Genomic DNA, 111,235 nt, shown 5'->3' with positions numbered 1-111,235 from the left:
CCTGCCTGGAAACCTATGCCCCCACTGTGGAAAGACGTGTGGATCTAGAACTGGCCTCCACAGTCACTTACGGACTCACTGCTAAGACTGTGTTTATGAAAGACTTGGCTTGGCTACAAGGGATCGCCAAAGAAGAAGATGGTCTGACTCCATGTAAGACAGTTTCCTCTGTTCCTAGAACTTGGGTGGTGCAGCAGTATAGGGACTTGGCTACATGCTGAGGAGTGGTGGGAGGTGCCAGCTAGGGAACCTGCAAGGGAAACCCCAAGGGAAGAAGGCTCAGAGCCACGGGGTTGGTGTGTCGGAACTCCGTTTGACCAAGCCTTTGAAATCGCTTCCGACATGTTTAATGACCTTGAGCCATTGATAAGGCTCCAAGGCACATTCTTCAATCAGCAGAGTTCCCAGCACAGGGAAGGATGAGACAGTATGAGCTACATTGTAAATAGTTTTATTTTCTAGCTACGCAGAACAGAAAAGACATCCTCTCTCTATGGAAGCAGAGAGCAACTGAAACAAAGGAACAAAGGAAACAGGAAACCACTAACGTCACATCCCGTCTCCTTTCCCGTGAGACTCCAATAGTATGGAATCCCAGGAATGTAAACAGAGTCCTGTGACTCCACGCAGCTGCAAAGTGATAAGAACAGAAACTAACATGGTGATGGGACGGTGATGAGTGGTCAGAGGGAGAAGAGGGAGCAGGCCGAGAGGAGAAAGTGTCAGAAACTGGAGAGGTAACAGGGTTTAGTGAGCAGGAAGAGGCTGGGGCAGAGGGCAGTCCAGAATCAGAGGCAGAATGGGAGCTTGGAGAGGAGAGGTAGAGATGAAGGGGCAGAGATGAAGCAGGCTGCTGAAGAAGCCAGGGTGTCTCCCCCTCCTGCTGCGACCAGCTCTCCTCCCTCCTGGCCTCCCAGAACCAGAAGTGGTATGCAGAGGGAGGAGCAAAAACAGGCATGGTGAGAGGGTGTCAGATTGCTTGGGAAGGACCCGGTGGACAAGGTACTGGGGCGAGTTGCTCTGTTCACTAGGCCTGGCCTCCTGAGGCAATCTTGTTTTCTTGACTAAAGAGTTAACTTCACAGATGCTGTGTGATTTATTGCTGACCTCCTGGCGCCTGCTCCTGACAAGCAGATACACAAGGAGGGTGGCCCTGTGTTCTGTTTTACAGATGACGATCCTCCATTTTGCGGGCCTGTCAGAATAAATATCCTTTATCTCAGGCCTGTCCATGCCAGGTCTGGTTTAAACAGTGTGCAGATCTCTCTGGGTTTGACTGTGAAATTCAGGGGAAACTTGATGTTCACTGAGGGCACTACATAAAGCAGGATCAGACTGACAAGCTTATTTATTTTACTGAATATATGATTGCCTTTATATCACACCTTCCCTCCAAAGTATAAATGTTTCTTCCCCCTACCCATCTTATCCTCACAACAAATCTGTGAGGTAGGTGGGTCAGGCTAAAGTCACCCAAAGAACTTCATGGCCAGGCAAGGATTTGAACCCTGACCTCTGGGGTTGCAATCCAACTAACCACTAGGCCAAACTGGCTCTTTCGTGCATGTGTGAATGAGGCTGACACATCATGCATATCATCTTCGTCCAATGGAGTCAGTTCAGACATTGAGCTGCCAGTCAAGAAGCATACAACTATTGTGTGGAGAAATCAAAGAGTGCCCCCCAAAAAGTTTGCGTTTCAACCCCACATCAATCCCAAAGAGTCGTTTCCATCCCACCGTTCCTCACGACGGCTGCACCACACAGGCTTCCAAACCTAATTAAGCTTGACGTTATCACTGTTTCTATCACATTACGCCCCCCATCCCTTGTCTCTCGGCTGTGCGGAGCGCCAAGTCAACAGCGCATCTTTTAAAGAGAAACAACAGATTTCGGTTCAATTAAAAATTCATTAAAATGCAAATCAGCTCGCAATTCTCCCCTCCCCTACCTCAGCATGGCATCTTTAATCACTGATGGGAGCAAGAGGCAAACTCATAGCACCAAGGAAACAGTGAGGGGAGGGCTTCTCCTTCTTTCCATTGACAGACAAAACGCTAAATAAATCTTTGAAATCTTTTGCTGCCTTTGCTTTTGCAGCTGATTACAGCTAAGGTTGCCAACTTCTCCACCAGTCTCTGTGCTCTTGTGTCTTTAGCTTCAGCTTTTCCCACAGATATTAGATTATCATCATGCTGGACAAGGTTTGCCTCCTGGTGTCTTTAGGCACATCCACACTATACATTCAAAGCACATTCAATGCACATGTAAAGCACATGACTTCTCCCAAAGGATCCTGGGAACTGTAGTTTGCTAAGAGTGCTGGGGATTGTAGAGGGGGTGTTTCTTGGGGGAAAGTCATATGCTTTCAGTATGCATTGGGTGTGCTTTAAATAAAGGGTGGTATCTGCCTCATAAATCAAACAGCTGTTACAAACAGAGAAGGAGACCAGGCCAGGAGACCAGACCAGGTGTTGGGGCTTTTTTCTGATCTGTTGACAACCCAAGTTCAAACATGCTTTTCTCCACATATCACCAGGAAAGACTCTTGTTTAATTAACTCTTTGCATTTCTATTGCTTCTTTTTTTAAATTATAAGTTTAAAAAACAGCTTAAGCATTTCTTAGCTATCTTAGCATATAATAGAGTTGTAAGGGTGTCATCACTCGGCTTTCGTTTGCTGTTTTCCAAGGTTTAAAGGCAGAGGCGGGGTGAGGTTGCTCTGGCAAAACAGTGTGGTGGTGAGGGTAGGTAAATGAGAAAGGGCTGGTTAGTATGACAGGGACGCGGGTGGCGCCGTGGTCTAAACCACAGAGCCTAGGGCTTGCTGATCGGAAGGTCAGAAGTTTTAATCCCCATGACAGGGTGAGCTCCCGTTGTTCGGTCCCAGCTCCTGCCCACCTAGCAGTTCGAAAGCATGTCAAAATGCAAGTATATATATATATTTTTAAGTGCAAGTATATGAATAGGTAGCCCTCTGGCAGGAAGGTAAACGGCATTTCCATGCGCTGTTCTGGTTCACTAGAAGCAGCTTCGTCATGCTGGCCACATGAGCCAGAAGCTGTCTGTGGACAAACGCCGGCTCCCTCGGCCTATAGAGTGAGATGAGTGCACAACCCCAGAATCATCCATGACTGGGTCTTACAGTCAGGGTACCTTTACCTTGAGTCCCCTGGTGACTAGCAGCAAGGACTGTGAAGGAATTGGAGAGGGCCAGGTGAAACTGGCTAGGAGTAAAGTGGACACTGGGAGGAATGGGAGGGAGGGAAACTAGAGGCACCTCTGGTCCGGTCTAATTCAATAGAATTATGTTAAGATCTTATTGCAGTATCCTGAAGTTATAATAATAATAATAATAAATTTTATTTATATCCCGCCCTCCCCAGCCGAAGCCGGGCTCAGGGCAGCTAACAACAATAAAACAGTACAAAAGTACAACACAAACAACACTCTAAAATCATTCATTATAAAATTAATTCAAATCAAGCCACTGGCAACCATTGGGCCAGAGCTCCGCGAAGATTGCCGAGGGAGGGAGTCAGGCTGTGCCCTGGCCAAAGGCCTGGTGGAACAGCTCTGTCTTGCAGGCCCTGCGGAAAGATGTCAAGTCCCGCAGGGCCCTAGTCTCTTGTGACAGAGTGTTCCACCAGATCGGAGCCACAGCCGAAAAAGCCCTGGCTCTAGTTGAGGCCAGCCTAACCTCTCTGTGGCCTGGGACCTTCAAGATGTTTCTTTTGAAGACCGTAAGTTTCTCTGTGGGACATACCAGGAGAGGCGGTCCCGTAGGTACAAGGGTCCTAGGCCGTATAGGGCTTTAAAGGTTAAAACCAGCACCTTAAACCTGATCCTGTACTCCACCAGGAGCCAGTGCAGCTGGTATAGCACCGGGTGAATGTGATCTCGCAGCGAAGACCCCGTAAGGAGTCTCGCTGCAGCATTCTGCACCCGCTGGAGTTTCTGGGTCAGTCTCAAGGGCAGCCCCACGTAGAGCGAGTTACAATAATCCAGTCTGGAGGTGACCGTCGCGTGGATCACAGTGGCTAGGTCAGGGCGAGAGAGGTAAGGAGCCAACTGCTTAGCTTGGCAGAGATGGAAAAATGCCGCCTTTGTTATAGATGCAATCTGCGCCTCCATGGAAAGGGAGTTATTCTCTTTCTGAATTGTTTCTTTTACTCATTCATATTATTTATTTCCGTTCTTAAATTTTAAATTATTGTTGTTGCTTAGTGGTCTGGTTTTGTTTTGTTTTTCCACTTTGAGCTGTTAGAAAAGCAACACTCTATAAACCACTAAAACAAATTAAATTTAATTTGAGGCACCAAGACCAAACTGGAACTTCAGGCAGTTGGCAGCTTTTCTCACTTCCGCACAAGTGTGGAAAAGGACAGTACCCAGTTGTTCTCTTTGGTATCTTGTATTCTGTGTTCTCATTTTGTATTTTGTATTTTTGTATTTTATTTTTTGTGAACCACCCTGTAATCTTCGGATAAAAGGCTGTATACAAATTTTATGAACTAACTAAATAAATCCAGTCAAGTTAGCTTCAGAAACACAATACACAGTGCATACCTAAGAGCGCAAGAATTGCCTTGTTGGGATTATTCCATTTTCAGTTGCAACCAGCCAAATGCCAACCAGTTGAATGCTGTTTATCCCTGCTGTAATGGGCAGAGGTACTATGGAGTGGGAGACCTAGACTGGCGGTTTTCTGGTGTTGTTTGGAAATTGGAAGAGAATTCTGGACCTCTGAATGGATCAGGCAATCAGATGCCAAAAGTTTCCATAGAAGAGAAGATCTGAACAGGTGTCTGTTCATCCTACATGAACATTTTGTGCCTTCCATATTTTACTGTGTGTATGCATTGCATGTCAGAGAAAACCTCTGCAATCTCTGAAGTAATAACAGCTCCAGAAAGGTAACTAAATGTTCATCAGAGCATGTGCTGATTTTAATGTGCTCTGGAGTTGCACAAAAGGATTTTCCTACAAGTTATCTGTGTAAATCTCATCACTGCCGCGAGTTCATTAGGTGTCCTTAATTGCCACAGAAAATGTTCAGCATGTATGTTAAAGGCAACTTAATTGCGAGCTAATTGACTAGTGAGAGTTATTACGTTACATGGCAATTGAACTTTTTGGTACATGAAAGAAGAATAAAGATTTTATTGGGCCTGCCAGAAACAGAGATAACTCTTTTGACTTTCACCACAGGCCTGAACTGAAAGTAACAAATGATTGTGGTGATGGTTTTAGAAAACCCAAATATACATGGAGGCCAACAGATCAGGGCTTTAAGGCAGGGGCTGTGATTAAAAGGGACTGGGGTCCAGCAATCTATCCCAGGTGTCTGTGGGAGACAGCTTTGGTTACTTACTAGTAAGCTGCAAGAACCTCTGCATATACAGTAGTATCTCGGGTTACAGATGCTTCAGGTTACAGACACTTCAGGTTACAGACTCTGTTAACCCAGAAATAGTACCTCGGGTTAAGAACTTTGCTTCAGGATGAGAACATCCTGAAGCAAATGGCGGCATGGCGGCAGCGGGAGGCCCAATTAGCTAAAGTGGTGCTTCAGGTTAAGAACAGTTTCAGGTTAAGAACGGAATTAAGTTCTTAACCTGAGGTATCACTGTACTCAGAAGTCTGCAGAGGTGAGAGAGAGACTTATTCAATGCACCATATGAGAGAGGAAGGTAAAATGAGGTTGCATTTGTAGTCATTTCAAGACTTTCTTTTTACTGGTATAAGTAATTTCAGGCTCAATAATACTAAGGCCACTTACAGACTGTTATTATTTAGCAGGTGCAAATTTGTGAATGCCAGATTCTAGATCTGGGAATCCTTGCACATACATACAGTACACACACACACACACACCAAAACTGACCTCTTCCTCTGCAGACAGCTTGCTGCCTTACAGGGTGCCAGGGAATTCAAATATAATAAGCTACATCATGTTTCAAAATTGCATCAGAATGGCCTTGTTTTCTCCTGGGAAAATGTTGTGTCAATTAACTGACACCTGCAGACATTCATTGCTGTCTTTTCACGGGAGTGCCTGAGGTTAGAATCAGACTTCCAGGGTGAGACAGTCTGAGCATCCCCACCTTCCTTGTCCTGATGTCCAGGCACATTCCTGGGATTAAACCAGCAGATGGGGCAGTTTGTGTGGGTTTACACCTGCCACTTATATCAGAATGACTGGGGAAAGGAAGCACTCTGCTGGTATTCATGGATTAATTAATTTTTTTTCTCCTTTTCTTTTTTTGCAGGCGGTAGGTCTGCTGTGGGCTAGCTAGGTTATATGCCTGAACACTTTCCCATGGGGGGAAATCCCCAAAACTGATATTCTCAAACTGTGGTCCATAAACTGCTTTTGAGTGGTCCACCGAAAGGTTACAGAGCAGCTGAGGATATCTGTTCTTGACCCTGCACATGATTTCACCCCACCCCCCACCCCCACCTGATATTGGAGATCAAGACCAGGGGCGGAGGGGTTAAGGGCTGTGTCTCAGTGGTGCAGCATCTGCAGAAGGTTGAACCCCCTGCATCTCCAGGTAGGGCAGGGTCTGAAAAGCCCGATTTGGAAATGTCGTAAACTGAATTTAAGATTGGAGAAACGTGGAACCAAAACAGACAGCCCCTTCCATTCCCACTTGCAGCAGAAGGCAATGCCACAACCCTCACCTCACTGAAATAAATTCCGCCTTCCTAAACTGGAGGTGGGATGCGGGTGGCGCTGTGGTCTAAACCACAGAGCCTAGGACTTGCCAACCAGAGGGTCGGTGGTTCAAATCCCCATGACGGGGTGAGCTCCCATTGCTCGGTCCCTGCTCCTGCCAACCTAGCAGTTCGAAAGCACCTCAAAGTGCAAGTAGATAAATAGGGAAGGTAAACGGCTTTTCTGTGCGCTGCTCTGGTTTGCCAGAAGCAGCTTAGTCATGCTGGCCACATGACCCGGAAGCTGTATGCCAGCTCCCTTGGCCAATAAAGAGAGATGAGCGTCACAACCCCAGAGTTGGCCACGACTAGACCTAACATTCAGGGGTCCCTTTACCTTTTTAAACTGGAGGTGCCCAGTAATAGCGCCCATGCAATAATAACCCTGGTCTAGTGCCAGACAAATGAACAGCAATGCCAATGCATTTGCATCTAATCCTGGACGAAAGGTGGTTAGAGCCCCTTTCCCCTCTACTTTCCTAATTTTTTCAGTGTTTTAGCTAATTGTGAAACAAGAGGCAAATCCACCTTATCGGTCTGGACAAGAAGTGCCAAGGAAGATGGGGGAGGCTTCATATTTTGAACCAGTTGGGATTTTTTCACATGTGAAATGCATATTTGTGTAAGGAAAGGTTTCCATTCATGAAGGCAGGGACTCGGAGCAAAAAGCCAAACAAACAAACAGAATTTCAAGAGTGGGGAGATGAGAAAAAAATTGTTGCCATTTTAGAGCAAACATTGTGCTCCAGAAAAGGCAAGTTGCATACAACCGAGAGCCATTTGTGCATTCATGTTGATTTGTGCTCATTGTGATATTGGGACAGTTATCATGATCCCGCTTTCAATACTGTTTCAGGGGAAAGTTTAGGGCCAAAAGTACTGCCTGGTTTCCAGTGAGTGCATGTCCCATAACTTCCTGCTGAATTCCTGTACTTTTTCATATTCCGAATGATCCAGGTCCTGCTTTTGCTGCGCTCTGTGGGGCAAGAGGGTCTTTCCAGATGGCAGCAACACGGCAACATCGCGGAACCATTGCGAAACAACTAATAAATGTGTGGCCACCCCAATAGAACTCCACCACTAAATACACTGCTATTGCATCAATGGCACGATGCAAAATAGACACACATAAAAATAAAAACAAAAACCTTTGGCTATCCAAAGTGGAGCATCCTATTTTGCATCATGCTACACTGGGAGAAAGAAGGGAAAACAGGTGATTATTGTCATTGTGCATTCATCCCAAATAGAAGTCAATTGGCTGTTTATACAGCCTGCTTAATTTCTCCTTTTCTCCAACGAAAGGAAAATTGGTGCATTTTCTAAAATAAGCGCCCCCCCCCCCCCCGCTTTCATTTGTAATTCTCTCCTAGTGCCTGAGAAGTAGAATCTTATTCCCTACTGATTGATTCTTATCTTTTTTTGTATAATTCAATTTTGTTCTATCTTTTTGTGCAAGGTTCATCCTAGATGATGCGATGGCTGTTGGCTCCCAATTCCCAACAGTGGATATGTTAGGAGAATTGGAGGCTGCCTTTGACTGCATCAGATTTTGTATCCATGTAACTCAATATTCTTCACACTGACAGGCAGCAGCTTGTAGTTTCTTGTTTTCCTTTCCTTTAGCTACAGGCTAAAGAACAGGACCTTCCCTACCAATCATACATGGCTGATTCTGAGGGAGGAACATATGTATTTTCATAAAGGTATATATGTTGTTGTAGGTATCTGTGTGCTGAGTAAGCCAGAGTGTATATGCACATATGTATAACAATGCATGGAATATTATGTGTATCATAACACATAGAATAATGCATATAATATGCTAGAATTGTTCATATTTTTAATACAACTGTGAAATCGGGGTGTGTGGGTGTGTGGAATCTGTGCAGATTAACTTGACATTGAGATCTTCAGAAAATTTCACCCCTAGTTCCACTCTGGATTCACTCTTTGCTCATTCCAAAAATGAGGAGCCACCACTGAGAAGGCCCTGTTGCAGGTTAACCCCAATAGTATGGATGCTGAATCAACAGGTCATCAGGAGGAGTCCTCAGACAAACCTCCTAATGGTGAGAGCTATTTGGATGTGGGGAAGTCAGCCTCAGAAGATAGCGGGTTCGCCTGTGAAGGAAGCATTTAATCAGGTGCTGGGTGGGCGCCTATCAGAGATGTTACTGTTGCAAGTTCCTGCTTTTGGGTTGGTCCAGATGATTTTCAATGTCCCAACTCTTTATTCTGTACCTAACAGTAGGTGTTGCCCGCATAATCAAGCTCTCCATCTTCAGCATCCTTACATAGTGTTATGTGGGGTTGGGGGGCGGTATCTGTCTGGATGATATCCTAGGTCTCTTCCAGTTCTTGTGACCCTGTATCTGTGAGGCTATAATGTAGAAGAGGGAAGCTGATGACCACTCGTAGCTGAGTAAGATTATCTTCCATAAACATGGTTTTAACAGTGGGTCCATAAGTGACTGTAGAGACCAGTTATGGATCCACACATCCTTCCACAGTGGGGACATAGGTTTCTGGGTGGGAGTTGATCATGGTGAGGGTTTGCCGAACGTGCCTTCCTCTTAGCACATTTCTCGCTTTCATTCTGAGATTGAGCATCTTCAAAGCCCATGACACCTTTGGGTAAGGCTGTTCTTCAACTGGAGCTCTCGCAGACCAATGTTTCCCAGTTGTCAGTGTTTATGCTACATTTTTTTAGATTTGCCTTGATAGAGTCTTTAAACTTCTTTTGTTGACCACCAGCATTATGCTTTCCATTTTTAAGTTCGGAATAGAGTAGTTGCTTTGGAAGACGATAATCAGGCATCCACAGAACATGACCAGTCCAACAAAGTTGATGTTAAAGAATCATCAACATCAGGGAAACTAGTGTCCATGTCAAACTGATCCCTTTGTCTAGGTAATAGTTTCAGATGGCCAGTTAACTGCTCCTCCCGCATTTCAAAGAATGAGCTGGGTGATGCTGCTCTCTAGGAAATTGGATAGGCATCTTCCCCAAACCCTCTCACCTGGCTGGAGGCCACATGATCCTGCGTAAAATAAGGATAGCCAGCATTACTGTGTGAGAGAGAAGGAAGCTGGATGTTGGAAGCTGGAGAGACAGGGGCATATCTTGCTCTATATGCTGATCTGTGCTGGACTTTGGAGTTTAACTGTAAACCTAAAGGATAAGAAAGATCTACAGGAGTGTCAATGCTGTGAGCCCCTCCACCCTATGCTCAGTGGGTGGTGCTGTAGTCTAAACCACTGAACTTCTTGGGCTTGCCAAACAGAAGTCAGCAGTTCAAATCCCCATGATGGAGTGAGCTCCCATTGCTCTGTCCCAGCTCCTGCCAACCTAGCAGTTCAAAAGCATGCCAGTGCAAGTAGATAAACAGGTACTACTGTGGCGGGAAGGTAAACAGTGTTTCAGTGCACTCTGGCTTCCATCACGGTGTTCTGTTGTGCCAGAAGCGGTTTAGTCATGCTGGCCACATAACCCGGAAAGCTGTCTGTGGACAAACGCCAGCTCCCTTGGCCTGAAGGCGAGATGAGTGTCGCAACCCCATAGTTGCCTTTGACTGGACTTAACCATCCAGGGGTCCTTTACCTTTTACCTTTATGCTCAGGGTGTATGTCTGCTGACCCTCATTGCAAGGAAATTGCACCAGGGTACAAATCAGGCACGTCTGGTACCACTAACCGCTCAGAGATCCTAGTGGCGCATAACCACATCTTCTCGTGCATCTTCAGTTAAATATTTGAATCATGCCATGCAGTTGGAGCATCATATGTCATTACAATATTTCATTCTGTAGACAATGGTGGCATAGAATTGCTTCCTCACAGTCAGTGATTTTGCATCATCAGTGTATATATAACCATGAAACATTATCTCATTTACAGGGGAAGGTTGCGGCTCCATAGCAGAGCAACTCCATTGCAGGCAGAAAGTCCTAGCTCTAATTCTTGACATCTCCAGACTGTCCCCTGCTGAAACCCTGGAGGGCTGCTGCCAGTCAGAGTAAAAGGCACTGTGCTAGATGGACCCATGATCTGAGTCTAAGACAGCTTCCTACGTTCCTATGTTACATAATGGAATCCTGGTTTTTTAGCTCATTGAAGCACATGTCCTGGAATTCTCAGAGGATCAATTAACACTTTGTGACATCCATGAAGAAAACCGGGTTGGGTACATGACAAGGAGGTCAGATGTCAGCCTTGGAGGAGGGTGTGGGCTCAGAGATGAGAAACCGATTCCCCATTTTTGGGTTACACTGACTTATGACAATTAACTATTTTTATAGTTTGCCCTTCAGTACGCAATGGCCCAAGACATTCTGTGCCCCAGATTTAAGGATTAGCATTCTGTTTAAATTCAACAGTCTTCTGCATAAGCTTGCCTGTTTTCTCACAAGCCTTGGTAAGGATGTGTTTTTTAAAAAAATGCTGTCTTTAGATAAATGTCTGCCCTTTGTGGAAACAGATTAGTGACAAAAGTGCTTCCTGCTCTTTTTGCACTTCTGGCAGGCGAGTGGAATTGCTCAGGACATATCCATGCAATGGTGCAGGCAGGGGAGAGAAGGTTCGTCCTGCAAGAGTTGCGGCATTGGTCAGATTCCTAGGTGGGGTCTATCTTATTGTCAAGAGCATTCCCAAAAGAAGATGGAGGGCTTTGCTCAGATTAGCATTACTGAATCCTTATAACGAATTTCTCTGGGAGAGAAGTTATTTTCTGCCCCTAGAGAGATTTTGGGGGATTTGCAAAAAAAAAAAAAAAAAAGGCTTGCAGGTTTGACTGAAAGTTGTTTGCAGAAAGCAACACCGTGGGGTCCTGCAACAGAGCCCAGCTGCTGCCATCATCAGCCAGACCTGCTCTTCACATCCAACGCAACACACCCAACTGTCCCAAGCAGCACTGCAAAAATGGGTTTGCATTCACCAAGGTTGACAGATTTATTAAAGCTGATTCAAAGGCTGGGAGAGGCGGGAGGGAACCTGACAAGACCCTTGGCTACACAAATGCTTCTTGTGTGCCCTGCCAAGGGAAGTCTCTGTTTGGTTACCTTGTCTCTGCCTCTTCGGTGAACTGCTACTTTGATCCTTAATGGCATCAGATCATTGCCTGCTTCAAAGTAGACACTTTTCAATGCGGGGATTTTCCTTCTGCAGGGAAAATGCCATTGCAGTCTAGTCACTAGGCGGCACTGGGCTTAATTGGATCTGGATGGGCAATGGGGCAATTAGATATTTTTAAACTTGGTACTTTAATGGTCTCAGAGATACATGCACCACCTTTAAATGGCAATGTGCATTAGTGCAAAGTGTGGTCAGCCAGCCCTGCTGCATTTGACGGTCCTGACATCTGCCCCAAAGCTCTGGTCTGATGGTAAAAGGTAAAGGTAAAGGACCTCTGGATGGTTAAGTTCAGTCAAAGGCGACTATGGGCTTGCGGTGCTTATCTTGCTTTCAGGCCGAGAGAGCCGGTGTTTGTCTGCAGTCAGCTTTCCAGCTCATGTGGCCAGCATGACTGAACCACTTCTGGCACAACAGAACACCATGACGGAAACCAGAACACATGGAAATGCCATTTAGGTATCTTCCTGTTGCAGTAGTACCTATTTGTCTACTTGCACTGGTGTGCTTTCGAGCTGCTAGGTTGGCAGAATATGACAGAGCAACTCTCATATCGTAGCTGTCCCATCCTCTTTAGACTCTTTTCCAAACTTATAAACTTGCAAGATTGTTATTGTACTAATTCTAAACTTTACCTAATACAGTGTTTATACAAATGATTTCCAAATATTGTTGAATTTGTCCATGGCATTTATATGCAACTTGTTCATGTGTTGCAAATTTATGCATATCTTCTATCCTCCCGTTGAAGGGAGCCACATTTATATTCTTCCAGTTCATCAATACCAGTCTTTTTTGTGCTAGTAAGGGCATGGAGAATCCATTCATACTATCCCTTAGTTAGATTCCATGTATTGGGAATATAATTCAAGAGGATATTTTCCTCTGCAAATTTAAGATTTTTCAGTACAATCACATTAATTCTTTCTATCGCCTTCTTCCAAAAATTTACCAAAGTGGACCACATTTTGTAAAGCATTTTGTAAATTCACTTAAATAGGGGGCCATCTGTTGGGGGACGGGGGCATCTGTCAGGGATTCTTGAGCTGTGATTCCTACATTGCAGGAGGTTGGACTAAATGACTTTTGGGTTCCCTTCCAACTCAACCATTCTAAGATACTGTGTTATCTTCTCTCTTGTACCTTTTCTGTCGACTCTTCAATCACGATTAAGTCCCAAACATGAGCATGCCATATAAATTTGCATTCAGTGTCCTGCAGTGCCTAGCAACAGCAAGAGGAGCTGCAGTTATAAGATGCATAATTAAGTCCTTCCCTTTCTTAATCCCAAGTGTTGCCCTTCTAGAACTCAGCAAGGAGTGGGTGGAGGCAAACCTCAAATTGGTTGGCTCTGCCTCTCATTGACTCTGGCGCCCCCTGCTGTGCATCTCCCTGAATTCCACCCTACCAGCATACTACACATTTGTAGGGACGTGGGTGGCACTGTGGTCTAAACCACTGAGCCTCTTGGCTTGCTGATTAGAAGGTTGGCAGTTCAAGTCCCCACAACGGAGTGAGCTCCTGTTGCTCTGTCCAGCTCCTGCCAACCTCGCACTTCAAAAGCACATCAGTGCAAGTGGATAAATAGGTACCACTGTGGTGGGAAGGTAAATGGTGTTTCCATGCGCTCTAGCTTCTGTCACAGTGTTCAGTTGCACCAGTAGCAGTTTAGTCATGATGGCCAAATGACCCGAAAGCTGTCTGTGGACAAATGCCAGCTCCTTCAGCCTGAAAGAGAGGTGAATGCTGCACCCTATAGTTGCCTTTGACTGCACTTAACTGTCCAGGGGTCCTTTACCTTTACCTTTTTATTTACAGATAGGTAGCCGTGTTGGTCTGCCATAGTCAAAACAAAAAAAAATTCCTTCCAATAGGACCTTAAAGACCAACTAAGTTAGTTCTTGGTATGAGCTTTCGTGTGCATGCACACTTCTTCAGATACACTGAAACAGAAGTTTCCAGACCCTTCTATATAGTGAGAAGGTGGGGAGGGGTATTACTCAGAAGGGTGGTGGGAATGGGTGATTGGCAGATAGCTGTGATGAGCCTGTTGACGACTCTTAACGACTGCAATAGGTCTTACAGGAAAAAGCAAGGGGTGAGAAGGTGAAAAATGGCTTTGTCATGTATAATGAGATAAGAATCCAATGTCTTTGTTCAGACCAGGTCTCTCCATGGTTTTAAGTTTGGTGATAAGTTGCAATTCAGCAGCTTCTCTTTCCAGTCTATTTCTGAAATTCCTTTGTAGTAAAACAGCTATTTTGAGATCTTCTGAAATTCCTTTGAGTAAAACAGCTACTTTTGAGACCACAGCCAATGAATGTGATTTCTGGAGCCAGGATAAGATTGTTCACAGGCTTAATCAGTGAGAGGGAGAGAAAGATTGCTAGGGGTGGTCCTGTGGGGACATAGATTGCCCCCAGTACTTCTGGGCAGCCTTTTTCTGAGTACCCTGGATACTTTGGGGTGGGTGATGAAGGATGAGATTGAACTCAGGGATGAACTGAGTTCCTGGAGAAGTTATTAATTTGTGAAAATAAATTAATTTACAATTACTACAACCAGAGGTGATTTGAGGGAAATGAGAGAATGGAATTAACTTGAGCAGATCTGATCGATTAAATGGGAGGTAAATGAATTGAAGGAGTTATTTGGGGTGACCACGCTTGGGGCACAAATGAATTAAAGAACCTACAGGTATGTGGGTTCTTTAATTCATTTGCACCACAAATGAATTTGGAGAGGGGGATTTGTTGGCTTGCCTCCTGTGACATTTCATAGAAACAGAATTGTAGGGTTGGCAGAGACCTCCTAGGGTCATCCAGTCCAACCCCCTGAAATGCAGGAATCGCAGCTAAAGCATATGGCCAGATGGTCATTCAACCTCTGCTTAAAAACCTCCAGTGAAGGAATGTCCACCAGCTTCCAAGGCAGTCCATTTCACTGTGGAACAGCTCTTAGGGCCAGAAAGGTCTTCCTGATGTTTTGTCAGAATCTCCTTTGTTGTTATTAGAATCCATTGGTTCAGGTCCTAGCTTCCGGAGGAGGAGAAAACAAGCTTGCTCCACCAGCATGATATAGTGGTAAAGAGCGGTGGACTTGTAATCTGGTGAGCCAGGTTCAATTCCCCACTCCTCCACATGCAGCTGCTGGGTGACCTTGGGTTAGTCACGCTTCTCTGAAGTCTCTCAGCCTCACTCACCTCACAGAGTGTTTGTTGTGGGGAAGGAAGGGAAAGGAGAATATTAGCCGCTTTGAGACTCCTTCGGGTAATTGATAAAGCAGGATATCAAATCCAAACTCTTCTTCTCTTCTTCTTCATCATCTTCCTTGTGATTGCTCTTTAGATATTTGAATATGGTTATCATATCTCCTCTCAGTCTCCTCTTTTCCAGGCTAAACATACCCAACTCCATCAACCGTTCCTCATAAGGCTTGGTTTGAAGTCTATAGATGTATATCTCCACATATAGATTAGCATTTGCAACTTTTATGCAAATTGGAGTCTCTGGGTCTCTGCCTCAAATGCTCCCAATGCCTCTGACATTTCCAAAGGAAAACCTTTTTTTTAGACACAGTCTGCTCAGAGGGTCCCCAGCTGCCCTGGAACGTAAGGAAGGACAAGACTGTTGCAGAGTCACACAGCTAAAGATGAGGGAGATATTTGACTTAGTGTGCATTTAGAGGTGAACCTATCTAATTCACACTTTCGGAAGCAATGTGTGAACTGAAACACAGCCATCCTTTGAGATTCACACTTCTCCTAAATTTACAGTGCAGTTCTCCAAGCAAGGAAGGTCTACAGAAATCCATACAGTTAAATGTGCATTAAAAAATAATAATCACATATTAGTGAAATAATATACAATTGCTTTCCCAAAATGTGCATGTTGGGCAAAATTGCATGCCAAAGAAAAGTGTATACAAGGAAAAAATGCACTAAAATGCTGGTGGATTTTCACAAACATAAGTCTGCAAACCAATGTGGAAATGAGAACTGAACTCAGGATTGGGAACATGAGACACTGAAAGAAACAGAAAGGGACTGATCTCCCCATCAGGAATTGTGCTGCAACATCAGGAAATGGCAGGACAGCTACTACTACACCCCACCAGGTGCTTCAAATATATACTTTCTTGTGGGGAAGGTGTTACTGCTCCATTTCATCCCGAATTCAGATTTTATGTGCTCTAAAAACTGGAGAACTGTGCAGGAAATTTAAGAAGTTAACAAAAGCTGCCCCACACAAGAGAGTAGGGGACTTAGTGGTAATCATCCAACTGGCCAAAAGCTTGTTTTTGTCCCTCCAACTCCCCTCTGGCACTTTCCCTTTGCTTGTAACCATGCTGAACATCACACATCCATCTCCCATGGCAGGAAAGAAGAAATGGTTTCAAGCACATTTAATCTCATGATCTAATGCAAAAAGGGGAAGGAGGAAATCTGGCTGACAGCAAGCTGGCATCCTCTAATTTAGGCAAATTCAGGATACACAGACACATATTTGGCTTAATGGTACCTCCCACTGAAGTTTAAAGTGCGTGCTTTTTAGATAGGCAAGGAGCAACAAGACAGTGACAATCTCTCTCCCTGACCCCACCGCTGCTTTCCACTTTGTGGAGAGGGCAGGTCCTGCTGCCTAATAGCTCACTGTTACCTTTGCCAACCTTTAGCTTATTTGGACGGAGACAGGGATTGTGGGAGGATAGCTTGGCCTCGGCTCACCTCTCCCACTTGAATGTTTGATGATCAGCTCACAGATGACAGGACTGGAAGAAATGAACCTCTTGTGTGACCAGCCAGCTAAATCCTTCCCTCTTTCTCCTCCTCTTCGCCACCACCTCACTTCACTCTCCCACCCTGAATAAAGGAGAAGATGCATCTATGTTTGCTTTCAGATTATTGAGCATTCATTCTGATTTGTTTTCAAGGAGGTTCCACCATACATTTAAAGTACTGTGGTATCACTTTAAACAGTCATGGCTCCCCCCCAAAAAAAAAATAATAATAATGGGAACTGCAGTTTGTTAAGGGTGCTGTGAGTTGTCAGGAGACACCTCATTCTCTGCAGAAAATTACAAGTCCCAGAGTGGTTTAACCATCAATCCCTCTTCCCAGAAGACAACTGAAGGCAGTCCTGTTTAGGGAAGGTTTTAATGTTTGATGTTTTATCCTGTTTTTAATATTCTGTTGGGAGCCACCCAGAGTTTCTGGGAAAACCCAGCCAGATGGGTGGGGTATAAATAAATTATTAGTAGCAGTAGTAGTTAAAGCTATGGTTTTCCCAGTAGTGATGTATGGAAGTGAGAGCTGTACCATAAAGATGGCTGATCGCCGAAGAATTGATGCTTTTGAATTATGGTGCTGGAGGAGACTCTTGAGAGTCCCATGGACTGCAAGAAGATCAAACCTCTCCATTCTGAAGGAAATCAGCCCTGAGTGCTCACTGGAAGGACAGATTGTGAAGCTGAGACTCCAGTACTTTGGCCACCTCATGAGAAGAGAAGACTCCCTGGAAAAGACCCTGAGGTTGGGAAAGATTGAGGGCACAAGGAGAAGGGGACAACAAAGGACGAGATGGTTGAACAGTGTTCTCAAAGCTACCAGCATGAGTTTGACCAAACTGCGGGAGGCAGTGGAATACAGGAGTGCCTGGCGTGCTCTGGTCCATGAGGTCATGAAGAGTTGGACATGACTAAACGACTAAACAACAACAACAACAAGTAGTAGTAGAAGTAGTAGTAGTATTAAAAGATGTCAATCCTCCCAAAGTTTCTCTGTTTGTTTCAAGTTCTGCCGATGACTATCATGCCTAAACATCTTAAAGTTTGGCAGAGATCATTGAGTAAAGAAGAAGAAGAAGAGTTTGGATTTGATATCCCGCTTTATCACTACCCTAAGGAGTCTCAAAGCAGCTAACAATCTCCTTTCCCTTCCTCCCCCACAACAAACACTCTGTGAGGTGAGTGGGGCTGAGAGACTTCAGAGAAGTGTGACTAGCCCAAGGTCACCCAGCAGCTGCATGTGGAGGAGCGGGGAATCGAACCCGGTTCACCAGATTACGAGTCCACCGCTCTTAACCACTACACCACACTGGCTTCAGGTTAAGAACAGTTTCAGGTTAAGTACGGACCTCCAGAACGAATTAAGTACTTAACCTGAGGTACCACTGTATGTGGAAAGATACTTTTTCTAGTGAACTGAAAGAATTAGATTTGATATTTTTAAGCAATGTAGCTGATGTGTTGTGACTTGTGGTGTTTTACATGTGATGTGAAAAAATGAACATTAATTAGAAAAATAAAACAACCACACAACAGGGAACTCTGAGAATTGCAGTTCTATGAGGGGAATAGGGGTCGCCTAACAACTCTCATTGCCCTTCATAGAATCATGGAATTGTAGAGTTGGAAGCAACCTTTAATGAACGACTGTTCCCAGAATTCTCTGAGGAATGCCGTGACTGTCTGAGGGGGTATCATAGTGCTTTCAATGTATGGTGTGGATGTAAAAAATGTTGTGTCAAGTGTCAACCTACATTTTACCAAGCATTCCCTCATCACTTTTTTTACAGGAAGAAGTCTCCTTTTGGAAGTGGCTTTGTTGTGCAAGAGGCCAAATCTGTTTTAACTGCACAGCCTGAATTTGCCACAGCATTCCATGATGATTCCTGACCAATTCTGAAAATTTCAGCAAAATATAAACACTGAATCAACATTTCAGTCAGCCCATTAAAACATCTAACATTGATACATTCAAGAGACTGTGCAATGGAAAATACCGAAGCTTCGCAATAAAAATCCTAAGAATCCAAGTTAACAGCTAAATAGTCTGTCAGCGCAAACTGAAATACAGAGAAGCCAATGGTACAAAGCCAATGTATGATCTTATTTCTACCCAATCATTAACAATTCATTTCCGAACTTAAGCCTGCAATCAGAATATCAGCAAATCAATCAAAAGCTCTTCATCCCATTAAATTCAAAATTGCACAGTCCACCAACAATTCAAATTGAAAGGGTTTAGCAATAAAATAACACCATTTCTAAATTAGGAGCAAATGTAATATGGTCACATTTTTCGCCCACCCTGGCAAAAGAGGCTTTCATTGTTCTGCTTCACTTCTCAGGGCACTTTAGAATACATTTAGAATATCAGTGGGTGTGGAGATTTGAGATTATCTCACTTTGTGACTTGGTCAAAGTTGGGGTGTGTGGGTGTTCGATTTTCTTTTCAATAAACATTTCTCCAGCATGCTGCAGCATCCCTGGCCACCCACACTTCCTGAACTAAAAAAACCAAAAACAATTCATGGGATGAGCTATTCACAATGCATCCCCCTGGGCTGTGATGGAGCCCCACAGTAGGCAAAAGATTCCTGCATTGCAAGGAGTTGGACTAGATTAACCTTGTCCTCCCTTCCAACTCTACAATTCTGTGATTCTGCAAAGTGTGAGCACCCGGGAAGGCTGCGGAAGACACACAACCGTTCAATTACTGTATTTTTGGCTCTATAAGATTCACTTTTTCCCTCCTAAAAAGTAAGGGGAAGTGTGTGTGCGTCTTATGAAGCGGATGCAGGCTGCACAGCTATCCCAGAAGCCAGAACAGCAAGAGGGATTGCTGCTTTCACTGCGCAGCAATCCCTCTTGCTGTTCTGGCTTCTGAGATTCAGAATATTTTTTTTCTTGTTTTCCTTCTCCAAAAACTAGGTGCATCTTGTGGTCTGGTGCATCTTATAGAGCGAAAAATATGGTATCTGTAGAATGAAAAACACTCACAAACTCTCCTTGGTCACCTCAAAAGTAAGGTAAGCTTCACATAGGCACCTCAATGATTACTGTCAGAACAGGATTCTGGACTAGACGAGCGACTGGCTAATCCAGGGGTCAGCAACCCGCGGCTCCGGAGCCGCATGTGTCTCTTTTACACCTTTGCCACGGCTCCGGGGCGGATACTAGCGAGGGGAGGAGGCGCATTGTGTGCCCTGACACTCCCCACTGTTTTAAATGTCGCAATGGTTTTGCGGCTCCCAGTTGTTGTTTTTTCTTCGGTCCAAGTGGCTCTTTTTGTCTTAAAGGTTGCAGACCCCTGGGCTAATCCATCTGGGCTCTTGCAATGTTCTTAACTAAAATCCTGCACTTTTCCCCATGAGAATTTCACTGAACAATTCCCCCCTCCCCTTTGATGATTTTCCATTGTGATCTCTTTTCTCATTCGTTGATGGGGAATGGTCATGAAAAACGTGGGGCAAACATTGGGCACACCCCTAGTCCAAAGGTTTGTAACACTAAATAAAATGTTTATACCAAAGTCGCGGGACGCTTGTGTGTTTCCTGTGGCATTGCCGCTCACTTTTTATGGGGCATCCACATGAAACTGGCATCAAACCTTTGCCCTCTTGTGTTTTCAGACTTGCAGAATAACAGAATCATAGATCTGTAAAGTTGGAAGAAACCATAAGGATCATCTAAGCCCTAAACGGCCTTGGCCCTGTATACCTGAAGGAGCGTCTCCACTCCCATCGTTCAGCCCGGACGCTGAGGTCCAGAGCCAAGGGCCTACTGGCGGTTCCCTCGCTGCGAGAAGTGAGGTTACAGGAAACCAGACAGAGGGGCTTCTCGGTAGTGGCGCCCGCCCTGTGGAACACCCTCCCTTCAGATGTGAAGGAAATAAGCAGCTATCCTATCTTTAAAAGACATCTGAAGGCAGCCCTGTTCAGGGAAGTTTTTAATATTTAATGCTGTACTGTTTTTAACATTTGATTGGGAGCTGCCCAGGGTGGCTGGGGAAACTCAGCCAGATGGGCGGGGTATAAATAAATTATGATTATGATTATGATTATCATCATCTAGTCCAAGCTCCTACAACGCAGGAATCTTTCACCCGTGGCACTCAAACCCATGACCCTGAGATTAAGGGTCTCATGCTCTACCGACTGAGCTAAGAATTAACTTTTGCATGTGTAAAGAATTGAGCCATGGGTGATGCAGGTGGCCATTGTGTTACTTTTCCATCTTTTGGGAGAAGCATGGTTTTCATCAGTGGCGTAGCGTGGGTTGTCAGCACTCGGGGCAAGGCAAGTAATTTGTGCCCCCTAACCCGTGGATTTGTGCCCCCTAACCAATGGATTTGCGCACCCTAACCCTAACCCCCAGATGTTGCGCCCGGTGCGGCCGGCCCCCCCTGCACCCCCCACGCTACGCCACTGGTTTTCATGTGCAAGGAAATAGTAGGTACTTGAACCTATTGTCACCCACAAGTCCCTATCTCAGCACATCTTTACTATTTCTGTCCCAGCCTGAGCCATTATAGCTCTTTACCCCCTTTTTTCTTTTTAAATGATCTGTTAATTTGCACTATTTCACCTGCCTTGTTAAACTCATTATTAAACGTAACAGCACTTGGGTGAACAGGTGTTTTTGTGCAATTTGTGGAGGATTTTAAAACACTTTGACTTTCCTGTCTCGTCTGTTGGCACCCTTTTAACAAAGTGCTTATTTTGGGGTTTGTTTGTTTTTTATAAAAAAGATAGCTATAAAAGGTATTAATATATGATATAATACCATTGAAATAACCACACAGAGAAATGAAATAAGCGAGAACTGATGTAACATAATGGCTACGAGAGTCAAAATCCAAGGTGATAAACTATCTTTTTTTGTACCGATTTCATCTAAGAGCACTTCCAGGCTATCAGGATTTTCGGATGGGATTGAGACACACACAAGCAAACACAGGCTGCACAATGAAAGCTAATCTGAAACTCTGGTGAATCAAACCAACCTCCCGCAAAGATTCAGCTTTCTTCCATAAGGAAAGTGACAAGGGGAAGGGCACTAGAGAATGTATAAGGATAGCACTTGCTTTGGCACAGCGCCAACAAAGCACCAACACCCCACCCTCCGTCAATGAAATAAAAGGAAGTCCTTCTTCATGCAGCGCATTGTTAAACTATGGAATTCACTGCCACAAGAGGTGGCGATAGCCACCAATTAGGATGGCCTCAAAGGAGGATTGAACAAATTAATAAAGGAAAAGCCTATCAATGATTACTGGCCAGGATGGCTATGCACTGCCTTCACAATCAGTGGCAACAATGCTTCTGAATCGCAGTTGCAGGGAAACCACAGGGGGAGAGAGTGCACTTGTGCTTGGGTCTTGCTTGTGGGTTACCTACAGGCATCTGGGTGGACACTGTGAGAACAGGATGCTGGACTAGAAGGGCCATTGGCCTGTTCCAGCAGGCTCTTCTTATGTTCTTATCTTCCTATGAATGCTCATTAAGTAACTAAGGCTGCCTACTCGCTTTGCAAACAAATCAGGATGAACGCTCAATAAACACATCCGCTGCACGGTCAGGGAAAAAACAATGCTGTCCAGGGTTGTAAAGACTGCAGAGAGAATAACTGGGTGCACTCTTCCCACCTTGGATCAAATCTATGCTTCCAGGTGCCAGAGATAGTGCAGGATAGTGCACACCCCGGAAATGATCTCTTTCAGCTTCTGCCTTCTGGAAGAAGGTACAGGGTTATAAAGACTAGGACTAGCCGCCTGCGAAACAGTTTCTACCCAAATGCGGTTTTAGTTTTAAACACAGTGTAAGGAGTCTCTATGGGAGTATATTGTATTTAAAAATAGGGTATCAGAGTTTTTAGGGGGCTAACCAAATTGGGATAGCTGCGATAGCAGGCTTGTTGGTTTTTGAATGTCTTGTGTAGATTTTTCAGTTTCGTTGTTCTGTATGGGACAATGACAATAAAGATTATTGTATCGTATCGCTGGAAGAGCCCTGACTGCCAGACTACCATCAGCTCCAGACAGCATGAATAACGGGAGTCATCTAAAATGCATCACACTGGCTACCTCTGGTCTAGATACTAACCCATAAGGGAACACCCCAAACACTCAGCTCTCCTTAGAGAAGACACACGTTTGAAGCCTCAATCTGCCAGGCATGGAAACTCCACTCTTCAAAGGAGAGGGACAGAGATGAAAACGCTGGCCTACCTTACCGGGTTGTAAGGGTGACAACAAAGTGGATTTCTGACAAGTGCTTTCTAAATGGTTCTTACTACTGCTGGTATTGTAAGATGTCTATCTACAGATGTGTTTTGTTTCTTGGGACTGGAGGGGGATTCCGCTCTGTGTGTGTGTGTGTGTGTGAGAGAGAGAGAGAGAGAGAGAGAGAGAAACTTTGCAAAGGCTGTAGATGAGGAGGGAGGATTGGAGAGGGGGAGGAGAGAGGGAGGGAAGGAGGGGAGGCTTATCTCTCTCTCTCTCTCTCTCTCTCTCTCTCTCTCTCTCTCTTTCTCTTTCTTTCTCTCACTCATTCTCTCCCCTCTCAGTGTCAAGAAATCTTGGAGAGGAGGAGGCGGCGGCTCTGTCCTGGCTGGTCCCTTTCGCGAGGATGAAAGCCCAGCTTCCCAGCCTGGGGATGCAGTAGGCGGTGACCCCCGAGAGAAGAGGGAGCCCTCAACTTGTAGGCAGCGGTGTGTGTAAGGGGTGGGAGTGGGGTCTCTCTTTTGGGAGATCTCCAAACTCCTGCGCTCGGGACCTTCTTCGCCTCTGGACCGGCAGAGGAGGCGCCCCGGCGGCTGCAGCCCAGCCGAGCCCCGCCGGTCTCTCTCGCTCTCTCTCCCTGCGCCCCGGAGCCATGCCGTCGCCGCCGCCACTGCCCTGCCGCGGCTGGACGCTGGCTCTGCTCACGCTGCTGGTGGGGATCCTGATCTTCGCGGACATCTCCGAGATCGAGCTGGAAATCGGGTAAAAAAGAAACAATGGAGCCGGGTTCGATTCCCCCGCGCGTCCTTGCGCTCTGATCCAGGTGGCTCTTGTGGGGGGCGCGATTGGGGGGGGGGGCTAAGGGGAAACAGTTTGGGAGAAGCAGGGGGCTTGGAGCCGGGCTGGAGTAGCCGGGTGGGGTGGGAAATCAAGCTCTGATTTGGTTCGGGCAGGGGGCGTGGCGGAGGGGGGCTTGTAAGGTAGGGGACACTTTTAGCACGGGGGTGGCTTTCCAAAAAGAGGGATCGATGCGAAATGATGCTGGCGGGTGGTTTACAAAGGAGAAGGAAAACCTCTGCGGGGGGGAGTGCGGTTACAAAGGATGGTTTTTCTCTGGGGAAGGAGGATGAGGAAGGGGGCGCGATGGAGTGGAAGGGGAGCTGCAAGAGAAGGAGTGGGTGGGCTGGGCGAGGGGGGGCACTCCGGAGTTTCTTTGTCTCCGCGCGCTCTGCCTCGGCTGCTAGAGCTCTCAGTAGCGAGGGGGGAGCGCTTTCGCTCTAGCCTCTCGCCGACCGAGCCCCCAACCCCTGTACCGGCCAGCGCTGGGTGAGGTTCGAGGGTGGGGTCGGGCTTATCAGCTGCAGTTGTGGGGGGGTTGGGGTGTTAAGGAGTCAATCGATGAGGGTCTTGGGGAGATCAGGAAAGCGGGAGCGGAGAGGGGGGCGTGGACCAGCTGGAAGTTGGGGGGGGGGGGAGAGAAACGGGAAATAAGAAAGCTGCCTCCATCTAGCTCAGTGCTGTCTGCCCTAACCGGCAGAAGGGAAAATTCCCAGCCCCACCTGAAGATGCCCCTGGGTTGAACCTAGGATCTTCTGCGTGCAAAGCATATGCTCCACCACTGAGCTCTGGTCTCTCCTCTGGGACACAGGAGAACCTCATGCCTTATTTTGATAGTTACAAGCTTAGTGGATCACGGGGATGCTGTAGATGTAGCATATCTTTATCTCAATAAGGCTTTTGGCAAGTCCCTCATGATACTCTTGCGGAGAAGCTGAACAATGTTATTGTTAGGTGGATTTGCAGGTAGTTGACTAACCAAATCCAAAGAGTACTCACCAAGGACTCCCCGTCATCCTGGGGGGGGGGACTTGACAAGTGGGGTGCTGCAAGGTTCTGTCCTGGACATGGTGTTGTTCAACAGTTTTATAAATGACTTGGATTAAGGAACTGAAGAGGATTTGCATAGGACACCAAATTGAGAGGGGTAGCCAATACTGTACCTCAGAAGACAGAATCAAGATTCAAGATGACCTTAACAAATTGGAGAACTGAGCCAAAACTAACATATGACATTTCAATAGGGACAAGTGTAAGATTGTACAGTTAGGCAGGAATAATCAGATGCCCAAATATAGGAAGGAAGACACCTGGTTTGCCTGTAGTATATGTGAAAAGGATCTAGAGCAGGGGTCAGCAACCTTTTTCAGCCATGGGCCAGTCCACCGTCCCTCAGACTGTGTGGTGGGCCGGACTATATTTTTTTTGGGGGGGGATGAACAAATTCCTATGCCCCACAAGTAACCCAGAGATGCATTTTAAATAAAAGGACACATTCTGCTCATGTCACGCTGATTCCTGGACCATCTGCAGGCTGGATTTAGAAGGCGATTGGGCTGCATCCGGCCCCTGGGCCTTAGGTTGCCTACCCCTGATCTAGGGAGTCTTAGTAGACAACAAGCTTAACATGAGTCAACAGTGTGATTCTGCAGCAAGAAATGCTAATGCAATTCTGGGCTGCATCAACTGAAGTAATAGTCCAGTTTAAGGGAAGTAATAGTACCATTATATTGTCTTATATCAGACCCCACTGAGTACTGTGCTCAGTTCTGGGCACCACAATTTAAGAAGGATATTGGCAAACTAGAACTTGGTTGCAGAGGAAGGCAACCAAGATGATCAAGGGTCTGGAAACCAAGCCTTATGAGGAACAGTTGAGGGAGTTGGGTATGCCTAGCGTGGAGAAGAGAAGACTAAGAGATGACTCAATAGCCGTCTTTTAAATATCTGAAGGGCTGTCATGTGGAAGAAGGTACAAGCTTGTTTTGTGTTGCTCCAGAGGGGAGGATCCAAACCAATGGATTCATGTGACAGGAAAAGAGATTCCAACAAAACTTGAGGAATAATTTCTGATGGTAAGAACAGTAGAGCAGATGAGCTGGGAAGGTGGTAGACTCTCCTTCGCATGAGGCTTTTAAACACAGCTTGGATGCCCATCTGTTAGGGTTTTCTTAGCTGTGATTCCTCCATTGCAGGAGGTTGGACTACATGAAGACTGGGGTCCCTTCCAACTCCACAGTTTTCTGGTTCTGTGAAAGATACAGTTGCTCCTCTAGTTCAGCATTGCCTACGCTGACTGGCGGTAGTTCTCCAGGGTTTCAGGCAGGGGTTGAACCTGAGACCTGCTGTGTGCAAAGGAGATGCTCTGCCACTGAGCTACATCCCTGCATCTTGGGATAGGGACTTGTAGAAGGGCTGGTTTAATGCAAGAAGTACCGAAAAGCTCCAGGTTTAGCACTTGAGAAATGTTTGAAGTTTAAAGTGGGAGACATGGATCCACCACACTCCACTGACAACCAGGGGCAGTGGCAATGGCATTGTTGGCAAAGCTGGAAAGTGTTAGGCATCATGCTCAGGTGTAGGTAAAAGGTAAATGACCCCTGCACAGTTACATCCAGTCAAAGGCGATTGTGGGGTTGTGGCGCTCATCTCACTTTTCAGACCAAGGGAGCCACCATTTGCCCACAGACAGCTTTCCAGGTCATGTGGCCAGCATGACTAAACTGCTTCTGGCACAATGGGACACCATGGAAATGCCGTTTACCTTGCCACCACAGTGGTACCTATTTCTCTACTCGCACTGGTGTGCTTTCGAACTGCTAGGTTGGTAGGAGCTGGGACAGAGCAACAGGAGCTCACCCCATTGCATGGATTTGAACTGCCAACCTTCTGATTGGCAAGTCCAAGAGGCTCAGTGGTTTAGACCACAGTGCCACAAATGTCCCTCAGGTATATCTAGCAGAGAGGCAATAACCATTCATTGCACTTATCCGTTTTCTGCCCTAGTGCTTGTGACATGGATAGAAGCCCCTTTTGCAATGGTTCTCCCCTTCTCTGTGTACCTACTCCACACTTGTAGGACCCAGCTGTAGTGTTTGTTTTGAAGGGAATGTATTAAGTAAGAGGAGTGCCCCAGTGCCCTGGGGCTGGTACTGAGTGCAATTCTCTCAATACGGAGTAATAATTTCAGATCCATGTTCTTTAAGTGTGCATTAAATGTATGGTGCCTTTACAGTGCCACCATACACACCATACATTTAAAGAACATTGCTTCCTCCAAAGAACACTGGGAACTGCTAAGGATGTTGGGAATTGCAGCTCTGCAACACATCAATTACAGTTCCCAGCATTCGTCGGGGGAAGCCACATGCTCCAAATGTGCTTTAAATGCTCAGATTCTGCTTCTCGGTTTCCAGCTGGGCAACTGGTTGGCCATTGTGAGAAGAGGAGGATGGATTAGATAGGTGGGCCTTTGGATCCAGCCGGGCTCTTCTTATGTTCTTATGGACTTGTACTGCCATGGGAAAGGCTGTTTGGGGACATAGGAAACGGTCTTGTGCTGATTGAGACTATTTGCCAATCTAATTCAAGATGACTTCTGAACACCAGTTGCTGGCAATCCCAAAAGGGGAGAGCTGCTGTTGCGCTCGGGTCCTGCTTGCAAGATTCCCACTGGGGCATCTGGTTGGCCACCGTGGAAGAGGGATGCTGGAGTAGACAGTTCTCTGCCCTAAGCCAGAAGAGCTTTTCTTATGTTCTGCCATTCTGGAGAAAAGGGTTGGGTGGGTATCTGCTGTGGGCACTTCCCGGTCAGGGATGGGTTTGGCGAATAGTCGGGGAGGGAGGACAGAAGTTAGAGTCTCTCCACCTCTGCCTTAGATGTTGCTGTCAATCTTTTCTTAGGCTGAGTAGAGGATAAAATGAAGAGAGCTCTTCCACTTTCCTATTATTCTGTGATGGAGCGTGTGGTCCTGATTAGACCAAGGAGGGAGGAGCACTCCATCAAGTTGAAGGGGAAGCTGCTAGTCGAGATACGGATGGAGCAATGTGTAAAAATGTAGTTCTCAGACTGTGCCATCAATCACGTAATTAAAGACTGTTGTGACTCCAGAGTAGCCATTGATGCAGCAGACTGTCTGCTGCATTTTGGCACAAAACAGCACTCCAAGCCCACCTTCTTCCTTCCAATTAGGAAGCACAACCAGAGTAGTTTCTTGTGCAGGTATCCAGAAGGTGGACTGCTCCTTACTTGCCCTAACTAAAAGGTACACCTTTAGAGGTGCAATTGTGAAAAGTCCCTCTAGATATAAATCAGAAGGGAAGAGTCTCAGTCGTCAGGAAGAGATTCATGCGCTCTTACATTTCTCCGAAGAAAATAGGGACATCCTAAGGAAAAGCGGGACATTCTGGGATCAAATCAGAAACCAAGATGGCTTCTGTAAATTCGGGACCGCCCCTGGAAAGCAGGGACACTTGGAGGGTCTGAGATTTGGTACTTGCCAAACTGGAATGGGATAGGACAGAAGAACTCCCTCTCCCCCACCCCACCCTGAGAAAAATCACATTGTGTCCTAATCACTCCCCTTTATCATGAAATCAACTAGGCACTAGAGAGTGCCTTAGGAAGGGTGCCCAGTTTCTGCCTGGCACAGAGCTTGCGGTTATTTTATTCCTGACCCCTCCCCCAACAGCAACAAAAATTAATTCACCATCTCCTTCCTTCTCCTACACCAGGATACAGTATGAATGATGAGGTGCAGGTGAGGGAGGTTATCAGAGGGATAATAACCTGCCTTTGAATTAACCAGGAGCAACCACTGGAAGAGACAGGGATGAGATGTGAAATGGGCCGGTGGCCAGTTCTGGTCTGGCGGTCCCAGTGTAATGACAATCATGTCAGGCTATATTTATGTATAGGATGCTGGTCTCTCCACCCCCCACCCCCCGGTCCTCTCCCACCCATTCTCATCAAGCAGACCTTTTAGATCCCACTTTCCACATTCTCCCTCTTTGTTTTCCCATCTTCTTTCTTCTCTTCCCTCCATATTTCCTGGGGGATCTTTAGAGGCAAGGATGGTGAAGAAATTCGATCCAAATCCATAGCCTTTGCACTTTCTGAAGCACTGCACAAACCAAAACACAGCCCTTTTCCAAATTTCGTGTACTTCCAAATTTTGCAATTGTATTTCATGCGTACAACAATGCATATACAAGAGCAAAGCGTTCTTTACTGAGTCAGACCACTGGCCTAACTAACTCAATAATATCTACCATGATCGGCTTGTGACTTTCCAGCTTTACCTGAAGATGCAAAGGATTGAACCTGGGGATAATTGTGTTTCAGTTCTCTTATTGCTTCAGAGAATGAAGATTAGGTAGTTTCACATTAAAATGTAAATTCCTGTGAACCAAATTTCTACCCATCCTTACTTCTGAGCAGTAGTATTAGAGTGGTGTATTTATATCTGGTCATCACAGAATAAGTGAACTCAGAGCTGAATAAACCGCCACACAAACAGATGTAAAATGCCAATTCTCTCTGGTAAATTTCCCTTTTAAAAGAAAGATAAAATGTTAAAATGAGATGAAACAAAAATGAATGCTTGCAATTCTGAATACAATTATGTAAAACCTAAAGGCTGTGGTGCTAATTAAAGTCACTTAGCAGCATACTTGTCTGCTGGTGAAAGGTTTGCCATCAGCAAAACGTGGTTGCACACAAGAATGCATAAGCAGGTTTTCTGGTGACTTTGCTGTGCAGTAAATTTCACAATCTGTTGTGCAACAAGTTCCTTCTAGCACAACTGTTGCTTTGAATTCCTCTGCTGCTCAACATAAAAACTCACCCGCCCAATAGTGCAAGAGACTTTGTGCTAGCAGACAGAATGTGGTGGACCCAGCCCTGAATGAAGAAAAGCACAAAACAAGCATAATATTCTGAGTCTCCCTGGTAGGGTATGGATTTTTGCACTATAAAACCATCCACCCCAGTTGTCTAAACCTGAAAGTTATGAGTTATCTTGCATTCCTTTCAGGGCATAATTTGAACTGCAGGGGTCTGCCTCCTGACCCTCCTCCTTATATGGTTCCAAGGGAAGAAGGAGAAGTTCTGTATAGCTACAGTGAAAGGCAATTCTTGACTTTATTGGCAGAGACGTTGCTAGAATTCACTGCCGTGGCTTTGAAGAACTATTTGGCTCCCCAGAGAGTACCTGCTGTTTCGGAGGAGAGCTTTTTTAGACACCTCGTTGTCAGCGTGACAACGTGAGCAGATGAGACCTTTAAACATTGATGTGCAAGGTCGCAAGTCGTCTTGGCGAGGCAGGAATATGAGGTTCCCCTTGTCCTGGGCAGGGGAGATCAAGTCTGGTGAGGCTGTGCTCAAATGGGAGATCCCTTCACTCAAAGGAGACACAGCTACTCTGCACCACCTTCAGTCATCTTCCACCCTCCTCTCCCATGACATCTAGTAACACAAAATGTGTGACAGGACATGACTGGTTTTGCTGCTCCAGGAAGAGGCAGCCCAGGAAGCAGAGCTGATCAGGTTTGCTAAAAATGTCATGCAACGGGCTTTCTGATGGCTTACCACAGCCATGGGGTAGAGAAGCTTCAAGGCCATGAGCTATGTGAGGATAGGACTTATGGGAGAGTGATCCTTTCTGCAAATACCCAGGTTTTTCTTTGCACAGTCTGCATCCAATTTGCATACATATCCATGGAAAGAATTAACATAATTTAGACAGAAGTACAACACATTGTACCTTACAGATCGTGAGCAGGTGAATTATACCTGTTCAGATCATATCCATAATTATAAAAATAAAAATAATGTAATAATTTATTACTTATACCCCGCCCATCTGGCCGGACCTCCCCAGCCACTCTGGGTGGCTTCCAACAGAATATTAAAAACACAATAAAACATCAAACATTAAAAACTTCCCTAAACAGGGCTGCCTTCAAATGTCTTCTAAAAGTCAGATAGTTGTTTCTTTCCTTGACATCTGGTGGGAGGGCGTTCTACAGGGCGGGTGCCACTACTGAGAAGGCCCTCTGCCTGGTATATTTAAAGTGTATATTTAAAGCATGCGTCCCCCCGCAAAGAATCCCAGGAACTGTAGTTTGTTAAGGGAGTTGGGAATTGTAGCACTGGGGGGATAAACTACAGTTCCCAGTATTATTTGAGGGAAAGCCCTGTGTTTTAAATGTTTGGTGTGGATGTGACCTCAGCTGTCTACCGTAGGTGCTGCTAAGTGCAAAAGGTTTCCACTCCTTTCATAAAGGTTGCGAATCTTTAAACCACACATGGATCAAACAGCTGTGCTGGCTGGGGCTTCACTCCAAACATCTGGAGGGCACCAGGTTGGGGAAGGGTGCCCTAGGCCACCTGTAAAGCCAAAATGGGTGCACACACACCCTTTGCTCTTTAGCAAACAAAGGGCCCTTTCTCCTGGATTTCCTCTCCCTGGGACTGGCAAACAATAAAGAGACATGAAAGTGAGCTCCCTCTTCCCAAGGCCACTGAATGGCTGAGCACAAAAAGATGAAAGGTCTGGGTGGGGATGCAGGGGGAAGGCAAGGGGAAGAAGAATCTGCTGAGGAAAATGATACACATGAACCAGCAGAGTGGATTCGGCTGCTGCCTGCAGCCTTGGGAAGATGGGCATCCAACTGTTTCTCAGAGTACTTATCAAACACTTAACTCCCAGAAGGAGGAATGGCAGAGATTGATAATGATGCGAGGTGTCAAGTAAAGTAGAAAAGGAGCTACACATGGGCACTTAGTTTATTTATTTGTCTTTTAAAAATACTGGGGACCTGAAATTTGATTTAAAAAACAAAATCTAAATGGTTCACAACAATTATACATACACAATAAAAACCACAGGTGGTTCTGGTTTTCTTAGATTATCAGCTAGCTAACAAAGAAACTGTTAATCTTGTCTGCATAAGCCTGAGAACAAATAAAAGTTCCCAGCAAAGGTGTAACTCGAAGTCACCTGCTGGATCTGTATTGACAGAGAACTAATGGCTCAGTTTCTTGGGGAAGCAGACTTGGGAAGCAGCAAATGACACGCCTGCTCACGATCTCAGTGATATAAGGGTTCAGGGGGTTCCCTAAGGTATCCTGGGCCTCAGTTGTTCAGAGCTTTGTAACTTGATTCAAGGACCTTGACCCTGGCTCAGTAGTAGATGGGCAGCCAAGTACAGATGTTTTAACAACGGTGTCACATGTTGTCGGCCAGATGCACCCACTGGCAGTCTGGCTGCCTGGTTCTGTACCAGCTGGAGCTTTCAAACCAGGCCCAAGGAAAGCCCCACAGAGAGTGCATTGCTGTAGTCCAGCCTCAAGGTTGCCAACACATGGAGTACAGTGTACATGTCCACCAGGAAGGGGAACCTGTGACCCTCCAGCTGTTCTTCAACTCCAATAGCCTACCCCTCCATGAATGTGTCCAATCCTCTTTTAAACCCATCCATGTTGGAAGCCATCGCTGCCTCCTGTGGGAGGGAGTTCCAGAGTTTAACTATGAGCTGCATGAAGATGTACTTTGCTCCGTCTGTCCTGAATTTTCTGGCATTTAGCTTCTTTGGCTGTTCATGGCTTCCAGTAGTATAAGAGAGGGAGGAAACTTTTCCCTATCCACTTTCTCTATGCAAAGTATAATTTAATGAACTTCTAGCGTGTCACTTCTTCCTCACCATTTTGAACGCTGCAACCTTTCCTCATCAGGAAATCACTCCATCCCTTTCATTATTTTGGTTGCCCTTTTCTGAACCTTGACTGCCCTAAATGGTCTCTCCAGATGCAGGTTACAGCTACAATGTACATTGAAAGTTCTCTTGTCACTTTCCCCAGGCTGACAAGGAACCATTCATTGTTAAGCCCTTGCTGGGTTTGGTCAGTCAACCGCCAACACAAATCCACCTAACAGTAACATTGTATAGCCCACATTTTAGCAGCTTCTCCACAAGGATATCACAGAGGACTTTGCCTAAAGCCTTACTGAATCCAAATACGTATATATTAAAGAAATAAGTTTAGTCTGGCATGACTTGTTTTTCAGAAACCCAGCCTGGCTCTTAGTAACCACAACTTCCTTTTCCAAGAGCTCACAGGCCACCTATTTCATTATCTATTCTAGGACTTTTCCTGGCTTGAATGTCAAGCTGTCACTAATTACCTGGCTTCTCTTTTCCCCATTTCTGAAGATGGGGACAACATTTGTCTGCCTCCGGTCTGCAGGGACATTACCTGTTCTCCAATGATTCTCAAAGATTATAGACAGAGGCTCTGAGATTACATCTGCACATTCCGCTAATACCCTTGGATGCAGTTCAAAGCAGCTAGGTGTTTCCTTACTGCCTCTTTTCCTATCTTGGGCTGCAGCTCCCTCTCTGCATCATTTATTATACTATCACCAGGTTGGGCACTGTTTTCCTTTTGGGAGAAGGCAGAGGGAAAGTAGGTGTTGAGCAGTTCTGCCTTATCTGACTCGGTCAATAGCATTTCTCCTTTTTTCTCACACAGAGGAAATAGTACTTCCTTATTCTTCCTCTTGCTCTGAGCATAGCCAAAAGAAAATCTCATTATTATTATTTTTAACCTCTCTTGCAATCCTGGGCTCTAGCCCACCTGACCTTCTCCCTGTGGGTGTTGGCTAGTCATGTATACCCTACCTTTGCAATTTTCTTATTCATCTCTTCTTAAATCTTGGTTCATCCATAAATTCTTTATGCAACCACACTGGTTTCTTTAGATGCCTCCTACTTTTATTTCGTATTGGAATTGTTTGCGAATGTGCCTTCAGAATTTCACCTCTAAGAAACTCCCATCCATCATGAGCTCCCTTCTCTTGGGGCATTTCTGACTATCGGATCTCACCCAGTAGTTCTATAAGCTTTTTGAAATCGGCATTCTTAAAGTCTAGAGTGCACACTCAGCTTTCTCTTTCCTCTGCAATACTGAATTCCAAGAGGACATGATCACTTCCTCCCAAGTTTCCCACTACTTCCACCTCACTGAGGAGTTCTTCCCTGTTGCTGAGGAACAGGTCCACAATAGTTGATTCGCTTGTTGCTTCTTCCAGCTTCTGGGAGATGAAATTGTCAGCAAGGCAACTGAGGAATTTGTTGGACCTTACATTCTTGGCAAAGTTTTATTTCCAACAGATATTTGGGTAGCTGAAGTTTCCCATGACTGCTATAGCTCTCCTTTCTGAATGTTTGGTAATCTGCTCTAGGAAGGCATCATCCAAGTCTTCAGTCTGGCTTGGAGGTCTATAGCAGACACCCACAGTAAGGTCACTGTTGCTTCCCTCTCCTGTAACAAACAATCCCTTCCAAGGATTATTTGTGGGAAGCCACGACTGTTAAAGAGGTGTACAGCTGCTTTAGATATATGATCTGGATATGATCTTAGAGGCAGAGGACCTCTGAATATCAGGTGCTCAGGGTGGTGTTCAAACAATAGGAGGGATAGCTGTGGCTTCCAAGTGCCTTAGTCAGCTTCCCTGAAACATCTGATCAGTCACTGTTGATACTGGAGTAAGGTAAAAAAAGGTAAAGGAACCTGGACAGTTAGGTCCAGTCAAAGGTGACTATGGGGTTGTGGCACTCATCTCCCTTCAGGCCAAGGGAGCCGGTGTTTATCCACAGGAAGCTTTCCGGGTCATGTGGCCAGCATGACTAAACTGCTTCTGGTGCAATGGAACACCGTGACGGAAACCAGAGCGCACGGAAATGCCATTTATCTTCCTGCCACAGCGGTATCTATTTATTTACTTGCACTGGCATGCTTTCAAACTGCTTGGTTGGCAAGAGCTGGGACAGAACAACAGGAACGCAGCCAGTTGTGGGGAATCAAACTGCCGACCTTCTGATCAGCAAGCCCAAGAGGCTCAGTGGTTTAGACCACTGTGCCACCCGCTTCCTGTGGATACCGGAGTAAAGGGGCCCTTAGTAGGGTGTCCACATAAGCATCAACCCCCCAAAAGGACACAGGGGTGTGTGTGTGTGTTATATTATATACAGTGCTTTTCTTCTAGGAAAAAATGGTTCTGGTACTGCATACCCTCGACTACCCCTAGAAAAAAAGCACCGATTATACATATTATATAATTGCACATGTTAATTATGCAATTGCATGTGTGTGTGCATATTAATAAACATATATTTATATGCAGGCTTAGAAAGAATTACTATGGTCTGTATCCAGTGTTCTCTGTCTTCTAGCAAGGACTCTCGGGCTAACAAATGGAAGCACTTTAATGTTGCACAGCAGAGTAATCTAATGCAACTGTTGTGCTAGCAGAAACCTCTTGTGCAACAGATTGCACAATCTACTATGCAACACAGTTACCAGCAACCTGCTCCACAATTCAACTGCACAATGAAGTTCTGCTGGTGCAAAACATTTCACCAGCTGGGCAGGTATAAGTGGCTTTCATTTTGTGCTATCTTAGAGACAACCCTGTAATTTAAATAGAAATACAATCCATTTCTGCCTAGTGAGGAAGCCAGTGACCAGGTGACAGCTGGGTGGGCTGGGCTGATAGGGGTTAGCCATCCATCACTTCTGGAGTCCACCTGCTAGGGTAAATATTTTATTGTGGCCAATAGAATTCTGTAGAATTCTTGGAAGATATTTAATTACAAGAAAATGCCTCCAGTCACAAAGTGTGCCTTTACGTTATGCCCTGGAACCTACACATGATATAAAAATGAAAGCTTCTAACTTTGGAGCCCTCCAGACTACAACAAAGAGGAGATCACACCGACGGTTGAGCAAAAGCTTTGCGAAAAGGCACCAGTTTGATGAATAATGCATTTCCTTTGTCCTGTAGGAATTCTGGAAGCAGAGGTGCAATCAGATCGGCACTGAGCAGCTTACATGGCAAACCTAATAGGTTCGTAAATTGGATGTTGTGTTCATTTGTGTTTTGCTTTAAGAGGGCTATTAATCTGCTTCATTCTCTCTCTCGCATACACACACTCATGCTCACACATTCTCAAGCATATTCTCTCCCCCCCCCCCTTTCTCTTTTATGTGGGATGGTGCTCTTTCAACTCACCTCGTAGATACCTGTTCCTTTCCTGTTCTGCTGCAGATTTTCGTAATCATCCCTCTGTTCACCCAAAATCGTTCCCCTCTCCCGCAATACTTTCCTATCTCATTACCACCAGCAGCTTTTAGTCATTGAGACTGATTGGGCAGAAAGCAGGGAGATCAACAGTAGGTGGCGCCAGAGCCAATGGCAGGCAGCACCAAACAATTCTAGCTTTGCCCCTCACCTTGCTGAGTTCCACAAGGGTTGTGTACACACTATATCATTAAAGCATGTGATTTCCCTCAAAGGATTCTGGGTAATGCAGTTTGTTCAGGGTTGCTGGAAACTGTGACTCTGTGAAGGGTGAACTACAGCGCCCATAATTCTTTTGGGTATCTTGAGAGATCTTGCTGGAATCTGTGCTAATGGATCCTGCTCTTGTTCTTCCTCCTCCACCACCTCTCCCTTTCTCTCTTTTTCTCCTCTCCAGAGCCGAAGTGTTAATAAATAGCTCCTTATCTCCAGCTGTTGTTGACAGAAGCAATGAAAGTATTAAGCACCGTCCAACTCCATCCAAATGGCAACACAACCAGACACTCTCTTTGAAGATCAGGTACTATCTAATTTCTAGGAGTGGGCACATCAAAATCCAGTGTTACAAGATTGGATGAAAATTTGACATTTGTTTTGAGATTTTGACGTATCTACAGGTTTTTTCATTTGGTTTAGTTTATTCAATTTGTGCATCATTTCACACAGTCAGCAGAAGGCTTGAGGCTATTTACGGAGAAAATATAAGAATACTTATAAAGAAGACAAGCACTAATAACATAACAGAAAAGCAATAAAAGCATTCATCCACAAATATCACCCAACAACATAAAACAACCGCTTCACCAAGATAAGAATAAGTTGACCCATAATTGATCTCAGTTATTAAAAAAAAATTCAAAAAATATTAAATTCTGTTGTAGCAAAGCTCGTTCCCTGGGAATTTACAGACTTGGCAGATTTCATGGAATCATAGAATTATAGAGCTGGAAGGAACCCCAGGGATCATCTAGACCATGGGTAGGCAAACTAATGCCCGGGGGCTGGATCCGGCCCAATCGCCATCTAACTCTGGCCCATGGACAGTCTGGGAATCAGCATGTTTTTACATGAGTAGAATGTGTGCTTTTATTTAAAATGCATCTCTGGGTTATTTGCAGGGCATAGGAATTCATTCATATTTTCTCGCTCAAAAATATAGTCCGGCCCCACACCAGGTCTGAGGGACAGTGGACCAGCCCCCTGCTGAAAAAGTTTGCTGACCCCTGATAATTCTAGCCCAACCCCTTGCAATGTAGGAATCTCAACTAAAGCATTAGATCTACAAGTCAGGTTATTTTGAGTTTGGGCAGCATTACTAGTAATTCCAGACAGAGCAGCAGCAGGGAGCTGGGGGCCAAAGTAGGAGTACCATGGGAAGTGAGGACTGAGGATTGCTGGTGCAGCATCTAAGTCACGAAGCCGCCAGTTCAAATGTTGTCTCTGCTATCAACTCAGTGGGCAGCCTTCAGCAAATCCCTTCATCTCAGCCCCCCAGCTGGAGGCAATGCGGCCACCAAGGTGGTTGATGTAAGCAGTACGGAGATAATTTCGATGTGAGCTGCTTGGAACACTCGCATTATAAATTCCAAACAGCAGCCTCACTATTATTACAGTGAAATGCCTGTCATCATCATGAATGGGGTTTGTGCACATATGGTTTGTGTGTGTAAAGAGATCCTTCGAGAAAATGATGCTTTTGTGCCGCATATGTGGCAGCCTTTTAGTTACCGGTATATGTAAAAATGTTTGTTTGTTTGTTTGTTTGTTTATACACTATCCTTTCGCCCCAAAGACATTTTTGGCATACCAAAAATGTAAGGCTGGGATGGGGAACCCGCAACCTTCTAGATGCACTCTACTGATGGCTCCATGACAGAGGACCCTCAACATCACAACCATACCATTAAGACAGCACAACCATAGCATCAAGGCACAGCTTACATGTGAGGTAGCCAACATGGTGCCCCTCAGATGTAGGTGAACTGCAGCTCCCATCACCCAGCAAGGCCAGTGGTCAAGAATTATGGAAGGTGCAATCCAGGAACATCTGGAGAACATCACATTGGTTACTCTGGATTACATAATAACATATACAGTGCAGCAACATTGCTAGAAAGGGCATGACTCAAGTGTGATGGTCCTTGCGTCTGATCTTCTTTAGTTGTTGAGTCCACAAGCTACATAACTAGCTGCCTGACTCTGAAAGGGTTATAGCTACAGAAGGTCCCTGGTTCAATCCCAAACATCTCCCTGCACAGTTGGGTAGGTCCCATGTCTGAAACCTTGGAGAGCTTCTTCTAATCAGTGTTGGCCAAGGCTGAGGAACCTTTGGCCCACCAGTTGTTGTTGGACTACAATTCCCATCAGTCCCAGACAGCATGGACTATCATCAGGGATTATGAGAGTTGTAGTCCAGCAACGGTGGACTAGCAACGGTCCAGCAACGGTGGGACGCGGGTGGCGCTGTGGGTTAAACCACAGAGCCTAGGACCTGCCAATCAGAAGGTAGGCGGTTCGAATACCTGCGACGGGGTGAGCTCCTGTTGCTCGGTCCCTGCTCCTGCAAACCTAGCAGTTCGAAAGCACGTCAAAGTGCAAGTAGATAAATAGGTATCACTCTGGCGGGAAGGTAAACGGCGTTTCCGTGCTCTGCTCTGGTTCGCCAGAAGCAGCTTAGTCATGCTGGCCACATGACCCAGAAGCTGTATGCCGGCTCCCTCGGCCAGTAAAGCGAGATGAGCGCCGCAACCCCAGAGTCGGCCATGACTGGACCTAATGGTCAGAGGTCCTTTACCTTTTTAGTCCAGCAACAGCTGGAGGACCAAAGGTTTACCAACCCTGGTGTAGACAATGCTGAGCTAGAAGGACAATGATTCTGACTAAGTTGAAGACAGCTTCCTGTGTTCCTAACTAGACTTATTGCCTTCCTCCCTCCCTCCCTCCCTCCCTCCCTCCCTCCTTTTTTCTTTTAAAAAGAAAGCACATCTTGAAATTTCTAGATGCTGAAAAAGACATCTCAGTGCTCAAGGGAACTCTCAAGCCTGGGGATATTATCCACTATGTGTTTGACAGAGACAGCACAATGAACGTTTCCCAAAACCTCTACGCCCTCCTGCCCAGGACTTCACCACTGAAAGGCAAACACTTTCGGACATGCGCCATTGTGGGCAACTCAGGCATCCTGTTGAACAGCAGCTGTGGAGAGGAGATAGATGCTCACAACTTTGTGATAAGGTAATGGTGGTTTCCATGAAGCAGCACTCGGCTTTGAAGAAGGCCCTTCTCTTTAAAATAACCCCCAACCAAACCATGCATCTCAACTAGGGGTGGGGGAGAAATCCAATTCTGTTTGCATTTAAATGAACCATAGACTTGGTAGAGAACCCCAAGGATCATCTAGTCAAAGGCAGAATAGATTAGGGGGGTAGACAAATTCACGGAGGATGAGGCTTTGAAGCTTTGAAGGCAGTAGTGTAGTGAGAAATTCAGAAGTGCATGACAGTCACAGCCACTCCCCACTCACAGCCACACCTTTTCTAAGATGATACCACCTGCCAAAATTATACAGTAATCTTGTAATTATACAATAATCACATTAATAATAATAAGAGATGCATTGTGTAGAGATGCATCAGTGCAGGGCTCCATGTGTTGCCTTTCAGCAACTTTCCATGCACATACATAGGCAAATGATTTGCAGTGCTCCAGTATCTTCTTTCAGAGTGAATTAATATGCGTTTTTCTTGACGTTCCACTGTACGTAACAGAACTTGAGCACCATTCTCTTGAAACGGAAGCCCCTTGTGTTTTGGGTGTTCCTAAATGCTTCACTTCAGGGCATACGGTGGCTAAAAAGCTCCCCTTTCATGCTGACTGAGCAGCTCTAGGATGCCAGGGGCAGGTACCCTGATTAAGAAATAGTAAAGGGTCTTCAACCTCCAAGGACTCCAGACTATTACACCACTACATGAAGGCTGTATCACCTTCATGATCAGACAGAGCAGTTGCTGGGAAACTGAGCAGAAGAATGCTATTGTACTCATGTCTTGCTTGTGGGCTTCCCAGCTGGGCCATGTGGTTGGACACTGTGAGAATTGAATGCTGGACTATCAGTCCCTTGGTCTGGTCCAGCAGGGCTCTTCTTGCCTTGTTCTTAACTTCTGTGGGTTGTCTGTATGACTTTTACACAATGGGAAAGGAAGCATGAAGCAATGGGGGCTGAGGCACTTCATCCCTCTTGTGGATTTACCAGTGCTTCAAGATAAGATGGTGACCATTGCTGACATGCTACGCAGGGAGGTGGGATTCCTTGTCCAAGTGCCATGTTCTTGGCTGGGCAACCTTCTTTTGCCCATGGCCTCTTGCACCACCACTCCTGACATGAAACCCATAGGAAGTTTCCCGGAAAGGAATGGAACCCTTGGGTCAGAAAGGGTTTTTCCTCACCAAAAAACAGACCCATTACCTGATCATTTCAGACCCTCTTTTGCTGCCTGCTCTAATGTCCGCCTCCTGGATGTGTGCCCTGACTTTTCCCCTTCCAGGTGCAACCTCGCCCCGGTCCAAGAGTACACCCGGGATGTGGGGACCAAGACAGATCTGGTGACCATGAACCCATCGGTCATCCAGCGTGCTTTCGAGGACCTGGTGAACGATACCTGGCGGGAGAAGCTGCTCCAGCGCCTGCACAGCCTCAACGGCAGCATCCTCTGGATCCCAGCCTTCATGGCCAAAGGAGGCAAGGAGCGTGTGGAGTGGGTCAACGAGCTCATCCTCAAGCACCACATCAACGTCCGCACCGCCTATCCATCCCTGCGGCTGCTGCACGCTGTCAGAGGGTGAGGAACTCCGCACACCGGGCCAAAAAAGCACTTAAAATTGGGCTCTTGGGAGACATGCAGAGCAGTTCCTGATGGTCTTTGTCTTTAATGCTTTAGTGCAGGGATGTGGGGTGGGGGACCTCAGGCCCTGGGGTCAAATCCAGCCCTCCAAGCCTCTCTATTCCCCAGGCCACGCCTCTAATCTCTAGGCCACGCCCCTCACAGGCCCTGCTTTACAAGAATAAAACTCACCTTCATTGCTCTGCTCTCCTTTGCTCTGGCCCTGTCTACTCCTAGCATGTGGCCCTCAACAGGTTGCTGAGAAGGGAATGCAGACCTCAGTCCAAAAAAGGTTCCTTACTCCTGCATTAGCTTATATTTATCTGAATTTGAGCAGAGATGCAGAGAGAAAGGGATGCTTAACTTTCCTTGTGGGCTGTTTTACTGAACAAAATCACCAACACCCAACTGTGTGTCGTCGTTGTTTTAACGTGTAGGGGAATATCTTTTTCCCCTGCTGGAAGATAAAGCAGTTTGAAGAGGTACCTTGCTTGCATGCTTGCTTGTTTTTGATCAGCAGACAAACAGCCTGCAAGGAAAAAGCAATGCCCCTCTTCCCAGGCCATCCTCTGGTGGCACTGATCAAAGATAAAGTCCCCTGCAGAGGCATCCCAGTTAAACCAAGCCTGCCTCACATCTCCCATCAGGGATCATGCTCACAAATTCAGTTTTGAGAGATGGCTTCTAAAAACTGTACGCTGTTCAGAGCCTTCAGCAAAACAGCATGTTCTGGGATTGTTTGTTTCATGTTCAAATGCCATGCTCATTTTAAAAAAGAAAGAGAGAGAGCTAAAAACTAGTGCAAGGGTAATTCTTCATGAGCTATATTTCTTTGTGCAGGGAGGTTTGTTGGTTGGGTTAGAGAAGGGACGTGCACACATAACTCTATACAGATCGTACATTTAAAGAACTCTGGGAGCTGTAGTTTACCCATCAAAGAACTACAGCACCCAGCACCTTTGGCAAACTATTAGGGAGGGATGTGCTTTAAATGTATGGTGTTTCCTGGCTCCTACACCAGGCTTAATAGCATGTTTACTCTGAATGTGTGGATCGGCACCAAATATTGATGCACACATATATGCATGAATTAATCCCTGCCTCATCTATGGTAGGAGATATAGGTGGGGATTTTGACCCTTGGCTGTGGTTCTGCTCCTTGTTGCCAACACAAGGAAAAGCAGAAGAGGAATCACAGCCCATTGCAAGCAGGTGCACAAGCCTGAATGGCTCCAGCAACACACACAGCAGAACCCACTAGCCCACAACAGGTGAAGTTTTGCTCTGTCTGTCAACAGGAATGACACTGTCAACAGTAGCTAAACATACGAGAGAGAGAGAGATTCCATTTTGCAGTAGGCTTAACCCAGGGTTTGATGAGGCCCTAAGCTACTGAAGGTAATGGGGCCCTTTATATGTCTAGCTGTCCTTTGTCAACAACAAATTACCGCTGTTTTTTGTGTTGAATATATGCTATATGGTAATTTATGGACCTAATAGGTATCTAAAGCCATTTGCACATGCAGAATATAGGCACCCTATATAGAAAAATGAGCAAACCAGTGATATTTTAGGGAGCAGACTAACAGGTGGGGCCCATTACTTACATCATAAGAGCCTACACAACACAAAACACTGTTGCTGTAGGTAGGTTTTATTTTATATGCTTTTTATCTTATATTTTGGAAATGTACATCCAGGATTTTTTCCCCTTTAAATTTTTTTTGTCCCCCCCAAGAGAGTGTGCCCCTAAGCTATAGCTTGTTTAGCTTATATGTAAATTTGGCACTGGCATAATCCTACATCTCCACAGCAAGGAGAAGGTTGGTGGGTGGGTGGACCGGAAGGAAAACAAGGGTCTGTTACTCAAATCTGCTCTTAATTAAGTGGATTTCATGAAAGAAGCTTTGCATATCAACTGGTTCCTAAACCTGTGCTTGCATCTGTCGCCTCGTGCCATAAGCTATCAGCCAGGCTTGCTGCAATTTGGAGAGGCTCCCTGGATCCCTGGAGGCGCCACCAGGGCAGACAAGGTGGAGGATGAGCAGATTTGGATCTCCTTTTCTGACTCATCCTGAGCCAGGAAGGTATGGGGCCAAAGTGTAATTGCGCAGATCATGGTAGGGATTGAGTAGGACTGCCAGCTCTTTGTTTCTGGCAGGGGACCTGTGCCTTTAAGGCATTGCCTAGCAGAAATTCAACAGCTGTTGGATTTTGGGGGCCATGAAAGCCACCTGGGCTGTGCCACAGGGAGGGGAGGGGGAGGAATTGGTGACAGTGGGGAAGATTCTTGCATCTAAATTTGGAACCGGCTGTCCAGCTGACAAATTTTCTGTGTACATTGTCCGTCAAAGGGTTGCTTTTCTCTGCTTGTTTGGTTTTCCGCCCATGAAACGGTGCCGCAGGCTAGCAGGTCAGATGGCGAGAGAAGCGCAGAGGGCTTGTCTGTTGCAAAGAAACGTCCGCGCTGTAATCAATAAGATGGGAAGGCGGGGTGAGGAGAGCCAACAGCTGGGGCTGGGAAGAGCTAATTCAATTAGAGCTCCAAGCCACGGACAGGGTCCACGCTTGCAGCCAAAAAGGCAGCAAGATGACCAGCTGTCTTGTGGGCATGTATAATATGTCACTCTGCTCCAATGGGGAGGGAAGGCAAGGATGCAAACAGATGGTTGATGACTACACAACGCTGCTCCTTTGCACCCAAGATGCCATGGCATCCTCCTGCCCAGGTAACAAGGGCCCCGAGATCATCCCATCCCTTCTATACCCGGTTGACCAGTGCACTCTCCAGGTGAGGGTCTAAGAAGATAAGAAGAGCTTGTGGATCAGGCCAAGGCCCAGTTCTCATCCAGGTCTCATCCAGTTCTCCAACCAGATGCTCACAAAAGCAGGACCTGAGAACAACAGCGCATCTCTCTCCAATCTTGCCTCTGACAGTGAAGGTAGAACAGGGTTTCCCAAACCTGGGTCTCCCACTGTTTTTGGACTACAGTTTCCGTCATCCCTGGCCACTGCTCCTGCTAGCTAGGGATGGTGGGAGTTGTTGTCCAAAAACAGCTGGAGATCCAAGTTTGGGTTTCCCCAGCCACTCTGGGCGGCTTCCAGCAAAAATTAAAAATAATTAAAATATCACACATTAAAAACTTCCCTGAACAGGGCTGCCTTCAGATGTCTTCTGAATATCAGGTAGTTGTTTATATCTTTGACATCTGATGGAAGGGCATTCCACAGGGCGGGCACCACTACCGAGAAGGCCCTCTGCCTGGTTCCCTGTAGCTTTGCTTCTCGCAATGAGGAAACCACCAGAAGGCCCTCGGCACTGGACCTCAGCGTCTGGGCAGAATGATGGGGGTGGAGACGCTCCTTCAGGTATACTGGGCTGAGGCCGTTTAGGGCTTTAAATGTCAACACCAACACTTTGAATTGTCCTTGGAAACGTACTGGGAGCGAATGTTATGTGGTCTTGGCGGCCGGCCCCAGTCACCAGTCTAGCTGCCGCAAAGGTTTAGGGGCAGACCTGCTGCTTCATTTGCAATCAGTGTGTGCCCCATAACCTCCTGCTGAAGTCCTTTTAACTTTTCATACTCCAGTTGACCCTACGTTTGTTGCACTTTAGCACAGGAGTGCCCTGTGGCAACAATGCAGGGATGCTGGGAAAGCAGTCCAGGAGAGCTAAGAAAGCAGAATGGTGGGTGGGTGGTTGAGTGTAATTCTACCACTAATGCACTAGTGTTGCATCAGTGACTTGTTGCAGTATATGCATGGGGCAGTGGGGGGGACAGCAGTCCGGAGGGGTCTCTAAGTCACTGTGATGCTAGGGGGGGTCTTACCTCCACTGCTGGAGGCAATATGTCTCTGAATAACAGTTGCTGGGAATCAGAAATGGGGAGAAGGAAGGTTCTTCTCCTGTTTCTATGTCAACATGAGAAAATCATCAGGGGTGCACAATAAAAAGGACCTCTTGGGGGCCCTTAAAGGCCCCCCCATCAGATATTTAAAAAGTAAAGGGACCCCTGACTATTAGGACCAGTCGTGACCAACTCTGGGGTTGCGACGCTCATCTCGCTTTATTGGCCGAGGGAGCCGGCGTACAGCTTCCAGGTCATGCGGCCAGCATGTCTAAGCCACTTCTGGCGAACCAGAGCAGTGCACGGAAACGCCGTTTACCTTCCCGCCAGAGCGGTACCTATTTATCTACTTGCACTTTGACGTGCTTTCGAACTGCTAGGTTGGCAGGAGCAGGGACCAAGCAACGGGAGTTCACACCATTGCGGGGATTTGAACCGCCAACCTTCTGATTGGCAAGTCCTAGGCTCTGTGGTTTAACCCAAAGCGCCACCTGCGTCCCTATTATCAGATATTTATTTTTACAAATTCTCTTTTTCTGGCTTAGGAAGAAAATACTCCCTGCCACTATGGCTTGCTGAAAAGAGGTATCAAACAGCAGGTCCTCAGCTCTTTTTCCAGCTTCCTGAGTCGATACAAATCTCAGGCTTCAACAGAAAGGCTGATTGGTGTGGCCAATTTGGCGGCAGTGGGGGGAAATAATTACAGTCTTCCTCAAGATAGCCTCCCTTCCTAATTAAAACCTGGAGTCTCCAGCAGCAAAAGGTGCGCCGTTGATGTGGCATCCCACGTGCACTTGAAGCACCTTCGTTTGGGTTTGCAAAATTAATTAGCTTTTGTTACGGTCCTCAGCTGTTTTGCAAAACAGGAGAGCTGTGCTTGGCGCCTACATGGACAGTGTCAAAGCTGACCTGAGTGTGAAGAAAGAGATAATGCAGGAATTTGTTCCTCATTTAGAAGTCTAGCCAGGATATTTTCCCTCCCCAATTCAAACGTTCTGCCCTCAGTGCTCCCTCTGCACCAACCTCAAGAGATCCTGCAACACACTAAGGAGGGGCAAATCTGTCAATTTCTCATTTCTCCAAACGAGTTCAGTTTTCCACAGGTCCACAGGTTTGTGATTAAAAATAAACAAATCATTGTGATCATTCTCCAGCTTTTTAGTGCAAATTCCTCCTAGCACAATTTTGTACACACTTTTGCCTAATATAACATTTTTTGCAATGTTTCTCATATGCACGCATGCACACATACCACACACACACTAATTACCCTATACAATGCATTTTTGTATGTCATTTTCACTAAGAGATGCATTTACCCCATTTACACATGAAGAACTGTAACTGCAAAATTTGGAGGTATGCACATTTTGAAGAATGGCTGTGTTTCAGATCGCACAGAGTTTCAGAAAGTGCAAATGAGGTCAATTTGAATCAAATTTCTTCCCTGCCTGGGAGTCCCCATCCTTGCCTTAAAGAGACAGGTTCCCAGGAAATACAGAGGGAAGAGAAGAAAGAAGAGGGAGGACTGAGATTTATAGCTCTGTGAGGTCAGCACCCTTAAACTGAAGTTCCCAGGAGTCTTCTTGACTGCTGAAGTTGTCTAAGAGCGCTTTAATTTTACACATTGGATGTGGCCAGCATTTTCCTTTTGTCTGTCCTTGACCCGCCGCAGTCCACTTTCCTTGGTCGATGAGTTCCAGCCTTCTTTTCTCTTTTTCCCTCCTAGGTATTGGCTGACAAACAAAGTGTACATAAAACGCCCAACCACCGGACTGCTCATGTACACCCTGGCCACTCGCTTCTGCAACCGGATCCATCTCTACGGCTTCTGGCCCTTTCCTCAAGATCAAGACCAGAACCCCGTGAAGTATCACTACTATGACACTCTGAGATATGGCTACACATCGCAGGCCAGCCCTCACACCATGCCCTTGGAGTTCAAAGCCCTGAAGGCGCTGCACCAGCAAGGAGCCTTGAAACTCACTGTAGGGGAGTGTGAGGGGGCCACGTAGGATGGGGTTTCTGGGGGACCCACTTTCCTAGAGGCTATGCCCCATGGGAGGAAGGGGGAGGGGGAGGCACAGATGAGCAGCAAGTGGTGATGGTGGTGGCAGTAGTGGGATTGGTTTTCTTTGTTGACGTCCAGAATGGGGGATGCATGAGACCTGTATCCGGGGTACAGGTTGTGCTCAACCTCTGATGGTGTTGCTGTTTGGTGTTCGCGGGTGGAACGTGAGGGACAGGACTGGTGAGAGAAGCGGACCCAGGCAGGGGAGAGTGGCTGGGTGCAGAAGGGGGTTGGTACTTAACGGCAGCCTCCCCCCACCCCACAAAAAAAAAAACCAAGCTTGGGAAGTCACTGTGGTTTGTGTGGGTACTTTAGCGTGACAACTAAATGTTAGGCCAAGTGTTGTGAGTTGGTAGGTAGGGCCTGTTTGGCCAAGAAGCCAGACTTCTGGCTCGTGTTGTGTTCTTGGCTTAGTGGTAACAAGGGGGGAATAGGGGTGGGGGTTAATCCTTAGATCTGCCTGAAAAAGCAAAGAGGGGAGGGGAGTGAGGAATGAGGAGTAGCAGCCACGGCTGGTTCTCCAAGGGCATCAATCCAAGAGACGTCGACTGAGCTTCTCTCTTTCAATCTGCGACTATTTCTTAAGTGAAGGGGTGCCCTTTGGTTTCCGGAAACCGCTAGAAGTTCTCCGGCGTCTTGCTGCAGAAAGGCGAACTGAAGATCCTTGGAAACTAGATGGCTGGGTTTGTTGACATTTCTACAGGAAGAGAAAATGCCAGGGCCTCAAGAAGATGTAATGTGGCTGATGTAAAATAAATGAAATTCACACACACACACACACACACACACACACACACGGTTGAGGTGGACTTAGAAAGGCCGCTTGGTTTTCTTTCCTTTTCTATCTTTCTTAACAAAAGTCGTTGGGATGTAGTATGTAGAAGGTGCCTACCGAAAGCAGTTGGTTTCAAGAGTTCCAGCTTTTAGAAGACTTGAGGTGGATTTGAACTCATGACCAAGTTCTCTAGCTGAATCAAACTGCAGAGTTCAAAAAACAAGCTGAATTTTCCAGATCATCCAAGTGACTGCTTTGCTGTGGTGTAGCTGATTTGTTATTAAACCAGTTATTTTTAAGTCACTGTTGCCTTCTGTTTCTTCTTGTAGTTCTTTATTAAAACGTTGGTATGCCATCCTCACTTACAACAATCACTTTCTCTGGATATAGGCCTGGTTTTCACAGGCGGCAGGTTAAGGAGGTAATCCTGTATGTGAGATGCATCAATGCAGACTGCAGCTGAGGTCTGAATTGACTGAACTCTCCTCGTATCAAAGCAAAAAGAAAAACCCTTTGTAGAAAACTATCACATCAGGGAGAAGGGTAGGGTGGAAACACCACCCTGTTAAAAGGCCAACAGCAGGGATCATTCTCTTTGCAATTTAAGGGTTAATTCTGTTACCAGTACATCAGCTAAATAAGGGGGGGTTGCTTAGCAACCAAGCAGAGTGACATGATCTTCACTGAGGTAGCACTTCTGATTGGCTGTGTGGTTCTGAGGGTGTCTTCCCTCTGTTTAGTAAAAAGTGCTCCCTATGTGCAAGGTTCCCAATGTGAGGCACATGCCCCACAGGGGGGCAATTTGATTTTTAAGGGGGGGCAATTTGAGAATGAGTTAGACCAAGTTAATGGTCTTTTAGGCTTCCTCCATGTGAATCGGAGTTCACTTTTTGAATAATAAGAATTATATGTCACGGGGGGGAGGGTAATCAGGATTTTAGAGATGCTTAGTTGGGGCATGGCCAAAAGAAAGGTTGGGAACCACTGGTCTAAACTAAGAATGACAAAACCTCTCCGTTCCTTTCTCTACAAATTACACACTGTATTTCTATCCAGTTTCCTCTGTAAAGCAATATCCAGACTTTCCTCTCTGGACACTGTCAGCATTATTTAAATGAATTGCTAACACTTCCCTCCAGCATTTTATTTTTAGCAGACGGGATTTTTGCTTGTATGGAACAGCATTCCTTCATGGGAGCCCTCAGCCACACTTGGTGCTCACATACCAGCAAATTTATATTGAACCATTATAGTCAATTGGGATGCCTTGCACAGCAAGCCCACTTCCTGTTGTGGAGCGGTGGGGGCCACAGTTCTGGCAGATAGAGGAACCCAGAGGAAGTCACACCAGCAACTACTGGGGGTCCTTGGGACTCTGGCCAGGAGACCTCAGCACCCAAGTGGAACATGGAAGGGCATCAGAGGAGCTGGTGGATGAGAAGCCAATGGGAGAGCAGGAAGAAGAGAAGAAGAGATCCCACAGCCCTCCAACACAGAGGGGGTTAGGATGCTGGAGTAGCTGGTGGACTATGCTGAAATGGGGAAAATGACCGGGAGAATCAGAAATCAAGAAGATAAGAACTTTAATAGGGAATGGGGCAAATTTATAAGTTGCCTTTGAGAACACTGTAAAGAACTAAAAACATTGGCAGGATTGCTTTAACACTTGTAACAAGAACTATGGTAAGAGTTTTAAGAAAAAATGGAAGATATTATATAAGATACAGTTAAAAAAGACTAAAAACGGAAACCATGGAGGGGTGGAGGGAAGTCTTAGGATTTTTATAAATGATTTTTATTGGTTTTACATATAATCACATAACGTAACATCGTATCCTCTTGTTTTATCTCTTTGGCTCGACTGAGCCTAAGGACTTCCCTCCCTCTCGTCTGATGGTTTACAAAATTAAACTGTACATCTTTACATTTTGCTTTGTTTCCTATCCTTGTTATATCATTACCTAAAATATTATATTACTCAACCTGAATAGGTAGCAATTTCACCTTACAGATCTTCAGATAACCCTGCTAATGTTGTTAATTGCTTACAGTTGTATTTCAAATATAAAATAAATTTGTTCCAGTCCTTTTGAAATGCTTGGTCTTGCTGGTTCCGGATTCTTCTCATCAGTTCTCCAAAGTCTTCTGCAAAGTCCATCATTTTCATCCGCCACTCTTCTTTTGTTGGTAACTCCTGTTGTTCCCATCTTTGAGCTAACAAAATTCTTGCCACAGTTGTTGTATACAATAATATTTTTTTATCTTGTCTCGGTATCTCTCTACCCACTATACCTAATAAAAAAAGCTTCTGGGTTTTTTTAACAAAGAAGTCTTAGGATTCAGGGAATCCTAGTTTGTTTAAGAGTATGACTGATATTTGAATTTAAAATATATTTGTAAAATTGAGTAATTTTTTATTTATTTTTTTGGATGCTGGAGAAGCATAACTCCCCACCCCTACTGCCTCCAAGGGCCAGAAGGCAGAGGGCAGAACAGCTGAGGCAACCGTTATGAAGGAGTGCCAGACTGAGAGCTCATGACTCACCACCTGAAGCCAGTTAAGGGCCAGGTCAGCACCTGAAACCGATGGAGCCAAGACTCAGGTGGAGAGTCTGTGCCCAGCAACTGAGGACTATATAAGAGGAGAGGTAGCAGGCACAAAGGATTGCCACAACTTTCCAGGGTAGTTACTGGCTTGATACGAGAGTCACGTGGGAAGTGACACTGGAGACTGGCAGAGGCAATGACAACTGAGGGAAGTGAGAAGAGCATCACCTGAGCAGTGGAGGAGCATGTTTTAACTGATTGTAAAAGTGCCCTTTCTTTGGAAATGATCAAAGACTTTCCGGGTGATGCTGAGGTGCTAATGTGAGAGGAAGCACATGACTTGATAGCAGCTGCTAATGGATCGCTCTGGACTGATGGTGTTCCAACCAGGAATACCATCATAGCTCCCTATGTGAGAGGGGAGGTGCTAAAAGCCCTTCTGAAATATACTCGGAGTCGCATAGTGATTTCATGCTCTGTATTGCATCTCGTAACAGTGAATTGAGTCCCCCCCCCCAAAAAAAAAAACCCGTCAGGCTTTATATACATTATTTACACAATGGGTCCTGTGTGATTGGCTGACTCTGCTTCCCTCCTGGGGCCTGATTGGGCTGCTCCTGCAGGCCAATCAGTTGTTGCATTCTAGGATCCTCCTGACCTAATAGGCTGATTAACTTCCTCCTGGGGCCTGATTGGGCTGCTCCTGCAGGCCAATCCGGTTATTGCATCCTAGGATCCTAGCTGCCTATTGGTCTAGGATCCTAGCTCAGTACATAACACGTTCCCTGTGAACTAAAATCATCACACACACACACATACATTAAATGCTCATTAAATTTTCTGGTATGTGGTTGAATCCCACATGAAAATAGTAACAGCCTAGATGCACCCTGACTCTCTAAGATGCTACAGAAGTCTTTCTAAATATAATAATATTTTGTTCCTTTTTCCATGCGGAAAGTTACATTTGTTATTCAACAATTATATTCCAATTGAACAAAACTAGTCACTTCCCGCTCACCCAGCATCAATGTTTATAACCCAAATGACATGCAGCTGTGTTTTAAGGTTCTGTCTTATCTAATTTCATCCTCTCTAACGTGTTTCTTAATATGTTCTGCTATTTTCTTACAATTCAAACTCCCCTGTGGTCTTCACATATGGAAAAAACCTTTTTATATAGACTAGAGAGGGTCTCCAGTCTTCTTTAAGATGCTACAGGTTGTTTTTGCTTCAACCCACAGTGTGAAGCCGCTTGCTGGTGTCTGCTGTGTGTGTGTGAACTGGCACTTTATTACATTCACCTTGAGTCTTCACAACAAGAACATGATGGATTACGTTTTGAGAAACATCGGTGGGGGAAAGTGCTGCTGGAACACACACAAAAAGCCTTTTTGCAGTTATCAAAGGCTCTGTTCAATTAATGACTTCATTAGCGGGCCTTCAAAGCCGAGTATTCTCAGGGAATCTTGTGTGACTGCAGGAGGGGAAGTCAACGCAACACCCGCAAAACACACGCCTGGCATACAAGCACATATTATTTAAATCTCTGTTATTTACTAAGCCACAAGGGGGTGGTCCAAGCTGATAACCTCCTCCTATTCTTTGAAGTTTTTCTTTCCATAAAGGTGCAAGGCTGAAAAACGTTGGATGTGGTGGGTGGGTTTAGAACCACCAAAGGTGGGGGAAATGGGAATCCAGTAAAGAAGGCTTGCTTAGGACAACCCTATGAGGTAGATTAGACTAATAGCGAGTGACTGGCCTAAGGTCATCCAGTGATCTTCGTGGCTGAGAACTCGCTATTGACTTTAAAAATAATGTCAGCTTTGATGACATGACAAAATCATTGGTGAACAGTTTAAAGTAATACATCACAGACTGAAGCTTAGGTAGAAAAATCTCAGTTGCGGCAATTGTTGCGTATTAGAAGAAAATGGTACGGGTTGGTTAAATAGAGGTTTTAGCGGTTGTCATGACTCAGCCCCACAATCAATTCTGTTTGATGCCAGATGGTGGTGAGTTTAAAAGCATAACTTATAGAATCATAGAATTGTAGAGTTGGAAGTGACCCCAAGGGTCATCTAGTCCAGCCCCCTGCTATGCAAGAATTGCCACTAAAGCATGGGTAGGCAAACTAAGGCCCGGGGTCCGGATTCAGTCGCCTTCTAAATCTGGCCCACGGATGGTCCAGGAATCAGCATGTTTTTACATTAGTAGAATGTGTGCTTTAATTGAAAATGCATCTCTGGGTTATTTGTGGGGCATGGGAATTCATTCATTTTTCCCCAAAAAATATAATCCGGCCCCCCACAAGGTCTGAGGGACAGTGGACCGGCCCCCTGCTGGAAAAGTTTCCTGACCCCTGAACTAAAGTATCCATGACAGATGGCTACTCAACCTCTGTGTAAAAACCTCCAAGGAAGGAGAGTCGACCACCTTCCAAGGGCGTCTGCTCCACTGTCAAAATATCTTGCCCATAGAAAGTACTTCCTGGTACAACTCTGTAGCGAAGAATTAGAGCATGGGCTTTTCTTTTTCCTCCTCCCACCCTGGCATTGTGTTTGTGTGTGATGTATAGTAAAGGTAACGGGACCCCTGACCCTTAGGTCCATGCGTGACTGACTCTGGGGTTGCGGCGCTCATCTGGCTTTATTGGCCGAGGGAGTCGGTGTACAGCTTCCAGGTCATGTGACCAGCATGACTAAGTCGCTTCTGGCGAACCAGAGCAGCGCACGGAAACTCCATTTACCTTCCCGCCGGAGTGGTACCTATTTATCTACTTGCACTTTGAGGTGATTTCGAACTGCTAGGTTGGCAGGAGCAGGGACCGTGTGTGATGTATATTAGATTGTAAATCTGAAGGCAAGGGCTGTCTTATCATGGGTAAGCCATTCTGGAAGCCTTTGGGCGGGGATAAAAATGTTCTGTTTAGTTTTAATGAAAAGAAAAAGAAAAGAAAAATCCGCAAGCACCATCAATTGCCATCACATTACAAAGCTCCATGACAACTTGCCAAAGAAAGGTCATCAATAGTGGGACATTTCCAAGCTGAGCAGAGAAAAGCTTGCTACATCTTTTTGAATTTTGTTCAAAATTCCCCACCATTCTCGGCTGTTGTATGAATCGAAGCCAAGCCTTGTTGCCTATTGCTAAGCATGCCCTTATCATTTCTAGCAACTTGTGGCGTCTTGCCAAGCCAAGTTAGAACTTGGTTGGGAGCTGGGTTAGGAAGGTTTGGACAGCTGGTGTCTCATTGTTTTTGGAAACGCGAATGCATTCCCTCTCTCCACTCAGGCTCAAGGGAGACCAAGTCAAGCACAGTGTATAAGCTGGGCAGGTTTGCGCTTCTGGCTACCATGAGCTTCCCATGGTTACTGATAATACAAGAGCTAAATCTTCCCCAGCTCTTTCTGTCTCTACCCTTATTGTTTGGCTCCCATGTCTGTCAATGCAGGGGCCTGCATGGCAAAGGGGAACAAATCCTTTAAGTTGCAGCATTTGGGACTTTTTCGTTTAGAGCAAAAACAAGGAAGAAGAGGTGACATGATAGACCAGGCTTCCTCAACCTCAGTCCTCCAGATGTTTTTGGCCTACAACTCCCATGATCCCTAGCTAGCAGGACCAGTGGTCAGGGATGATGGGAATTGTAGTCTCAAAACATCTGGAGGGCCGAGGTTGAGGAAGCCTGTGATAGACATTTATACAGTTATGCTTGGTATGGAGAAAGAGTAGAGAGGAAAGTGTTTTCTCCGTCTCTCCTAATATTAGAACTTGTTGACTTCCAATGAAGCTGAATGTTGGAAGATTCAGGACAGATAAAGTCCCTCTTCACACAGTGTAAACGGTGGAACTTGCTCCCGTTGTTGATGCCCACCAATGTCGATTCAAAAGTAGATTAGACACAGTCATGGCAAGCTGAGATCCGAAGCAGCAGCCAGTCATGGCCCCAATCCCTTGGTGTAGCCTCCTCCAGCCAGCACCACGTGGAGTTCTGCTTCCTTCCTCCTTCTCCTCCTTCCTGGACCTGAGGTTCCCCATCCCTGGTACACAGGGAACTTAGCATTGCAGAACCCTTCTTCTGGGTCAAGGATGAGGAGAAAGAAACATTTTCGGCCCGTGTTGTTAAAGCCATTTCAGCGCTACATCCTGCAGTTTGCCTTTTTCCAGCAGACAGAGAGCGGGGACTAGGGAGAACTGCAGCTCTTCATAAGCCAGACTCTCTGCTTTTTTGGAAGCAGGGTGGAAAGCGAGCTCGCCAGATGTCTCTGGGACTGACCTGCTCCAAGAGGCAGCAGCTTGATGAATATCTCTGTGACTAATTAATGCCCGTTTTCCAAAGAGAATGGGAGGGAAAGGGGAATCATGCACCTCAGATGGGAATCTGCATGTGTGCGTCACACTGTGAGCATCCGTAATAACATCCCAAATGACAGCAGCAGCTTTCTATACAGACTGCCCCTCCCCAGCTACTACACACACACACACAGGCCTCAGCTCACTCACACTTTATGTCTGCCTCTAGGTCTATTTTGGACTGCCTTGTCTCTCTTCATTTTCTCCCATTTCCTTTTGCTTCCCTCTAATAGGACAGGCTGCTTCTGTGTATTCTCTCTGGATGACCTCCCCATTTCCCCATGGCTGCTGCACATGACATCACACACACACACACACACACATACACCAGGCACCCACAGTGTTGGGTAGAACCAGGTGTGCCTGCTCAGGTTCGGCTTTTGGGCCTTGTTTTGGGGCATCTGGTTGGCCACGGTGAGAGTACAGAACACTGTCTCTTTCTAAAGTGTTCAGTATGCACACAGCAGCCTCTGCCAACATCTCCTCTGTGAAATTGGTGCCACACAATACAGATGCCACGTTTGTAAGAATTGGATCTTTCAGTGTGGCAGCACCCACACTCAGGAATTACCTGCTTTCTTACAACTGCATAGCAGGTCTTTTGTGGCACCTGTAACAGTGCCAGTTTCACAGATTGAAGTGGTCAAACCTATTTAGGGTAAGGCAATCTCACAACCTGACTTTGCTGGGACACGGATGGCACTGTGGTCTAAACCACTGAGCCTCTTGGGCTTGCTGATCAGAAGGTTGGTGGTTTGAATCCCTACAATGGGGTGAGCTCCCGTTGCTCAGTCCCAGCTCCTGCCAACCTAGCAGTTCGAAAGCATGCCAAAATAGTGCAAGTAGATAAATAGGTACCATTCCAGGGGGAAGGTAAATGGCGTTTCCATGCACTACTCTGGTTTTGGTGTTCCATTGCGCCAGAAGCGGCTTAGTCATGCTGGCCACATGACCTGGAAAAACTGTCTGCGGACAAACACCAGCTCCCTCAGCCTGTAAAGTGAGATGAGTGCCGCAACCCCAGAGTCGTCTGCGACTGGACTTAACTGTCAGGGGTCCTTTACCTTTACCTTTACCTAACTGAATCCCACATGAAACCAGCAACAGCCTGGAAGTGACCTCACTTTATTTTAAAACGCTATTCCAAACATCTCACATTTCCACAGGCATTGCCTCCCTTTCCTCATCCCTACTGCCACATTGAAGTGGGACCTTCACTGGATAGCACGAGCCGCAACAATCTTGGTCATCACAACCTTCTCCCAGTCAAGGCTGGTGCGGGTGATGGGCAGCTGTCTCCGAAAGGACTTCAGGTATGTGCCGTTCATGTGCTGATACTCTTCCATCAGCCCACCTTGGATCTCGTTTTCTGCCTTCTCCACCAGCTTCGCAAAGTCTTGTGCTGTTTGGGTCTCATCCATGACCAGCAGGGTCTCCTCGACATCCTTGATGACTGTCAGGTGTGTGTTGCCATCCTCAAAGTAATGGGCTTGGACCATGATGTTGCCAGACACCTCGGTAGAAGTGGAGGCCGGTGCCAATGCAAAAGTCCATTCCGACTTCCACAGTCCATTCCAGAAAGAAGAGGGCTTGTATTGGTGGCTTTCGATGCAAGCCACAAAGATCTTCCGGACAGCTGTGTCCTTGATGAAAACGCTGCAAAGCCCCTCAGGGTAGTGGTTGCTGACATAGACCTTCAAGGCCTCTTGAAGTGCTCTCCTCCACAGTTCACCTTTCTCATCCTCCTCAGGCTGATCCTGGAAATTGCTCGGCACTCTCTTCAGGTGGTCGTACTTGAAGGAGACTCTGTTCTGAGGGTCCAGGAAGCGGTTCTCCTCCAGTTCATTGTGGCGGGTCAGCAACACCTCGCACTTTTTGCTTTTGACTGGAGTGAAATGGTCTTTGTTGTGCACAGCGCAAAGGCTGGCCACCTCCTCACACATCATGGTGTCGTCGTCCACCAGCATGCGCAGGTCGCTGAAGGCCTCGTTGAACTCTCCCGGCGGCGCCTGCTTCAAGAGTCGGCTCACCACCTGGGCTTTCTCTGGCTTTGCTAGGGTGTGGTCCCCAGACTCTTGTTCCTTTGACATGCTTGCCTAGTCTGCAAATGACAAATCATAGGATTTTGAATGCAGTTGACTTGCAAAAAGCCCAAATGGATTGACTTATTTTGATGCACTGGCCTATGACACTTGATATATAAGGACCCACCCTGCAGTACTTTGCTTTATACTCAGGTAGGTAGCCGTGTTGGTCTGACACAGTAGAAATATATAAAAAAAATTTTAAAATTGTCTAGTAGCACCTTAGAGACCAACTAAGTTTGCTCTTGGTATGAGCTTTCGTATACATGCACACTTCTTCAGATACTGTTTTTAATTGTTGTGTTTTACATTGTTGTAACCTGCCCTGGGACCTTCTGGTGAGAGGTGGATAATAATAATCTCATACTCTGGGTGGCTTCCAACATACATAAAAACATTATTAAACATTAAAAGACTTTGTGATACAGGGCTGCCTTCAGATGTCTTCTAAAGGTTGTATAGTTAGTTATCTCCTTGGCTCAGGAGTCGCCTAACTCCACACCCTCCAGCATTTCTCCAATGAAAATAGGGATGTCCTAGGGGAAAGCGGGACATTCTGGGATCAATTCAGAAACTGGGACATCTTCTGTAAATCCAGGACTGTCCCTGAAAAATAGGGACACCTGGAGGATCTTTAATCTAGATATATTTTTGAAAGTTGATCTGGTTTGGTTTTTTTTGAAAGTTATGCCTTTGGACACGTTTTAATACAGTATATTGCAACCATGGTGGTGGACTGAACCTTTCAAAACTGCACTCATTTTAAACCACTTATTTAAAAACTGTACTGATTTTGTTGGTTTCTCAGAATCCCTGAGCAACAACTGAGTACAAGTAGAAGTAGTAGTAATGATAAATTATTACCTTTTACCACCAGGAACCTTCTGGAATCAAGAGAATTGTTCAAACTCTCCCTTGTTGAGAAGACTGAGGATTTTCTCAAACTAACTTAGAGCAGGCCCACTAAACTCAAAGGCATGGTTATTTTAGTTCCATTAATTTCAATAGGCCTACTCTGAGTAAAATTTAGTTGGAGACAAGTCTGTGTCTGTAATCCTATGTACACTTAACTGAGAGTGGGGTCTCAGGTCTATGATTTTCAGTCACGAGTCCAACCATTACGTTTATCACTGAATTAGAATGATTGGCAACCTATAGAAAACTTGATTGGTGCTTGTTCCAATTCAGCATTAAACAGCAGGTTTTCCTAGGGGAAATGACAGGATGGAAGGGTGGGGGAACCCTGCCCATACCTGTGCCTGTATATCATTGGCCTGTGCCCATAAATCACAGCACAAACAGAAGTATGGGTGAGCTCACAGTTTAATTGCAGTTACTGGGGCTTACAGGCCTGAGGAGACCTGTATAGAACATTAAACTGAGAGAGAATTACATGATGGCTTCTATCATTGCAGGATTCCTTGGCCACCTGGCACTGTCTTCGCATTGGCTCTTCAGCGGTGGATACCATATTTGGTCCCTGAAGCTGCCTACACAACCTGGGCTGTGTGGAGTCACTGCAGACCAGCAACTATTGGCTTGTGGCCCTTGTCCACGGACAACCACTTTGAGTAGCACTGCACTAAGTGAAGCAGAAGCCATATCTTTTTCCAAAAGGCAGCTCTGTCCAAGCTGCAGATGCAAATGATAGCCTCAAGGACAGCATTTTGCCAGACAATCAGGTTACATCCAGACAAGCTGTTCATCATTTGTTGTACCAGGAGGTTACACAACTTGCATCAAAGCGAGTGCAATCCTACGTTTTCCACTGCGTTTTCCAATCACTTTCCTAGATAGGAAATAGCCCAAAAGCCTGGCTAAAAAGGAATGCTTTTGCCTTTCGCCTGAATGTATGTTATGACACCATCCTGTGGAGAGTTTTTAGAACCCGGGAACTGTTGGATCCATTAGGCATCCCCTGTAGCTTGGTAACTGGTGTGGGTGTGAGTTCTTTTATTCTGGCACCCTCTATTTCAGTTGGATCAACTGATTATCCTTCCTGGAAGAGACACCTATGGATAGGGGTTCATGACTTATTACTATGTGTCAAAATAAGACAAAAAGGAGAAGCCAACCCAGAAGCTGGTGTTTCTACCACCAGTGGTCTCTCTAGTTCATTTGTAAGTCTATGACGATGTGCACTGGCTGAGGTTGCTGGGAATTGCATCCAAAACCTTTGGACGGCACCAGGTCATCAAAAGCTAGCCTAAAATAACTATTACACTAAGACTATAGGATACTGCAGACCTAAGTTATTCCAAGTGAACTTGAGACTTTAGAGCATGGAACATACAGCCCTTCAGAGGCTATTGAACTACAACTCCCATCATGCCTGACCAACAGCCTTGCTGACTGGGACTGGTGGAAGTCAGGAGTCCAATAACATCTGGAGGGCTGCAGGTTCCCCCCCCCCCGCCCTGTCCTTTCGAGCTATCTAGCTGCTCTGATGTTGATTTTACCAAAGCGTTCAGGAAAATGAACATTTAACGATCACCTTAATTAGCACCTCTGCCTAATTTGCTAAATGGGAGATGCCTAGATTGGAATTTACAAATAGAGTATAATGATATTTTGATCTGCTGCTCAGTGCATCTGAAATGTGTTTGGTTTCCTAACAGTTATTTTCTGAACCCTGTCTGAATGAACAGAAATATACTAACATGTTTCCACAATTTCAGCGTATTCCCCCGCTCTTATCTTTTATCTTTATCGTGAGCAGAGTGTTTTTGGCATTCAAGAGGATGTTTTGAAAGCCAGCAGGTTGGGGGGGAGGGACTCAACATCTTTCCCCAAGAGAAAGTCACTTTGACAGACAGCAAGCAGTGCAAGAGAGACCACAAACAAGCTGCCATCTCCTGACTTCAAAGCCGTCTCAGGTCAGATCGGAACTACTCTGAAGCACCAGATCAGACCCAAAATTGGAGTGTGTGCAGAGCCCTACAAACAACATCATTAACTTGCCTGTGTGAAGGGTGTCCATCCCATAATAAGTACCCATCTGCAAGCTCCTCTAAGGCTCCTGGGTGCTAGTATTATGAGAGAGGTTTTCTTAGCCACTGTCTCCACCGACTTCATGATTTTGAAAACCTCTGTCATATGGCACATGTTTCCTCTTCAATTTTCTTTGTTTCTATGAATCTTGACCCTGGACCGCACAAGACTCTGAAATCATCAAATAGGACTCTAGTCTGTACACACCTGAAAAGACACTTGGGGAATTATCCTGACCTGTTTCCGCTGCACTGTTCAAGTAGGGATTTCAAAGTGGTTGCATTCTATGTTCCCATAGCAACCAGGGGATACTTACCTGGGTCCTATATGAACAGTAGCATTACCCATCCCATGAAGGGAGGATAGTTCCCCACTAAAATAACTCAATGACGCATTATCCAGAGCTTTTAACAGCTATGACTCTCACGTGGTGCATCCCTCAACCTGCTCCTTTAGAACCATCTTCCTTAACCTGGTTCCCTCTAGATGTTTTGGGAAAGGTCACACTCACACCTTCTTTGTCATTAACAATCCCCAACCCATTGGAAATGAGAGCAAGAGAGAGATTTGCACCTTAATTTACACTTTCCATTCTCTTTGGCCCTGAGTGAATTGAGCCCTTCTCTGAACCAAAAGAATTGGGGGGGGAGGGCGTGTTTAAATCCTAGAATACTTAACACATTTGTCATATCAAATGTCAGCAAAATGCCAACAGTGTTATAACTCTCAAGAATTTACAAAGACATTCAGCGTAATTCTGGGCCTGGGAGCCTCTGCAATTTCTTTTTGGACAAAGTCATTTTGCTAATTGCAGATTTGAAAAGAAGCATAATTAGGAACGGAGAGAGAGAATGAGAAAGAGAGAGACAATTCCTTGGCCACAGAATAGATTAACACCATGGGATCCTTCATTATCTTTTATCTGTGTGAGGGAAAGGAGATAATCAGGGAGGTGGAAGGAAGACAGTGCCTTCATTTATGCTTTTTTTAAATGTGAAACAGATCGTGGTTACGTCGGTTTCTCTAGTATGGATTTTGTTCTTGCACTTTTCTGCAGTTCTCTTGAGGTCGCCAACAAATACGCAGTTAGAAATGGGGCTCCAGATAATCAAAATGCTTCTCAACTGACCTCTTCTTCACTAACTAAAGTGAAGATAGCAATGCAGGATGCTTTGTGTTGGGTGTTTAAAGATGCTCATTTCAGAGGGAGGCTGAAATTCACTCACAGAAAAAGTGTCTGAGGGCTTATCCATACTTACCTTTTACTCTGCTCTTCCCAAGCATAGTGCCATGCTTTCAAGCTCATTGTTTGAGTGCCCTTTGCTCCTCCCCTGGAGTTTTCCCAGCAAAAACCTAAGGCACAACAAACAGCAATTCAGGTGTTCCATGGATTTCCATTTGCTCCAGGTCAGCTTTAAAGAGCAGGTTATCACAGCGAAAGCTCCAGAGCAAAAAGAAAGGATGTTTGGGCATGGGGTTGGGGAAGGATGTTGTGAGTCTTCTCTCCTTAATAGCCACAAGGAATTCAGCCCTGCTACTTTAAGGGATGCGGGTGGTGCTGTGGGTTAAACCACAGACCCTAGGACTTGCCGATCAGAAGGTCGGCAGTTCGAATCCCCGCAACAGGGTGAGCTCCTGTTGCTCGGTCCCTGCTCCTGCCAACCTAGCAGTTTGAAAGCACGTCAAAGTGCAAGTAGATAAATAGGTACTGCTCCGGTGGAAAGGTAAACGGCGTTCCCGTGCGCTGCTCTGGTTCGCCAGAAGCGGCTTAGTCATGCTGGCCACATGACCCGGAAGCTGTACACCGGCTCCCTCAGCCAATAAAGCGAGATGAGTGCCACAACCCCAGAGTTGGCCATGACTGGACCTAATGGTCAGGGGTCCCTTTACCCTTTACCTTTACTTTAAAGGACGCAGCTGTTCCCACATTCCATGATGCTCCCTCCTCTCTTTGGAAACAGCCATGGAGCAAAAATCAACTTCATAAATCCCAGAGATTCCTCCAAGCAGCTCCTTTAAAATGAGATAGAGTAAGCAGCTGGTTTTGGAAGAAATTAGTTGCTAATATTCAGTGAGATTTGCTGCGCAGTCCCAAGGATGAAACGATGACTAAATAAAGTTGTGTTGGGGGTGGGGAAAGTTTCACCCCACAGAATATTCATCCAGTTAGTACTTCTTCAGGCAGATCTTCACAGTACTGTCCTTTTTTGGCGTCTCACACACACACAGAGAGAGAGAGAGAGCTTTGCCGCTGACTGCACTTATTGAGGCTGCAACTCAACTCAGCTTCCAGGTGAAGATACGTACACAATGCTCACCTTTGCAAGTACCTTCATATTGTAGTTGTATACTTAAAAAATAATTTGGGCATGCATCAGCAAATATATACAGAGTAGAAAGACACAACCGCAGAAGGCAGAGGCAGCGACAGAAGCGACTGCACTTCAGTTTGCACAGGTGGGATGGAGCAGAAACAGCTTTGAATTTCATCTCTGATCGCTATGGCAACCTTCCTTCCAAGGTGATATGAATTTGGTCGCAGCAGCAGCCGAGAGGAGGTAAAGGTCACTCCTGCAGGAGGAGATGGGCATTGATGAAGGCCTTTTTAACAGGTCCCCACGGGGCTGGCCTTTGAAAGCTACCTGAACGCTTTGATTGTGGAAGGGAAAGGGATGGAGAGAAAAACCTATTAGAATGGTCTCAGCAAAGTAGCGATAAAGGAAGTGCATTTTCTGATGCAAACAACCCTATCTGTTTCCTGTCTATTGATAAATTTCTGCAGCTATTTTGGGGGAGTGTTTTATAGGTCAATGGTTCCCAAATCTCCCCCCCCCCCACAGACCACTTGAAAATTTCTGAGGGTCTTAGTGGACCCTTTAATGGTTTTACATTTGTAGCAAGTGTAGTGCAGCATGTTAAATGTTGTACAATGTTTAATGGTATTTTTACAAACACACCACAAACCACCTGAATCTATGGACCACAGTTTGGGAACCCCTGTTATCGGTTATTATATGACATTTGTTGCAATATAGTATTATTGGCAGGGGTGCAAACTTGAATAAAATATTGGGGGGGGGCAGGTAAGCCCCGCCCTGCATAATCAATCACATGACACAGTTCACAGACACCATTTGAATGGCAATGTCCACCAACTTGGGGTGGGGTACTCAAATATTTTATTGGGGGGGTGCAAAGTTACCTCAACACCTTGGAGTTGGCTCCTATGCCCACAAAGTTGTTGCGGGGATACAATGGAAGGAGTGAGCCACATGCATAGCATTGAGTTCCTTGCACAAAAGTGTGTGCAATTTTGCTCCGAGGTGGAAGGTATCCCAGCCTTCAAGATGCAGCCCAGGGGGCAACTGTGCCATCAGAATGGGCTGGGGAGTTTCTGAGAGGTCAGGCTGTTGCCTCCTTAGCTGGAAAGGACTCCTGGTGACAAAAGTTTCAGGGGCTTGAAATAAACAAATAATAAATGTTCATGGATGAGCCAGGCAAACACGTACATAAATGTATGGGCCACAGGTCTGAGGCAGCACAGGAGGGCAGCCCTGGAGCCATTTTGGCTCCCAAACTGACCAAATGTTTGCTCTGCAAGGTCAAAGGAAAATGGAAAGGCCTCCCCATTGTCTTTTCATTCACAAAACCTGTCTTAGGGGTATATCTGTGTATGAATAGGGTGAGCCTGTGACCTGGCTCAGGAACTAAGTATTTGTCACTACAAAAGACTGGCCAGGCTCCCCAGGATAGCCAATCAAGTAAGCATTAACAGGTAACCTGCCAGACAGGAGATAAACAATGACAGGAGATAAACAATGCACTCAGATTTCTGTTGTAGACCACCCCGTCTGTGATGTAGATATGATGTGTCTGGGGGTGGTCTTGGACTCCAGGGCAGGCAATTTAAAAGGTCTATATAAGGGCAGGCACGCCTTTGTTCGGGGTCCTCCTCCTTCTCCTGCGTGTGAGGAGAGCACCCTGTTGCAACAGTTCAATAAAGATCAGGCTTACTAGCTGCTTTGCTTCTCAATATTCTCTGGTTGGCCTCTGTTATTTTCTCCGACCAATGGAGAACCTACAAAGGACTCTATAAGGGCTCTTGTGTCCCCCATAAGGGAATAAGGGCAGATTTTTGTTTATTACAGGCTTGTGTTAGGCAAAATTTGTGATGGCCAAGGCCACGGAATGGGACCAGGCCTCCATTATGTAACCGTTCCCTTGCTGCCTTCCAAAAATCTGAACAAAGTAAGCTGTTTTCTGCCAACAACACAATGAGACAGATTGAACTCTGCATCAGAACCATTAGGAGAGCCTGCCGAGTCTTCCTTCTCATTTCAGCTTCGCTAATTTGGACTAATGACTGGAGGAAACGCTCGCTGGTTCATCAGAGGGCAGGGAGAGCTTTGCATTTCATTACCCTCTATGAACCATATTATATATTTGGGCTATTGGATTGTAACATTTATAATGGGACGTTTTGTTAAGGTGGGTTGTGAACGTTGCATCCTTCATAGTTCAGACCCCATTGTTGTCATCCCATCTCTCTGAGTAAAAGGAAGAGCTAGTTATGCTTTGTATCCTATTGATAACCAGGTTTACTTACTTATGTGCATATTCCTTTGTCTCCTGGATAAGAACCTTTGTTCATGCTCCATTTGGGGAATCAGCTGCTCATCAAGATCTCCATCCTTTACCAGGCCACCATTATTTTAATGTCTCCTACTAACATGCATTTCATAGTTCAGAATATGTTTCCTAGAAATTCTACTTACAAAATACCATAGACTGGTAACCCTTAAAGGAGGCTTCTGCTATTGCCCCTATATTGTGAAATGTCCTTCCCTCTGCCATGTCTTTCTGCCCAGGCTTTCCGTGACCAGTAAGACTGGTCCCTGTTTTTGTTTGGATTCCCTGAATCTTCTTTTAGTAGGTTTTTATGCTGCTATTTTACACCGTGTTTTTGTTTTGTTGGTGTGTTTTTTTTATTGATGGTGTTGTTTATTGTTTTTATGTTGTGTACTACTTGGAGATTTTGAAAATGTTAAGGAGATTAGAAATGATTTTAAATAAAAAGAAACAGTGCCTCCTATAATATACTAGCAGCAAATTCCTTCTCTGAGAGTAGAATCCTTATGCAGCTGTAACATCCATGCAGGAGAAGCACTAACCCTGAATGCAGGCAGAATGCGTTTTGCAAAAATGTGCATATTGGGCAAAATTCCATACATTACAAACATATGTATATTAGGAGAAAGTCAACTAAAATGGTGCTGGATTTGCATAATGAGTTTTGTTAAAAAAAACCAACATGCATAAATGCAGAGAACTGAATTTAGGAATGGGAAAATGAGAGACAGAAAGTGAAATTAATAATAATAATAATAATAATAATAATAATAATAATAAATTTTATTTACATCCTGCCCTCCCTAGCTGAAGCCAGGCTCAGGGAGGCTAACAACAATAAAATAGTACAACATTCTAAAATCATTCATTATAAAATTAATTCAAATCAAATCGACAGATTTGCCCACTTTGCATGCAGAAGATCTCCCATTCAATCCCTGACATCTCTGGGATCAACTCCTGCCTGAAACCCTGCAAAGTTTCTGCCAGTCACTATAGACAATACTGAGCTAGAGATGGACCAATGGATTGACTCGGGAGTGACCCACATGACTTACCCCAAAGAATCCTGGGAATTGTAGTTCACCGCTTGCCCTTTCCATGATTCTTTGGGGGAGGTCATCTGTTTTAAACATGCATTGACTGTGCTTTAAACATATGGTGTGCATGTGTCCCTGTGTAACCCTTCATTAGTCCTTGCAGGCCAAGGCCACGTCCATTTCCGAGTGCCTTGCTTCCAGGTGCCCTGAACGTACTCCAGAGATTTAATAGCACGTCCAGAATGGGCCGTTTTTGCAGCTTTGAGCACAATCACATGGGAAGTCTGCTTTGCACGCCCTGCTGATTATCAGTCAGAGCTCCACAAGAGCACGGTGCCCTTTGAACATTTCCTCTTGAGATCATGCCACAGATTTCCTTCTCTTTCTCCCCCATCCTCCCAAGTCTAGCAAATGCTTTAAATGCTAAATGAGTGCTCTGTGTTCCAAATCTGCCCTGGCTCTGATTTCAAGACAGGAGAAACTCCCTTTTGAACAAGCCCAGGCAAGAAATTCTTCTTTTGTGGTGCTTTGTTAATAAATAGCATGCAGTGGCTATAAATAAAAAGAGGTGACTGGATAATTCCTCATCCTCAGCGCTATGCAAAGATGAGCAGGGAGGTGAAACAAGTGACGAATTCTCCATTGGAACTCACCAGTACTCTTAGTTAACTGTGGTTATGTTAGGACAGGAAGCTTCTTCAGCCTGAGGGCCATGTCCCCAAATCGATAACCTTTCGATATATAGAATGGGAGTGGGAAGGAACACCAATTGTCTTCTAGTCCAATACAGGAATCACAGCTAAAGAACCCCTGATAGATAGTCATCTAATCTCCATTTAAAAACCTCCAATGAGGATCTACCACCTTCCAAAGTGGTCCATTCCATTGTCAAACAGCTCTTACTGTCAGGTTCTTCCTACTGTTTGGCTGGAATATCCTTTCTTGTCCTTTGAATCCATTGGTTCCAATCCTACCCTCTGGAGCAGCACAAAAGAGCCTGCTCCATCATCCACGTGACAGCTGAAATAAAAAAAAATTAAGGTCCTATATATATAATAAATGTTCATAAATGTACCAACCAAGCACATACATAGATATGTGGACCACATGTCTGGAGCAGCACAGGAAGACCATCCTGAAACCATTTTGACTCCCAAACTGACCAAATGTTTTCTCTGCGAGGAGGGAGGGGGGAGGGAACCTTCCCATTGTCTCAGGAATTGGCTAATCACTATCTCAAAGGAATGGGCAGGCTACCAGGAAAGGCAATCAGATAAGGCATTATCAGATAACCTGGCAGACAGGAAAAACAACAACATTCAAATTTCTGTTGTAGACTGCCTTTTCTGTGATGCAGGTATGATGTTTGTGGGGGTTGGTCTTGGGTTCCACCCCTTCTGTGATGTATGTATGATGTATGGAGGGGTGGTCTTGAGCTCCAAGGCAGGGAATTTAAAATGTCTGCATAAGGGCAGGTACACCTTGGTTCTGGGTCCTCCTCCTTCTCTACTGTGTGTGAGGGGAGCATCCTGTTGCAACAGTTCAATAAAGATCAGGCTTACTAACTGCTTTGCTTCTCAATATTCTCTGGTTGGCCTCTGTTATTTTCTCCGACCAATGAAGAACCTACAAAGGATTCTATAAGGGCTCTTGTGTCCCCCATAAGGGAATAAGGGCAGATTTCATTTACAACACAGCTCTTCAGATATTTGATGACAGCTATCATATCTCCTCTCAGGTCTTCTCTTTTCCAGACTAAATATATCCAGCTGCCTCAATTATTCCTCATAAGGCTTCGTTTCCAGACCCTTTATCAACCTTGGTTGCCCTCCTCTGAACACCTTCCAGCTTGTCAATATCCTTCTTAAACTGTGGTGCCCAGAAGTGGACACTGGACTCCAGGTGTGGTCTGACCAAGGCAGAATAGAGCCTATTACTTCCCTTGACCACTAGCCTTCCATTGATGCAGCCTAGAATAGCATTCACGTGTGTGTGTGTGTGTGTGTGTGTGTGTGTGTGTGTGTGCATGCTGTATGTATGCACACATCTTCCTACATGCAAAAAAGTAAGACTGTTGTCACACTGAGGTCCGTGTGGCCACCAACAGCATTTAGAGGCAAACCGACCAAAGTTGCCCTTTCCAAAACAAAAGCCGTCCTGTGAATTTCATGCACTAACACATTTTGCAATGCAGTTCTGCAGCCAAGTAATAAGTTAAAAAATGCATGAACTAGGCTAATGTGTACCTAAAAATGTATATTTCAGCAAAAAGAAATACCATACCAAAGGCATGTTATTAAGGGAAACGGCTTTGCTAAAAAGTGTATCTTATGCAAAATTGCGTACAAAAATGTTCATCAGAAATTTACACTAAAATGCTGGTGAATTTTCAAGAGGGGATATTACCCCTACTCTAGCAAGCACCCCCTCCAACTATTCAAGGCCCTCCAAAACCTGAAAACGGCACTGGGTCTTAAACATCAGTTTCCAGCTCTTAAGATGTCTGAATCCTAGCCCAGAAGAGAAGGCAGGGGAACTTGCAAGCGAAAGTAGATTTTCACCCAGAGACCAGAGCTCTTTTAAGGCCATTACCTGCGTTCGTAAAGCAAAAAGCTTTTTCTTTCTGGATAATGAGAGACAGCAGGGGGAGAAAGAACCACACACCTCTGGGATCAAAGAGCTGAACCAGAAAGATTGGAAGGGCAACAAATCAGGGAAACTTGAGGCAGATAAGGCTTATTCCAGCTGTCAAAACAGTTCTGTCATGGGAAGGCTCAGACAGTGTGCAGGCTCAAATCCTTGCACTGAACCCCGAAACCCAGTTGGGAGAATTCCGGTGTTATGACTGAGCACTGATGTCATATTTAGAACATACGCTTCCATGATGCCACCCCCGTTGCGCTCCAAAACCCACCTTTTCCATGAAGCTTCTGGTTTAAACCCTCAAGTCATCACCAACCATTAAAGCAAAGCCTGAATGCATCAGCTTTCATCCCTCAGACATCATGATCTTTCCATCTCCTTCCTCTTTCGGTTTTGCTCATCTCCCTCTGGTGTCTTAGTTTAGATTCTAAGTGGGAAGGGAGGGTTAACATTTTGCTGTTTTGTTTTAATCATGTATATGTTTTTATCCTGTATTTTATTCTGTGAACCGCCCTCACATCTTATCCTTAAGGGTGGTATATAAAATCACCGTCATCAAGTACCTCAGACCAGGAATCTGCTTTCTTTTTAAGCTTAAAAGGTAAAGGTAAAAGGACTCCTGACCATTAGGTCCAGTTGTGGCCGACTCTGGGGTTGCGGCGCTCATCTCGCTTTATTGGCTGAGGGAGCCGGTGTACAGCTTCCAGGTCATGTGGCCAGCATGACTAAGCCACTTCTGGCAAACCAGAGCAGTGCACGGAAACACAGTTTACCTTCCTGCCAAAGCGGTACCTATTTATCTACTTGCACTTTGACATGCTTTCGAACTGCTAGGTTTGCAGGAGCAGTGACTGAGCAACGGGAGCTCACCCCGTCCCGGGGATTCGAACCGCTGACCTTATGATCGCCAAGTCCTAGGCTCTGTGGTTTAACCCACAGCGCCACCCATGTCCCTTTTTAAGCTTACATTCCTCAAATTTCAAGCAATCCTACCCAGACATATACATAGCTCTGTGTATTTGTTTTCAAAAGTTTTACTGATTTTATCTGTGTTTTATTAGGTCCACTGCTTAGGTCACCTTTTGATTAAGCGGCCTGTAACTTTTTCTAATGAGAATAAATAAAGCCAGGTAGGCTAACGGAGATAGAGAAATCATGAGCCTGACAATCTTGAACCCATTCGCCCTCACAAGCACCATCTCAAGTAAATATTTGCCATTTTCCACATATGGAAGGGAGATCTTGAAGAAAAGGCAAGATCTCGGGCAAGGGCCAAGATCTTTCAGGGCAGCTTGTCTGAGATGACAATTGGGAGTATGAACAAGGGAAGACTTGAGGGCAGAGGTTCAGGGACTCACACAATAGAATAGGGACCCAAACACAGCAGGATTGGCTTACTACAAGACCATCAAATCCAGAATCTCACCTAGCTGATGCTTGGGGTAGGGTTGAGGGGTCTACAGCAGGGGTGTCCAAACTCTTTTCAAAGAGGGCCAGATTTGATGAAGTGAACACCCATGAGGACCGACCAAACGGCCAACCAAAGTTGTTGACCTTTTACGATTGAAGTTGTTGAGTTTTTTTAGGCTTTTACCCCGGGAAATAAACTGCCACAGGGGGCCGGTTTAGACCCCTAAACTGACTTTGGACATGCCTGGTCTACAGTCACTGCCAATGCAGCAGGATTTAACCATCACTGGTGAGCAAGGATTTAATCCCACTCTGTATGTTCAAAAGACAAAACTTGGCAGCAACCAGATACACATTTTTAAGGGCAGGGGGAGACGAACATCAGCCTTGTCCCTCCAAGGAGGAGCTGACATCAAGGGTTTTCTCAAAACAGTTCTATTTTATTTGAAATCTGCCCCAAGAATAACACCCACCCATGGAGAACTCCACCCAGTTCCAAGCTATCAGGAAATCCTAAGAGTTGATGAGAGGTTTTCGGTTTCTGTGTGACAGGAAAGAAGCAAAAGGCAGGCCTCCCGTGGCCAGCCCTGAATATTTCTCAACCTACGTCCCAAGAAGGGCAGGTTAAGTTCACTGGACAGAAGGCAGCAATGCAGAGAGGATTAAAACAATCCCTTTCTCAAAGAGCAGCAGGTCTGTTAACGCTGACCTCTACTAAGTGTCCAGTTCTGGGAACAGAACATCAAAAGAAGTCAGCATCCCTCCATGAGGATGCAGAGAAGATTTTGATAATAGTACCACCATAGTCTCAGGGTGAATGAGAGGCTGCTGGAACAGAAGACTGCAACCTGGACTGAGGGAAATGTAGCCGAGAAAGGGAGGGCCATTGCAAAGGGGAACTGTTCTCTCCAGGCTGCTTTGCACAGAAGATGAAGTCTTTCAAAGAGACACGTGGTAAAACATGCAGTTGTGTTAACAATGGCAAAGAGGTAACTTGGTCTGTGCTGGAAAAGAGACCAGCTACAGTGGAACCTCAGTTCTCGAACCACTCCGTTCCTGAACGTTCTGGCTCCCAAACATTGAAAACCAAAAAGTGTCCAAGTTTTCGAACGTTCCTCGGAACCCAAATGTCCTATGTGGCTTACCATCTGCAAAAAGCCTAGCTGTCAGCCAATCGGAAGCCGCACCTCGGAATTCAAACATTTCGGATGTCGAACGTCCTTCAGGAATGGCTTACATTCGACTTCCGAGGTTCCACTGTATTTATCTTTGTGTTATGCATTGCAAAAGCTGGACCCTGATTGACCAAAGCTGAAAAAATGTTAAAAATCATTTTGGTTGGTAACAAGAATATTTGACCAGGAGCACATGACAACGCAAAAAAGCAAAACTATCCTAATTGCTCTTTAATAGCCTCACTGCAGATTGTCGTGAAATACAATAGAGGAGGTGAGAGAGAGGCGACTCACAGGCAGAGGGAGACACAGACACAAAACAGCACTCAGTGTAAGGCAGGAATCGGGAACCTGCAGTTCTCCAGAGGTTTCTGGACTCCCAACTCCCTTTAGCCCCAGCCAGCACAGCCAACGGTGAAAACAACATCCACAGGGTCACAGGTGAGCCCCCCCCCCCCAGCAGTAAGGTTTGACTTCCTCAGGAATAAGGAAAGAGGAGCAAGGGGCTGCCAAAACAGATCTTTCCTTTCCTCCTGAACTGGCTGGGTTTTTCTCCCCCTGCGTCTCAGATTTCCCCCTCCCCAGAGGATTGTGGAGATATCCCCTTAGAGAGACGGCAGAGAGCCTTATTGCAAGAGCAGATGATTAGTGCAATTGTTATCAGTAGTAGTAGCAAGTCATCACAGCGGCCCACATCGCACCCACAAAAAGCAAAACACACACACATCCACACATCAATACACAGGTTCAATCAATTCAGCAGAGTTTGCACAAGTCCTGAGCTTCCGTGAGATGAGCAGAGGTTGCTACAACCCAGAACCACACAATGCCAGGCGTTTCAGGTGCCATGGAGAATAACCATCCATCTAAGTTTAGCACTTCTGATCAGAGAGTTTGTTGGTTAGCCTGGGTGCCTTCAAACAAAACTGGCACTCCTAATAACTAGGCCTCTGGGTTGGCCTACAAACGTTGCAGGTAACCAAATCTGTAACAAAAAAAAGAGAGAGGATTTTTTTCCAGTTGAAAAGCAGTCCAGAAGGAAAACCACCTCCAGTTCTTCCAACCTGGTACCCAGGAACATAGTAGCAATGTATATGCCCAATGCTCAGCTGTCTCCTGTCAAAATCCTTCATAAATCATATTTGTATATATATTTGGAACAGTGGAAAATTGTAAGTTTCGTTGATGCTAAGGTTCTGTCTTCCTTTTCCCCTCTGTTGCCAAGGTTCTTGCAAGGTTCTTGACAGGAGACCTCCATCCTGATGAGCCTTGTGCAACAGCCTCACCTGAAGAAAGCGAGGAAGAGAAATGAAATAATTAGAAACAGCAGAGAAGTGTGTCTCATAAAATTTAACAAGATGCAGGCCATCCTCAAAAGCTGGGTATGTGGCCAACCTAGTCTCTTTGCTCCAAACCCATTTTGGGCAGTGGGCAACCAGCTTGGCTCTGTCAAGCAGTCAGAGAAGGAGCAGCTGAAGGGAGTTTGTGGCTCCCCAACATGCATGGGGTGGGGAATACTTTGCTCCCGCTGCCAAATACCTGAGACAGCCAAGTTAAAGGGAGGCACATTCTGGCATTGGCCAAAGGGCCAAGTGTCCACCGGGATGCTGCACCCCTTGCCTCCCAGGAAGTAAAACAAAGCAAAGGGGAGCCACAGGTGGCCCCAACCATTGGCCAAAGGAGGAGCAGTTTCTTCAATGTTTGTTTTCCTCTACCATCCCCATCCTTATTTCCTTAACATGCTGAATCTATTAAATGGTGAGCCTGCATGCTGTCTTCTCTCTTAATATATGCTTAGAAACGTTATGTACTTTAATGTAAGATGATGATGATGATGACAATAATAATAATAATTCAAAAACTAAAGGCAGAGAAAGACAGAAGTACATTTGCCAAAGACAGAGGTATTTTGCAACACATTCACTATCCACAAATAGGCAACATGGGCAATGCCAGAGAAACAATACTGAGCATATATATTAACGGAAGGAGGCACCTCCAGAATGGCAACTCACAGAGAGACTCAGTGGGCAACCTCTCTGACAGGGCAGTGACTGAACCTGCTCCATCTCTCTCTTTCAGGAGGGATGACTGCTGACCCAAAGGTGTGGCTGATGCCTCCTAACCGAGGGAGGGGCTTCGGGGCCAATAAGAGGCTTTAATAGTTTCAATTTCTTTCTCCCAAAGTGTGCTAGCAGGACTCTTGCACTTTGGGGAACTACATGAAACAGCCCCAGGATCTGTCTCCTAATGGCACCCAGGGACATCACCCAGGCAAGACGCTTGCCTTAGAAAGAGCCTTTTGATGCTTCTCCTCCTTCCCTCTACCCTTGGGCTGAAACAGTTCAATGATGGTGGAAAATTCAAGGCTGGCTGTTGCAATCTTGAGTAGTTGTCATTGTTTTTTTATTATTATTATTATACCTTGGAGTTTAAGCATCTCAGCAAATTTGTCCTTCTTTCCTTCTCCCTGCCACCACATCCCATTTTGGAATAACAATTATGCCTTCCAAGCAGGCAAGTCAGCCTGCTTGAGAGATAAATGTGTTCAAAAACAAGCTTCACCCCCAACACAATCCACCTAGCAGTGTACAGAAAAGACCCTTCAGCTCTCACTTGCAAGACACCCAATTAAAAGCAACCTCCAGAGAACAGCACGCACGCACACACCCTTGAACAACACAATGCTCGGCGTCTGTATGCAAAAGGGCATCTGTGCATTGGAAAGGGGGGATATTCTATGGACGGGTATTGATCTAAAGGGGCCTTTATTATCAGAAGGAACAAAGGTACTCTGGAGATCCAGCTATGATGGAAAAGCATCCCAAGTTTTGATGAATTCAACTGTCTCCTTTTGTACTGTTCTACCGTCTTGCAAGGTGAGGGTTTGTTGAGAGGCAAGCTTGTGTTGATGCAAGCGCTGGCCATTGTCAACTGTATCAGTCCTTCTCGGACCTTTGTCAGGGACATTGAAATGCACATCAGAGGACAGTGATGAGGCTCAAGCTACTTCCTACGGGAGGTGGCAGAGCAGCGGAAAGAACCTCACAACCCTTCCAGCCAAAGGACACAGCCTTGCCACTATCCTCTAACTCAGAGGTTGTGTATCTTGCAGTACCTCTGTAACCCCCAACCTCGCTACAAAATAAGGTGAGGGTCCTATAACTAGCCAGGCAGCTCCTCCAGGGAACACAGACTCTACCACACATCAAGTCTGGTAAGCCTACACAGAGGTTCAGCTCCCTGCAGAGGCCACATCTCTTGTAGCTGGCCTCGGGAGATGCTTTAGCATAGTACGCCAGGGTCCTGTTCTTGCCTACTCTCCACTTGGAGCTGACCCTGCCTACTTTCCCTGCTAGCCAGTATAGTGGTACCTCGGGTTACAGATGCTTCAGGTTACAGACTCCGCTAACCCAGAAATAGCACCTCGGGTTAAGAACTTTGCTTCAGGATGGGAACAGAAATCTCGCAGTGGCGGCGTGGCGGCAGCGGGAGGCCCCATTAGCTAGAGTGGTGCTTCAGGTTAAGAACAGTTTCAGGTTAAGAAGGGACCTCCAGAATGAATTAAGTTCTTAACCCGAGGTACCACTGTATAAAGCTTCAGTTGGCTCAGGATCCCTGCAGAGACAACATCTCCAGAAGCTCCTTGGAGCTGTCCAAGGTCCTGTATGCTTTGTGCTTGATCCAGACTTAACAGCTGCTTCCTTGGTGACCTGCAAGGACCCACAGAGCTGGACAGGGCTACTCTTACTTTGCTCTTCATCACAAGAGAAAGTTGGAAATGACTCCACCAAATACATTCCAGGCCTTGTTTGTAAAGGGGAGCGGAAAAGGCGAGTGGCAGGGAACACACACTAATTTCCACCCCTGCCCGCAACAAATCCAAAATCTGCAGTAGGCTAATACCTTTGTTAGGACCAACCGAACCCTCACAAAGTTGTGAGCAACTTTTCAAGTTCTCCAGAACTCTTCTTTGGTCTGTATTTTAAAAACAACAAAAAAGGAGGGCATCATATTGAAAGATACCGAAATCTGCAGCTTGTAACTAAACTTGAAGATGGGGTGCATGAACAGAGGCTCAGACTTCGTACGCAGTAGAGGCTGATCTAATTCAAGCAGCCTTTCCCTAAATTTCAACGCTGGTACCCTCTCCAGATGTTAATAACTACAACCCTCATCAACCCCCAGACAGCATAGCCATATGATATTGGGACTGATGGGAATTGTACTCATTAACATATGGAGTTGCGGAAGGTTGTACTAATCAGATTCCACAAGTGCTAATAATGGTTGATCTTCTTAGGTGGAGATCTCGTAGTGAAGTACTGTCCAATTTATTCATTTCTAAATGAATCAACCCCCTTTTAAAAAGTTCCACCCACTCACTCATAATGTTTACACTGTCCTCCCCCTCTCCTTACCTATATTTTATATCAAACACTGTGGAATCTTCATCATCCTCATCATCTTCATTTAAAGGGGCCATTTCCACCCGTTCTGCTGGAGTTGTGATGATGTCATACTTGCGGGTTTTTTTAATCTTCCTGCCAGACCTAAAACAGCAAGAAAATTTTATTGTAGGTGTACACAGATATTGTGGAAACAAAACACTGACAATTTATTTAAACCCATCCAAATGCGAGTGGAGAAAAAGATGCAACAGACCCCTGTTACCAGGCCACTTTTCCAGCCACTCTCAACTTCTCATTGTTGCTCCAGCTAATACAGTAGTACCTTGGATCCCGAACACCTTGCGATAGAACGTTTTGGCTCCCGAACGCCACAAACCCAGAAGTGTTCCGCTTTGCGAACTTTTTTCGGAAGCCAAATGTCTGACGCAGCTGACACAGCTTCTGCTTGAGTGCAGGAAGCTCCTGCAGCCATTGGAAGCTTCGTCTTGGTTTTCGAACGTTTTTGAAAGTCGAACCGACTTCCGGAATGGATTCCGTTCAAGAACCAAGGTATGACTGTATGAGAAAACACTTGTAGGTGGGGGGGGGGGGAGAGAGAGATCATCCTATGTGGGGATTTGAACCCAGATCTGCCTGTGTCAAGGCAAATTCTCTGCTCACCAGACTACCACACTCTACTCATTCGACTACCTTTTGCAATTATGTTTGATTTACAAGTACAGTGGTGCCCCGCAAGACGAATGCCTTGCAAGACGAAAAACCCGCTAGACGAAAGGGTTTTCCATTTTGGAGGCGCTTCGCAAGACGAATTTCCCTATGAGCTTGCTTCGCAAGACGAAAATGGCTTGCGAGTTTTTCCAACTTTTCTCCCCTTTTCCCCCCCTTTTTCTAAGCCGCTAAGCCGCTTATCCGCTTATCCGCTAAGCCGCTAAAAGCCGCTAAGCGGCTTGCTTCACAAGACGAAAAAACCGCTAGACGAAGAGCCTCGCGGAACGGATTCTTTTCGTCTTGCGAGGCACCACTGTACATGAACACAGCTTGGTGGGAACCGATGGGCTCCTCCTGCATCAGGTTAGCACAACTACTAACCCTGTTGCAAATCCCTCAAAGCAATTGTGCGCAGCCTCCAGGCTGCTTTCATTCCCATCTGTGTGGCCTTGTTCAAATTCAAACCAGAACTTGTCTCTAGATGCCTTCAGGCCAAATCCCATGAAGCTTCTAATGTCAAGAATATTTTGCCTCTTTGTTGGTCTGATTCAAGAGTTGCAATCCGGTATGGTTAAGACTCTGATTATCTGGAGCACAGTGTTCACACTTGAACAGGCTTTCATTTGCCTGGGTTGTAAAGGCACGAATGCTGCTAAGAAATGAGGAAGCCCCATCTTCCATAGCAGGGACCATCACTCTGCACCCCAACTGGGGCACAGACCTATCTGGGGCTTGCTAAGCTGCATCACTTAAGGACTGTAATTGCCAGTGATTGAACAACCCTTGAGATCTGCTGCTTAATCTGTTCAGCTGCCATTGTAAAGACCTTCTTTGAAATTACTACCATGAACCACAAACATAATGAGCCATTAAAAACCAATATAGCTTTTACAAGCCCATTTAGGAAGTGTCCACAAGATCACCCTATTTATTCCCAATTAATTAGCCCAGAACAAACACTATCCACTAGGTATGATTGCTCCATCACTAACACTGATCAGAATTACTCCTCCCTGCCTTGGGATATGGATTAAAAACAACAACAACTACAACCAACAGACATGGTTTTACTTCCGTGCATATTATAAACTTCCTTATTGCAAGGTACGGTGAAGGTGAGTTTTGTGATTTTTAAAAGGGGAAAATACTTTATCCAGACTTTCAAGCAGAAGGCCAGCCTCTGTAGTCAGACACATGGTCACCCAAATACAGTAACATGCTGTGTAAACAACCATTCCTCTGTTTATCCCTAGCTTCACCTCTCTCCCTTTTCTATTGCCCCTACACTGAATTTTAAATTGCAAGCCACTTGGGGCAGGGACCTATCATCTTCCTGGGCCATGCACACTGATAGTGCCATGTAACTAGTAATGGTATTATAACAGTAAGCTGCATAGAGCAATGGCCTGTCCTGTTGATGCATCACGTATGCTGATGGTGCCATATAAATCAGAGCAGTAGTAGCAGCAGGAACAGTCATAGCAGTACTAAGGCTGTAAGCTGAATAGGTCCCAGGGAGCATGGGTACTCCTCTGGTACAAATGCTTGCCAAGCGATTATTATAAGCCATCTTTCTCACCACCTCCCAGAATGACCTTGGCTTTCTCTCTTCACGTCCCCCCCCCCCCCCTAATCTGGATGCTTAAACTTAGAACTCAGCAAGAAGACAGCTAGGAGAGAGGGAGGGAAAGATGGAGAAAGGTGGAGTCTGTGGCCACTCTCACTCAGCCCTTTCCATTCACCAGCCCTAATTCTGACCAAGCACTCAGTCACATGAAGAACAGCTGCTCCCCATCACGCAGAGGCTGCAATCGCTCGCTGTCAGCTTGCCCGCTGCTCAGACTGCTCTTCAGCCTTTAATCTATTTTTAGCCAGGCAGCCATCAGGATTAAAAGGATCCGCTCCTGACCCCGTGATCCCAAGACGTGGCCCCCTCCCACTCTGAGCCGGCAGCACCACCACTCTTGAGAAGCAAGATTGGAGGAAGAAATACGGTCCTTGATACTTGCAGCTGCAGGTCAATACATTCATGAGGCTAAAACAAGGAGGAGACCCTACATTCATTGTCCCTTACCTGATGCCCTCCATATCTTTGGGACTGTAACTCCCATCAGTCCCATCCAACACAGCTGTACTGGTTGGGGGCTGATGGATGGTGGGAGACTGCCCCACTCCATATTGGAAATAATTGTCCTCCGCCATGCACACACCCCAGTAAAATCGTGGGAAATTGTGTTGCCATTTCTCATTAGGCATAGACATAAATCATGGGTAGGCAAACTAAGGCCTGGGGGCCGGATCCGGCCCAATCGCCTTCTCAATCCAGCCTACGGACGCTCAAGGAATCAGCATGTTTTTACATGAGTAGAATGTGTGCTTTTTAAAAAATGCATCTCTGGGTTATTTGTGGGGCCTGCCTGGTGTTTTTACATGAGTAGAATGTGTGCTTTTTAAAAAATGCATCTCTGGGTTATTTGTGGGGCATAGGAATTCGTTCATTTCCCCCCCAAAAAAAAATATAGTCCGGCCCCCCACAAGGTCTGAGGCACAGTGAACCGGCCCCCTGCTGAAAAAATTGCTGGCCCCTGATGTAAATAGTTCAGCTATGGAACTCTCTCCCACAGGAGGCAGTGATGGCCACCAACTTGGTTTCCTAGTTTCTGGAAACCACAGGAGTGGAAAGAGCTCTTGCCCCAGGTCCTGCTTGCAGGTTTCCTACAGGCTTCTGGCCGGCCACTGTGAGAACAGGATGCTAGACTGGATGGGCCACTGGCCTAATCTAGCACGGTCTTCTTATATTCTTAATGATCCTATCACCTAGGGCTGGTGGAAGTTGGAGTACAACAGAATCTGGAAGGCTGCAGGTTCCCCACCCCAACCAAATTAATCATGGAAGGGCCCATGATGAATCTGGCACCAGTGCAGAATAGGCTGCACATTTCTAGCCTTCGACATGTTGTTGTTTAGTCGTTTAGTCGTGTCTGACTCTTCGTGACCCCATGGACCAGAGCAGACCAGGCACTCCTGTCTTCCACTGCCTCCCACAGCTTGGTCAAACTCATTCTGGTAGCTTCGAGAACACTGTCCAACCATCTCGTCCTCCGTCGTCGCCTTCTCCTTGTGCCCTCCATCTTCCCCAACATCAGGGTCTTTTCCAGGGAGTCTTCTCTTCTCATGAGGTGGCCAAAGTATTGGAGCCTCAGCTTCACGATCTGTCCTTCCAGTGAGCACTCAGGGCTGATTTCCTTCAGAATGGAGAGGTTTGATCTTATTGCAGTCCATGGGACTCTCAAGAGTCTCCTCCAGCACCATCATTCAAAAGCATCAAGCCTTTGGCGATCAGCCTTCTTTATGGTCCAGCTCTCACTTCCATACATCACTACTGGGATGCCTTCGACATACCTCTTGGCAAAGTCAACAGAGCAGGGGGAAAGGATGATTCGCCTACCCAAACTCCAAGGAAAGGCAACACACCAGGCACTTTTTGAGCAGGGCAAAATTTGAGAGTGCAACGTCGAGGGGAGGAGCCCTGCCAATACATTTTACTGCTTTTTACAAAAGTGTTCTCTTTCTGTGACATCGCTAAGCCTTTTCACTTCAGCTGGTGCTGAAGTGGGGTTAATTTGTGTAACCCTGCTGGAAAGCCATCGGCTCGTTAGTGTACAGATCCCATCCCATCGTGGAGGGAGCAATTTACCTTTCCATGTTCCACATACCCAGTATATTCCTGTTGACAAGTCACAAAGGGCCTGAAGCCGATGAGAAGATTTCTGCGGGGCCATTACAGGTTGGGCAACACATCCACCTTTTTGATACTGCATCCAGTTCTGGTCATGCACAATATTATTGCTATAAAAAGGTAAAGGTAAAGGTACCCCTGCCCGTACGGGCCAGTCTTGACAGACTCTGGGGTTGTGCGCCCATCTCACTTAAGAGGCCAGGGGCCAGCGCTGTCCGGAGACACTTCCGGGTCACGTGGCCAGTGTGACATCGCTGCTCTGGCGAGCCAGAGCCGCACACGGAAACGCCGTTTACCTTCCCACTGGTAAGCGGTCCCTATTTATCTACTTGCACCCGGGGGTGCTTTTGAACTGCTAGGTTGGCAGGCGCTGGGACCGAACGACGGGAGCACACCCCGCCGCAGGGATTCGAACCGCCGACTTTTCAATCGGCAAGTCCTAGGTGCTGAGGCTTTAACCCACAGCGCCACCTGCGTCCTTATTATTGCTATACCTTGGCCATAATCACATGTAGCCTTTAGGCATGCAGAATATCCCTGAGCAGGGCTAGAAAAACACACACACTTTTGGCTCAGTTTGCGCAAGTGCAAGCTCCAAGTGTCTCAGTGACGTAAGTCACAAGACTGTTCACCTGACAACCTCAAGTGGTACCATTCATGCTTTCAGCACCCTCCGTGAAACAACTTATTTCCAGAGTTTCCTGGTGAATGAACGGTTGCTAAACTGATTTAAGTCTGCATTATACTATATCAACCTAAGTTAGCCTTGCCAATCAGTTTCACAAAATGAGCACTAGCCTAGTTTCTACTAGGCTGCTAGTTCCAATCACATATATCAATGCAACAATGGGTGTGGGTGTGTTGTGTGTGAAGCTTCCTTGCTTGATCACCTGGAGAAAATTCGTATGTGCCACAGGTGAGCAGGCAAGTGGCTATTTGCAGGCTTCCTTTAGAGGAGTCAAATTAACAGACCAGTCATCTCTCGGCCACAGCTCCATGATACAGCACTGGCTTTCCATGCAGAATTTGGCCCCAAATATCTCCAGGTAGATTTTGGAAAGCTGAATCACTGCCATTCCATGCAATCAACCCTGAGGTACATCTGTCCTGGAAGAAGACAGCTTCCTATATTGTTGCTGTTATTCTTAGTTCAATTTCTGACTTGCTTCCAGCAAAACTCTTGCAGCAACTTAGAAATGTTAACAATCCAATGTAAAGTACACTGTTTAAAAACTTAACACAGATGCAGCATTAGAAACTCAGATATATAAGCTAGCCACCAAATGGTTCTTTAAACCAGGGTTACAGTCACCAAAACTGAATGTCTAGCTGTCATTTTAGGGCCAGACAGTTTCAGTATGACATTTTGGTTCCTGAAATTTGTCCTGATTGTGCAGATCAAATATCATGGATAGAATTCTACAAGATGTCTTGTTAGTGTGTGAAAACAGGCAAGATCCAATGACACGCACCTCCAGATGGTGAAGACGTCAGGCACCATCCTTGCACCCGGGCATCTTCACTTGGTTGCAAGTGGACAATAAAGGTAAAGGGACCCCTGACCATTAGGTCCAGTCATGACCGACTCTGGGGATGCGGCGCTCATCTCGCTTTATTGGCTGAGGGAGCCGGCGTACAGCTTCCGGGTCTTGTGGCCAGCATGACTAAGCCGCTTCTGGTGAACCAGAGCAGCGCAGGGAAACACCATTTACCTTCCTGCCAGAGTGGTACCTATTTATCTACTTGTACTTTGACATGCTTTTGAACTGCTAGGTGGCAGGAGCAGGGACCAAGCAATGGGAGCTCACCCTGTCACGGGGATTCGAACCGCCAACCTTCTGATCGGCAAGTCCTAGGCTCTGTGATTTAACCCACAGCGCCACCCGCGTCCCCAATAGCCAGGTGCAAAATGTGCCTGGCGAATTTCAAATGCTGCAAAAAGGCGCTCATATAACAAATCATTGTCAACCTAAAGGTCCGGCCATCACTTACAAAGCTGAAAACACTTAACGTCAGACCATTCACCCATTTAGCTTAGTAGTGTTTACTCTGAGTGATTTAGGCACAGGATCTTTCCTAGCCCCACCTGGAGACACCAAGAATTGAACTTGGGATCTTATGCAGGCAAAGCAATTATTCTGCCACTGAGCTATGGCCTTTGACACCCACATCATACAAACTTCAAACATTTAGCAATGGGCCGGGGTATGTGTGTGTGTGCAGAAGTGTAACCTTCAGAGCCCAGCTTCCTCATCCCTTCCACGACATTTCCTCACCCCCTCCATGACAACTGCACCTGCAGCGCCTTCTCCTTTTTGACAACATGACAGGAGAATGACTCATACCAGAAAGACAGGTTCCCAGGAACACAACGATCACTGGCAGGCCAGGGGCGTTTTAACTCTGTGTACTTAAAAAACTGCTGCTTGTTTTTGCCTCCAAAGCACTAAAGGCATTTCCAACTATTGTTTTCCTCCAGCAAGAAGAATTCCTGTTGGGAGAGGCAGAATCCTCTTTTCAGGAAAGACACATGACCGGCTTTCAGAAATATTTGCAAGCAGTGTAACCTTTGGTCACAGTTGCATCCTGCAAAGAGAAAAACATCCACAAAGACAAGCAAGACTGATGTGGCATCAGGGGAACATAGTTTGGTGTGGAAGGGGACATGTTTTGAATGCAGACAACCATACATATAATTCCCAATCATTCCCATTTAAGAAGGACCAGGTAGCTGTTAGTGGGAAAGAACTCTAGGGAGTCACCTCCAATACTGAGCCAAAGGCAAATAGTCTGATCCTTTTACCACAGTTTCTGATATCCCTAGTCCTCTGTACCATCAGAAGAGAGACTGCAAGGAAAGCCTTAGCTCAGTGGCAAAACATCCCAGGTTAAATCCCCAGCATCTTTCTGGTAGGGCCTGAGAAACACCCTTGTCTGAAACCCTAGAACTGGGTTTCCAGTTGTTTTTGGAATACAAATCCCATCATCCTGAGCTAGTCAGGGATGGTGGGAACTGTAGTCCAAAATCAGCTGGAGATTCAAGTTTGGGAAACCTTGCCCTAGAAAGTCCTTGCTGCCAGTCAGTGTAGCCAGTATTGAGCTAGATGGACCAATGGTCTGCTTCAGCATGAAAAGCTAAGAAAAGACTTGTGGGATCGAGCCAAAGTCCCACTTAGCGCAGCACTTGGTCCAGTTTACCACTGGAAGTGTGCAAACAGCGGGAAGCTGTCCAGGTGGGGCTGTCACAGGACTCCTTATCTCTGCATTGGAAGTGACTTTTCCTATACTGTTCAAAAAGTCAATGAAGAATGGTCAATATTCAAAGAATATCTCAAAAATTATACTGACAACGCAAGCCTCCTGGCAGACATAGATTAAACCTTGTAAATAAAGAGATGTTTTAGTAACACTCGTTTAGATAATTGTTAAGAAAAAGCAGAAGAACAAACATGACATGTGTATAGAGATATGATTAGTAACAAAGCTCAAGGAGAGTAAGTCGGAAGTCTACTTTGTGTGGTGTAAACGTCAGATTGTAGGTATGTTGGGTATGTATTGGGGGTGTGATGTTTGTATGTATGCAATATGTGGTTTGGTATGTGTATAGTTTAATGTAAATTAATGTATAACAAGAATAAAGATTATTTTAAAAACAAAAAAAGGAAGTGACTTTCCTTACTGCCATTCCCCAGGGAATCTCTGTTGGAACAAGGTTGGGTACCTTGCACCTTGTGTAAACTCTGCTCAAGAAACTACGATTCAATTATGAGAGAGATACAACTCTGATAGGTCTTTTCAAAACACACACACACATGTACAGCAAAGCTTGCAAAAGGCAGAGAGCACCCCTCCAAAACATGGAGGGTCCAGTAAAGATGGGGAGCAAAAAAGACCCCTGAAAGGGGAATCCTATCTCCACCCCACCCCCCATTTAAAGAAATGCAGTTTTCATGGTAGATATGAAAAGAAATGGGGGAATAGGCAAGTCACTCTCAGCTGGAACATGGTAATAATAATAAATACAGCCCAACTTTCTTAAAGGGTTGCAACAAGGTTTACTGAGTTCGTATAGGACATGGTAGGCAAACTAAGGCCCAGGGGCCAGATCCGGCCCAATCACCTTCTCAATCCGGCCGACGGACGGTCCAGGAATCAGTGTGTTTTTACATGAGTAGAATGTGTCCTTTTATTTAAAATGCATCTCTGGATTATTTGTGGGGCCTGCCTGGTGTTTTTACATGAGTAGAATGTGTGCTTTTATTTAAGATGGATCTCTGGTTTATTTGTGGGGCATAGGAATTCATTCATTTCCCCCCACAAAATATAGTCTGGCCCCCCACAAGGTCTGAGGGACAGTGGACTGGCCCCCTGCTGAAAAAGTTTGCTGACCCCTGGTACAGGAAAGCCTATTTTGCAATGGGTTTTTTCCCCTTAATGTTAAGAATAAGACTTCTGAAGATGCAGATTTCTATGAACAACTTCCAGCTCTAAGGGAATAGTACAATAAATAAGCCTTCCCTGGTCTGGAGCCCTCCAGATCTTGTTGGACTACAGCCTCCATCATCCCCCACCATTTGCCATGCTGTCTGGGGCTGGTGGGAGTTGTAGTCCAACATCTGCAGGCACTAGGTTGAGGAAGCCTGCAAATAAATATCAGAACAAAGAAGTTTGGACATGCTAAAGCACTGGTGCCAATACTGACTAGTCTTTTAAGAAACAAAGTTATTTCACAGTGAGCCCCAACCCTTACAACATGAGAATAATGAATACTGACCTACCTTACAGGGCTGTTGTTAAGATTACCGATTTGATGTACATAAAGCATATTAAGGCGGCAATCCAACATAAGTTGCTTGAGAATAAGCCCCGCTGAAGGTGGCGGGGTTTACTTCTGAGTAAGCGTTGTAGAGGATTGTGCTGTAAATACTTTTTTTTAAAAGGGCAGGGCGCTATTTAACTAGAAAGTACTATTGGCAAGCAGCTAAAGAAGCAAACCTTTTATCGCCACTTTGTAATATAGTGGACAACTGATACTAGCCTACCTTTCTGAATCATCATAAAGATTACCAAGGTAATTTATTCACTTGAGATTTATATCGGCCTTTCGCCCGAAGGGAAACAAAAGCAGTTTACAGGAGCAACATGAAACATGCACATCGCCCATTCAAAAGAATGTGCAATCTGATAAAAGACATTTCTAATGTGCACAAAGTACTCTGGGCGTACCAGACAAAGCCTCCAATTGTCCTGCCGCCTTTAGATGCCACCCTCCACTCCGGCCCACCATCACCCACCCCCTTGCCCAAGGGTGCCAAAGAACCAAGCTGGACCATAGCTGTCAACCTTCCCTCTTTTTTGCGGGAAATTCCCTTATTCCGTTTCCCGCTGCTATCCCGGATTGTTAGACTGTCCCCAGGACAGGTGAGGCTGCTGATCCCTTATTTTCGAGGCTGCTGATCCCTTATTTTCAAATCTGAAAGTTGACAGCTATGAGCCGGACTGGGTGTGGATGGGGGGGCTCCCGGCCTGGCCTCCTCCTGCGCCCACTGCAGCCTGCCAACCCAGCAGGCTCGCGGCCGCTCCAGTTCTGCGCTGCAAAAGGCAGAGGAGCCTCGGGCTGCGGAAGCAGCTGGCAACCCCCAACTACGCACCTGAGGACGCGGAGGAGCAGGCAGGCGATGAGCCCCACGCTGGCGGCGCAAGCCCCGATGACGGCGGCCTTGAGCGCAGGCAAGTCCCGCAGCAAAGCCCACATGGGGCTCCGCTGGGCGCCCTCGCTGCGGTTCCCGGCCGGCGGCTCCGAGAGCCCCGAGCTGTTGGAGCCGGAGCCCGAGGAGGAGGAAGCGGCGGCAGCAGCGGAGACGCTTGGCGGAGGAGCCACGGCGCCCAAGGCGGGCAGGACGAGCAGGAGCGAGAGCCAGAGCAAGGCCGCCACGGCGCCCGGGAAGGTGCGCATGGTGGCCGGGAGAGGAGCAGGCAGAGGCGGACTCAGCTGCTGGCTGCGCGTCCTTCCCTCCTCGCTTCCGCCTGCTGCCCGGCCTCCCACCGCTTCTCGTCCCCGATGAGCCGGATCAGGGCACGCGGAGGGGCGGGCAGAGGAGGAGCCGCCGCGGCCAGGAAGGAACGGGCAGCAGATGGGCCTGGGCGTCAAGAGGGCCCCTGCGCAAGTGCAGAGGGCTTCCGCCGCGCTCCTTTTCGCCTGCAGTGCCGAGTCATCATGGCACGAGGAGATCCAGAATTGCCCCTCCCCGCCTCCGTCACGGTTTCTTTTCTTTTTTTTAAGGTAGAGCACCCAAAGGTGAGCGCCGAGGGCAATATTTAAGGGTGTGACGAAGGAGGAGACGGGGTTAATGTCAACCCGGTCCTGTGCGGTTCCGCTTCCAAGCAAGCCTTGGATGGCCAGGATCGCCCTTCCTTCAAGGCCTGAGCTCATTAAATGGGCTCATCCCAGAGTCACTGTTATTATTACGACGTTTATATCACACCTTTCTTCCAAGGAGCATACTGTTCCCCGCCTCTCCATATTATCCGCACAACGACCCTGTGGGGTAGACTAAACTGAGAGGCAGTGCGTAGTCCAAGGTAAGCCAGTGAGCTTCACAGTTTGGGGGGGGGCGAGATTTTATCTCCAAGGTCCTTGTCCAACACTCCATAACACTATACAGTTGTACCTCGGGTTACAGATGCTTCAGGTTACAGACTCCGCTAACCCAGAAATAGTACCTCGGTTTAAGAACTTTGCTTCAGGATGAGAACAGAAATCGTGCTCCGGCGGCGTGGCAGCAGCAGGAGGCCCCATTAGCTAAAGTGGTGCTTCAGGTTAACAACAGTTTCAGGTTAAGTTAAGTTCTTAACCCAAGGTACCACTGTACAATACTGCCTCTCTGGTCATAGGGTCATCATGTATCCAGTTCTGGTCCTGCTCTGAGTAGACCCATCAAAATGAATAGATATGACTATCTGGGCACCATTAATTTTGTTAATACTCTTGTGTACATCTTGGATACATGCCAGTGCCTAAGCAAAGTGTTTTCTGCCAATATGGTATGATCAGAGTGGGTTACAGAAGACCATTTCAGTACAACAGTGCAAGCACCCTAAGGAATAAAATTGTATGTCCCTCCAGACAAGCTTTCCTCAACCTGGTGTGCGTGCATGCACACACACACACCCCATGCTACTAAACTCTCATATCCCATCAACTCCAGCCAACAAGGCCAATGGTAGGAGCTGTGGTGGCACAAGCTCAGGAGGGGACCTCATTGGCTATCCCCGTTCAGCATGTTTGAAGCACATTCTTTCCCTCAAAGAATTCTGGGCACTGTAGTTTTCTAAGGGCTGCTGGGAATGGTAACTCAGCGAGGCCCAGAATGCTTTGAGGTGGGAAATGCTCTTTGAATGTGCTTTAAAGGTCTAGCGTGTCCACAGCCTGATTATACTTGACACAAAAAAGCAGGAATTTCACCCAAGTTATTTGGTGCTTCTGAGGAATAATCACAGGTGGTTTGTTTGCTGCATTAAACTGTATTAAGAGGGGGGCAGATAGTGCTTTGTCTCCTTTACTGCAAAAGACCCCAAAAGTAATAAACACAACAGCTATTTCTCTCCATGTCCCACCAACCAACCACCCATTTGGGGAACCCAGGCTGAAATTGATCTGGTAAAAGTAGCTTCAACGTGGACTTACAGTGTTAGAGAAAGTGCTGGCAAATACTGAGGATGAGAGAATCTTGGAATTGTAGAGTTGGAAGAGATGCCTTACCAGCCCCCTACCTTGCAGAAATCCACTATGTGGAATACCGCAGACTTCTTACAGCGGCTAGATTAAATGTCCTTGACTCTGCGATATTGTACAGGATAAGGTACAGGGGAATACCATACGCCCAGAGAACCTGTCATTGTGCCATGGGTGTGGTTGAGTCCACCGAACACATTCTCTTGACTTGCCCTTCTTATGCAGAGCTTAGACAAAATTTTATAGATCCACTCCTATGTCAATTTAGCTTCCTACCCGGAGAAAACCAGGTTTTATACTTGCTGAATAATGTCACTAGAGCTATACCTTCCTTGGTGGCCAAATTTCTTTTTTTAGCTTTTAAGCGTCGCAAGACTATAATTGACTGTATTGATATGGGGCTATCTGTTTAGCCCATTTTAGTGTTGGCTAAGCTCTAAAATCTTCCTGGATGTTTAACTGTGTATTGACAAATGTACTTTTTTCTAACTGACGGTCGAATAAAAGGTTGATGATGATGATGATGATGAAGAGATGCCAAGGGCAGGGTTTGATGGCATCCTAAGCTATGAAGGTAGGGCCCTTTATATGTCCAGCTGTTCTTTGTCAACAACAAATTGTCAATGTTTTTTTGTGTTGAGTATGTGCTATATGGTAATTTATGGACCTAATAGATATCTAAAGCCATTTGCACATGTTGCCATGTAACCAGTCCATGCAGAATGTAGGCACCCTATATATATAAATTAGCAAACCAGTGATATCTTAGGGAGCAGGCTAGCAGGCGGGGCCCATTACTTACATCATAGAAGCCTAAACAACACAAAACACTGTTGCTGTATGTACGTTTTATCTTATCTGTTTTTTTATCTTATATTTTGGAAATGTACATCCAGTTTTTTCCCTTTAATTTTTTTGGGGGCCCCCAATAGAGTGGGGCCCTAAGCTATAGCTTGTTTAGCTTATATGTAAATTTGGCACTGGCCATGGGTTGTCTAGTCTAACTTGCTGTGGTACAGGAATCGTGCCTTCTGAGCATGTGCAAGAGCTTTCTGATGGATGAATTGCACAGATTATTCTAATAAGCAGCAAGAGCAGGTCAAGGCGTCTTGCGGGCTCCAAGTGGCTACGCCAGGCTTCCTCAACCTCGACCCTCCAGATGTTTTGAGACTACAATTCCCATCATCCCTGACCGCTGGTCCTGCTAGCTAGGGATCATGGGAGTTGTAGGCCAAAAACATTTGGAAGGCTGAGGTTGAGGAAGCCTGGGCTACGCCTTTGACCAGCCATTTACTCAGACACACATACACAGAAAAAGCACCCTTTATAGGGAGTCCCAGGGAGAATGGTCTCTGATTGCATACAGAAAATAAGCTCCACTGGTCTTTCTCAGCCAATCAGGATACTGCATCAGATGCCACCCACTCTCAGCTTGAAAAATAAACACTGTTCTTTCCCCCTCTCCAGCCCAGAGATGACTGGGGGGAAAGCAAAACGGGTTGTCCCATTCTTTCACAAGATTGTGGGCCTCCAAGTTGGAGAAAGGGGCTTCTGGGTGTGCAGGCTGGGCAGAAAAAGACCTCTCCTCTCCCCCAAACTGCACACTCCTTTATAGACCCATGTTCAGATTTGCGAGCTGCCCACTTCCCTCTCTGTTTTCCCTTTCCTTATTCATCTCTGTCCTTCGTGAAGGATAGCAGGAAAAAGAAGGTGAATGCTGAGAGTTCTTCCCCTTTTCTGGGCTTGTTCACACATGTGAGTTAACCTCAGTTTGCTGTCTCAGGGGTTACGAGTGCTGCTGCTAGTGGCCCCTTAACAAAAAAATAATTTGAGCATTCAGCTGGTGAACAGAAACTTACTATTAATCAACACAGTGCTTTCTTCCAATACGATCCTGCCTGTGGTTTTAAGATTTTATTTTATTTATTTATTTCATAAGATTTCTGTACCACTTGCTTGCAATCACAGAATTGTAGAGTTGGAATGGATCCAATGGGTGATCTAGTCCATCTCCTTGTCTAAACCACAGCACCTAGGGCTTGCTGATTGGAAGGTCGGCAGCTTGAATCCCCGCGATGGGGTGAGCTCCCGTTGCTCAGTCCCAGCTCCTGCCAACCTAGCAGTTCAAAAGCACGCCAAAAAGTGCAAGTAGATTAATAGGTACCGCTCCGGCAGGAAGGTAAACGGCAGTCATTTTTAATTTCTTGTTTTATAAGTTTTACAATCGTTCACATCATTGGGAGTACAAATGATGTTAGTTATAAGAATTGTGTTGTTTCATATATTGCTATTGCCTGTTTGTCAATTTATAGTTTGTTTGTTTGTTTGTTTGTTTGTTTGTTTGTTTGTTTGTTTGTTTTCCTGGCATAAATGTATATATTTTAAAACAATAAAGATATATCACACACACACACATACACACAGGAAGGTAAACGACGTTTCCGTGCGCTGCTCTGGTGTCAGTGTTTCATTGTGCCAGAAGCCGCTTAGTCATGCTGGCCACATGACCCGGAAAAACTGTCTGCAGAGTGGACAAACGCCGGCTCCCTTGGTCTGTAAAGCGAGATGAACGCCACAACCCCAGAGTCATTTGCGACTGGACTTAACTGTCAGGGATCCCTTTGCCTTTTTAAAAGAAAATAGTTTGATCCGCTGTAGAGGTCTACCAAGTATGATTCTCAGAGTGGGTCCCCAGCTGTTTTGGGACTACAACTCCCATCACCCCTAGCTAGCAGGACCAGTGGTCAGGGATCATGGGAGTTGGAGTTCAAAAACAGTTGGCGATCCAAGTTTCAGAAACACAGGGTGCTGTCCATTTACAAAGGAATGGGTCTTCTGGAATTGGAAGTTGCCTTATAGGGAGACCCTTGGTGCATCTAGCTCAACAGGGGTCACCAAAGTGGTCTCTCCAGAGGTTGTGGACTCCAATTCCCATCAGCCCTAGGCACATGGCCAATAGACAGGGTTGATGGGAGTTGTAGTCCGAAAGTATCTGGAAACTGCCAGGTTAGCTACCTCTGGTCCACAGTGATTCACAGCTGCTCACCTACCATAGGTCTCAGCCATGGGATGTCTCCAAGCCTTTCCTCTAGACCAGTGTTTCCCAACCTTGTGCCTCCAGATGTTTTTGGCCTACAACTCCCATCATCCCTAGCTAGCAAGACCAGTGGTCAGGGATGATGGGAGTTGTAGGCCAAAAACATCTGGAGGCACAAGGTTGGGAAACACTGCAGGGACTGAGCCTAAGACTTCCTGCAAGCCAGGCAGATGCTCTCTGAGCCATGACCCTTACACTGCAAAGTGCAGTGCCAGTGAGATCCCAGGACATCTTGATTTGCTCAGAGGCCTAAATTTGTCTCTACACATGCAAATTAGCATAGGCACACTTTATGCAGATTTGTGTTGTGGGCCTGACTTTGTCCCAAGTCTTTTAAGTACTGATTCTGACAATGCTCGCTCCACTGGTGAAGACAATAGCTTTTTCAGGAGCCATGGAATGGTGTTGATTGGAAAAGAAAACCATCTGCAGAATTAAACACAGTGGTACCTCGCGTTAAGAACGTAAGAACTTCACCGGGAGAATCCACGACCAGAAAGAAGAGGAACATCAAGAAGATTAGAAGAAATTTAAAGACTATTTGAATAAATATTGCAATATTAAAGATATGTAACCACTTGAAAGAAACAATTGGGCCTAGGATTAAAATGGAATTAAATTTATTATTATTATTATTATTATTATTATTATTATTATTATTATTATTAATTTTTTATTTATACCCCGCCCTCCCCAGCCAAGGCCGGGCCCAGAGCGGCTATTCTCATCCTGAAGCAACGTTCTTAACCAGAGGTACTATTTCTGGGTTAGCGGAGTCTGTAACCTGAAGTGTATGTAACCTGAGGTACCACTGTATTCCAAAAGAGGGCGTGGCTAGCTGGACAATAAATATAGAGAAAATGGAAATAAGAAAATGTATGATAAGGAAAGCTATGTAATATGATTAGGACTGTGATATGGTTTTTTGAAACACTGATATTGGAAACTGCTATATATAATTACTAAGAAATTCGGATGGAAGAGATTCGAGGAAGTCAAATACTATGTTTATGAAGATGGATGGTGCTTAATTTTAATTAATTAAGTGGTAATATGCTGTATGTATCTTTTTTCTCTTTTTCTTTTCTGTTTGTCTTTATTATTGTTAATCTTTTTTCTCTTTACTATGTTTATTTACTGAAAGTAATAAATATTATTTGGAAAAGAACAAAAAACTTAATTCGTTCTGGATGTCTGTTCTTAACCTGAAACTGTTCTTAACCTGAAGCACCACTTTAGCTAATGGGGCCTCCTGCTGCCGCTGCGCCGCCAGAGCACGATTTCTGTTCTTATCCTGAAGCAAAGTTCTTAACCAGAGGTACTATTTCTGGGTTAGCGGAGTCTGTAACCTGAAGTGTATGTAACCCGAGGTACCACTGTATTCCAAAAGAGGGCGTGGCTAGCTGGACAATAAATATAGAGAAAATAGAAAGAGGGGAACTGCATTGGTAAGAGAAGATAAAACAGAAGAAGAAGAGTTTGGATTTGATATCCCGCCTTTCACTCCCCTTCAGGAGTCTCCAAGCGGCTAACATTCTCCTTTCCCTTCCTCCCTCACAACAAACACTCTGTGAGGTGAGTGGGGCTGAGAGACTTCAGAGAAGTGTGACTGGCCCAAGGTCACCCGGCAGCTGCATGTGGAGGAGCGGGGAAGCGAACCCGGTTCACCAGATTACGAGTCCACCGCTCTTTACTACTACACCACGCTGGCTCTCACCACACAACAGGCAGAAAGGATCTGTTCTGGATGCTGAAAGCATGTTTTCGTAGTAGAACAATTTAACAATCCATCTTGAAAAGCTGTTGTGAGGGGATGGGGGGCAAGAAAGTGGGCCGGCCAACAGAGCCAAGCCCTTTGCTGTAGCAGAGAGTGGAAGAAACAAAGGCCACTGAACCGGAGTCACCTTCTTCTGCTGGCTGGCTGGCTGGTTGTGCTTGACGTGCCGATTAGGCTACCTAAATGTAGTGGACAAATTCTCTCTCTCTCCCTGCTTGTTTTCAAATAGGATTGTTTGGCAGGCCAAGTCTTCAGACCAGTTCTCCTGCTTTTCAAGCCCCAACTATTCTACTTGTCTCCTTCATGAGAACATGCCAAGCGCCCCTGCTCCTGCTAATTTCTCACAGACTGGGAAAAGAAATAGGCTGTCTACACACTATACGTTTAAGTACATGACTCCCCCCCCCCCAAAAAAAAGAAGAATCTCAGGAATTGTAGCTTGTTAAAGGCGCTTGGAACTTTAACTTTGTTATGCGTAAACTACAGTTCCCAAGATTCTTTGGGGTACGCCATGCATTCTAATTGTGCTTTAAATGTATGAGGTGGCTATGCCCTTAAAGACTGGCCACGGTTTACTGGGACATGTGGCCAAAGTGAATCTTTTATTGTGGTGTGTTGCGTGCTTGCATTTCATTCTTGTGAATCTGAATCTTAGCTGCTGGAGGCAAACCACACAGGAAGGGTTATGGCTGTTACCTCCCTGTCCGTTGTTTTTTTTTTAAAAAAAAACAATATTTAGACTTTTCAAGTTTATACATTTCACTGATTTTACAATCATCTTGACATTTCAAAACTTGACTTCCTCCTCTTTCTGTGGTTCCTTACATTTATTTTTAATATCTTCTGCATATCCAAATTAACTTGCTCATTTATTTATCTTCCTTAAATATATACTCTTGCAAAACTGCAGGTTATTACAATAATCCTGCCAATGTTCTTATTTGTTTACAATTTATCTGTAAATATTCAATAAATCATTTCCATGCTTTTATAAAAAGTTTGTTATCTGCATTTCTTAGTCTTCCAGTGAGTTTTGCCATTTCTGCATATTCCATAAGTTTTTGTATCGATTCTTCCTTTACTGGGACTTCTTTCCATTTTAGGGCACGTAACATTCTTGCCGCTGTAGTAGCATACATGAATAAATTCAGGGGCGCCGACTTATAAAAAATATTGGGGGGCCCCAAGACCTCCAAACCGCTGCTGCTGGGGGAACGAAAGGGGCGAGCCCCGGGCTGCCCCGACCTTAAGTGAACCTGTGAGGGCCCGCCCTTTGCGGCAGCCGATTGGCTGCCGCCGTGGGCGGTGAATATTAATGAGCTAGGGGGAATCCCCGCTTCTCGCGGGGCTGATGCCAGCCCCGCGAGATTGTTGATGGGTCGAGAGCCTGCAACCCCACCCCCTCTCTAGATCGGGAGTGGCTTTGTTTTAACTCATTACTGAATGTATTTTAAAAGGTAACTATCGTCAAACAAGGAAAATAAAAAATACCAACATAATTTTGTGATTTTACAAAGCATAATATAACTAATAATTTTCTTAAATTATTGGGGGGGCAGAGCCCCCCCAAACGAATTTTTGAGGGGGCTCGGGCCCCCTCAGGCCCCATGGAGTCGGCGCCTATGAATAAATTTCTAAAAATTTAGGCCAGGCATAGGCAAACTCCAGCCCTCCATATGTTTGGGACTACTATTCCCATCATCCCTGACCACTGGTCCTGTTAACTAGGGATGATGGGAATTGTATTCCCAAACATCTGGAGGGCCGGAGTTCCCCTATGCCTGGTTTAGGCAGTTCTGTCCCTATAATTTGTTATCTCCCTGCCCTGCCTGGCCCTCAGTGCAAGAAAACAGTATTCATTGATTTGATTTGCAAAGCCTTCAGTATGGTAACAATGGGTAGAAAACAGAGATCATATCCATACATTTAAAGCACATTACCCCCCCCCTGGGTGTTTTTAAGGGTGCTGGGAGTGGTAGTTCTGTGCCAGGTAGACTACAGTTCCAGGCTGAGGGTAATTTACACGTGCTTTAAATATACACACCTACAGCCAGGAGTTGACATTTTAATCATAATTTGGCTATCATTTTAGCTCAGCGGTGGAAACCCTCAGGGGGACCTAAAGGCCTCTCTGCCAGGCCCCTGAGACTGTCCCCAGATCACACCCCACACTAGCCCTACCCAATCCCTTCTTTGAGTGATTTCTCCGGGCTGGGATGTGCCCTTCAACTGGGATAATGCCTCTTCCTTGCACCTGAATGGAGGCAGGTGTGCTTAGAAACCTCTGACTTTTGTGTGGCCTGACAGAGTTTGTCACATTTGTTGCCCTGCCCATTTTTCCTTTGGCCCTGCCCACCACTGGAATGCAGGCCCCGCCCCTAAGGAATGTGGTCCTTAGCCTGAAAAAGGGGTCCTTCCCCCTGTTTCAACTGGGTCTGCATACTTTGGGAGAGCTCTGGCTTGTGGCCGTCTTCCTTCCACCCTCCCGTTCAGAACCCTTAATGGAAACTCCCATCTTTGTTCCAGTCGGTTTCTCTTTGTTGACATTTGTTAAAACAATCTGACGGGCGGTGAAAATTATTTAAGAGCCGACCTTGCTACATCAAAGCAAAACCGCTTTTGCAGTGTACACGGCTGAGGTCGTTTGCACAATTGAAATGGGAGGCTGGGCCAGTTCTTGCAGGACGTCTTAAGAATTTGCAAAGTAGGAAATGCGTTCTCCCCCACCTTTAAACGTGGGAAAGAAATACAGTGGTACCTCAGGTTACATACGCTTCAGGTTACAGACTCCGCTAACCCAGAAATAGTACCTCGGGTTAAGAACTTTGCTTCAGGATAAGAACAGAAATTATGCTCTGGCGGCGCAGCTGCAGTGGGAGGCCCCATTAGCTAAAGTGGTGCTTCAGGTTAAGAACAGTTTCAGGTTAAGTACAGACCTCCGAAACGAATTAAGTACGTAACCTGAGGTACCACTGTATACAAAAGTGAAGAAGAAACGAGAGTACAAAATGGGTCCTCGGAAGAAGGTTATAAAACAATATAATGTGAGAACAGTCTCTTTTGCTGCCTGCTAATAAGAGTCTGTTTGGGGCTTCTGTAAATAAATCATAAATTGCAAATGGGCAAAATCCAGTCCTCATGTAGTATTTTTAATACAGTGGTACCTCGGGTTACATATGCTTCAGGTTACATACACTTCAGGTTACAGACTCCGCTAACCCAGAAATAGTACCTCAGGTTAAGAACTTTGCTTCAGAATGAGAACAGAAATCGTGCTCCGGTGGCGCAGCAGCAGCAGGAGGCCCCATTAGCTAAAGTGGTGCTTCAGGTTAAGAACAGTTTCAGGTTAAGTACAGACCTCCGGAACGAATTAAGTGCTTAACCTGAGGTACCTGTAGGTACGAATTAAGTGCTTAACCTGTAGTCTTAATTTAAGTAAGAGAGTTAGGCACCTGCTTTAAACTGTCCCACTGAAGTGAATGGTAGTTAAAGGGGCTATAACAAGCTCTTCTGTTGCACCTAGAAGGCCAACAAGTTTATTATGTCATAAGCCTTTCTGGACCGCACTTTGCTTCATCAGATGAATGAAGTGTGGATGTATTAATAATTGTGAGGAGGAGCGATTTTCAAACAGTGAGGCAGGGGGAAACAAATGCAGAAAAGAACCAACTGCAATAATTATGTAATTAACAGTAGCAACTGACAAAGCAGTTGTTGGCGACACAGACATCTTGGCGTTGGTAAGCCAATTAACGCATGCTATAAAAAAAATTCTCTTCACCCAATTCACAATGACAGCATTGAACCTTTTGACGTATTGTACTGCAGCGATCTCCCTTTGAACCAACCAGTCAGGTCTGAGGCCAGCATTAAGGACATGGAGCCCGTTATCGCTGCAAAGTGCAAGGCTCTTGTGAACTCCAAGTGTGCGTGCTGCAAAAAGACACTTGCTGCACCGAGAAAGGCAAGGAGCCGTGCCCAGCATTTGACTCGCTGCTGAGAGCGGCAGCGCTCGCAAAATGTACAAAGGCGTCAAGAAGGCCTTGGGACCAACAGTCAGGAAAACTGCAGTGCTGGAAACCTTGTCTGGAGAGATCATCACAGACCACAGCAAGCAGATGAAGCGATGGGCAGAGCACTATCAAGAACTGTACTCATGGGAAAACATGGCACTCAACCGTCTCCGGACTCTGCCAGCCTTGGAAGACCTGGATGTCCCGCCCTCCAATTACCAGCTGAAGAACGCCATCAAATGTGGGGAAACCTTAGCCCTCCAGATGTTGCTGAACTGCAATTCCCACCATCCCTGTCCATTTGCCACGCTTGCTAGGGCTGATGGGAGTTGCAGTTCATCAACAACTGGCAGGCCAGAGGTTTCCTACATCTTTTGTAAACCTTAGAACTACTTGCTGGTCAGGAGAATACAGAGCAAGTGACAATCCTCAGGGCCGGATTTAGGTTTGATGAGGCCCTAAGCTACTGAAGTTCATGGGGCGCTTTATATGTCCAGCTGTCCTTTGTCAACAACAAAATGTCACTTTTTTGTATTGAATATATGCTATATGGTAACTTATGGACCTAAAGGACCCCTGACCATTAGGTCCAGTCGTGACTGACTCTGGGGTTGTGGCACTCACCTCGCTTTATTGGCCGAGGGAGCTAATGTACAGCTTCCGGGTCACGTGGCCAGCATGATTAAGCCGCTTCTGGCGAACCAGAGCAGCGCACAGAAACGGCGTTTATCTTCCCACCGGAGCGGTACTTATTTATCTACTTGCACTTTGACGTGCTTTTGAACTGCTAGGTTGGCAGGAGCAGGGACCGAGCAACGGGAGCTCATTCCGTCGCGGGGATTCGAACCGCCAACCTTCTGATCGACAAGTCCTAGGCTCTGTGGTTTAACCCACAGTGCTACCGGCGTCCCATTTATGGACCTAATAGGTATCTAAAGCCATTTGCACAAAATATGTATTTTATCAAAGTAATTGTTGAACTTATCTTATGTTTTGGAAATGCCCCCAAGAGAGTAGGGCCCTAAACTATAGTTTGTTTAGCTTATATGTAAATCTGGCACTGACAATCCTAACAAATGTTTCTGAGCACCTTTGGAGCACTTCATCTTGCTTTTTGCAGTTTTTTGTGAGGCTGAATTATTCTCCCTGACCCTCCACCCCCTAGCACTCCTGGGCCAGGGGTCTCTCGCATGGATTTTCTCAATCCAAAGATACAGGACAGAAGCTCTTATCCTTTACCCCCACCCTTTTCCTAGCACGCACAACCGTCACTCAAGAAGGCTCTGGTTTGTCTGCAATTTACTCTTCACTCTTATTTCTTCCTTTCTGGTCCGCGATGCCAGTTAAGATATTTCCAGCGTCAAATTTAATCCAGCCTGCAATTTCCAAGAAGGACAGAACAGCACTTCAAACGCGGAGGATTGCTCTGAAGAGCCTATCTGGTCTTAACTACCTGCTGCCACCCAAATCTGGAGCCCAGCTGCGGGGAAGAGTTTGCGACGTGATGGCACTGATAACAGATTCCATTGTTGCTGCAGCGTTTGAGATGAAAGATGCTTCAGTTTGGGATCGTTTATGGATTCAGTGCACCACTTTTGTGCCTCTCACATTGCCATTTGACTAGTCTGAGCAACTTTCCAGAAAGGTACATGTTCCAAAGCTATCACACACCTGACAAAACACACACAGGCACCTAGCAATGTTTCTTTTTGTGCGTACAGACGCTAAACAAGTAGCATTTTGATGGGCCATAAGAGAGCCCTGCTGGATCAAGACAAAAGGCTCATCTAGTCCTGTTAGTGGTCTGGCAAATTGTAGGGCAGTTTTTCTATGTTCCATACTCTCTACCCGCACACTCCTCCATCACTAATCAGGTTTCTGGACATGCAACTTAATCCCATCCAAAAATATCAAGAGTCTGGAAGCCTCCTGAGCGGCATGTTGCCAGTTATTCTACAAAATAAGCAACAGTATGGAGGGGCTGAATTCAGCTGCCTTTAAATGATGTGCTGAGAATGAGTTTTGTTTAATGAAGTTAACTGATTTAGTTCAGAAATCTCTCAAGTACATCTCAAAGTCGTTCCCATAGTTACCAGATAAATGGACTGAATTTAGTTCATCCTGATAGACCTTTGAACAATTTCAGTTCTAATTCATTCTTACGTGTGTGTGCTTTTTTACTCTTCAGATTCTCTGGGTCTATAAACTTAATTGTTGGGGGTGAGTGGAATAAACAACTCACCTTGCAAGCTCTATGCGTTCTGATGTTTACTTAGTCTTCTTAAGTATAATTTAATTTTCAGCACAACAGCTTGCAACATCTCAAATGTGGAATCCCTACCCGTCCCCCTCTTAGGATCATTTGGATAAACTGGAACTGAGAAATAAACTAATTCCTTTTCCAAAGGGATGAACATGAGCTGGAATGTGTTCCTTTTTTGGACGTGTCAAACATGGACTATTTCGTTTTCCCAAGAGGGGCTGTCCACGCTCTGCTTTCACTGCAGAGAGGGATGCCGCTGTATCTGAAGAGCAAAAAAGAGATATTTGGGAGCCGCACGTTCTTTTATCATCTGCTTTTGTGACAACAAGGCTTGTCGAGAAGGCTTTCAGAGAGAGGTTAATACACTCTTAGCAGGCTAAAAGCCTATCTCCTTCGCCAAAGTGACAATAGGCTAAGTGACACCTGGCATTTCACAATGCAAGATTCATTGCTAGATGGCGGTACTTTTTCTAATGGATTGCCCAATAGCAAAAGTGCTACAGGACTCTGCTATTGTTGGGTAGCGTGTATATATATATATATATATATCTCCCGGCTGCTGACAAGGAACATCTCCCTGTAAGCTGCATTTGCTGAAGATTTAGCCCACACAAGTGAAACTTAATAGCATCTCATTTGAAAGGCCACAAAGCAGCAAGGAAAGCAGGGTTTGGGGTGTATTGATACAGCAACATCAAAGTGTGCAGTGCTTTGCAGAGTGACCAGTAAAAACAAAAAGAAAGAAGGATCTCTGCCCCCAAGTGCTTCCACTCTAAATTCAGTCCGGCCAGGTGGGGGGGAAGAGGGAAGAGGCAGCAAAGGAGGTACAAATGAAAGAAGACAGCCAGGTAGGAATATGTGGACATGCAGTTACTCACTTGGGGATATAAATAAAATTTATTTATAAATTATTTATAAATTTATAAAGGGCGGGATATAAATAAAATTTATTATTATTATTATTATTATTATTAATAATAATCCAAGAGAAGGAGTGTCAGTGGTGGCTGGCGCCCTGTGCAACTGGTAGGGCAGAAGGCAAGGAGGCCAACAGTAGGTGGCGCCAGAGCAAATGTGAGACAGAACCAAGTCATTCTCGGTTTGCCAGCACCCTCTTCCTCCCAGCTGGGTTGCACAAGGGGCAAAACAGACTTAGGAGGAGGAAGCTGGCAGTTAGTATCATACTCTGGGCTGGTTGGAAGCCAGTGAATGGGGGCCGGCTGAGCACAGACCGGAGTCAGAGGGGCAGCATAGCTTTCCATTTCAAAATCTTTAAAACATTAAAGGAGGTGTGGGTGTGATTTACAAACCAGAAGAAGCAAATAAAAAATATTAACACGCACAAGCAAAAACACAGCATGCAAAAACAAATAATCTCCAAGTATTATTTCTTGTTATGTCATACTTTATAAAAGTTCAACAGCAGCAGCGGCAAAGAGAGAAAGGGGGCCTTAAAAAGACAAAGCTAAAAATCAGCTTACATTCATAATGCAATAATTATCAAGTAAAAGACAAGTACTTGTAAATAATAATAACTTACTTCTTTTAAAGTGGCATCAGTTCTCCCCAAACTGTAGTAAGAACAAAGGCCAAAAAACCACAACCACAGCCAGGGTGTAAAGTTAGAAATAGTTTATTTTCAGACATAAGCATGAAGGTACAGATGTGTTAAAACACTGAGTCTGCGCACCAGGCTGAGGAATGAAGCTCATAGTTACAGGTTTTTCTACAAAATGCCACATGTGAACTACATGTTAAGAGTAGGCATTACTTCCTGAGGCATCACCACAACATGTGTACGATGCTCCTATCTTCATTCAACCATGCCATGGCAACGAGGAACTTTGAATCAAAGTTGCATTCTTTAGGTAATTCTACTATCCCATATAAACGTTACATTCCCTCCTGCCCACCTTATCAAGCTGTCTTTGAATCTGGTGAGTTACTATTCTTCTGCTTTGCCTCAAGTCCTGTAGCTCTGCCAATAGACCTGAAGCCTTGCGCATACCCCTCAACCTTTCTGTTATGAAAATAAGGAAAAGTAGGATATTCCAGGATCAAATCAGAAACCGGGACAGCTTCTGTAAATCCGCGACTGTCCCTGGAATATAGGGATTATTGGAGGGTCTGCTTGCAGCTTGGGGGGGTGTTAAGCTTGCAAAGTGAAATATACTTAGAGTCGAGAATGGATTTCATGCTCTTTATTCAGCTCATAGTGGTGAGGAGGAATGGAAGTTCCCCCAGAATGTCTGCTTTATATACATTATTTACACAATGGGCCCCACGTGATTGGCTAATTCCAGGATTCTCCTGTAGGCCAATCAGGTTGCGGATTCACTTCCACCTGGAGCTGGATTGGGTGGCTTCTGTGGACCACTCAGACTGCTGCATTCTGGGTCCTATTGTTCTAGGACCAATCAGACTGCTGCATTTTGGATCCTATTCAACTCAGTACATAACACAAAGAATAGGAAAATATATTTTATTCACAAGGGGGGGGGCGCAGGGAGAAGGGAAAAACCTCAGTTTTAAAGATAGGAAAAGGCTCTTTGCGCTTTGACCCTATTTACATCAAATCCACATCCTACCCTTGCAGCCTCACGGCTTCTAAATGCCTGGGAGCTCTTCTTTCCTTTTCTCTTATGCTAGAACCCAGCTGCAAAGCAACTTTGCTCTGCAGCCCCACAACTCTGGCTGTTAACTGTGACTTCCACGGCCATTATTTGGCCACAAACAATGCCAGGCCCTTTTAGGATGAAACTGCAGGGACAAAAGCCTAGAAGAGTAGTTTTCCCTTCACAATAGCAGCTCCCTAACATGACGGAATTGATCAGTCAGCAGTTGGTTCCTTAATTCCTGCACATTTAACTCAATACATTTAATTCTCAAAGATTATTGATAGGCCCTCCCCAGATTATTATTTTTTTGTTGCAGGATGGAAAAGGTAGAATGACTAGCAGCCACTGCTCTCTGCTGGGTGGAATTGGAACTGCATCAAATTATCTGAGGTTTCCGTCCCAGTCCCTTAGAATGAGCGAGGTGGCAACCTCCAGGGGGTCGAGGAGGCGGGCTTTTGTCGACCCCGAGCAACTGAATTAGGGTGTCAGAACGCAAATGAGGAGGGGGTTCCTGCAGCTTTAATAGCAAGAAGGTTTCTGCAAGTATTCTTTGCATCAGCATGACTAGAAGCCTTGGTCACTTCACTGGTGACTTCAGAGTTGGATTACTGCAATGCGCTCTGTGTGGGGCTCCCCTTGCGCTTGATCTGGAGACTGCAGTTAGAGCAGAATGCTGCAGCGCAGTTGCTTGCAGGAATGAGACCCTGCCAGACTACTGCACCCCTGCTCACAGATCTGCATTGGTTCCCCATTTGCTACTGGGCCAAATTTAAGGTGTTAGCACTGGTGCAAAGTCCTTAACAAGAGAACAAGCAGATGCCCACATCTGCCCCGGCTACAATGAAGCATGTCTCTCCTGTATCGTTCTCTGCAGTCGCAGCAGGTGCTGTAACTTTCCAAAGGTTTGGCTTCACCCACAAAGGCACTCTCTTCCATTGTTTTCCAAGACACACGGATGACGACAATATCTGCACTGTGCAAAGCAGCGACACGCCAATTTAAACAGCCATTGCTTTCCCCAAAGCATCCTTAGAACTGTAGTTTGTTAAGCATGCTGAGAATAGTTATGAGACCCTTATTCACTTTAAAAGGTAAAGGGACCCCTGATCGTTAGATCCCGTCGTGGCCGACTCTGGGGTTGCGGCACTCATCTCGCTTTACTGGCCGAGGGAGCCGGCGTACAGCTTCCGGGTCATGTGGCCAGCATGACTAAGCCGCTTCTGGCGAACCAGAGCAGCACAAGGAAACGGGGTTTACCTTCCCGCCGGAGCAGTGCTTTCGAACTGCTAGGTTGGCAGGAGCTGGGACCGAGCAACGGGAGGTCACCCCGTTGCGGGGATTCGAACCGCCAACCTTCTGATCGGCAAGTCCTAGGCTCTGTGGTTTAACCCACAACACCACCCACGTCCTCTTATTCACTTTGCAGGGCTACAATTCCCAGAGTTCCCTGGGAAGAGAATTGGATGGTTAAACCACTTTGGGAACTCCACATACTGGGTCACGTTCAAGGTGATACTATTAGTATATAAAGGCCTTAACAACTTGGGACCAGTTTACTTACAAGATTAAACCACAAGGTTAAACGGCAGAACCTAGGACTTGCCGACTTGAGAAGAGGCCGGTGCCTTCACTGTTTTCTTTTTGGCGCCTGCTGAAGACATTCTCATTTAGACAAGCCTACCCAGATTTTTTGTAATTTTGTAGGAGTTTTAATTTGTTCCAGTCTATTCTATTGCGGTTCTAACCTGTATGTTTTAAACTATGGTTGTAACCTATTAGTGATAATTTTATTGTTTTATCTTTTTTTGTAAACCACTTTGAGGGTTTTTCTACAATCAATTGGTATATAAGTTTTATGAAATAACTAAATAAATTTTAAAGCAGCACAGAATGATTATGATTATTTTTATGCTGTCTGTTGTTATGTTATGTTATTTTTATTATGCTCTGTAAAATATGTTTTAATAATGTACACTGCCCTGAGATCTTTTGATAAAGGGTGGAATAGACATTGAATTAATAACAGCAACAATAATAATTTTAGATAAGCTAACCATAAACTTCAGGATGAACTAAAACAACTAGCAAATGCGAACTTTAACTACTACTCACAGATCCAAAACACAGAAATACAGCAGAGGCCACACACACAGTCCAAACATGTGTTGCATGCATTTATAGCAGAGCTTTCCAAACTCTGTGTTGTGACACATTAGTGTGTTGGCTGCAGTGTTGCGCAAACACTCCCTGTGCTCCGCCTGGGGTTGGAAAGGGGTTGGTTTAAGTGCCAGTTTGCTAGTAAAACTGAATTACTGTGTCACGAAACATTTTCTAATGTCTACTGTTCTTTTCCCCCCCTTTTTTGAATAATTTTATTGAAAATATAACAAAACATATTATCCAAAACATATCATCCTTAGTTTTCCCCCCGTTTTTCCTCCCTCCCCCCACCCTCCCACACACCGACTTCCCTCAGTTCCAGTCTTTGGTTTCTCTGTGAATGCTGTCCTCTGCATGTTACAAAGTTGTATAAATCCTTAAATTATTTAACTGATTATTGTCAATAAAAAGTTTGTGAATGTTTATTCAAAATCTGCCAAGGAGTCCAATTCACTTTGTTGCGTCTTCAAATAGTAAAGGGTTCCCATTCATCATTGAAATCACAGTTATCCTTGTCCCGTAACTTATGTGTTAATTTTGCCAGTTCTGCATAGTCCATCAGTTTTCCTTGCCATGATTCTTTAGTTGGAATTTCTTCAGTCTTCCATCCTTGTGCTATTAGGACTCTCGCGGCCGTTGTCACATACATGAAGATGTTTTTCAGCTTTTTTGGCAGGTCTTTCCCTACAATCCCTAACAAAAATGCTTCAGGATTTTTAACAAATGTTAGATGGAACATTTTCTTCAATTCATTGTATATCATTTCCCAAAAAATTTTAATTACCTTACAATCCCACCACATATGATAAAATGTTCCCTCCTTTTCCTTACAATGTCAACATATATTTGAACTAGTTTTGTACATTTCCCCTAACTGCACTGGTGTCATATGCCATCCGTACATCATCTTCATATAATTCTCCTTCAACAGGGAACAGTCTGTAAATTTTAAATCAGTTTTCTATAATTTTTCATGTATAATGTTCTTTGTTGTTGTTTAGTCGTGTCCGACTCTTTGTGACCCCCTAGACCAGAGCACGCCAGGCACTCCTGTCTTCCACTGCCTCCCGCAGTTTGGGCAAACTCATGCTGGTAGCTTCGAGAACACTGTCCAACCATCTCATCCTCTGTTGTCCCCTTCTCCTTGTGCCCCCCATCTTTCCCAACATCAGGGTCTTTTCCAGGGAGTCTTCTCTTCTCATGAGGTGGCCAAAGTACTGAAGCCTCAGCTTCTCGATCTGTCCTTCCAGTGAGCACTCAGGGCTGATTCCCTTAAGAATGGATAGGTTTGATCTTCTAAGCATAATGTTCTAAGCATGTCTAATAAGTGTGCTACTGACATGAAAAGTTTGGAAAGGTAGAGCTGGAACTTCTTATTCCTGCTGCTCTCTTCCCAAATTAAGATTACATGAATAGGTGGGAGAAAATTACACACTCCTCCCCAGCCCTAGAGCTGCCTGCTCTCATTAACGAGCATCCACAATCCTTCCATACTGCCACCACAATACCCACAAAACCACACAACAAAGGGTGGGTGTAACCCAAAGCTGTAATGGCATATTTTAACCACCAGAGGGCTTACCCATTCCGTTTTCTCCACCTCCTCCCAAAGTTGCTTAAGGCTTTTCTTTATCGGTGCTTTATTGCTATTGCTTCAGCCATTTATGGTCGTTACATTATGCAGAAATCCTTCAATAAAGAACATGATCCCAGCAGCACCTACGGACCGACAGCAGTATGCTTTGTGCTCACGTTTAAAGAGGAGCACAAAGGCTCTGTGAGCAAGATGCTTTTGAAGCAACACCTGAGGCATATTTTTCTTCTCAAAGAATTGTGGGCACTGCAGTTTAAAGGCTGCTGAGAATTGCAGCTCTGTGAGGGGTAAACTGCAGTGCCCAGAATTCTCTGAGGGGGGAATGTGCTTTGAATGTGCCCTGAAGGTTATTTCTTCTTCTTCTTCTTTGGCAATCCCTCGTAGCCGAGTAAGGTTGTCTTCCATTAACACGGTCGTAACAGTGGGTCCGTAAGTGACTGTGGAGGCCAATTTTGGATCCACACATCCTTCCACAGTGGGGACATAGGTTTCTGGGTGGGGATTGATCATGGTGAGGGTTTGCCAAACATGCCTTCCTCTTAGCACATTTCTCATTTTTGCCCTGAGTTTGAGCATCTTCAAAGCCCAAGACACCTTTGGGAAAGGCTGTTCTCCAATTAGAGTGCTTGCAGACCAGTGTTTCCCAGTTGTCGGGGTTTATCCTACATTTATTTAGATTTGCCTTGAGAGCGTCTTTGAACCTCTTTTGTTGTTCACCAGCATTACGCTTTCCATTCTTAAGTTGGGAATATAGTACAGTATGATTTGGTTTACAAACTCCACAAAACAGGAAATAGTGTCCCAGTTTGAGAACTTTACCTTGGTCTACGAATGGAATGCGAACAGTGGAAGGGCACCAGTGGCGGGAGGCCTCATTAGGGAAAGCGCACTACGGTTTAAGAATGGTTTTGGTTTAAGAACAGACTTCCAGAATGGATTAAGTTCATAAACTGAGGTACCACTGTAGTTGCTTTGGAAGACAATAATCAGGAATCCAAAAAACATGACCAGTCCAACAAAGTTGATGTTGAAGAATCATCGCTTCGACACTGATAATCTGTGCTTCTTCCAGTACACGGACATTAGTTCTCCTGTCTTCCCAAGTGATATGGGTTATATAGCATGTACACAGATGTAATGCAATACGCAACTCATTAATGGAGAAATCTGAAGGCTCCCTTGGACAAAAAACAAGGACACCAGCCAGGAATACCAGAGCAAAACAGCAGCCAGTAGGCTTGGTCTTTATTGAAGACTGCCGCGACAGGACTCCCACCTGCCACAAGGTGGAACAAGATGGAAGCCCCGAACAAAAGAGCCCCCAAACTTTTATTAGCTGCTAATCCCCATGTTACACCCCCCCAAACTACATCACTCATACATCATGGTTACATCTTGAAAGGGGAGGTCTGGTGGCAGTAATCTGAGCATCCTGGACCCTGCCCCATGGTTCTCCTTGCCCTCCACCAAACACCCATCAAGGGTAACAAAAGAGATATTTACATTTCCCTGTTTCCCAGCCAAGTTAATCACACCCTTTTGTCTTCATCTGGGTTTGTTATTTCTGGAATGGCTACCTGTCTGGCACTCAGGTATCAGGATGCTAGGAATTATCACTCAGGCAGAGGGGCTGCTGAGTAGCTGAGCTCACATGTCTATGAATTTCTGAAGTTTTCCATGTGAGCCAGTACATAGATACATTTATCAGTGAATTGTTACATTTGGTATCATGCAGCAAAGGCCCTTTGAATAGATAGGAAGAAACTGTGATGAAGTGTTTTGTGGAGACAAATCACAAAAGTCACAAAAGTGATTGTGCTGATTTTGGTAGTGGGCTGCATGCGCATGATATCTGCTGGAGGGGCAACCCCCCCCCCCCATATACATAAATTTCTGCAACATCTTCTTGAAATCCATCTCAGCAAACCTCTCTCACGATTTTAGAGCAACCCCTACAAATCTAACTGCTCTGTTATATATTTATAGGCATTAGGCAGTAAGAAATGCCAGCTTTGTTCTACTGATTTTTAATTTTTTAATCTAGAGCCGTATTATTTATGTACAAATTATTATTATGTACAAACACAGCCAAACACCCTGAAGGCAGTTACAGCTGGTGATTTAGAACCGCCATCAACTGTTGGGGAATGTCTGGGCAAAAATGTAAGTAAGTTCTTTATAAACAGGAGGTGGCTTGTTTTATCGTATATAAATTATAAATGCATGAAATATAATTTATAATAGTTTTCTTTCTTAGCAGGCCTCCAGACTGCCACCAATTCAGGTGTCATTCAACCTGTTATTCAGCTGCACGATTAAAATTGATTTGGCACCGCCGCTCCCCACCCACCCACCCCCAGTGAAAAGGAGCTGCATGCATTCAAGAGAGGTTTTCGAAAATGGCTGCTCTCTGAGACACCAAGCAAAATGTGGCCCAGCTGCTGCTGGGAGGGTGGAGGAGATTTCTCTGCCCTTGCCTTCCACTAGGGGGAAGCACCTCCTTCTCCTGAAGGGCGTTCCCTGCTGCAGCATGCCTGCCCAGGCCGCAGTACCATGGTTGCTATAGCAACAAGCGGGGGGGGGGTTACGTCATCTCCAAGGCAGGAAAGGCAAGGAGCGCAGGGCCGCATTCTCCAACAAAAGGAGTGCTGGAGCAGAATGGAGCAGTCATTTATCTGGATTGGACTTCATAAACGCATTATTCTGCCTACTTGAATACATGGGCTCCAGGTTGTCCCTACTGATGAGAGACGGTTCTTAATTTTCGGTACCCAATCTCCTGGTTACGTCCTTCTTTCTAGCTCCAGACTGTCAGAATTTTGCAGTGGGGGATGGGGAACTCAAGCGCATACCAATCATTTCGGCTTGTGCAATTAAAGCAGATGAAAGAGATCCGTCGACCTGACCCACCCAACAAATCCACTTTAAAAAAGCAAAGACACACCATGGACCTTTTGTGGTTAATAAAATTGGGAGGGGTGGAGAGATGCACTGAGGGGTGAAGGAATGATTAGCACGAAGATGTGAAGCTACCACATCAACCTAACCTCCGCATAAAGCTTTGTGCAAGCAAATCAGGATGAACAGTCAATCAAATGGGTCCCTCAAAGGAGCCTCCTCTTTATTTTTCCTGTAATACAAGACTGCCTTGTTAAAATAATGTTGCAGGCTGTTGGGGTGCAGGGAGGGCTGTAGCCAGTGTGGTGTAGTGGTTAAGAGCGGTGGACTCGTAATCTGGTGATCCAGGTTCGCTTCCCCGCTCCTCCACATGCAGCTGCTGGGTGACCTTGGGCCAGTCACACTTCTCTGAAGTCTCTCAGCCCCACTCACCTCACAGAGTGTTTGTTGTGGGAGAAGAAGGGAAAGGAGAATATTAGCCGCTTCGAGACTCCTTTGGGTAGTGATAAGGCTGGATATCAAATCCAAACTCTTCTTCTTCTAGCTTCAGTGGTGGGACATCTGCTTTGCATGCAAAATGTCCCCGTTTCAATGTCCAGCATCACTAGGTAGAGCTGGGAGAGATCCCTCTGAAGTAGACCGGTGAAGCTCAAAGTCTGCCTCCTCCTGCCTTAATAGATGGATTTTTAATCAACTACCCAGACATCATCATCTTGGGGCAGATGGGACTCCCGGGAACATAGTCCATCTAGGAGAAGGAAAACTCTGATCTTAAACTTCTGCTGCCTTGTGGGATGCCTTCGGGAGAAGAAAAGGCTAAGGAGTAAACCCCACACAAATCCAGAGCAGAGTCCTTAAGATGGTTGGGTGGCACCTTATACACCTTTTGGCAATTCCTGCAGCCAAGCTAGCAATGACAAACCTAGACAGCATCTTAAAAAGCAGAGACATCACCTTGCCAACAAAGGTCCGTATAGTAAAAGCTATGGTTTTCCCAGTAGTGATGTATGGAAGTGAGAGCAGAAGGCTGACAGCCGAATAATTGATGCTTTTGAATTCTGGTGCTGGAGGAGACTCTTGAGAGTCCCATGGACTGCAAGAAGATCAAACCTCTCCATTCTTAAGGAAATCAGCCCTGAGTGTCACTGGAAGGACAGATCCTGAAGCTGAGGCTCCAATACTTTGGCCACCTCATGAGAAGAGAAGACTCCCTGGAAAAGACCCTGATGCTGGGAAAGATGGGGGGCACAAGGAGAAGGGGACAACAGAGGATGAGATGGATGGACAGTGTTCTCGAAGCTACCAGCATGAGTTTGACCAAACTGCAGGAGGGAGTGGAAGACAGAAGTGCCTGGCGTGCTCTGGTCCAGGGGATCACGAAGAGTCGGACACAACTAAACAACTAAACAACAACAACAACACAGCCAAGCTGGTGCCAAAAGTATTGCTCTGCTTTCCTCTGGACCACATCAGTGAGGCCAAGAGAGAGGTCTTGTTGTCTGGGCAGCCCTGGACCTTCATGCACACTGCCCAGGCTTGCGCCCCTAGGTGCTTTGCACACTTTGGTGCTGTCAAACAGCTGTTTGACTTCACCATTGTCTCTTGAGACAGATGGATGCCAACAATAACCCAAACCCCATCAATTAATTGGGCCTCATATTATTATTATTTAAAAAAATAATTAATTTTTTAAAATCTAAAAGCAGCCAGTGGCAGACATCCTCTGAGGAAGGAAACATCCCACATTCTGTTCTCATACTCTCAAAGCAGAGCTTGTTGGGACTGATCCAAAACCCAGCTAAAAACCAGTTTTTGCTTTCTTCTTTTCAAAAGGTTTGTGTCTTGGGGAACTTCCAGACTGTCACTATTTGGGGATGGGATTCCTCGCATAGCAGTAAATTCAAGTTGCCCAGTTTTAGTTAACTGGGAGGTCTTGCTCAACAAACCAACAGCAAACTGGGAAATCAGGATGAACACTCAATAAACAGGTCATTTGGAAGCAACTAAGGTTTGCGGAGACATTAGATGCTGTCGTCTGTTTGTTGACTGGTCATCCTGATTCCTTTTACAGGAAGATTAGACAACATTGTTTCAAGCATTTCCCCAACAATTTCCTAATCTCAAACAGTTCGATCTTTTTATTTTGGAAGGGTGTGCTCTTCTGGGGCTCCCTGGGGGCTGTGCCCTGGCCCACTGGTCATACTGCTTGTGAGTTGCAGTCCACTATCTAGATTGCCCCCCCCCCCATTTCTCCACCCTTGCAATCCAAATTGGATTCTGCCATAACATCATCATGCTCAGATTCACCACTAAGCAGAAGTCAATGAAGGGGAGCTGACTGAGGATGTCATGCACTAGAATGAAAAACGCCCTGCCTGAGCATCCTTTGAAAGGGAGAAAGCTAGAATAACACAGAGCATAACTTGGCCCTGATGTGTAACATCAAGAAAGCAGAGAAGGCACAAAATGTAACAGACTGGTTTTGAGCATGTTTTTGTGATTTCTGTGCAACCAGCAGCTATCATTTCTGCAATGGGGGGGGGGGGGGGAAGAGGCCTAATTGACTTAAAACTGTAGACAGGTGAATATTTCAGCTATGACGCTTAGGCATGCCACTGCATTGATGCCTTATTAATATTGTGTTATTCTTCCCTATAAGCTCAAATGCTCAGAAGTTTAGAAGTGCAGTGCTGCTGTCTAGGGAGGATGCTAGAAACTTGGAGAAGTTTGACTGCTTGCTATCAATACAGGCTACTCCAGTACAGTGGTACCTTGGGTTAAGTACTTAATTCATTCCAGAGGTCCATTCTTAACCTGAAACTGTTCTTAACCTGAAGCACCACTTTAGCTAATGGGGCCTCCTGCTGCCGCCGCACCGCCAGAGCACAATTTCTGTTCTCATCCTGAAGCAAAGTTCTTAACCCGAGGTACTATTTCTGGGTTAGCAGAGTCTGTAACCTAAGCATATGTAACCTGAAGAGTATGTAACCCGAGGTACCACTGGAGCTGGCTGTGCGTGCCCAATTGCTTAAGAATGTTTGGAACGTCTTGCCAGATCTGATCACGCTCTGTCTTAATTGGCACTCTGTGCAAGCAATCCCAGGAAACAACGTGTGCAAAAGTCCCAGGTTTAATTTTTTTTTAAAAAAGGTTTATTTCTTAAGCACAGGAGCCGAGAAGCTGTGGACCTCCATGTGCTTCTGGACTCGAACTCCTGACTCATTCCTGACCATGTTGGCTGGAGGAGCTAATGGGAGTTGGAGTCCCCATGTCAGAGGCTTTGAGACAGGATTCTGTGTGAGACCCTGGAAACCCACTGCCAATCGCTTCAAGATCAGGGGCTGAAACCCCTGGACCTAGAGGCCTCTCTCTCCATAGGCCAGGCCCCCACCAGCCTTGTTCTGCATCCTCCTCAAATGCTTTTCTCTGGGTGGGAGGTGGCTTGGAAGTGTGGTGATGCTTCTTGCATTCCCAGATGGAGGATGGAGAGATTAGTGAGGGGGGCAGGGAGAGTCGAGGGGGTAGAAACCTATGACAACTGTCCAATGAGGAAAGGTTGCAGCATTGGGGAGGGGGTTAATTTAGGGGAAATGTGGGTAAGAGGAGACATGACAGAGGTTTGTAAAATTATGCATGGCATGGAGAGAGTGGGGAGAGAGATGTTTTTCTCCCTTTCTCATAATGCTAGAATTTGGGGACATTCAGTGAAACTGATTGTTGGAAGGTTCAGGACAGAGAAAATAACGTTCTTCCTGCAGAGTATAGTTAGACTGTGGAACTCACTCCCACATGAGGTGCTGATGACCACCAACTTGAATGGCTTTAAAAGAATCATGGGAAGAAAAATTGATGGACTATGCAGAACTGGCAAAACTGACATATAAGCTACGGGATAAGGATAACTATGACTTTAAGAATAAATGGGAACCCTTTACAA

The 111,235-nt window shown here is 45.7% G+C and overlaps 2 protein-coding genes and 1 pseudogene across 5 annotated transcripts; 1 reads left to right on the top strand and 2 right to left on the bottom strand.

Moving 5' to 3' along the window:
- The first annotated feature begins 23,109 nt into the window (after window positions 1-23,109).
- ST8SIA2 (ST8 alpha-N-acetyl-neuraminide alpha-2,8-sialyltransferase 2) lies at window positions 23,110-47,715 on the top strand. Its single transcript, XM_083713231.1, has 6 exons — window positions 23,110-23,617; window positions 35,542-35,604; window positions 36,236-36,358; window positions 38,815-39,072; window positions 40,383-40,676; window positions 46,296-47,715. The coding sequence occupies exons 1-6, from the start codon at window positions 23,508-23,510 to the stop codon at window positions 46,579-46,581; spliced, it is 1,134 nt and encodes a 377-aa protein (XP_083569357.1). The 5' UTR covers window positions 23,110-23,507; the 3' UTR covers window positions 46,582-47,715.
- Window positions 47,716-55,421: 7,706 nt separating this feature from the next.
- Window positions 55,422-59,698, bottom strand: LOC310831938 (F-actin-capping protein subunit alpha-1 pseudogene; annotated as a pseudogene). Of its 2 annotated transcripts, none has more exons than XR_014568605.1 (2): window positions 59,595-59,698; window positions 55,422-56,413 (listed from the first exon to the last, which is right to left on the bottom strand). The product of XR_014568605.1 is annotated as an F-actin-capping protein subunit alpha-1 pseudogene (transcript). The 2 variants fall into 2 exon arrangements; XR_014568606.1 differs by having other exon boundaries at window positions 59,625-59,680.
- A 10,802-nt stretch (window positions 59,699-70,500) lies between these two features.
- On the bottom strand, window positions 70,501-85,696 carry FAM174B (family with sequence similarity 174 member B). Of its 2 annotated transcripts, XM_083713266.1 has the most exons (4): window positions 84,795-85,696; window positions 74,706-74,837; window positions 74,191-74,262; window positions 70,501-71,570 (listed from the first exon to the last, which is right to left on the bottom strand). In XM_083713266.1, the coding sequence occupies exons 1-3, from the start codon at window positions 85,574-85,576 to the stop codon at window positions 74,214-74,216; spliced, it is 963 nt and encodes a 320-aa protein (XP_083569392.1). In that variant the 5' UTR covers window positions 85,577-85,696; the 3' UTR covers window positions 70,501-71,570; window positions 74,191-74,213. The 2 variants fall into 2 exon arrangements, with proteins under 2 accessions (XP_083569392.1, XP_083569393.1); XM_083713267.1 differs by lacking the exon at window positions 74,191-74,262 and having other exon boundaries at window positions 84,795-85,681.
- Window positions 85,697-111,235: the final 25,539 nt, after the last annotated feature.

Source organism: Podarcis gaigeae, assembly GCF_964106915.1.
Source record: "Podarcis gaigeae genome assembly, chromosome: 14".
NCBI lineage: Eukaryota > Metazoa > Chordata > Lepidosauria > Squamata > Lacertidae > Podarcis > Podarcis gaigeae.
The sequence above is the reverse complement of the archived record's forward strand: the minus strand, read 5'-3'. Positions and strand labels throughout refer to the sequence as shown.

Coding starts and splice junctions, on each gene's coding strand:
- ST8SIA2 (XM_083713231.1), top strand. CDS start 23,508: ATGCCGTCGCCGCCGCCACTGCCCTGCCGCGGCTGGACGCTGGCTCTG. Junction 36,359..38,814: donor ACACTCTCTTTGAAGATCAG/GTACTATCTAAT, acceptor TCTTTTAAAAAG/AAAGCACATCTTGAAATTTC. Junction 39,073..40,382: donor GCTCACAACTTTGTGATAAG/GTAATGGTGGTT, acceptor TTCCCCTTCCAG/GTGCAACCTCGCCCCGGTCC.
- FAM174B (XM_083713266.1), bottom strand. CDS start 85,576: ATGAGCTCAGGCCTTGAAGGAAGGGCGATCCTGGCCATCCAAGGCTTG. Junction 74,838..84,794: donor CTGCTCCTCCGCGTCCTCAG/GTGCGTAGTTGG, acceptor TTGCTGTTTTAG/GTCTGGCAGGAAGATTAAAA. Junction 74,263..74,705: donor GTGTTTGATATAAAATATAG/GTAAGGAGAGGG, acceptor TTTAAAATACAG/ACCAAAGAAGAGTTCTGGAG.